This window comes from Opisthorchis viverrini (assembly GCF_000715545.1).
Source record: "Opisthorchis viverrini unplaced genomic scaffold opera_v5_106, whole genome shotgun sequence".
Classification (NCBI taxonomy): domain Eukaryota; kingdom Metazoa; phylum Platyhelminthes; class Trematoda; order Opisthorchiida; family Opisthorchiidae; genus Opisthorchis; species Opisthorchis viverrini.
The window spans coordinates 1238664-1382842 of record NW_008751768.1 but is presented as its reverse complement, the minus strand read 5'-3'; the positions used below and the strand labels follow the sequence as shown (position 1 = coordinate 1382842).

The 144179-nt window shown below is 41.4% G+C and overlaps 2 protein-coding genes across 2 annotated transcripts in view; one reads left to right on the top strand and one right to left on the bottom strand.

Moving 5' to 3' along the window:
* Window positions 1-35390: 35390 nt before the first annotated feature.
* On the top strand, window positions 35391-95647 carry T265_05775 (hypothetical protein; the record flags this gene model as incomplete). The annotated part of the gene is made up of 8 exons (XM_009170855.1): window positions 35391-35770; window positions 67728-68081; window positions 74770-75843; window positions 81432-81524; window positions 82796-82857; window positions 85780-85946; window positions 87629-87751; window positions 94424-95647. 8 exons carry the CDS (start codon window positions 35766-35768, stop codon window positions 94619-94621), a joined length of 2076 nt encoding a protein of 691 aa, XP_009169119.1.
* Window positions 95648-143474: 47827 nt separating this feature from the next.
* Window positions 143475-144179, bottom strand: part of T265_05774 (hypothetical protein) — a gene marked incomplete at both ends in the record, with an annotated part of 19977 nt that continues 19272 nt past the window's right edge. Inside the window, one exon of the mRNA XM_009170854.1 lies at window positions 143475-144179. This exon is cut by the window's right edge and continues 1629 nt beyond it. Within this exon, the coding sequence (XP_009169118.1) occupies window positions 143716-144179 (464 nt within the window).

Genomic DNA, 144179 nt, shown 5'->3' with positions numbered 1-144179 from the left:
GCAAACTCACTATGACAAGTAGGTTTTGACCCAGTAACAATGAGTACACCAGTATTTCACAAATTTGACAGATCATTGCCACTAAAGCATGGATTGGTTCAGGACCTTTGATCTTATATTCTCGTCAGTGCCTGGTAATCTGACTGAAACAGTATGGCGACACACATGCATGGTCACATTTTAGGTGATCTTGCCAAAGTCTACGGTAAAACACTGCTTCGTTAATTCCGAAAGACTTAAGTCGACGCCCTGCAATGAAGGCAAACAAGTGGAGAAACAGTAGGCAGGGTACTATCACAGAAAAAAGGAATTGCGTTTAAAGCCAAATAAATGGCAAAGTAGTTTTCTGTCCATAATGAGCTTTTCAGGCCAGTTTATAAGTAGTGGCAATGTTCTATTGCAGACAAATAAAGAAGTATTTGTCCTGGTTGACTTTCTTTTGCAATGACTTCGAAGGTGCATGTCCGGGGCGACTTACGTGATACCGATCGATCTGCTAATGTATCTTTAGACTATCTTGTGCAACTTAAGTGGATACTTTGCATGCATCATTTTGAACATTACATAGCGAATGTATTTTGGCAGTTGGTACTGCACAAATTTGTTTGATGCTAGGTGAGTTAGCGATACGGTTACGCTTATTACGCGATGCGGAGGCTTTATCACGCCTTTTAAGCAATACCCCTTCCAAGTTTATGAACATATCCATCGGGCCGAATGAAAAACATGGAAGTACCTCTGCAATAATAGGCATCCAAGTGCGTTTCCTACAGCAAAATATGACTGCCTATGTCACTTCCTCTGCCTCTCTGGCTTGATGGGACCATTCTACTTAGACTTGAGATGACACAATTTGGCGGTAGTTTTCAGGTGTCCAGTGAGGTAGATTCTGAGATCGTTTGTTATTTGCAGCGGGCATTTCCTACTATTATTGCACGTCTTACGGTATTGATATCATAAAGCGTTCCAAACGAAAAAGAAGTAACAATTATTGAAAATAGATACAGTTTTATAATACAGTAATAATATAGCTTGTCTGAAATAGGCTCTAAACACGGGGATTTTGCCAAATGAGTTTCGTGTCTAGAATCCGAAGAATAAGTCCATGATTGTTCACCACTCTCTTTCCAAGGTAATTTTCAAAAAATTCTTTGTTGGGAATGAAATCTACTTCGAGAAACGTTCCCTCACCACATTTTCTCAGTATTCCACAAGTGATACTGTTCAAAAGGGACTGTTTGTTTTAGGGACGATCAAACAGTTTTCTAAATTGGAACCGCCGGTAACGACATCTGTTTTTATAAAGGTGCCATGGTTGTTTTAATACAGTCGTGACCATGATTCGCTAGAACATTAAACTTGCATCTGCGCATGAGTATACCGGTTTCCTTGAATACGGCTATGCCCTCACCTTTTCAGAAGTGCAATATTGGCCCAAAAGTGCATATTTATTGAAAAAATGCCAGTAGAATATTTTGAATAGAAGATCCTTTAAAAGTAATCACACTAAATAATGTAACTGACTCAATAAGTCCTACAGATTATTTACAATTTCCAAGCAACTGAAGCTTTTTATTCTTGGCAAAATAGTACAAAATAGTGAGTCCAATAAAGTAACGCGTACATGTTCGTCCTGTATGTTTTTCAACATGAGGCCCAAGTTTTCTACCCCTTTAAACTTTTTCGCTCACTGGGCCCATTTTTGATGGTGAGGATATATTGTTACGCCCCAAGCAAAAATATTTCATAAGTCATCGTCTTCTTTTTTTTAAAGCGATAAAGTCAGAATTTGAATTTTGTTCGAGGATTCAATAATTTTGTCTAGCTTTTGAAAATCAAATAAGATGGAATTGTCGCAAAAGCCCATGGAAAAAAACAAAATGTTCGCAAAAGAGTGAATTGCATTCCCCGTTTAAGATATTCCGAAACCTGGTACACTTACCCTAGGAGACCTTTATGCGCATTAATTGCCTTGAGGAGAAGATAATCACTAGAATAATTTAGTTCACCTAATATTTCAGCATCATTCAGCAAATATCGGAGCGGATTTCTTTTAATTTACAAGCACATGCAATAATTAAATGATATTTCGTCAAATTTGGTAGTTAGCTGACCCATTGCTTCATGACAGTGGAACATGCGTTTCAGCGGCTTACTCTTATCCGGAAAGGTAATTTTGAATATTTACACATACCGTCCATTTGATAGTAATCGAGGGGGTAAAATACAGGTAGCAAAGGAAATTCAAATACATAAATGTTGGAAACCCGTTATTAACTCTAGTTTTTGTGAGACGTGGCACTCCTCAAAGGAGCTGTGCTATGCAACTTCAGTCCACTAATTGATCCAGCAGCAAAATAAGGGGAATGAAAGTAACCTCGTCATGTCCACCCTGACGAATGGGATTGCGCGAAAATAACTTCTCTAACCAAGAGCTTGCATTGGTACACTTTTGTTACTCCCACTAAAGACTGGATGTTGAAATGTATCCAGATATATAAACGGCATTTGGATGTATCAGATCAAATAGGAGCCTTTTCTTCAAACCTGAGTGACGGAATCTGAAGAGAGTGCAGTATATGCACAATGCAGACAAAAACTGACCAGCATACAGCCTACATGTAGGTGTTATACGGTAGGTCAGGTAGCTGGTGAACTGTCCGTGTTCCCGTTAAACTCAGGTTTCTCTTGTTTTAAAAGAAAACAGGGTCCCTAATGAAAATTATTAAAACTCCGTCCTTTCCAAAATCTTTCACACCAGAAGCATTTCTATAGTTTTAAGTAAAACTTGTGCAACTAAATTAACATATCCTATACGACAATTTTCGATGTGTTATTTGATAAGTGGCGAATGGTTTCGATATGGCTGTCTCCTGACAAAGTAGGCTAGCGGCCGCGGTAGCGCACACGAAAAAGCCAATTTTAAGACCTCGCTGGTTTATTTCGCAGACCGTTTATCCTTTGTCAGCATTTTAGTTATAGTGGTTACCTTACCACATATATATATATATATATCAGGAAAAGCACAGTTGCTGGGGTCTATCTCTTTATTTTCTGTTGACGAAGTGCGAAACTCGTACAACATTGGTGGAAAGCTTATCACAACATCCTTAAAATGTGTATGATTATTCCTGAAGAGATCTCTTGCAGTGACATAAGTTTGAGATGAAGTGTACTGTCTACATTCAAATATATGGAACTTATCGACTAAATCTGATTCGGTGCTATCATTTTCCCCCAAAAGCTGTTCACTAGTACGTAGAACATGAGCAAGATGTACAGAGTGCTCTCCAAATGGAAGCAACAACAGAAGCAATTCCTTCTGGGCTTTGATTACAGGGACCAAATCTCATGTTTTAAAAATAAGTGCTATTTATTTTGGTTGTAACCACAAGGCACGCTGGCAACATGTCCCCAACTCCTCCATCCAGGGTAGAATATTTTGGCTGTCACAGACAGGCTGCGAACACAACCTAAGTTGATATTCGAGATGACTGAATGTTTTATCAACCCCGGTAGAGAATCTCTGAGCAGTGCTCCAGTTGGAGCTCCACCTTAAATTGCGTTTACATTCCAGTTTTATTTGTGTCGCATGTGTTGTAAAACTTCCGAAGAAACATGCTTAATCATTTTGTGAGCATAGTGGTGCATGTTTTGCTACTAACTTCTACATGGGAATAAAGTTTCCTGAATCAAGCCCGCAAACGCAAGTGGCTCACGGAGATTGCAATTCAGCATCATCAAAAAATTACACTGAGCTCTCTCAACAAAATATCCTTCGAAATAAATGATTCCTACTTTTACAGATGAAGCGCTACTGGTGGTTTAGGCGTATGGGAGTCTCTATGAAATTGATAACTTATCTCACAATGAAGCCGCACTAAAGTTGAGATAGGGCCTTGTTTTGGTGATCCCGATTATCTTCCTCATCGCTGATCTGCGCCTGTGAACCAGGTTAAACAACAGAATGGTGACTTCTCTAAAGGATGTTCTGACCAGAAAGAAATCGCATAATTCCGACGGAGGGACCAAACAGCAAATACCAACTCATTACTATTGGTAACAATGCACCTAAGTAGGCTAACGCTTACGCTGAAGTAGACATTCATGAGAGATTTGGAGTATGTACGTACAGTCTCCTTATTCCGGCTCCTATCGAACTCAGCAGTTTTGTTTAAACTTGCTGTGTAATGCTGAAGAGCACAGTGTGGCTTTGAAACACAATGTTTCTGTAAAAAATTTGGCCAATTTTATTTGGAAAGAAGCAGGGAAATAAATCTAGGCGGATACAGATGAAAAGAGCGGCGGTAGGAAAAAACGGTTGATGGCTGTTTCTCTGACTTAGTAACAAGTGAGGAACAGGAGGATGGGATATGTTCTGCAGGGTAAATGTGAATTCGTTATCCAAACGTTTGCCATCATCGTTTTAGAAACTCAGTTTTTCAGCGGCCGATAACAAGGACAACCACGGTCTGGCGACAGCTGAATTTTGTTCGCAATCGTGGAAAAAGCGCATGCACACACATCGCGCTGCGATTTATCGGCGCATGCGTCCCGGAAAGGACATATGTGCGCTTTACTGCTGCTAAACCACGATGTTAAACAGGTGTTTGGAGCTTTTTTCGATAAATTCAGACCGCAGTGTCCCAAACTGAGCGAGAAAACAATCGGATCTGTTTTCGTGCTTGAAGATTCCATTCAAGATGTGATCGTTGGCCGTCACACATTATCACGCGGTTAATCCTTCATAATTTTGCACGAATGCTCGGTGGCCCATAGGTTCGGAAACTGTTTACTCTGCATGGCGCCGCTTGCCCAATCATGCCTAGTTAAAGCAAGTCAGTAGCTCTGGTAAATCTGTCATGAGGACGGATATATATATATATATATATATATATATTAATTATTGTCACTATCTCTAGGCCGCGCCCCTAGTACTCCACGACTTCACTTTGTCCAACATATAATACTGAACACCATAAATTACATTCTGGCCGGGGTTTTACACGGCTATACCATGTGAAACGTTTCAAAAATGAGAAATGTTTGCTTCAAAAAGATCTCTGTAAAATATTTTCATAAAACCAGAAAAACAAACATAAAACATGTTGCTGATACATCATGAAAGATGGATTATTAGGAGACTACGTCTGGCGAAGTTATTTCAACCTCAGAAAATGCTGGACCCGTCGATGTGGTTTATTTATTCAGTGATAAACTGCACACGAGTCATTACCTAACTGATGGCGATTACCTCACAGTTTTATATGTTAATGAAGAAACTGGTCGATTCATAACTTTTACCTGTGGTATAAAAAGAGGCCAATTTAGGATGAATCAGGGGGAACGACTTAAATGAGAGTTCGTCCTGGGAGTAAAACCCATCTATGATGAAAAGCCGAGAAACATACATCCATTTCAACCTTAGTGGGAATCCTCAGTGACGTGCACAAGGGAGCATAAAACCTGCGATCTTTCATATATTAGTGAGAACACTTGACCATTCGGCCACGATTGGCTGATCAACAGTGTGAGTATACCGTACTTATGCAGGATATGGCACACATGCCTTAATCAAGGGATTTGCCTTACGTGGAACAAGTTTGACTATCACGAAATCTCGATTGGAATTTCCTCACAATATCAAACAGTTATGTATAACCTTGAGGTAGCAGCAGGGTTCAAATTGCGTGAAACTTCTATCTGAGCAGTTGTCACTCCAATGAACGTGTGACCCCCCTAGTCTGAATTCTGTGATTGATACTGAATGGCACTGTCCCATGAGGTAATCACACTGTTAGTCAGCAGTTGGTGGCTGAACAGTTAAGTGTTCAAATAACTAGGCGGCAGGTAGCTGGATGGAATCTCTTCCAGTCTCTTCAGGAAACAGGGCTGATGAGTCCCAGTAAAGATAAAACCGCCCTACAATGTCTATTGATTTGTCAAAATAGACTATCTTCATCTACAAAAGCGCCTGTTGTGCATTTGAAGCAAGAGCTAGGCACCTGGAAGGATTTATACCAGTCATGAACCAACCCAAAAGTGGTACACTGGGTCGTTCATCAAACTGCAAAAATCGATTTTCTTGCACAGTTTTAACGTTCAAAAAGAAATGAACAAATTTAAACCGCATCCATTGGCATCTAACCAAGAAAGCCAAAGCTTCCTTCCATCGGTCACCGTCAATATCTTCAAGTTGTTTGTCGCCTGTTGTTTTATACCAGCGAAAAAAAGTGCAAAAATTTAATTCTTTGTTAAGTTATGAAAAGCCTTCATAATGCCGTTGGACACTATATTACGAATAACATAGATTCGTTTACTGTACCAATTGTCACCAACCCAAATCTCTGTTCTATGGGCCAGGCCTACACGAGTCTTTTCAACTGGAACTACCTGAGAAGTCCCTTCGTCGTTAATTTCACAATGTCAAACGAAGGCATGAGAATCGGGATGGCTTTTAAAATCTCCAGTACTCACCGCACAAAGCTACCTGATTTTATCGAAAAGAACTCATTGCGCCAAAGGAAAGCACTAAAGTTTGTTAAAATTAGACATTATCATGGCACATTTTGGTGAGGTATAGGATCCATCTCCTGGAAAGCAACAGAGCAACGAATGGTTGGGTGAGTTAAACTTTCATGAAAGTAAGTCGTTTCTATACTACCACCAAGTATAATACCCGAATACAATGAGGTGGTAGCTTTCAAAAGAACTGTTTACTTAGTGCGGCCAACCTGTTTTTTGGTCTACCTGCAGCACGTACTGCTGCCGTACTACATAGTATTGTGCACGTAAATTGAGACTACAGTCAAACGCATTAAGATTGGCAATGAAGTTAGCACGTGGGTGTAACTTTTGATGCAACTCTTCATGGATCACATAGTACAGAGTCAGTATGGAGTAAGTTTAGACCTTCCTGCTCTTAATACAGGTGAAAATATCGGAAAATAACAGTATGGGGACTGGTTTTGGCAGTTTTATGAGTTCTGTGGCCTCTTAGGAACGTAGATGAACTAACGACGTGTCTTTTGAAACCGTTCAAATAATTAAGGATGGGTCCTGCGAAATTACATCACCGATGAATTTCGACTACTCGTGTGAACCTGCACCTCCAGCTTCTCATCTATCGCATGCTTACCAGCGACCGCTTGCTTATCAGGTTGCAATACAGAAAACGACTCACGAGACTTATAACAAGCTGGTAAGCAAAAATTATTTTTGCATCCTAATATTCTAATCAGCCAAATCCCATCCAGTGCCAACATACCTCCAGCAACCTAGCGTTCAGTGGGTGGGTTCCGTAAAACTCTATGGATAAAACAAAAATTCTGACGAAAGCTTGGGTGGCAAAAAACACCTCAAAACTTGACATTATACAAATTTTTTTCCTACAACATTTGCCACCTCTTTTACAATTGCCTACACAGCCTGCAAACTTTGCGTAATAATATAACTCAATTTATACTTCAAACATGGATTTTATTATTTGGCAAACCTTCCGCAGTTTGTGGGGGACCACGGGCAGCTTACCAGATTGAGGGAAGCAACTTCATTGTCTATTATTTCTTGCTAAAACTCCAGGCCATATGTGGTCATTTAACAAAATATGACTCGACTAAATTAACCAGCATATCGAGGAAAACTAAATTTAACTTGTGGCTGAAAAGAAATACAGTTTCAATATAGTTTCACCTGCTCTGTATTAGAGTGAAACGTTTGATACCACAACAGAAAGTAAATGGAATTTGACCTGGAAACCAGTCTCACAGGGGGGCTGTTTGATGGCCAGACCAAGGGACATGTGTGACAAACATTGTCAAATTAAAGCAACACTTTAGATATATAGACCTCGATGATGAAATTCACCTCCTTTTAGCGCCCTTAAATTACGCAGTGATACTGAAAATCACTGCATTGCGTAAACAGTGCTTTGGTAGAAAAAGTCGTTCATCTAACCTTATCCGCTTCCTGGTTAGCCCTTAGATTTTTACACAAGGTCTCGCTGTCTGCTACAGTGACTTTTTCAACCATATCATGGCGGCTGTAGCCGTAAGAGACAGTCACGTGGACGATGTGTTGCTACAATCTTGTAGGAGTTCTAATCGAGGACAAGGTTTCACATACATCGATTGTTCTTAGTCTGTGATTTGCCTTCCGCACCAAACCAAAACTATAGGGACCAGATAGGCTCCGATTTGGGTCAGACATCTGTTGATTATGTGAAAACCAAACAGACTTTCACAAATGCGTGCGTCTCGTTTGGGTGTTTGCACCTTCCCAACGTGCAGATTTCTCACGGTTGTTACGTTTGATGATATTTTGGAAGATGTAGGGCTCGTGGACGTAGATGATTGGTTGGAAACGCCGGTGGTGTATTCGCCAATAAGTGGTAAGCTAAAATTATACAGTTTCACCTGATGATTTATTATTTCTTTCATGGAATATATTGGGTGTGCCTACTCGTGAGTAGCTTGGATGTATCTGGTTTTCTGACGCAACATTCCACATTCAAGCAACTGCAACATTTAACAAGGCTTTGTTTAACGCATGATGGAAATGTTCACGACTGTTTGCTCCGGAAGGGAGGTTAGGGAAGTCACGTTGGGGAGATGGATGAGGGACAACTAGCCAACCGGTTTTTATGGCACCGCGAGCGTGAACAAGATATCATAACCTTTTCTGTCTCACACAGTGAGCGACCCACTACTCAGAGATCGTGGCCTATTGGTTGGTTAATCCTTAGCGCCAAATCAAGCCTGGAAACTCCTAGAGAAGGCCACTTATTCTAAGCGCTTTGGCTGCTTATGAAAATGGTGGTCGTTGGCTTGTTCGCTGAGCTGGGCAATTTGATTGCAAACGTTTCATCACTAATCGAGGTGACATCATCAGTGCGTTATTGTGGAGCATACTAGTGCGTAGCGGTGTGTTGGTGGTTGTGGTTGTGAAAATTTCGAATTCAGCAATAATTCCACGTGTAACCGGTAAGCAAATGTACAGGCAGCGTCGTCAAACGTGTGTCGATCTTCCTCTGGCAGCACATACTTGAAATAATTTGAAAAATGTGGAATACGGTCAGATTAAAGGGGTACTTCCGCTTCAAAAAATAGAAAAGGTGAAAGTTGATCTGCACAACATTTTGTTTTCGGCAGGGAGATACTGTGTATTGTCTAAACTAACACTTAGGTTCTCAGTATACAGATAAGGATCAATTGTAGTTGCAAGCGGCGTAGGTTTTCCGGTTGTCTTGTCCTAACGCAAGGATCCTTCGTCTTCACGAGACCCTTGTTAAGCATACAAAAGGCGTACACAGTGAAAAACGACAGCTGAGGCGTTTTCACTTATTGATAATAATGGTGTGTTCTTTATGGATATTTATGCATTATTCTTCCATTTTAAATGTTCCTTTGCTTCTGTGAATCCTGACAGCACCGGATCGTTTTGCTGAAGCGGAGGTAACTTGTGACGAGGATTAAAATCAAATAGCTGAATTTGGGTCTTGTTGATGCGTGGGGAACGTGAATCCCGTTCATGTTCGGTTGGATCAGAATCATTTTTCCGTCTGACTTTCCGCTGCCCTAGGCAACCTTATCCGATCGTATAATGGAAGAAACTGTTGACGAAATTGGTTTTTGTGTCGGTTCTGCGGGCAAAGTCTGCTTGTTGTACTTATTCAATGGTTTGAATTGTAGCAGCATTGTTTTTTTCGAAAGAGGTACGCCATAGTTGTTTATGTCGACTTCACGAAATTTATAAACAGCCATGACATCGGTCGACTGCTGCCACATTCCTGTCATTAACATACTACTAAGTTTTATACAGTAGCCAAAATCTATCTCGAATCTACGAGAAGCCTCGCTCTACTGCGTCCAACAGCCGCGTCATCCTGCTGAGTGTATAGCCGTTATTCATATGCTAAATTTGGTGGGGTGCCTCAGTACAAAATTATAATGACGTGAAACACGACCTGCACACGATAAGTGACCTGAAAATTCCTACGGAATTCGTTCAGCTACATTGGTTTTCATCCTGATTGCCTACGACATACACCACATTTGTCGTCAGTGAAAAATGGCGTATTTTACAATTTTTCGTGCTGCTCAGAGCCTGTCTTTTAGGACAGTCTGAGGCAAGTCGATATGTTCAAAATTATTATCTAACGTCATGCAGGTCAGCAAGTTTTAACTGAAGAATCCTCACTCGGAGGGAATACTATGAGTTCCACCAAACTGAAGGCTATCTCCGTATGTCAGCAAAACCCCCTAGCCACGTCTATAAGCGATGTTGGGTTTAACAAAACCGCAAGCAGAGTAACGTAATAGTTTGGCTTCCCAAATAGTTTCCACCTTGCTTTGCAACCCCATAATTGTCCTAGAATATCCTGAGTTATCAGGATGTTGATTGGGTGCTGACACTTCCAGTTCCTCAGATCAAGGACGGGCACTGTTAATTTGACGCTATTTTCGCAGACTGCTGTAGGATATCATCGCCAGACAAACACGCTTATAGCAGCCCATATTGCCACATAAAATCAAAGTCTCTATGTGTTCAATCTAACTTGACGTTATGATATTCCCGCATTCATTTGCTTACTCCGCCTACGTACTTTTGATCTCCGGTTGTTTTGCTTATTCGTACCCGGCACTCACCTTTCCGCAGAGGCCGTCCTTTCCGATACTTGTGTATTGACATGTGTGTCTGTGTGAATGTGCGCTGCTGTCCTACTTACCCATGCACGTTCATGTCCCGTTTGATGAGCCTGCCTTGACCTGTTTTCTAATGTCCAATGGGAATTACAAGACCGTCGTCAAAATGGATCACCACAACCCACGCTACGGAGCCATCATCCCGCTCGCCGTTGTTTGGTGTGCGGACGTTGACACTGCACTGTGCCGGTCAGTGACAGACTTGCGAACTTGTTGACGCTACGAACGTGAACAATTGAAGTTTGTTGTGCAGATTTGCTTACCCTTGTGTAAATAGTACCGTAGAATTACGAACCCAATTCTTCCTTTTGATAACCGGCATTGTTGAACCTACGCGTCACTCAAAGTTCCGTATCGGGAACCTCAACACTATGAGTGTGCTTGATTCTGCTCCTACAGTGTATAATTCTCATTCGGTTTAAGGGTTGAATGTGATGCACATAGAAAAGATTCTGTGGGGTTCGTCGCATACGGTAATATACGAAGCCATAAGATTGGGTGAATTAACAGAATACTGCAATCAGCATCTTTCTGAATAATCAGTGTGACTATTGGCTGATGACGCATCATTCGCAGATTCCAGAGACTCCTTTAACTATCTGATTAGGGCTAAAGGGTAAACTAGAGGCTCGCTATCTAGTGGTCATTATAATGAATGCTTACATGCCGAAACCAAACGGGTGATCTAGTAGACAAGTATCAGGAAAGGAATATTAAACTGATTGTGAGAGGAAACCAAGGTACCTGGTCACCGGTGTAGCACAACCACAAGGAATATTCATGCCCACAATTATCAACAACTACACCGTAATATTAGACCTGATGCAGCAGCGGAAAAGCTCGTTTAACGACCCAATGATGACACTATTGGTGCTCAGCTACAGGCCATACTGGGCAGTTACACGATGGGTAATAACTGAGTATTTGTATCATCACCCTTCCCGTAGACTAGGGTACAGCGCTTTTCCTGGTTACTGTCTTGACTGCTACCGTTCAAAGGCTGTAATTCGCTACAGCCGAGTGACCTCGAGTATTTTCGGTGACCCACATATGCAAAATGCAACTACCGTACACAAATTAAGTTCTTAAAATGCAATTAAACTTCTTAGTTATAAACATACTCTATTTTCGAATCTTTTTGACTCAACTACGGCTGTGCAACTATGCAGCTGTAGTCACCAACTTTATATATATCGTACATTCATCCTTTCACTGGAGAATTGGACTTTGCTGCATAAAAAATGTTCCAAGACTAGCAACTGCAAATAGGAGTGGTTGCAGCCTCATCCCCACGCGTCATAAAAAAACAATATAAATAGTGCAACTTTATTACTCTTGTGGTTGTGTCGTGAATGTGGAATGTTGCTGCTATGCAGCAAGCATGGTTTCTGACTGACCTCGAAAGAACCGGAACCCTACAGATTCACTTCGCTGTCATGTTCGACAGTTCACAGTCAACTGGTGACAGATTTGCTTAACACATTTCTGAACCTCCGCTAAAGATTGGAGGTTGGCTCACATAAATAATCACCAGTTTAGGGCAAAATGATGTCAATACAGTCATTTGGATTGCTTTGTTATAACATGATGCATTCCTTCTAATAAGTCCGGAAAATTTTATGGTTGGGCATGCAATCGTTCTCCAAATCTGTTTGTCCTTAAAAGGGCTGCGTTAATTAGGTACCAATCTGTATCAGCCATGCGACAATTACGATTGGAATACAGGCTAGCTGACCACTTCCTAAAAAGTGCCAGGATCTTTCAACATTTGTTTCCTCACCGATTTGCAAAGAAAGCCGTTTTTCACAAATAGAAAATCAAATAATTTTCTGATTTTTGCTTAGGTGTAGTGAGCTGCGATTTACAGAAGTACAACGGGAAGACTATCTTATGAGCGCATCGGTACACTGCATAATGAGTTTGATAATTGTATTTTCTACCTATATATACTCCCTGGGCTTGCGTATTTCACATCAAACCATGAACTGCACCACAAACTAAAGGTTAAATTTTACTTAACTGACTGATTAAAGAACCAAAGTATTTGAAAGATTATATCAAGATTCCATCAGAGTTAAAGTAAAAACCATTTATATTAGTCACAACATTTATCACCTGATGTGGAACTGTAACCATTATTACTGCAACGATTATATGGTCACCGAAAATTTAATAAAATCACTGGACGGTTCTGGTGTTGCTTCCGAAGGAAACATCTGTAGATCATACGCTCATCATTTTCTAACTCTCGAAATGCAGTTTGGATTATTCTGCCTCTGGATTTATCCCCAAACCTCATGCTGCTAAGTGAGAAAAATCTCTGCTAATTTTGTCACTACTGTAAACTTTCCTTGTAATCAACCAATCGGCCTTCGCCGAAGCTATGTCCGCAAGCCTGATATTTCTCTACCCCGATACACGATGTTGTGAAAAAGAAATATAGTTTTATTTATTCGGATTACTACTTGTTCAAATTCCCGGAAAGCGGACATATTAAAGTGCTTTCGTATGTTAGCATTTTTAACGGAAGCAGAACAATAGGTTTAAATTAAGAATGTTACTAAAAACAGGACCAATAGTTGAAATCCAATCTTAGAGACAGTAAAATTAAATGTATCGATTGAGTAATACACCCTCAAAACACGGCATCAATTTGCAGGAAAGGGTTCTCGATGGAAATATTAGTCTCTTGTGGGAACCATTATCTTACTTCGAAAGAGCGGCCGGCTTTTTGACGTGCCTCCTGAGTGTTACTTCTACAGAGTAAGGCTGAACAAATTTTCTGATATACTGTCCATTGTTGTATACATTTCCATAAGCGAATAACGCCTGTTTAGATCACTCACTCAGAAATATCATCATCATCATCGTTGTCAGAATCAGAAACATGGTTCAACACCATAAACTAGAGTATCCACGCATCTCTATGCTACTATACTATACTATACTATACTATACTATACTATACTATACTATACTATACTATACTATACTATACTATACTATACTATACTATACTATACTATACTATACTATACTATACTATACTATACTATACTATACTATACTATACTATACTATACTATACTATACTATACTATACTATACTATACTATACTATACTATACTATACTATACTATACTATACTATACTATACTATACTATACTATACTATACTATACTATACTATACTATACTATACTATACTATACTATACCATACTATACTATACTATACTGTACTATACTGTACCATACTGTACTATACTATACTACTGATACTACACTATATTACTACACTATACTATACTACACTACTACGACTCTACTATGCTATACTACTTTACTGCTATACTATACTATGCACTATATTTCACTATACCACTACCCCATCATCATTCAAGTATAACGATTCGAATCTAGCTTTACCCATTATTCTAATGGATGGATTGTCATGAGTCACTACCATTACGCCCACACTCTGATTCAGAGGTTGGTAACTGGGCTGAAATATTACTGGCTCGAATGGTTCGATGTTTACGCCTTCAAATTAGCCAGCTCGTAGATTCATTAGGACATTAGAAGGTCTGAAACTGTTAACGAACAGTCTGCAACAAATTCTGTGCTGGTCACTCCTGTGAGAGCTAGGTGGATTCGAGGACATATTTGATCTGCATTCCGCTCAACTGGAAACGATGTAGATATTCATCACAACCTGTTTTAAGGGTTCAGCTAGGTAGACCTATTGAACAATCAGCTAAATTAATGATGTCTTTTATTGGCGGGTGGCCAGGTAGAGGGGAAAAGTTGCTTTGCTTACTTTTCCATCTGGGCCCATTTCATTCAGTCGCTATTATAACTAGTCCTACGCAGAGCTTTCCCTGTTACTCAGGTCTCAGTGGACTGAATTGATAGAAACCTGTTTAAAACACCTGACTTTCTGAAGATGGCGGGTCGCTCCTGAGGGATACAAGAAAATGAATAAGGAAAAATAAATTGTTCAATTTGCAAGGTGTCTCACTGCAGCAGCCACTTCATAAATTAATAGTGGGTGTCAGTACTCTGAATTAGCTCTGAACAGCCGTGCCTTGTCTCCCTTCTTTTCAGTACGGGAGGACGAATTCTCACTGGAATGATTAATTTCCCTGATTATCGTGCCATTACTACAGCTTGACATCATCCGCTTCAATATTTAATTGGATGATGCTGATGTCTATATGAGAGCACGGAGCATGCGGACTTATGTAGCAACTTGCGAAGTACACACTTCAGCCAAGTTCACAAATGGCTTTATATTTGCTAAAGCGGCTTTCTCAGGGAAATCTAGGTGCATACAGACCAACTCAGATAAGGCATGTATATTGTCTGATATGATTACTGCTTAGCGTATAGTTGCCTCACGCTCAGTCATTCCGTTTCCTCTTATTATCTCGGTTATACATTTTCAAGCCTCTGAGACCCTACAGCAGATGCCCTAGAATCTGAAGCCTACGGGAATGTTTGAAAACCTATGGATCGAGATTCCAAATGTTAGGTTGACTACCTAAACATCTTAAAAGATCTCCCACTCTAGTTTGCTTGATCCTTTCTTTTTTCAACTATGCGACTTCAGAAGAATGACAGGATGGTTTTTGGGCCCCTTTTGAAGGCGAGGCATGCACACGTCAGAGTATTTAGTACAAAGATATATTTGGTAAAAGTCACTAGCCACGAGTATCGTGACGTACGGAATGGCATGGAAGACCGCCTGTCCAATCACAAATTGTACAAAGCAAATTAATTAAACAAATGGAAGCGTTAGAACTAGGCCGTTGTTCACTAAAATTACAGAATCAGCAAATCAGACTTTTCTTCTTCCTTCTTTTTTCGCCGTTAGCTTGAAGAGTGATCAAACGCATACGTCATACCCATGTTTTACTGGCATTCATTTGGCTCATTGAATGGAACTGTAGACACGGCTTCAACTTTGCAAAAAGTTCTGAGTATTTGTTTGTTCGTGTAAAACAAAAATAAATCAACTTCATGCTGAGTTTTTGCAAGCAGGGTTTGCCTATCCGGAACATTTGTTTGGTTTACAAGCAAACTCATGATCACTACATGTCCCAGTCTTATGCGGACTCACCGGGTGTGTATGGAGCTTGGATAATTATGGTTCTATCCAACGTAGACTAGTCACGTTTTTCAGCTGAATTATCATGTACTTATCCCCATGAAAAGTATTTGTTTAGGTAGGTCATCGGCCACTCTGTTGACCTGCGGTCGTAGTAGGATGAAAGATATTCATTTCCCTGGTCCAGTGCGGGCACTACTAAGTGACTGCACCTGATGAGAAGTATTACTTTCGTACAAATGGGGAAAAATCACTGAATATCCACAGTCAGCCTCAATGGTTGACTTCCTACTCCCTTTCGGAAGAAATTTAATTCTGCGAATAATTCATGAACTGGATGCACTCGATTTGCCGTGTGTGAACGGCGGAACACTGCTATACCGGCGGATTGCTTGTGGAAAGTTCGATGCCACAGTTCGTTACTGATCTTGAGTGTTTCAAAGAAATGAGGATTTTCGGGTCGGGTTTGCACAAAATATCTTGAATTATCATGCAAGGTTTGTGAATAAGTTTGTGCTGCTATGGATTCCCGGGTAGTTCTACATCTGGATATTACTTTGCTGAAGAAACCTGGTGACAAGGCATAACGTCATATACACAGAAAAAATGCTTTACGACGATTTATTTCTGCCATGCCAAAACTTATGTCATACCCGGGGATCGAATCACCGAGCAAAATTGTTTATCCAACATCAAAACGTTCATTTCATGACGTCGGAAAATTAAATTGTGATGTCCATTGCGATGGAGTCTATACTGGTGTTTGAATAAGGCAAACGTTCCGAACAGTTTATCCAAACCCTTTTTCTGATGTTTCTAGGCAAGACTAACAAAACTAATTAGCCTCAACAGCTGTTCTTCCAATGCAAGTACACTGTACCGAACTTCTGCACTAAAAAGCCCGGCAAATGCGCTTTACTTCCCATTTGGTTAGCAACCAATTTTAAACAAGACGTGGCGAAGGAAAACTACAAAACTACAATTGATAATATTGTTTTGCCTCATTCTGCTCATAAAACTTAACCTAACTAGCGGAACATGAAAGTAATCACTTTTTACAGAAGATGGAGGGAGTAAGTTATTTAACATGTCATAATTGCTCACAGTATGAGTTGCCCTAGGGCAAAACGAAACACTATCCATCAAATGCTCATGTGATGTACAGTATAACCAGCAAAACTAATCCACCTCATATCAAGCAGGAAAATGTAATCTAATGTGTTTCTCCAAGCGTGGTCTGCTTTATGCAGCAAAGTGCTAATCAGCCAGAGCAAAAAACAAGTAATGGGCTTACAGATAGAAATGATCCGATTGCATTGTTATAAGGACTAGGATAACGTTGAATGAAACTTAATGTGAAGTCAACTAAATTAGGTTATTTCGTGAAATGCAAGTTAGGTTCAGGGCGTAACACAGCAATTACCGAAGGGAACATTTGGCCCCAATAAGGCCTCATAATCATGAAAACATTTACTCAAATAGCTTTATGATTCTTTGACAGCCCCTCTTCTGATCAGCGGTCAAGTTATTGTACTCAGAGTCATTTTTAGGGTTAGGATTAGGAATGTGTAGGAAGATTTTTTGCATTTTCCAGAAAACTTCTTTCAAAAAATAGTGCTTTGGACTTTTACGAAAGGCTTCGGGCGGTATGCAATAACTTAAATTACATTCTGATCAAATGCGTGTTGATGGGCTTTGACCTGAAGACTCAGTCTTCTATTTAGTGTTTCACCAGTTTCCGAATCGCTAGGGCCTGAACTAAGCGATAGTCACAGTTGGTCCGTAGCATCGAAACAACAGTATTTTATTATTCGTTGTCGTGAATCGGATAAAAGTATGCCGACAGTAAGCACTGTTGGACGTTGCTGAACGGAATATTAGTGGATCGGGTTGTATATTTGGACATTTTTGTTCTCTAAGTTGGGCATTCAGGCTGCGAAATTTTGGCCTTCAGTCCAAGCGACATCTCGTGTCATTTTAAAATGAATTCAAGCTGTGAATTGTGGTTTGGCACTCGCTAAAAACATACTTCCAAAATGAGGCGAAATTTCCCTCAGAAATAGTTGTAGTGTTCTACCAGAACAATATATTCATTCGCTTACAATATGTGAACTGAAGCTATATCTCAGAAGTGTACTACAGGGTTGTAAATATTATCCGCCAACCAGACGACTATCGGAGAATTCACTCGCCTTAACTTCATCTTGACAGGTAACACTGAACACGAGATCGCGTTCACAAACAATCTTGAAAGGGGTTTCAAGGGCACCTTCCCTGAAGGGGGATTCAAGCCAGTATCTATTGATTGAAACACTTGCCAGTTTCGTAGTGAATATTTGAAATAGCCAATTTTTGTGAGCGTCGCCTGTGTGCACCTCACAGGTGTCAGCATCTGGCTATGAAAGTGGCCTTTCATCATATCCAGACTCAGATGAAATTCTTATAGAATGCTCGAAACTGTTTGGCACAAATGTATCTGAAGCTAACAAAACATATCTCTAAAATAAAACGAGGATAACGGGACCCACTCGGACAGCTGAAACTTTCGTCTGCCGTACTGAGGCAAAATTATTCTAAGGTGTTTTTGCGATAAGCGGAGGTGCATTCAAGACAATAACAACAAGATAACCAATCCACGAGTAAAACGTTTCTAGCAAAGGACACATTAATCTTTTTTAGCAATGAGCTCAACAAACACGTCCGTATTCGCTCGACAGGAGGTTTCGGACAATAATTATGTTAATCAGTTTCACAATGCCTGACCGGATCAAGTGCGTTACCCGAAAACCGTGAACAATTTTTCTAGAGTGAGCCTAATTAAAGACCGTGTTTCTGTGGAGATGCACGCGTGAATTCCATCAAATCTTCCTTCAGCCGGGACTCAACGTGTGATAATGAATGACGGATGTGGACATAAATTCGAAGGAACGAGCACCATTTTGGGAATGTACAAAGACTTATGGCCAGTTCCAGTAAACTTCCGAATAACTCTTGAAGCTTGTTTTTACATCAGACTGGAAAATTAAATTAAACCACAATGGTGAGAACATCGGATTCATACATTTTGCACATAGCCTAAAAAATAACATGTATACGGACAGATAACATGGGCAATGGCATTCACTGTATTTTAATACACATTGAGCTTACCGTGGAGAACAGTCCACATTCAGCCTGGTTATGATGTACCCGTACAAACCATTCCTAAGGTATGCTGTGATGAGTTTTTTATTTGAAGAAACCATGCGCCTGACCGGCTTCTCACGAGCGCCTCAGCACTGGTGCAGTGTACGTCCTGCCCTTGACATACAAAATGACGTCCTGTCGGCGCCATGGATTTCAGAGGATGATGAAATTGACGCTGTCTCTTTCGATTCGACAAGTAATCGCATTGCCAACCGGAACTTACACAACTACCCGGGTAAACAAATTTATCTACCACATCGATTTGCTCTTCTGCAAACATGAGGTCTTTGTTTCGGCCAACAGTCTTGCAGCAGCACTTTGCACTTCGCAGGTGTTAAGCGCTTACCAAACCGTGTGGCAGAGTTATTTAGGTTATTTCAAGTAGCTTTAATCTTTGAAGGATCTGAGACAAGTGGGCACATACTCAATTTCTGTGAGTGGACTTCCTGGAAGTATTTCGACCCCCGGATTTTCAGATCCTGGTAGAGTAATTTCAGGAGGCTAGTCTAGCGCAGGGTGTAAGGCATTATTGTTTTACTTTTGGTGCAGATGAGCATATCAGGTGCCTTTCGAACGGCACCAAACTCTTTGGCTTTAAAATTATTTGGACCGTGTTGAACAATGCGCTAGCTGTCATGGCCAACCGTTGGGCGAGCGGAGTGTGCGTTCTTTATGACTGACCTTTTCTAACCTGTCTTTCCTCAGGGAAAAGCAGTATCGCTGTTTCCATAAATAGACCTACTGTTTCCACGGTCCTGTCACGAAAGACAGTAAGGCTTTACTCCTGGAAATCTTCATAGTCCTGCAGTACGTAGACCTGCTCTTGTTCGTCGGGCCGCTCATCTTCCTGGTATGGCTGGAGCACTGAAAACATCTCCACACACACACGATTATTGCAATTCACTAGGTGTAAATGACAAATGAAATATCTTTGACGATCTGAAGGCAAAAAACACCTACTTATAAGATGAATTCTTGTGACATTTTGTGGACCGCTTGTGCTCAGTTGTTGCTTAAGCAATTACGGTTCATATTAGTAGAGCTCAGGGCAAACGACTTTAGTTAAAACCCGGTCTTATCTATTAGGGTTTCATCCCATCCTGGAAATCCACATACTCTTGACAACTTTGGCAACTGCCTGGTCGTGCATCTGAGCTACAAAAGAAAAGAAACTAAAACATCAAACTGGAACACAATGTTCTCGTCTTATTTAGGCTCACATAGTCCTGCAAACAAAAAATGTCATAAAATCACAATACTCTGGCAGCGTTCTTGTAATCGCGCGGCTTTGCGACCTTGTGTTATATTTTCGGGAATTGTAAAGTCGACCTATTCACAATAATCGGGATCTTGAAGCGGACACCAGTACACTGACGAAAGAGCATTTTAATTTACTCTGTATACAGAAGCGACAGTTGCGTTTATGTAGGTAATCATCGATATATTCATCAAATTTTGTCGAGGTAAGACAACCCCTTAGGTCAGCTTGGATGTCGATCAGTATCTTTTACTGATATAAAATTCGCTGCTTTCTGGTTTGTGTGTTCTGCTAGTGAAGGACTAAGGTTACAATTTAAGTTTTGGTATAGGGTTGGAGTGAGTGACTGGAGGGTTGAACAGGATATTCTTTTTTTAACACGATACAAATGCTGCCATATATGTTGCTGGTGTGTATTTGCACTAGGGTATTGTACAATAGAGATGTTTAAGCGATGCACCAATCGATTAGTTTCAGAGTGGAATTTAATTATGCATGTTATGATTGTCACATGCGCATCTTGATTCCGCTTCGCGCAAAGATCATTCTAATTGCGACAAGCATGCATTAAGTCAGTTATATCCATCTGGTTATTGTTAGGTTTTATTGATAGGGTTGGTATTATCAGTGCGTTGTTTTTAGCAGTACTTGCGTTTATGTGTCGATTAGAGTTGAATTAATGTACATTTCTTGAAGAAGGGATGACTTACGATCATTGGCTGGCAATTTTACTTGATGGAGCATGAACTGATTGGCCGAGGAAAAGGGTTCTTTGAGACTGACCTAGAACCTTGCTCCTCGGGCCGATCCTGTGTCTCTATCTGCTTGTCTGATGTCTTGTTCCATTCGAGTTATTCCACTAGGTTGATTTTCTCCTGCCTGTGGTGTTGGGCTGACTGCAGCTAGAGTCATTTGACCAAATTTGCTGTGATGCGTGTTGCTCAGAAAATCCTCTCGCATGGTTTGTATTTTCGCAAGCCACAAAGTTGACGTTCTACAAAATGAATCACCACTTCTCTAATCTTCAGTTATGGGGTAGAAGATAGTAAACATTTGTTTTCTTGGGACAACTCTGTGTTTGTTTATCCGTGTGGAACTTTCTCGACCAGCTGGTTTTTGGCATAATGTATTTGGTATGAAACGCTGCATAACATCCTGCACATATTACTCTCTATGGATACAGTAGTTTCGGATTTTTGTCGGCCACCAAATAAGGTTTACAACGCCATGATGCCAGTGATTGTTTTATATTTTAAAAGATAGAAAGCCTGAGTAAAGTTCGCCTTCTGATGGAGCAAACCACATTTATAGTGAAGGCAATTATATCCAATCGTACGTGGATTCCATATTTTTTATTGTCTTTGATATTTGTATTCGTTTGGTGGGCTTAGTTTATGCTTCACTCCATTGAACTAGATGGAACTACTCGTTGTTGATTTTCACATGGAAAAACTGGAGCTGCCGTTCCAGTTTCTCGGGTAAGTCAGTCCCTGAAAGCCTGGGTTGATGGAAAATGCGCTATCTACCACAAAAAATATCCAATACTGTAAAGTCACAAGCAGCCACACCAAATCCTTAGCTTTCAAGTTACACTTCGGATGTAGGTGGTTCAACAAGGCAAAAGGGCGTTAATTTGTCTTCTTCTGTAGCGTCATATCCAAGCTCTGAAAGACCGTTTGCTTTCAAATACCTTCCAATTTGGGCAAAGAATATCGCTACGCTGGCCCTTCTCTAGCCCTGTCGAGGGGCACTGAGTTAATAGTGCCCTCCTTTCTCATTCGTTGCCTTCATCTTCTAATTCTATTTATCTTTTAGTTTTGAGTACCCTGGTACGCCCGTCTGCTTAGCACGCGGACAGATGTGCTTCTGTATTTAACTGAATTTTTCGTTGACAAACTACTCTTCCTATTTTAGCTTTATTCTGCAGAGAACGAGGCATCCTCAGCTAGTTGTTCGTCCGGTTATTATTCCGGTCGCTGTTAGGAATCAAAAACCAGATAGCAGAGATTTGTTTCTACTTCACTCAACTTCGCCGGTGCTTTTCAGGGTGCTATCTGCAGGTCTGTTTACATGCTACGGCGATGATCCTGGAGTCATTCGCCTGACTAGGCAATTTTTTATATTTACAGCTAAATGTAGTTTTGATTCCATCAGTTTCTTAAAGTTTGACGTTGCTTATTTGGAGACTGCTCTAAAATATACGTAGACTTTCCTTCTCCACGTGTGTGGAAGTAACGATTTCTTATCAAATGTGAAAGGGGCATGCAGCTGTTCTTCCAGCTGTCCGTATGAATTCCTTAGGATTATTACGCTTTATATTTGTTTCAACGGATCACTTTGTAGCGGTTTCCTGAATACTCGGGAATCTAGAAGAAATTCCTAGGGAGGCAAACAAGATTTAGCTATTCCATAATTGTTTTCGTGTATACTGGTTTTTCATGCCTTTATTCTGCCACTTTTTGGGCTTACATAGGGACTTGTCTCTCTGTAACTGAGATCTGAAACTCATTTTCCTGGTTATACAATTTCGATTTCATGCTTCCATTCTCTGTGTTGAGGATGCACCATTACACTTATTTGTAGTCGCTCTGACGTTTACTCACTGGTCTATCTCAGCCGGTCCATTCAAAACGTCCATTCGAAAGAGCTTAATCTAAGTTGAAGTGCCTTTATACTTTCAACAAATCCACTCTTTTGCAAATCAGTTTGGTTTTCACTCAATTGAATCTCTGATTTATTACATTATTCCACTGAATGTGCTGCACAAAGCTCATAAACATGTTTCAGTTTGTAAGATATCCGAGAAATCGCAGTATATTTGCATAAAGAAAACTACTCACAAAATTGCTGAAAACTCATCAACAGCACCAACAAGGGCAAAACCGGTCGTGTGGTGTTTCCAGCAACCTTGTGAGTAGTTTGTTTTACGTCCTCACACTAGTTCATAGCTGCAGTGCTATACAAAAATATCGCTTTTACTTTTTTTCTCTAGACCCCTACCTATGGCCCTATAGCAGCCAAACTCCAAATAGGCCTCCTTGAACTACCCGATACGGAACACTGAGTCACGCGTGGGTTTGATGATCCTGAATATGAAAAGAAAAAACTGAGTTTGAAAGTCTACGGCACTATTCAAACAAAGGTAAGCAGAGCTACCCGACAAACATGTCCGCGTTCGTGTTATCAACCAGTGCGCAAGTCTGCCACTGACCGACAGAATGCGGTGTCTCTGAGACCTTGACAACGGCTAAGGGAATGTTGGCTCTGAATTATGGGTTGTGGTCGTTCTTTCCGAAGACAATCACGTGATTCTGGCTGGCCGTGCGATCACACGGCAATCACGACAAATCCGGTCGAAAAAGGTCTAGCAAATGGGCACGGATATGCATGGCTAAGCAGGTGAGCGACAGGTGCCCATAAGCACACCGCTAGTAAACTAGTTTTGGACGGGACTGATTTGCGGGAAACTGAATGAAAGATCTATCATGTCAGATTTGATGCAATAGACCTTCTATTCGTTTGCTTTTCAAGGTCCTGTTTTGTAACTATTTATCTTTGTAACGAGAGCAACCAGCAACAGCCTGGATTTAATGAACTAATCTATCTGGCGATCTGTTTATTAATTCACCTAACTTGTTATCAGCTTATATAGCTATTTTCATACCTATCGACCTAAATATCTCATCAGTGTACACGAAAAAACGTGATCTTGGTTCAGTTATTTATTTTGAAAGGCATCTTCAAAAGTCATAACTGAGAACGTTATTCTATTAGGATTCACATGTCGTGTACCTAATTAACCGATAAATAGAGACAACACTCATTTGGGTGGATGTTCGGATCGCAACTGCGTAGCGAAAAAACTCAAGATTGTACAGTCAAAACGGTGCGGAAAAATTTAAAGTCGCTTTCATTAGCAGTACGTAGGAAGATAAAACAATATGCACGTATTCACACATTAATTTCATCACCCTGGGCCATGTAAGCTAAGTCGGATAGACAATGGCATCATCTAGCCGTAACCTCGAAAATTTCAATCCCTTGACTGAATGTAGTATTACAAATGAACAGGTTGCATCACAGAATTTAATGACGCTCACGAACGTGTGAGCGTGATGCTGACTGACCTTAGGCTCATTACCAGACTTCTCAGGAAATGCGCTACTCCATCTGTAATCAGTAGACTTATATAATTCACGAATGGTCTAAGGGCAGTTTAATTATAGAAGTGTTAGCTTTACTGTTGAGTCCTCAGATAATTCTACTGTTATCCTAGATGATCCATATTTTTTGTTGATTTTAAAACATAATGCGGAAAAAAACGTGTGCACGTCCCAAAGCCTATGTCCGCGCGACTGCATTTGAATGGTGAAAGCATAATAGTGTCGTTCCGATAGAGAATACTTTTAAAACTTCACAAAGGTAACAATTGGAAGATCCAAGACTTTGGTGCCTCTGCAGCCAGTTAGGCTGTCTATCTCTCAGGGTCAAGGGTCAAACGTGCAATTCACCGACACCGGTAGGATGAACATTCTAATCGATTGTTGCATACCATAGATTGGTATCACCAATTCAATTCACTTCGCATCAGTAGACGTTGCACAAGGCTTACAGAACACAAGTTTGAAGAGAGTGAAAGCTCGACTCCTTGGGGACTGACAGCTTAGATCATAGTCTTTATGAAAGTGATCAGATCTGAGTGATGGCATAGCTGGAGGCTTGGCATCTTGGTTCGAAATGCAATGGGAGTGCGCTGGAAATTCAAGCACAGTCGCCCCACATTGAATGGTTGCATGAGATCTTTGGCAAACAACGGTTTACTTCTGACGCCGCCAGATATCCAGGTGGGCAGAAATGAGTCGGGCTGATACGAAAACTGAGGTACAAAAAGCTTTCCGCATCCTCCGGTGCTTTTCCTTGAATCGCATAGTTCAAAATATGCTTTTTCACTTTGTGGGTGTAAGGCACCCTGAGTGTTGGCTGGTGCATATAAAGGCTGAATTGCTTTTTTAAAAATCTAGGAAGTTTTCTGTCGTGCAATAAGAAGCCAAATATTCCTGGGACCAAACTTGTGAGTCATCTAAAGGTACGGTGGCCCAGTTGCGCGCTAATTTATAAGCTCCTGCCTCCAATGCGCAGCTACCTACCTCAACTCCCCGAGTCATCGGTGAATAAAACTGTGGCACCTACAACCACTGTATGACAAGTACGCGGTTAATGCAGCTGACAATGATGATGATGATGACGGCGACCCATAAGGCCTAATGGAACCCGTAGTTCTCGGTGCAGACACTATATGGTCGGTATACAGCTTGATGCTCACGGGCTGAGGTTTCCGCCGCATTAAGATAGCGAAGAAGGAATGACCCCGAAATTCTTGTTTCAACGACAGTGAATATACTACTTCCTTGCGACTACATTCACAAAGAACATCGCTTTTGAAGATGGACCCTGTTGTCAACTGACTCTAGTATTTTGAGACGGTTTCTTTCTCTTAGATAGGCGCAAGCAAATTAAACAGATATTGGCTGAAATTTTCTCCGCCGCTCTCTAACAGAACAAGTGGAATTTCATCATAGCTAGGAGTGCGGTGGCGCTGGATTAGGGTACTATAACATAGCACTTCTTATATTGACGGAAGCTGCACATTAGCATTTCATGTTTCTGACAATGGCTGTAAGTCCAGATGATAAGTCACAAGTGAACGAATATATTATTGTTCCACATTATTGTTCTATATTAGTGTCCTACTCTCAACTGTCCAGATGTAGTCCTTCGTGGTGCATGGCGGAGCCATTTTGTTCAAATTCTAATTGTTTAAAACGCAAGTACATTCCAAGGACCGGCAAAACAAGTTATCCGAAACCATTGGCGATTACATCGCTCAGTTTGGGCAATGAAAACTGCACACGGCAAAAATTGATCCACTGTGCATAGTCACTGGCGGGATGCGTTCACGATTTTGTATACCTCGACAACAACCACCATTTCAAAAAACATTGAAAAGTTCGAACCGCAGACGTATCCTCCATCGGTCAATAGCAGATGAATTTTTGATTTTTCCGCACAGCTCCGCAACAGAGTGTTTGTCACGGGGCCTTTAATGTTTTGCAATGAATTAACACTTCCTCAACATTGATATTAACAATAAAACGAACGAAGATATGATGACACAAATAAAAAAGCGAGAGGAACCCCGAAATTTTTTTTCAAACAAGCCGGAAAATAAGCTTAGCTTTCGAACTAGTAACCACCATGCTAATATTTAGAGACCAACCGGTTCAGTCACAGTAGCCTGACCGGCCACTTCTACTTAGATAGCATATGGCACCACTTATCTTTCAGTCGTGGCATACAATCCCTTTATTACGGTAGTTCTAGCGAGCAATCCCCGCAGTAAAGTAATTTAGGAGGTGGGTTTTGCTTGAAGCTCAACAAATAAAGTCAGTGTAGATAGGACGTCCAAATTTTACTACAGTATTTATATATTAAAGTGCGAGTCAGTTTAGAATCGAATGATGGTTAACCCGCATGGTCTACGCATAGGATTTGGTCTCTGACATCAACGGAAAGGCTGCGAATAAGAATCTCTCTGGGGTCCATAAAACGTACACTGCTGGTTTTTCCAAACGAGGATGAGACAGCTTCACAGTACTTCTACAGATAGAATGACTCCACTAACCTCGAGTGAGAACAGACTCAACAATTTCCAAGCAAGAATCAGTAGATTCAGTAACATTATTCCGCCCAGTTGGTGACGAGTGACTAATAACAGTGGGCAGAATATCCATTTTCGCAAACTGCGAATAAGTTTCTTGCACAAGCAACTGCTTGGCAAACAACCTCAACGGTTTAAATTGGGACATTGCTTGTGATTTTATGGGTGAGCCGTCTATCATCCCTTGGTTTCAACAGTTTCACGAGTAGTAATACTGCATCTCAGTAATCACTCTTCAGCTGATGCTGAATGAAACAAAATTATGTCGACGTATACCAACACAGCGTCAGAAAATGGGTCAATCACTTTCAGCCATAACGCATAAACACAGCAATAATTTTGATTTTAAAAATGTTAGTTGCTCTCCAAACGTTTCGTTTGCCCAAACCATGAGTCTGTAACTAGAAAAGCGTGATTCCGTTTGTCGTAAGGTCATCAAACGATCCCGAGTTTCTTTCAAGAAAATTAGTTTCCTAATTACAGACCGCGCTGCTGAAGTGATAAAGTAGAACATTCTAATCTCAGTAAAAAAAACTGCTCGCATTTTGTTTATCAGCTTGATGATTGGAGACTTTCTGACGGCCCGATCATACTAAATTGATGGTGATATGCTGCTTTCTACCCCAGTAGCGACCAGCGCTTAAGGCGAAAGTGTGCAATCGAAAGGAGCCGGTGAGATTTATAATAAAGCGTGAAAACTTGGATGACTGCGAGTTCTTTAGATTTCTGTGATTTCTGTCAAAAAATGGAACGACTGAACAGTCAACGAAATACACTCGCCAACATACCTGTTCAGTTTTTACTGAATCTCCCGTATATAACGTTCACTTGTACCAGGTTGCCTCATGTTTCACTTGGCACAATACGTCAGTATCGCGAATTTGTTTAAAGGTAAGACAATATTCATACTGTTCTGAAAAATATTCTACAGCCCACGATCGATTTCCCCCTTCTTGGAGCTCATCAGGTAGGCGCAGCCCCCGTGTTTCCGTTAACGCACTGTTCTACATGCACCACATTTGTTTGATACACTCATCTACAGACCATTTCGACATTTTCGAGACATCGAAATGAACCCCTTTTTTACTAGTTGCTGTTTAGATGAGTTTTCCATCATCAAATCTTCCAAAAATTTGGCCCCATATGGTTAGTAAAATGCTAAGTGCTTTAGCAAAGCATGTAATGGTCTTAGCGTTTAACACACGTGTTTGCACTTTTTCACCTTACCAGGTTACAACAACACAGCTACCAATTGTATCATTCATGAGGTTAATTAGATTTCGCTTTCAGTTTTGAAATTTTGGATGACGCATAACTTTCCAGGGCTGACAAAAGTGCTCCTTTTTGCCAGCTTTATCAAGATGAGATATCGCTCCAGGTTCTTAGACATAACGTGTAATTTTGTTAAACGTCCCCAGTCTTCATAAGCGTAAAGTTTAGATGCCTTTCTATCTGTAGCATCTGATGAAGAGGCTGTTCCTCGGACCAGTAAGGTCAAGAAGCTTGATTTTTTCACGCGACACTATCTACAGGACTGATGAAAACTTTCAGTCGGTTCCTTTTAAAATTTTTTTTGGTCTCATCAGCTCCCGGAGACACACTAACTGTATGAATCCCGTATTAGACCGTTACGAAATCCATCAGTCTCCTGATTTATGTCTAGGAATAGAGTATGGTATCTTGTTTAGCTATTCAGTCGAAAAATGAATCCCCCCTGAGCAACGTATTTATTTTGAAAAATGTGTTCTAAATGACAGAAATGGCTCTGTTGTCCATCGACACCATCTTTAGTTGAAGTCACGTTTTTACTGCATATTTTCCAGATTGCTCATATCGGTGGACGAAATCTCAGACAACAAACACACACGGTAATCCGTGCGGGAACTACGAGTTGCACTCACATGTTGCAGTTTCACGCTTCTTGTAAACTTGAATTCGATTTGTAGGGTTTTTCGCCTCAAAGAAGCAAAGCAATCAGGACGGGATTCTGTACAGTGAATTTAGTTCCACGCTCTTTCCACATTAGGTTGGTAACCCAACTGGAGATATTATTCCGGACTCTCTCGGAGGCCCATGATTTTCGGATTAGAATGGAAGTTTATCAGCAACGTCTGAATATGAATGTAAAAGGCGATTTCATATCGGCTCCAGCCTGATGTACGACGGAAACCAATTAAACCTATTTCCCTAGTGGTATGAGATAAGCACACCAGAATGTAAAGCAATCAGCTTTGTCCCACTCACTTACCAAATTTGGTCATAACAATTTTGACGTTTGAAATTTCGGTGCAACCACCAGGATTTTCACTGTATATTTGCGTCACAAATTGGCCATAGAAATGGGGAAAGCTGCTCATCAACAACCACGCGTGATTTCAGCCCTGCTCAAAATCTCATCAGATAGGCGCCGTCATCAATCAATTAATTTAGTTGAGTTGATAAATTTTGCCTACTAAAGTGGTACGAAACTGGGATTCAAATTGGCCTTGAAAATTCCTCTTTATTTTGCTTTTAAAACAACAATTCTTTATGTGACGGTGTTTTTGTAATAAAAAATTTCAACCTATCCCTTTCTGTACTTCATTGGACGAACGCATAATTAACTCAAAGTAGGATCATTTACATCCCTCAAGAATAATCATAAGAGTTGCTCGCTAGTTGCGATTTTCGTAGATACACGTACCATCAAATCGGTATGTGTAAAATAGTCTGATCTCCGCAAGTTACATATGAAGTGCCTGGTCCTTCATTTTAATACTGTTGCAACACGCCTGGTTTAAGAGAAGTTCATTTCATAGCTGACCAAGGTACCTCCTGGGGTTTATTCCATCAAGATGCGCGCCCACTAAAGTACTCCGTTGAAATTTGGTGGCTTCTGAAAGGCGGACGGAGAGCAGTCAGCTCATTAGGGGGAATGCTTATGAGATCAGATTAACTAATGAGGCTAACCGAGATTGAAAACGCTCTGCTTCTAACAGCGAAAACGACAGATACTACTTTTGGTACAAGTGAGTTAGATTTGAACAAATCAGTCAATTTGTTTTTTGCACACATTGGTAGCTGACTATAAAGTTGTTAATGTGTTGAAATATTGGTAGCTCGGGTGAGTTTATTAGTTGCTGATCAACCAGTTTTCAACATGTTTCCATTGTAACAGAATATCTTGTGATAAGTACATGTCCGATTTGTAGAAGAATAGACTAGAATAGACTTGTATGAGTTAGGCGTTGAAAATTTAAAGGTGTACACTGAATAAGTCGATCAAAGCATTTATAATCGAATTTACCAGCTTCCTTACTCTGATGAACAACTCAAGGATGTAGTCTTTACTTGGGTCAGATGGTGTACAGTGTTGATAAAGTGCAACATTGGTATCAAAGAAAAGCCGCAAGAGCGTGCAGCTACGCGTTATCACTGTGGGTTGCTGATGTGTAATTTGTATTTATACGATGTGACCACACGTTTTCTGCTGAATTGATGAACAAGAATGTGGAGGTACTCATCCAAAGTTGAAGTGTGTATATGTTACAGCCGGGACTCTTCTGTTGGCCAAAAAATGTAAATTCCTAAGGAATATAGCACCGCTGAAAAAAGTAAATGGCCCACACACAAAATGGTGTTAGTTTGAGTCTCGGAGGACTGCGTTTCGATTCTTAAACAGTCTCAGCAACGGTAAATACAACGCATTGAAGGCGTCTTGATAACGCTGGTATAGAAATAGCTTACTATTCAAACGAGGTGTGCTAGAAGTTGCTCTGGATTTCTTAACGTGTTTTGAAAGATTTTTTAAGCTAAAAGTAATCTCACATAAGATTAAATAGGAATATCCCATGTAAAATCTAGTCAGGAATCCGCGTTTTTTAACTTGAACACTACTAGAACGTTGTTGTGAGATGATTAATTGCGGCTAATTATCAGTATGTAGAATAAAATTTGGTGGCAACCAAGTGCACTGCATATTGAGTTTGATTGGTCCCATGTATTTTTGGAATTTGTGGGACAGAGATAGAAATTCGTGGATATGGAAATTTATTTTCATCAAACACACTACTTGCAAACGCTATGCGCCAAACAAGAGCGTTCTGATGACAAGAAAAAGAATTTGAAATCCCGAAAACAAAAATGTTTGCACCGGAGCCGCTGACCGTTCTGTAAACTAGTAAGATGAAAAACTAGCATTTTAGAACTCACGGTATCGACTTACCAGAATGTTGATAGATTTCGTTTTCGCGTATGTGATAAACGCGTTTATAGCGGATCGCTGACGTTGTTTCTGGTAGTATTTCAGTTATTGACAATTCGTAATAGTTCTCTTAGAATTCATCTCTCATTAATTTATGGAGATAGCAGAAACTTAAATGAAAAACTACACGAAAAATTTGCCAGATATCCAACACAGCGAGTTAATTTTACGTGTAATTAAACGAAGGATGCATTCCCAAATGGCATAGATACTTGGTCGGCCATTTGCTATAAATGATCGAAATGTTATTATGCGACTGGTTACTGACATTGCCTGAAGACAACAGTTCCCAAAAGGCGTTCGCCCGAGAAAGCATACACACGGGGGACGAATAACCGGCAGGAACAACATACAAAAACACTTCGTCCCACCAGTGATAGAATTCTGTGTGTATATGGTCCTGCATGCTGCAATGCTGATAATTACGGTACCGATGACGTTGCTGAAGTTAGTGATGTGAAGTGGGGGGAGAACGGGTGTTGTCATAACGACAACAAAACGTAAGGTTGACAACCACAGCTTAATTTACGCGTAGGGTTGAAAGGCTTGGAAATGGGAAGTGGGTTATCGAAAATGCGCAAATTTTCACTCTTTTACTGAAAGACATATCCGTAAGCAGCTCAATAATTTCTGCCCTTATCTAAGTAGACCGTTTTCTCTTTGAAGGTGTCTCCCTTTCATTGATTCAGTCTACCTAAATATAAGAAGAATGTGGAAGAAGTTGTACTCTTTTCGAAACTTTATTCTGAAAAATTTTTGCTAGCATCTGCTACCATTGAAACCCTGTAATTTTACTTCCAGTTTTTTTCAAAAACGGTCGTAACTAAACGCTTGCCACCAGAAGACTTGGACTCAAAACCACCTTAGTTTGAAAGCCGTGCTTTATTGCCACAAAGTGGAATAGGTGCAATGCGCTCTAAGAAGAAGTATTAGTATACCAAGTTGTATCACGGTGCGGTATCCCTTTCCGTTCGCTCCACGACTGGCTGTTAAGCGTTCAATTTTCCAAACTCCGTTCCTGTATGTGTTTAAAAACAATCTTCCTAATTTCTTTACAGTTTATACTAAATTGCTTGGCTATTAATAGAGAAAACCAGGCTATCCCACTTCTTCTATCTTCTTCTTCCCTCCCGGTCATTTGCCATTGTTCTCAGTTGACTGAGAATAATGAGAAAAATTCAATCGAGGGTAACGGGCTAACAGATTTACAAACCCAAAAGAGAGTTACGAATAAACTCGAAAGGAAGTCAAATGTAGAAATAAAATCAGTCGAAATTATTCGTGTCTTCCTAAGGCGCAGCTTCTTCAGAATTATTATGGAAATGAGAAATTTAACCTCACGCTGTGGGACTCAACGCTAGCTGGGTTTTACTCGGATTTTTGGACCCAGTGAGCTATGATGGTTAGAGGAAGATTAGCTATAAAAGATCTACACCCTCCTGCTGTACTTATTAAAAGTTCATTTTATTGGGTAAAACAAAATGATCCAATGTAAATCGATGTAACTTATATTTAGTAAATGAAGTCATGTTAGGCCAAAATTTGGAACGCCCTACATCTGTCTTAAATTTGCTTAGAACAATAAGCTGTGAGCATTCCAAAGGCATATAGCAAGCTTGGAATCCGCGATCAAGTTTAAACATGAATGAGTGATGCAAAACTGGGTAACTCGCATTTAGGCAGGTTGCGCTTCCGAGCAATCAGTTTGCCATCCATGGTAAAGATGATATTAGTGGTAGGGAAGGTAAAGTTGCTACTTGTAATGATAGTGATGATGGTAGCGATGATAATGATGAAGTTGTTTAAGAGTGGCAATTTCCCATGAAGAAGTTAGGTTGACTGTTCGACAAACACTCCTTTGCATGCCAGTTAACGCATTATGGAGTGCTTACTTGGGGTCTCGCTGTATCTCTCATTTATAATGGGGAAGAATATCATGGACAAGAATTTCAGCTGCGATTCATTCGAATCCCCAATGAGGAACACGGTATACAAATGAGTGTATTTGTCGACGTACGTGTAATTTGGGTTCAAGGAGAATATACGGTTGACAGAACCCCTGGAACTGCGCCTCCCTGCAGACCCTCCAGTAGGAGTGAAACCGGACGTGAACTGTCCAAGAGAATCCACCAAACTTGTGAATGGTTTCCCTCAAGAGAACATCAACAACATCAACATCGTCTTTTCACTATAGTCGCCGTCTTCTGCCTCAAGTCATACACAGCTTCCAAATTCATTTCCTGCATTATCAACGGCTCTGTCAGTGAATCCTAACACTGATCAGTTTTCTGATGATAAACTCGATCACCCACCGGAATGCTCAAACCAACTGGTGATTAAAATATGACAACCAATTTTGGTAACCAAAGGTTGCACAAAGCCCGGTAGTAGATCTTTCCAACCCTATAAAATCCAGAAGGCCATATTTACCGAGAGGTTTTCTGGAATGGATGGATCAATTTCACAGTCGGTTTGGGATACTATAATGAACTGTCGTTTATGTCACTTATGATTTCAGGTATAGACTCGCTTGACTAAGTCTTTAAATGTCTTATCCGCGTCACGATTTGACCTGGCTGATTCTTCCTGGTACTCCAAAAAACAGGACCGATCTGATGAGGGAGCACCTCGCGTATACGAAGTGTTTCCGTTCTTATCCAGCACCTTGATCTGTGTGGGCCGGAAACTTAATGACCAGTCAGTTCCCGACCATCTATATAAAGCAATAGTGAATTAACCCAGTTCGATTTTTCTTTGGTATCAGCTTTCCAATAGTGGATGAAGCTTCCGACGTATCCGTCGCCTCTCCGGCAACAACTGTGCAGATAAGCGCCTCAAAGCAAATAAAGGTGTCATCTACCCCATTAAAAAAACATTAAGCAAATGTAACATCGCAACTTTTCACAGATGCACCACAGAATGCACAAATCTCAAATTCGGACTTAATACGGAGGAACACTCAATATAGACGGAAATAAGTGCATGAAGACTGATGCAATCAATGTGTACTCAGGAACCATAGTTTCTGCGGAAACTGAAAGCTTGGTATAATAAACTGCCTGCGAATTTCAAGGAATGGATGGATTGTGGACCATTTTGGTTAGGATGGTCATACCATTCACAGTCCTCTTGGGGTAGTCTGTTTGCCAGCACTTTTTCTAGTTACTGGAAAAATGCTACTTCGGGATATACACAACGATGATAGGCTTCCACGGTAGCGTTTGACAATTCAATCAACAAAACCCAAACCAGATCTTTAGGCCCCAAAAAAGACGGAAGTTAGTTTCTGAGTTATAGTTTAGGTTGCCCTGTAGTGAATTATCTCTTATTGACTCAAAAGAAGTATGGTGAAATGTTTTACAGTTCTCCTGACAATCAGAAGAGAAATAGGCGAACAGCGATAACAATGTAGCGTTTTGGTCTGAAGCTGTCCTTTTGAAGCTTTGCTCTTAATAATAAAGATGTCAAAACTAATGGCCATATTTATTCGTGATTCTCCTAAAGGAAATGTATTTGTTACTCAAATATGAGGTGTATTTCTACCGTCCTGTGTTGATTAGTAGGTTTTTGTTTTAACCTAGAACCTGCTAACAAGATGCAAGGTGTCTGAAAGAATAGTCAAAAGAACTCTACTCGTTATCACGCATTCCGGAGGATAGTGTCTGTATAGCTTAGATACCTGATTTCGGATCACAATAGATCAGTGTCCCCAAAACCCTCTTCAATTTAGTGAAGCAATACACCAGAGCATTACCATGCTGGAAAATGAGAAGTCAAAAATGGCTAGACAACCACACGAAAATGCGCTACATATCAAACCTATGGAGCAGTGAATGTTGCGGCAATCTATACACAGAATGCCGCGCCCAATAGTGTGTGCGTCTGTCCATCGACCGCACAAACGTACGCACGCTGATCGCTGACGCTCCTTGCTCTGTTGCTGACTGAAAAGCGTGCGTGGGTAGGTTGTACCGCATGCAGGCCATAGTTGTGAACACAACCTTAGATGGATGTAGGTGTGAGCGCGATCACTCGCATGAATGCATTATGGCAGTGTTCCCGTGTCTGTTTTGTTCCGCTTGTATCCGCGCCCTCTCTCAATGGCTTGTCCCGCTCGTAGGAAAAATATGTCCCATCGTGATAGAGAGGCAGACAGTATGTGCGTAGATATATGGAGTTTGTAGAATGTGGTTACGCTGGCATCTGATGCTCATATGTGTGGTACACGTTTCATGGGATGGTGAGAAAAACCGGGTCGATACATTTTCGGCGCTCGATAATTGCCTACAAAGTAATTCACTAGTGAAACTCATCAGATTGTGGTTCACGTTCGCGAAAATGTCTATTCATACCTCCGAGGAATATTCAGCCCGAAAGAAGTAAATCCACCTGTAAAGCCATTGGAATGTTAGGATTCAGTACATCGACAGTCCGGCAAACCTACCGGTTCTAAACACACTATAAACCTGGAATTTTGTGATTTTTCCAGTACCTGACAACGTCATGTTCTGAGTGTGGTGACATCTTATGTACCTGCATTTTCTTCGATGAGGTAAGCATACTGAGCAAAACTTACCACAAATTCAGTGATATACAGTAATTTGTATGTCTTTTCAGGCTTTGTTAGCAATTACCTCGTGTATTCAGTTACAAAATCATATAGGGGACGACCAGAAATTGTCATCCTCTGCAGATATAATGCGATCACAAACTTGGTCTTTATAAAGCTGAAAGCCGAAGACAGGAGGCCAAGCCTGGAAACCCAAATACACATAGCACTTTTGGCTATTTCTATTAGCCATCAAAAGCACACTGGATTAATCTACCCTAAGAGCCAGGGTTCCTCTAAATCTTCACGCCCATTATGTAGGTACCGATAAAGTTGTTTAAGACAATGCTTCGAAATTTTCAGGGTATATCCTGGAGCAAAACTTCCTGATCAGTTTGAGCAACAGAAAGCATCTATATCTCCCTCCAACTTATTGAATTATGAGACCTACTCTGGTGCACCCTACCCAAGAAACGGGGTATCTTGCTTTCAGAGTAGACTGATAATGTGATGGGAGCTTCTTTTGTTTGGTTGCAGAGGTCTCTAGCTTGAATTCAAGTCGGGATCCTGCGTTCAACTAGGGGCTCCATTATCACCAATGGCGAGATGGTCCAAGTGGTTAGACCGCGAATTTACTGACCGGAAGGTCCGTGGTTCGAATCCGCCCTCCGCCACTCGACTTCCCCTGTCTAGACTTGGGTAACCTGACAGTATCCCAGCCCTCGTGCTTCCTTCGGGTGGCATGGCAGCTAGGCACCGGAAGGGTGTTACAGCTGAACACTTTATTTTATTTCTTTAATTTTCTAATTATCATACAGTGGTCCTTATTATATTGGATTTTTGTGAGTGTGATAAGTTAAAAATGAACTACCAGAAGTGATTTTCGACCTTACGGAGGCCCACATTATCTTAGCTCTGAACGGGAACTGCGCAACCGGTCACCATTCTGAAACAACTGGACTTGGTCTAGGAAGCCACCAGTAAATATATATATATATATATGTATATATAATCTGTATTAAACTGTTGAAATATTGAGCTTGATAGTAAAACAGACGACCTGCTGTTTCGGATATCATCTAACAAAATATTTCAATTTTTGTATCTTCAGTTTCTAACCTAACATTATTGTGCCTTCCCCAATATAAATATTGGTCTTCCATTCGCGATACCGTGATCGGGGAATACTAGCGCTATGATGGAATGTCCGTTTTGTTAAAAATTTCTCTGTTTTGATCACCAATATTTTGTTTGCTGTAAGTGGCAAGTATCTCGAGGTTTCTTACTGTTAGCGTACTGAAGCAATCATTCACAAAATATATGAAAGTGATTCTTTAACTAGAGAGAACACTTTGTTCTTCAAAAATATCTCTCATAGTTACTCGAATCTTTTTATAGGCAGTATTTATTAGGCATGGTCATCGAATAGCTCTTCAGAATTTGTCTGTTGTTTCCTAAAGTGCCTTATTTACCAATCCAATGGACCACGCTGAGACAGACTTCCCTTTTCTGGTTGTTTCTTGAATCCAAGACAATTCGACTTTTGTATGTTTTTTTAGTTTGTTACTTATTTTCATATGGGATCTGACACATATCATTCTCATCTCGCTGTTCGGGGGCGAGATGGTCCAAGTGGTTAGATCGCGAATTTACTGACCGGAAGGTCCTTGGTTCGAATCCGACCTCCGCCACTCGACTTCCCCTGTCTAGACTTGGGCAACCTGGCAGTATCCCAGCCCTCGTGCTTCCTTCGGGTGGCATGGCAGCTAGGCACCGGAAGGGTGCTAAAGCTGAACACTTTATTTTCTTTTTTTCATTCATCTCGCTGTTCAGTCATATGACAATCTCTAAGTCGTGCGTTAAAAACGAAAACAGCAATTCATTTGTGACCATGAAATTGTTATCCGGAGTCATCAATTAGTGAATAGATGTCTCCTTGGACCGCAATTACGCCTACTGTGTTGCTGATATAACACGATGGATAAGTTTGATGCGATCTTAAAGTTAACGATGGCCACAGTTAATGCACAAAAAACCCTAATGGCGGAGCCAATCTTGCGGCCCCTGAGTTAGAACCATTTGAGCTACCCCGAAGAAGGCTGTAACCTAGACGTTATGATTTGATGACGACAGTTTGCGCGTCATGTTGTTGCGAACCGTTCATACGTATGCCCGATCATGATTAAGTGTGCAGAGTTTTGTTTAGCATCACCTTGTTTGAATGAATCGGTATGATTAGGTCGTAAAAAACAACATTGCACGCTCCTTGAATTACCGAAGCGGCATCCGCGTGCAAAATCCTGTGCTTCGTTTTGTCCGACGCTGGACAGTTTATTCACACAAAGGTGATTCGCTTAAGTACACAATATTCTGTTTGCTCCTGGCAGGCTTCATGAGACCAACGTCTTACATTCATGTTCGTTTGTCCTTTATGTTGAACATGTCATCCATTAAAAACATTGCCGTCAACTTCGACAAACATGCGGGCTAAGGCTCCGCGTACTAAGTGTATTAACTCTAGTGTCCTTACTTCATGCCTCAGAATGAAAGTACCACAGAGCTGTGATGCAACTCGGGACGATGAAGCCTTATGCAGGGTATATTAGTACAGGAAAATATTATAAATTGGCAGTGGCCAACCCCTGTCAAAGTGACATCAATTTGTCTGGCACGCCCGAAAGTTTTACTAGGAAATCACACTTTATAGTTTTAGAGATGGCACGATCCACTCTTACGAGGATTGTAGGACGTAGACAAACAACACTCAGCAGCCCATTTCATAACCTACAATACAGAGTCTCGTAAGTTGTCGACACTTTTTCACCGTAATGAACTATTCCACGACTTTTGGTCTAGGGCTTGTGGGGCTGTGATATAGCACTCCCAAGGTCAAAAGTTTTTCTGCCGTTTACAGCCGTTTCTGCCGTTTCAGCCGCTTACATTTATCAAAGCCGGGAACTACAGTTCGCCAAAGTTTTGTGAGATTTTGTACAGTAGCGACCTGATTGTACAATGAGGTGAATACGATCGATATCTTGTCACTATTTCAAGGAAGGGAATGCACTAACTTCAGAAAAAAGGATCCGTATCCATTCATCTTTATTCATCGGTATGTTCGCTGAGCACGACGGTTAGATTTCAAACGTCTCAACAGTCAGAATGACGACATTACCTGCTCGCCATTCACGGCAACTTCTGAATATCGAGCTCATCCTTTCGTTTTCTGGGGACTTACAAGGGACGTGGTTTAGGTATGAGACCTTAAGTCTCATAAATTTAACTTGACCCCATGATCATCCTCCCCATACATTTGCTTACTCCGCCCACGTACTTTGGATCTCCACTTTTTGATCAGCTACATCCGTTATTCACCTTGCCGCAATGGCCGTCCCATCAAGCAGAGATCTATTACCATGTATTTCTGTGTGTGAATGTGCGCAAAGGACTTACTCAGCCAAGGGTGCTTGTGCTCGGTTTGCTGAAACTGTCCTGACTTGTTCTCTCATGATTTCCATGTAATCGCATCGCCAGTCACGAGACTGTCGTCGGAAGCGACGATCACAACCCTTAGTACCAGGCCAACATTTCGCTTGCCGTTGTTCGGTTCGCAGACCTTGACATTACAGTTGCCGATCATTGACAGACTTGTGCACTTGTTGACGCCAAGAACGTGGACAATTGTGATTTCTTGCATAACTTTACTAGTATTTGATTAAACAGCACCGTAGACTTTATAACCCTATTTTTCCTTCTGACATTTAAGGTCGTCCAAACCTATGCGTGACTCTAAGTTCCGTATCGGGATATTCAACAAAGTCATTTTTCAGGCGCCTTAAATTCTTTAGCACAGTTGTAGCTCAGAGCAATAAGGGGAACACTCTACATTGATGACGCTTAGGAGACAATCCTCGCACAACTGTGAGCGTGAAGCTAAATCCGCTCTCACCACTTAAGTCCACTGTGCACTACTAAGCCAGTAGGCCAACAGTAGTATGTTTGGCACCCTTGTGCCTTCCTTTGGATAGATACCGATAGTATCACCATGTGATGACAGTCTGACTAAGATGACAAATGGTGTGAATTAGTGTGAAGAGAAACAGTGGAACAATGTGACTCTTGCCTGTAATTTTAGCCTTTGTCACGGCTGGTTTTTGAAACCGTGTCTTTGTTCATGATCTTACACAGATGTACAAAGCACACATGTACGGCTGACCATACAGAGGCAGCAATGTCAGTGGCATGAACAACATGTCTTTTTTCGTCCTCTGAGTTAATCAACCTGCAAATGCGCGATCTTCAGCGCTTGGATGATATCGCTGGAATTTGCGGAACACAAAACACCCATAGACAGTGTGTGTGATTTTCCCCAGTTTAATCGGTTTTGCTGATTGCTGGTGGTGTAGTAGTTGTTGGTCATGAAGAGGGGTGTCCGATAACGGTTAAAATTCGATAACAAAACAGGTTTGTTGAGCGAAGTGGAACGTGCCCACGTGAAGTAATTATAGGGTTAGCGTTTTGCCGGAATAAAAGCATGTGAAGTCTAAGTGTGTCACATATCTTTGGTGAACACACTTATTATGGTCAGTTACGAAGTTTGGCGTGAAGGAAGTAGTTGAGTGCGGAAGAAATGTATCGAATGAAGTTAACGGTTGATCATTTGTAGTGCATCAAACTAAGTAGGAATACATCTGCCAATAAAACCAGAACCGTTTTAGTTGAACAGTTCACCAGCACTTTCATGTTATTTTACTCGCCTTCTGCATCCTGGTGATAAAGACTCAAGTACTGTTTGGATTGTTCCATAACTGGCCACAGATCACATCACACAGAACATCTTACTGGTCAGAAGCAAATGCTAGTTGGTGAGAACTGAACATCTACGCCTGTCCTGATCAGTCGTTGAAGAGAACCTAAATACTCACTGAATATTATCAAAGACAAGAGGCAGTCAGCAGGTTCATTCAAATGTATGGTACGTCTAGTGTTACAGCAGTATCCAATGTGGAAACAGAGACATACACGAGCAGTGAATAAGCCCAAAATGAACGCGTTGATGAACTTAACAATGTTCTCACGGTAAATAATTTTGGGAATCCCATAGAATCGTTATCAAGTATTGTGTGGAAGATGATAAAGTTCATAATATGCAAGTCTTCTTGGTCAAAAGTGCCTGCGTTTGCGAGGGGGTCACGCTACTAGGATGCTAAGCAGAAAATCGGATCATCTGATGGACATACTCAAAGGTTATCTGAAAACCATAGTCCAATTGTTTCTGGCCATTTTGCTCATTGTTCGACACAGGACTAGTACCTTATTGCTAGCCACATGGATTGTAGTAAGCTTTTTGGGGAAGTGTCTATGGCGCAATGAATAATTTAGTACATGGGATATAGTAAGGGACTTCCGAACATGCGTTTGTGACGTGAGGCCGTCTATCGTTTACGCCTGATTAGTGCCTGCCAGGGCACGCAGTATGGAGACAGAGAACCAGGAACACAGCCATACCGCCAAGTGAACACGTGTGAAAGTGGATAGGATCACTCATTTGGTCGATCTCGTTCAGCCAATGTCCACGCTCTGGCTTTTACCGCTGTCATGCATACATACACCACTGTTGCTAAGCCGTGTTTCGCATGCTCCACCCGCGCGCCCGCTATCCGGATCGTGCGTTGGCCGATGGTGACCTTTGCGGCGCGTAGTTTTATGCAAATGCACTTTCGGTCTGGAGGCGTCTTGACGGCTCGCATAACCGGGATACCCGGATTAAGTTTCCATTTCAAATCGTCTTACAAGAGGGACTTTTTGACTTATCGCGGGCAAGGTTACAGCAATCAAATCTTGGTGCATGTGTGTGAACTGACCGTCAGCTGACTATTATCTTTGATTCGCAGAAGTTACTACTAAAATCACGGGTATGTGTTTTGGATAGTTTCAGTACTCCGGAACACACCAGGGGTATGCTGGAATCGTGCGGTTCCTGCTCGTAACCGTTCACGAAATATACACAAGTGAACTGATCTGTGATGAAACCGCTAAGCAAGGTTAGTTGACAAATTTACCGTTTAAACCACACTTCGTTGTGGGCAACTTTGTCGCAGAAATTGGAAGCGTATGTTAGTGCGAATGCTATCTTTTACGGAGATGAGGTTTGTGCCTTTAATTATAAAATCAGGATTTTTTAAACTTTTAGGTGCTCGAGTAATGTACTCATAATGGTTATTAGTCGTCCCGCGGCTTAAGTTGTTGGGAGATTTCGTTTCTACACACCCTCCGCTATAAATGCATTTGTGAGCTACCTGATGCTGCTAGCAGACCGAAACGGTGAGGAAACGTAAGTGTTATTTTAGCTTCTTTCGGGCCCAAGCTAACAAAGTTCACGGAAAATTCTAGTTCAAGACCACACTCTAAGAACGATATTTATGTAATTTAAAATTCGTGAGTGTTGCCATATTGCCGATTTCTTAAATTCGGCGTCATCCATTAACCAGATATCCGGCAGACATCGGTTGTTTTACCGTAATCTCTCTCCCATAGTGATTGGAATTCCTCACACCGTGTGCACATGTTTCATGTACGCAAGTCGGTTGAAACTGTTCACCAACTGCTAGGTGTTTCCAGCTTGCTGAACAAACTATTGATCGTTTCCTTGGTGTAGTCCAGTGGTTGATTCTGCAGCACACTGTTTGGGTACACGTATCATGGTCGATGGTGAGCGTCGCCGGACCACGTGCAAATAAACTGCGAACGAACTAGGACAATAAAACAGAAAGTAACAAAAGAAAAGAAGGCTTTGTGCGCTTGTTTGATGCAACTGCAATAGTTCGCTGCTTTCCATGATGCATTCATTTGTTCTTGACTGTATTTAGCATCTTATAACGCTAGAGAATACGACTTTAAAATCACTTCGGCTCTTCTATTTCAGAAGACCTATAAGTCAATCGTATTTTATTGTAACCCATACTGCTTATTTGCATTCCAAATCATCATTCTTAACCAGGGTACCAGTAGGAAACCTAAAATCCAAGAGTGATCAAGCGGCAACATACTCTTATGAGAAGTGGCTGAAATTTCGCAAACGTGTAAGGTTAGGTGGCTAGTATACGGCAGAATGTTACCACCGTCAACCTGGTTGGAAACTATTACTGTTACATTCAGAAACGTAGTTCAAAACCTTTTTCTGTTACTCTGTCCAGCTGCACAAGACGTGTATGAAAGTGCTAGTATGAGGGAATCCGATCTTGGATTGGATACAATTTAATTCAGTTTGTACTATGACAACTCGTTTGGCTGATCCTCTGACGACTTTAATGCGATTATTTTGGTTGATTTGGGTTAAAAACGCAGAGCAATAAACTTCTGATACACTCCATCGGCGGCACTTATCCTTTGCAGTGACTGATTTGAACCTCAGACATCTGACGTGCAAGGCGAGCCGTGGGACCAGTACTCCACCAACCCAAATGGGATCCATCCGAATCATCACGTTAACAAGCTCGTCTCGTATGCCACTTGTCCGAGTTGTGAGATGCTGCATGGTCAGAAATATGCATTGCTAGAGGGTATCTGGCTGAGCAATATTCGGGTTCAGTGTTTCTTCTCTTTCGTGTGGACTAGCCTGTGTGACTATGCCGTAAAAGTCGGAGAACGGTCCAAGCGAGGCTATCGTGAATGACTGTATTAGCAAGAGCAAATTTTAGAGTATATTCCACTAGGGACTTCGATCTGTAAGAGAAGTCAGGCCATGGTAAAAGGCTGAGAAGCACCTTAGAGTCGTTTCATTCTCGCTGGGAATTATCGGCAGTGAGCACCTCACGAAAGCTCGGGGTGATTCGCAAACTCCAGACCAGTAGTTGATCAGCGGTATGGTTCACGCGCACTTGAGGGGAATTTAGTGGCACTGCACCTTCTATAGCTGAATTAACATCACGTGTCCACTTGTGATCGGCTCCTCGCTTAACGAGTCATCATATGGGCAGTTCAAAATAATAAGGGGTCGGACGTCACAGGCTGTTCACTTCCTGCTTTGTGGTCACAAGTGAAGAAATATGGTTCTCTAGCTGTCCTGCATAAAACAAACTGTTAAACAACACGCTTAAAGTGAAATCTTGAGTTTCTTCGTATTTTAAACCTTTGTTTACTGGTGGGGCTGTCAAAAGAAGGGTTTCTGAGGATAACTGATTAGGTCAGCCTCGTACGCTTGCATGAGCCACGTTTGAGGTGTGCGATCGCACTTTTGCCTGTTTCTGAGTCTTCGTTGAGCCCGGAAACTTCTCAGGCCATAGACAGCCTCCCATAGCGTTCCTTGTGGCTTGCATGCAGGATAATGCAGTTAAGGCTAAAATAGCTTTATGAGGAGGACTACTTTCGTGTATGTGTCGACGGGCTTCCTGTACCTAATTGCCAGCCACAAAGCTCGAAATTCTCACTCTGCATACATGTAGATCCCGAGGGTTTCAGTGGTACATCAGAAAACCTCTGGGTGGCCGGAAGTCACTTTCCTTGATGCTGACCATATCACATGATTGCTTAATTGGTATAGAAAATGTGACTGAAGCGCTTTTCACAATTGGCTTTTCGTTGAATTCAGTCTGTGGTCATAGAACAGTACCTAGACTTGAGTTTGAATCAGTGTTAAGCTAGGTAATATGTTTGATCATATAAATATAGTGCCATGTGGAAAACAGAACTAACCCTCAGAGACAAAGCCTCTTCATGTAGGCCCGACATTTCTCCCAAGATATTTCGTTAAAGGTGATAAATCGATAAGAATCAAGAATTTCCACTCTCTTTTGATAATTAGGACGTCTCTGGCGTATTCTCCCGTTGCATATCTGTCAGGATGTGTTGATCTTACGCTCAATTATCTTTATGTTTTCAGTGCGACAGTTTACGGTTCCCGTACTGTATGTTTTCAGAATTGTATTCTGACGAAAATCACCAGATTTGACTAACCATAGAAGTGAGGAAACCCTTGCTTATCACTGTAACCCATATGTCTTAGTGATAAAGTAACAGTCTTGAGGAACACAGAAAGTGTTAAACCAGATTGGATGCACAGAGTGTTTTCTGCTTGAGGTTACTTATTAGAATTTGTGTGGTACAGGTCTGATCTAGCAACCTACCATGTGATTCAGTTTTCCGACGAAGATCCTGAAGAAACAAAACCCATGAAATACTATCGGTTTTTACCAAATCCATTGTCTCCTAATCCCTAAAAATGGCTCTGAAACTGATGTATTTTGGGGGAAGTTAGCAGGCTGATATGTTACAGACTCCGGTTACGTATACACAGAATGATTATAAAGACAAACCTATGGGTGGATCTGAACCAATGGCTCTACGCTTTTTCGACAGGCGCTATGCCAACAGCTTTTGATGACGACTGCGGTCCGTCGCACTCATGCGGATTACATTCACAAATGTTTCGCCATATCCCGTGGATATCTATTTGCCCACGCTATTCATTTCGTGATCTGCCATCTCCATCTTTATTTTAAAAGTTTGAACCGATTCCCCATCTAGGAACTCATGCGCAGATAAGCCTAGACTTTTAATCCGCTATGGAGAAGTTTTCTGAATCGAGCTTGCATTTCAGGTAGTCTAGGTATGACCAAGGGCGAGCGTCCACTCTAGTTCATTTTTAATTAGCCAATCCGACTAATCAGAGCTCGCTGACGCTGTGGCACGCCTCTGCGTGTCTTTTGTTTTACTATATGTGGACTTAGGTTTGCCGACTTGAGAACGTTAGATCAGCTGAAAACAATATTAGCGACGGATTCTTCGATGCTAATCAAAACAACATCTGGATGTGCCAACCGAATTGAGCCATGCTACACTCGGCATAACAAGGGGTTACATTCTGATTCCAATTGTTCGTTCCCGTATCTACTCCTTACTTTTCTCAGAAACTGTAGGTAGTGTAATTTATGGAACATCAGGGAACCCTAATACATTTCGTAACGAGTAGTTCTGTAGGTTCTGCTTTTATGCACACTGTTTGGTAGCATACGCATATGAAGTATTCTGCTTGGCTGTCCGTGCGATATTTGTTTGTAAAGGATCCGTTTTCCGAAAGCTTTGCACCATGTAAATGAGGATTTTGTTGCTCTATCTGCACCTTACGAACACTTTAAAGGTTGAATGTTGCCGTGATCCGTCACAAACGTATGCAATGCTCTAATCAATGGATTTCTGATGAGTAGCTCACTACGATTCGATGAAGAGGCAAAAGACAGGTCAGACTCATCACCGTAGACTAATGGGCATGTGTAAATATGGGTGAATTTGGGTGCTCATTGGAAGCAGACTCCTCTATGGTTTCGTATGACGAACAATAAGGTGTGTTTTCATATCATCCCTTGTTTATTGCTCTGGTATACCAGATTATCTTTTTCCACTTAATCAATAATCCTAAGACTAATGACCTTATTCTAATCACTAACATAATTACATCTCATCCCATGTTAAAGCCGGAGTATTTTCAGGACAACTTTTCCATCTATCACAGGGCACTCTTGAATCAAAATGGAAATCTCATAGACTGGGAGAAGCACACATTGTCCCCGGCTAGAGTGCTTTGAAGGCCAGTGAGATTTAGTACAATTTCTGAGGTTATTTCACTCGGGGAGAAAATCGTGAAAATTAACCAACTCTCAGGATGTCTGGCTTACGGAACCAAATAGTGTTTTGGGGGTTTGCACAACAAGGGAGAGTTACTGCGGTTCCTCATTTTTTCTGTGACAGAATAGAGTGTGTATCGATTGGCGCCAGTTGTGTGACCCTTCCACTTCACGAGATGGAGTTGTGTCATTATTGTTAGGGATACGTAGTCTAATAGCATCTTCAAGATTAATTTTGATGTTTTGTATTTTGTAAATCTCAAAACCATTTATGAAAGTGAGGTAACAAATATCCTCTTTGAGATTTGGTACCACAGCACTATTTCGTTTTGGCCGCTTGTGGACGATCTGTCTGATTTTCAGCTGAGCTTTGCAGAATGGGATTGCTTGTTACCGAGTGTACTAGCTAGGAAACTCATTCACCTTGTGCGGATGAACAGTATCCCTTTTTCAACCTGAACGATGAGCAGCAGTATTGTGATAAGATAATTATTACTTCGTAAATAATGACTAGGAAACTGACAGTTTCGCTCGTATACGTTAAGAGGGTTGCAGCTACAGATTTGGGGCGATAGCACCAGTGCACCTTCGATTCAATGAGAAAATAACATCTAAAGTACACAAGGTTGATCTAATCCTTTCTGGAAGGCGCTGTCCGACACTCACAAAAATCGACATCTCGCTTTTTTGGGTATCCCTTCATGTGACTGCTAATGCTCTCCTTTAGCAAACGGTTGTTCAAAAGTCAGTTTTTGTTTTCTGATTATCATCCGCCTGTGAGTCTCCTACTATACGTGACTTTAGCGAAGGTTAATGGTGCACGGCAAATATTTGTTAATTTCGCGTTGAATTCAGTTGTTTGAACTGTCCTGCCAAGTGTCATCAATAGAGATAACTGTAGCCAGCTGTGTAAGTAGTAAGATCCTGTTAACCCTCATAACTGGATAACATAAGAACTAAATTTTTATCCATCTTAAGGCGACTAGCACTGCCTAAGTTTTGCACTCTGACTGGTTACATCCTTTCTTCAATCACATTGGTATTTTCTTTTAATTTGGTGACCACCCGAAGCTGTTTAAAAGTGTTACCTATTCCGAAAGCTGACACCGCAAAACGGACAGTTTTACAGTCGTTGCATGCTACTGGTTAGGTTACTGAGAGCTCTTTGACCGGTTTCTCATTTCTTTGGGCTCAGTCTCTGAGCTTTCTTCAACTTTGTGTTATGGTATGTATGTATGTTGAAAACAAATTGGATGGAATTAAGCAAACACTCTCCTTTGCACATCAACTGCTTTTAACGGGAAGCTTAGCTGGATCCAGCTGGAACTCTCGTCTATGGCGAAAGATAATCGTATATTTTGGACGAATCAGGGCCCAAGACGGACGAAAAAAAAACATCGTAGTAATAAAATCCGACATGTGATCCCGAATGAATTTCGAAAGTTGTATTAGCTGTCATCTATATTTAAATATCTCTTACTTCAAGCGTTGTCTTGAACTTCCATATTGCAGTTTATGAATCCTAAATACTCGCTCACTGAAATCTGACTTTATGCAACCACAAACAATCAAGATGTATATTCAATGCCCAACAGTTAACTCCTGATTGTTTTTGGATTTGTCGAATTCTTTTTCAGTGCACTCTATCTTACGTGGTCTTCTTCATGTCCTGACGCAATCGCTTTTATGAATCGAAACTAAACTTGATGTTTTAGCCGCTCCGCTTCAGACAGGTAACGTTAATTCGTGACCAGTTCTCAAGCAAAATTACTTTAATCCTTTCTTACTAGCTTCTGTACTGTGTTATTGTTTTAGGGGAAAACCCTTCTATAAAAGTGAGGGTAATCTGCACATCGGTATTCAAACGAAAGACCAGAGATTTAGGGACCTAAACAGTAATCTCTGAATTGCGATTGAGACAACGCGAATCCTGCAGCTATGGTGATGTCTGGTCCATAAAACAATCTCACTATAATGTTTCTTGAAGCGCATGATTCTTGGGCAATGAATGAGGTGTTGGACCACTCTCCCGCTTTGTATTAAATGACCTTGATAAACTTATGCGCAGGCTTTTTACAGATTGACTCCACAAATTATCTACTCGGTGCTGGCCCGGGTTCTTGACAAGACTGTGCCCCTTTCGTTTCCGTCAAAATCACGTGAACCATAAGTATCAATTCAATGGTTCTTTTTTAGCTCAAAGTTTCGTTTCTACGGATTTTTAACATCAGTGCGTACGGCTCAGAGGAACTAGATTTGTGGTCTGTTTAAAATTGAATCCCTAACGCGATTCTACATATGTTTATAAGCTAGTCACACTTTTCAAGCCTAATTTTATCCCATTACTATTTGTGGCCATGATAGACCTGCTTCACCTCCGAGGATGCGCTGTATAGAAACTAACTTAAGGTATACATGTAACTTTGCGAAAGCAGTATGGGTCTCCTTTGAATTAACGAGTTACACGCACGAACACTTTAACCGAGTTCTCATATTTACCGCGCCTCACTACGTTGTGATGATCTAGCATATTACATCACCAATATTGTTACATGTCTACTAAATCTTATAAAAGTTGGTAGTTAACATATGGACAGGAGACGTGAGCTGTGGCTCTCAACTAGGCCACTCAGTACTTACTTGCTAATCGCGGTTGCCCAACCCAGCCTTTGTCAATGCCAATCACTGTATGCTCATTTTTTATTCAGCCTGTGATTCTTCATCTCACCGTACAGTAACCAAGATTCCCCAGAGAAAAGCCAACGATAGTCGTGAACCACTGTCCCTATTTTATCAGAATAGTGGGCCAACAGCATCTTCATAGCTATGGACTTGTTAACGGACGCTTGCTTTAAGAGACAGTAAGTTGAGAAGTCCATCCATACAACCCTACTAACCGCGAAATGCACCCATAAAGTTCAACCAGCCCCTGCGATCCCCACTCTCTCAAGTACTTAAGTTCTGTCGCTGGCCGCTTCGCTTACCGTGAATCATTCAAATAGTGTGACTAACTGTTCACCTTCAGGTGTGAAAAATAGACAGTCATGGTGGTTAGGGATCCTAGCGACTCACGGAACGGTCATATTTACTCAAGTGCTGACGAATGTCGCGACCAGGGTGTGCTTAATCTCTTTCAAGCTCTGTGGGGTGAGAAACTTTGTTCATCGTTTCTGACAATCATAGCATTCCCTTGCTTTTCAGAAACTCTGTTACGTCTGTACATCATTTCAAGCTCTCAGCGATCAGTAGAAAGTGTCTACGTTTAGATTTCTCGGAAAAGTCTACTTCTTGGTACTAGCAGGTTGTCAGTTTTTGTTTCAGAGGGGTATAGAAAATTATCTGTGAACCCATTTTGCGTTTCACAAAAATGCTTGGTCAAGTAAAGTTTGCAAGGCTCGATTATTATTTACAACCTCAGATTGTTAAAAGTTCTGTTATTAAGGTCTGGCGCATCCTTTCCGGTACGGTGTTTTGCTTTCCCCTTTCTGTTGTATTAAAAACATTCAGCCTACGTAATAGCACAGAATTAGTACGCATGCCTGCTGCCTGACGTTATTCTATCCCATCTCCTTTTCTGGTACATGTAATTTCTTCGATCTGTCTTGCTGTGGTTTGTTTTCCATGTGTGGCTTTTTGGAATTCCTTTCAACCTTTGTTTGATGAATGTCACCAGACAAATTAGGATTATTTTTAAGGCATTAGCATTACTGATCGTCCGATCAGTATTTACATACGTTTATTTAACGTACTTTTGGCGTCACGCCTCTCTGAAATCGAGTACCGAGCATCTGTGGAAGTAAGACACCTTGCAATTAGCTCGTCGCGACATCTAAATTGAAAAGGTTTGTGACTTCAGTGAAAATATTTCAGCCCGCTTTCCATTTTACACGTGTTTTAACCCTTCCATGCCTATTCATCACTCAAAATATAATGTAGCTTATGCGGTTTTTGTTCATGTGGCCTTCTGTGGAAGTGAGTAGGAAGTATCCACCCAATTTCTCACTGCCTATAACACCCCGATTGCAACCAGTTGTCAAGCTCGCCAAAGAGATCGAACGCCATCTGATCAGCAAACAGTAAGCGTACCAAGCTGCCATTTCTCCGACACTGCAAGCTCGAAAGCGTTGTTCCATTTAGCGTGACCCGTCAGTCACGACAAGCTTGAGAGCTGGCTAGAAAAATCCATAGACAAATCCTGATAACGGACCTGCACAACTACCTTAGGAAATATGACAGAACAGTTATCAAATAGTAGGTCCCGGAATTTTACGTAAACCGATGAACATAACACAACGACAGAGTAAGCGTAGCTGCCATTTCTCCGACACTGCAAGCTCGAAAGCGTTGTTCCATTTAGCGTGACCCGTCAGTCACGACAAGCTTGAGAGCTGGCTAGAAAAATCCATAGACAAATCCTGATAACGGACCTGCACAACTACCTTAGGAAATATGACAGAACAGTTATCAAATAGTAGGTCCCGGAATTTTACGTAAACCGATGAACATAACACAACGACAGACTGGATCCCCCTCCAAAATCAAGGTTTGTCTCCAGAAAAGGCTCCTGGGCAGAGAGAGAATGAAAACATTGTAATGTGACTAGATTTGGTAGTATTCATCCGTATTCCATGCTATCAATGGAGCCAGTCTGTGTTGGAAGACCGAGAAGCGCTATATGTTGTTTCATTCTTGTTGAAAATCATCAGCACTCAGGGTAACTGATAGACAAATCACCTCTCTGGTGACAACACACACACAGGAAAGACAACCACTCCACATCAAGAGATTCCATTTCCTGTTAGAGGCGCTACGCGTGTGGAGCGACCAGCCGGCTTAGAAGTTGTGGGTGGCTCATCAAACTTGATAGGGATGCTGAACTGCCAGTCCACCGTATAATTCTGTCATCATTTATGCGCAGACAATCAATCGTCAGCTTTCCTGGCAATCTGAATAAAGAGCATTTTGAAGAGTGATGAAAATGTCACCATTACATAGAGGATAGCTGTTATCCACTATGGATAAATCAGAATACATTTTTGGGACAAATGCTCTACTCGGTCGCTATCCTCTTGAGAGTAGACGGCGTAAAACATTCGGGAACCTAATGAAAAGAGCCTGAAGGAACTGGAAAAGTTCCAAGAGATCCCAAACTCAAGCTCCGGTTGTTATCTGCCACGATGAACTACTAAAAGTGTATGAAGAACCAACGCAAACACGACAAGTTCTATTGCTCTCATGGATACCGGAGTGTAACTTCTCTGATGAACTTTTGGAGTAACTTATTATTGTTAGTAGTAGTATTGATTTATCCCAACACTTAACCAACTACAGAAGACACATTTCGTAAAACCAGTAGAAGGCAGTGTTTAGGTAAGAAAAAATAGTGTTCCCATTTGATGGAAATTAGTGTTCATGTTTGCGGAGTTCGTCCCATCCTGAAGGACTTTCGCCGTACTGGAAAGCAATGAAGATGTAGTAGATATATGCAGAGAGAGAACCCTGCGAGGTGCTCATCTTATGCTTAGCTAGATGTTTTGTGGAATATTATGAGGAATTAAAAGGAACGTCAATGGAGTTACAGCGGAAAGTGCAAGACTGAATTGGTAAACCTGGAATGAATTGCACTCCAAAGCATAATATGGATCCAGAATGTGAGCGATAATCTTGTTGTCACCGAAATACTGAAATTCGGCACGAAAAACAGCTGATAAACAAAATTTTCAACGACAATAATCACACGATGAAGAAAGATAATCTTAAGGTGTTGGAATTCTTGGCCGTTACGATCACCAGATTGCTAAGGGGGGACCCATTTAGGAAGCCTTCCAAACCGTCACTATTAACACCGCATCAATAGACTGTTCGAGTAGGTCGAGAAGCACTGCAAACTTGCGAGCCAAGATCTCATGAGGGATATGCTCTTACAATTTATTTAAAAGGAATGGAAACCTGAAAAAGTGCATCTGCGCACCTTAATAACATCCTTTATACTTCAAGAGCACCTCTGAAAAGACGGTAGCGACTATTTCACGTCATAGTACAGAGGTGACTCACAAGCATATGAAGATTTTATCAGTAGCAACATTAAAATCAAAGTGAAAAAAATGAATCGTTGACTAAAGATTGCAACATACACTAAATGAGGTCAACGGGGAGAAACCTTTCTTCCATGCTTTGCGAATACAGTCGCCACTAACATACACGATCGATTGTTGTCCTTTCCCGTATGTAAAATCAAGACGGACAAAAGTTCGGGTTAAAAATCTTCACATAAAAGCCAGATGTTTTATGCTAGTCTAGTTAATTAAAACGATCTGAAAGGACGCGCTGAATTCTAATAGCTAAAAGGTTATCCGTATGGCGCACATAGCGAGGTGCAGCATTATTTGTTCCCCATTAAATTCACAATTTCATTGACAAATTTTCCTGATAATAACTGTTTCTTTTCTTCGCTATTTCTCCGATTTTCTACGTAATATACTCAACAGACTCGGAACTGGATCGCGCAAACGTGCGATTCGATTGCATACCAGCGAAATCCATATTTAGTCACGGGATAGGGTTTGCACACCGTCGAACTTTCCAGCTAGGTGTATCTCGTAATCTTGCTATGATTTTGCATGAGCTTACAGGTTTCCAAAACCGTGAATGCACTGTGTTTTAAGTCACAAACGAATCTTCATTCGTTAGTAGATCTATTTATTCTTGGCTTTCCGTGATACATCGCCTTCATACACAGAATAAGTAGGTGGACATTGTCTATGTGACCTTTTCTGTTTTTAAAGGTGGTTATGCTTATATAATCGCTTTTTTAAATAGGTTTTTTGCTCGTCGGGCTCTACAAAACGCTACTGTACATGTGAATAGAACTTTTTCAAGGTCACCAAATTCAGTGGCTGATTGCTTTCGGATTTATCTAAACAACGAAGCGAACAGTTATTTTCTGCTTACGAAACTTTCATTATGAGATCTTTATAATACACCCCCCTTAGAATACTAGGATCAGTTACAATCTGATTTATGAGTATCACAACGGTAAAAGTTTTGATCACTCTAATTGTTAGTATAACATCATCCTTGATATATAGGATTGGAATTCGACACCGGAAACTTAAAGATAAACCATGTGAAACGAAACGGGCGCATTGTACAAGTGACATTAAAACAGCTAGAAACAGTGTGGGGTTTTGTCATGGCCATTGCTTCCTTTCTCTTACTGGGGAACTTTGGACTAACTTAGACTCATTGACAGCCAGCCAACCGGCCAATCCTTTGGGACTATATAGCGCTACGGCACTTTATGAGAAAAAGGAGCTGAATTTGCGGAATGTACGCTCGAATTCAATCATTGTTCGCCGGTGACAGACAACACGAAAATTCATAGATTTGTATCCACAACTTTGCCGTGACGAGTAATGAGATCGATCGGCACAACCAGGACGGTTACTGGGTCGTCGTTCGATGGGTCGGGAACACCAATCACATCGCTCAAGCGTGAACATGTTCGCCTGTGCAAACGTTGAAATTCTGATGCGTCCAACGTGCGTTGGTGGAGTAGTGGTAACAAGCTCACCTCGTTTGTCAGATGTCAGGGGTTCACATCCCGGCACGACCATTGGATATGCACTGCTGATGAGCTTTAACAAGAACGAACCTCGAGTCCAGTGTTTCCCTTTGGTGTGAACTCACCAGGATAATTAGGCCAGAACGAAAGGACGACCGTTCAAATGAGTGGTGTGAATATGAACAAAACACTTATCCCTCAAAACCGCAACCGAAATCATGAAATTATTGTGGAGCGAATCTGGATGGGTCTTGAACCGAAAAAGTGTTGCTGCATTTCAAATTGTATGCGTTCTGGACGGCCTAAAGTCACAACTGAACACTTTTTCCATAAGCCGTCGACAGTTTAGGGATATACTCAGTGATATCATCAGAGATGCCGAATATTCTCCGTGTTTCCAGCCGTATTCATCGTTAAAATCGAAGATAGTCTACGTTGGGTAACCTACAAGTAATTTACAACCGACTGAGCATTACTGATTTTGAAGAACGGTATACATTTCATGAGTCGACAAATGGAGTTTTGTACAATTACTGACTGCTAGGCTCCGCATCACGACCTATCAGTACATTGATGGTGCCACTTCGATTGGCGATGAAATCTTTGCAACCAAATTGCCTAGCTCAACCAAAAGGCAGTCCACGCTACCTGAACTAACAGCATTCTGCTCATTAACGCTCCACTATTCCTCGTCCGTTGGTTTTCTTGCTCTAAGGGGAACAACGTGGCTTGTGATGTTAATTTGGTGATTACCGGGTCAAGAACAGATGATCCTCGAAAGGGATATACTAAAAAGGGGAAGTTATTCCACAGCCTAGACAGCAGACAGTCTTAGGACTCCGTCCTAAGACTAGCGTCATTGTGCACTGAAAACTCAAGGTACCACTACTCTACGGACTACCCGTCAGCTTGTGGCTTGTCAGGACTGCGTTTGGCAGCGTTATTCTTCTGCATAGTGGGATGAACCATTTGACTTTGAGGGGACATGTGATTCACGCTGCGACTCTGTAGACATAGGCAGCTCGTTAAGTAAGCTGGCTCATTTGAATTTGTTATTCCGATGGGCCGCAATTACTGAACCGTTCCGCACCTTCTAAGTTTGATCCAGTCAAGTATGTTGCCACTGCAACTTTATACTCCACGGAAACTGATTGGCCATTGAGAACGTCACCATTAATCCAGAAGACCAAGATCTCAATAAAAGCATTAAGTCGTCGAACACTACTGCTACTGGGAAAAATGTTCACAGTTAAGGTTGCACGTATGACTAATGCTCTGTTTACTTAGCCTTGTAAATTGCTTGCGAACGTTTTTGATCGATGTGATATCACTAGTGTGCATTGGGTTTGAGTTGCGTTCGATGAGTGGTGCTTCGTTGTAAAGTCTATCACAAGGTTTCCGCTACATTATCAGTGCATATAGGTCATATTGATAACCACTCGGTGCATTATTGTTTTCCGATTAGTGGTGAGTGACGGCGGAACCAAAGGAGCGAAGAATTCAGCTAACACTGTATTTTAAATACATGTGATTGTTCACTAGGTTTCGTTCAGATTCTTACGTGCATTCCCGTTAGTCTTTTTTCATTGCAGTCACATCAGAAGTTACGAAGATAATGCAGCGGGTATAACCAAACCGCAACTACTTATGGAAGGTCTTCAGGGCGTATATGGGGAGCGAATTCACTGGATGAAAAGTTTGGGGTCATAACAGTTTTTTTCCAATGCTGCAGAGTGCTCGTCGTATTACAAGAACCCTTTGGTCTGCCGTTAGAAATAACGCTTCTTCAGCAAGATAGCATGTGTGACACATTTGGGCAATGCTGCCTTACCACGGTCAGTGTAGCCTAAAACTGGCCAGCCTAAAAAATACGATAATCATCAATAACTAACTTTTCTTTCAGCCAGATGAAAGTTTTGAATCAATGCAGCTGCAAACATATTTGCGGTATGTTCAGTGCATCTTCACATCGAATTTTGGTATCCAATTTCAACGTGCAGTCAGGTGACACGTTACTCAATCTGTGCCAAATAATTAAAAAGCAAGCTGTCTTTAGTTAACAAGCGCTTCGGCTAACTTGGTTTACGTAAACCACACACGCGACAAAAACAGGATCACCTGACAGATGTGCATGGGGAACTGTCCCATCTGGTGGGTTGGCCACACGAGTGACTCATTTGTTGCCGGCTAAGGTATGCGGACTGAGTGAAAGGTGGTCACAAGACAACACTGGCTTCGTCCATGCTGTCGACTGCCATTTTAATTCTGATCACCCTTTATTCCTAAACGAACGTCGATTCGCAGGAAGCTTAGTTCACGAATTTTTATGCTTAGCGCCATTTTGAAATAACTTCATTCTATGGATTTAGTGAACCGGCCATACTAAATGGCATTCCCCACTCCGGTGCGCGCACCTGGACAGAGTATTATTTCTTACGTTGCATTTGTGTGCCAGACACAGAGGAACCAATAATTTGTTTCGTAAAGAAAATGCATCCATACTCAGCTCTTGGTTCAGAAGAGAACAACTCATGTTCCGTGACATCATTTTCCTGGACCCATACTCCGTAAAAATCTTTGCAGTGTATTATCACGCCGGGTGTAAAACGGTGATAAAGTTGATAGAGTTGATATTTGTTAGTAAAATATAAAAGATTATCTGTCATCGGAGCTCCAAAGGACTATCCTTCAAAAATTACTTGGTCGTTTTGAAACAAAATTACCGAGTCATGTTTTTCGCATAATCCCTTAACAGGATGTCAGGAATTGATGGTCTCATATTTCCATCGGGCTCTTTTTTTCCTATTTCCTCACTTTTTATAGCAGCCACGATAATACCCTGTTAACTTATAAACTTGATTACTCATCGTTTTTCTCGGTCAAGGAAGCGAATTGATACTGCTCAAATGACTGGAAGCAAGCTTTCTTAAACGACAATTATGTGTTTATGTATATATGACAGAACCCAAGGTTGAGAATAAAGATTGATTTATTCTAAGTTTAAGGCACTCCTACTTGGCTAGGGGATGTTTCTTTCAATGTGCGATATACTCAGCAATTGTTTCTCAAGAGCAACTCTGCGGTGTTTGTGGCGCTTCCGTCTTACTCAGGAATAGTTGACTGAACAATCATAAGGATGTTGTGCGGTGCCCCTGGTGTTAACGGCGATTCATACACCTTTTGGAAACGACTGATTTTGTAGAACCCTTTGGATTTCTGGTTTCTTACACATTGTCAGATGCTCGTTACTAACATCTAGCGAAATTAACAGAAAAATGAAATAAAATTAAACTCATGAGCTTGCTGTGCTCGCAGTGATATATATATATATATATATATATGCAAGGACTCATGTGGTCGGACTGGGAGGTGCAGTAATTGAGGCTATCCGTTCATCTAGTATGCAGGATTACACACTGCTATTATATCATTCTACGCCGTCATTTACTCTGGTTTAAAATAGGCTTCACAGGACGTAAGTCCATTCCTGATATATAATTGACGTCTTCCGAGATAAGACTTGCGTCTGTCTACTCTGTGGTGTACTGCAGAACAAAAGATTCTCAAGCATTCTCAGCCTGCGTTTAAAAAAATAGTGTAGATCGTAATGTCACGCCCACAGCCGGATGAGGTGTGTGTTTGTAAGGGAGAATCTATCAATATTTTTCTCTTCTAGTCACGCATCGCAGCACATTCAATTGGCCGCCTACATCACCTTTCTGCCAGCCATGTGAAAAACAAATATGTTGATAATAAAGCTGAAATTTTGATTAATATATGCAGTATTCCCGTGGAGTGTTGGAATTTAGCTAGGTTAAGTTATTAATACACGTTTAATAGCATTGAGTTTTTGAAATACTTTTTGGCAAGCCTTCGAGAGATGAAGTATCCAAACACCAAACTCATGACTTGCACATCCGGAACGATGTGTTGATCATACGGGAACAGATTTCAGAATCGTTGACAAGATAACGCTCACCCTAGGTGCCACACAACCGAACTGGCTAGCAACCACAAGCCGTTGACTGTGATCCTGGAAAACGCCAGTCCATCAACACCCTTGGCGCATTGAGGAAAGCATATCCCTCGATATGAGATGATCACCGATTCGTGAATCAAAAATTCAACATCACGATCGGTGGTACACAGAGGTGAGATGATGGTGGGGGAACGTTCTATAGCACCGTATTTCTTCTCATACCACACAAGCATTCGGTGCCAAAGCGATAACATACTATACCAGTCTCCCGAACATTACAGTTTGTTCATCAAAAGACGAATACGAAATGTCAGCTGGAACCAAAGGTGAACATTACCACTGTTAGGACCAGCGGCCACCGGAAGATTTTACTCGGCCCATATCATCTGCAGTATTCCTAATGGTATACACGCACTGGCGAAGTTAAACCAGGTCGGAACCAGCAGAATCATTAAGCACGGGCTAGTTGGGTAATCACGATCATGCCATCAGTCTCAGGAATGGGAATTCGAGAATGATCTACCAAGTCAGCCTTCGGTTTTCAGCACATGCAAAGGTCCTTGTAAATGAGCCCCATGACTTTCTGCTGCGTACTGGTTGGAATTGGTGCAGAGATCCTAGCTTTTCCGTGCTGTCGCAAGTAAACAATAGGTTGAAGCCAAACGGTAATCCACCCCATCTGGATTTGCTGAAATCTTAACTTGACGTCCGGTCTACTCCGTCAGCTCCACAAGAAAATGGTCGAGCAAACCCATCAACAGGATTTTGATTGATGAAATAATTGAAATCTTCCTGGCTGTAATTTGAATCATGCCTGATTGAATGTAATTTTGGTGACAAAAACAGCCAACTTAATTAGACGACCGAATGACGTGTTACAAGTGAAAATGTGGGCCCAATTTTTCTCACTTGTTAATGGTTTGTCGTTTCGTGTATGCTGTATTACCACTTTGCACCTTTTCTGGACTGGACTGCTGTACAAACGTACATTCTAGGAGTCGTGTAGCACTTTTCCACTTTCATTTAATTTGATTTCATTTGAGTTTTGACTGCGAAGGCCCTGATGAACCTGCCTACCAGTAAAAAATTATAAAGTCTCCCTATCTGTGTAAAATCATAGCTTGCATAGCAGTCATATTTCGCCAGACTGATGCGACGGATCGGTTTCGCTCAAATTTTTGGCACGTATTTCGAAAGGTGTCCATAATTTGGAATGCTTCCATACACCCTTCTCCACGAAATGAACAGATTGTCACAAGCTTCCCTAAACAGCATCACTCCCTTCAGGCTGTTTTGCAGACTCAAAATGGCTCTGGGTTGAAAGTATTAAAGTCATAAATTTGCATATTTTTCAGCAAATCTTGATGATTATATCTTGGGGACATCAGCTGAGGGTCAGAATTGAACATGGCTGAGAGAACTTTCGTATGGTTCGTCTGGCACCACTCGACAAACACCACACGAGATGCGTGACGGTGGAGGTTACCTGAGCAGTAGTTTGGAGAGATAATATAAGCGGAAACTATTATTCACTGATCATCTCGACCAGGTTATTTTTCAGGTTTACAGATAAAGACAGGCGAATGTTCGGCTTAGAAATGTGGATGCTGACGGCTGAAAAAGCACTGGCTGACGGTAGTGTTGAACTTTTTTAACAAGGAAACTCAATATTCACAGTGTCTGGCTATAAATAATTGCTTCTGCTGTTTTATGGTGCGTGACATCCAAGTTACCGATTCCCATATTACAGGACGGATGTAATTGACAGTTCAACGTGAAAGCTCTGTATGCTTAGGAATGGTTACTTATCGACACCTTGCTTGGCCCGTCCGTTAATTAATGTAATGTGTCCCGTAAAACCCTGGAGCAGAAATAATGCGCACCTGTTAAAGGTAAGCAGTTTGGGAATGGGGAATCCAACCCTATGAAATAATCCCTCAAAATCCCCTGGGACAACCCGGCCATTCTAGATTAAGTACGAAGCATAGTGGAGGACCTCGATGTTAAGAAGTTTGCGTCATTAAGTCTCACACCTTTCACATAACGCGCTCATATTTTGTGCACTGCCTCCACGGTACCATTCCTAGAACACCCAAAGTATCGGAAAAACTGAGTAGTAATCCTTTAGCTCCTTAGCGCTCTAGATATCAAGAGGCTGTTGGAGATTTAGCCATTAAACCTTACCCCATCAGAAGTGTAGAAATAAGAAGCAAAGGGGCACTTTAGAAATTTCAGTGACATTTATTCCTACAGACGTCAAGTGCAACAGGGTTGCTATATGTACAATTTAAAAAGTCTTTCCAGTGGAGCGCCTCTGGTGAAATAGTGCGGTCGTTTTTCATGAACGATGACCGCTGAAGTTAAATTCTGTCCCATTCAAGCTGCACGTATACAGTCTACCTTCGTTGTCTGCATCACTCATTGTGGAAGAAGTAAAACGGAGCACAGACAGAAGGAAAATAATCAGAAAGAAAAATAAGCTACTCCGACTTGGGGACAATATGAAATGAATCTTAAATTTATAGAACCATATTCCGCAGCATTTACCGTTTACCAATGTTTTTGCGATTCTTGTTGTACGGGAAGAGACGACGTAAGCTGAAAATTTGCGCTTCAGACCGTCCGAACGGAATTCATTTTTCCTGACGCAAAAACCATTTGACTATTTCAAATACCGGGGAAGTTCACGCATGAGTTGCTCTTTAATTTGTTGCGTGCATACAATTTTAATCCCAGTAAATCGACTCCATTTCTCATTTGGACTCAAAAGAGCATCCTTTTTAGCTAGACTTTTATTTGTTTCTTCGACAAGATCAACTGAGTAATGTACCCAAGCCACCAGTAATTTGACACACTGAGCGTACCAGTTTAAACAAATATCTTTATTCGATTTTCTCACTTCTGGTTTATTACACAATTGATATGACGAGAAGGGTTCTGGATGATCGCTATAATTTACCGTAATGCCTAATACATTATTAAATCCGAAGTGAAATCCCAGCAAACCTCTCCAAAATGAGTTGCGTAATCGAGTGGAACTGAGTTGCAGGTGGTAACACGGTGGATGCCTTGGGTTCAGGTTTCAATAACCAAGGTTATGGTTAAAGAGCGTAAGATAAGATGGAAGAAACTATACTTACGCTGTTGCCTAATCACTATGATTACGTTGCACTGTACCTGCCCGAAGCAGGGGATAGTATCCAAATGGGTAAAATTTACGGTATATTGAGAGCGCTGAATCATTCGTTTGTTGGACCGAAATTGTACCTCAGATTCGTGGTTAAAAAAAGCTTTTCACGTCGTACGAAGCGTGCTTCTTGTATATGGGCACCATGTGTAGCAAAAAATTGCGCCTACGCGGAACGTGAATTCTCCGGATGTTCCCATGATGATAATGTTATCATAAAAATGATGATTTGCTAAACTAATTGTCCTGGGATCCCATTCTATCCATTGGCCAGAGCTTTGGCCTTGTAAAGTCAAGAAATACGGTTAAAATCGGAGTTCAGATTCGTCCACTACGATAGGCGTTTTGCATGGTCAACCACTTGATAATAGTTAAGCCAACTGAGCGCTTAATTTCAGCGTTTGCCGGTTAGGTGGTAAGGCAAAGCACCTCAGCGTAACTATTAGGTTTGCCGGTTAGGTGGTAAGGCAAAGCACTGGACGTTTTTGACTGTTAAGCCTATAACACGGCTAGAAGTTGCGTCCTCCTACCTTTGTTCTATGGGACTAACTTAGGGATAGCTAGCCAAGTGCATTCGCCTTGAAGTCGTTTTATGAATGGCGTGGGGCAGCAGTCCAACGTTCGCACAACATAACACCATTTGATTCTCTCTCAGGTGATTTGACACTTATGCCTCATTATTTGAGCGTGCTGATATCTATATCAGTGGCCGACCATGTTCACCCTCCAGTTTTATTCCTTCGAATTTTCGCCCGGTACGGGGATTTCAGCTGGTTGCACAAGCAACTCAATGGAAGTGCGCGTGGTCTTAGCGATTGTATGCTGGGGTTCAACGATGTGGCTCAGAATAATAGGCAAATATGAAAACACATGTCAGAAGACCGTGTGTGAAGACTGGACAATATAAAGCCCTATGCGCCAATTTCACCGCTTCACATTCAGTCTTGAAATGTATTTGAGGAACGTTTCTTCGGTTATTGTCCGAAACGCCCTGTGGATTTTTACACATCGATTTGAGCTGCTCACAGTTGTAGAGTGGTATCCCTAAAAAAGCACATCATTGATGGAATAAGGCTGAGGGATTTTTTCAGAGGGTCTTTGTAAACATTCGGCGGGCAACGTTTCGCTTTTGACACAAAAGCTTCGTCAGGCCAAGTGAGTAAGTAGTGGGTTGATTGGGTTTTAAAGCAGCCATGGAAATAATCCGTGGGATTTCTTATCACTAGCCGACCTGATCAATGCTGGGTGTTCAGTCTGACGTTCCTGTTTATTGGTTGGTGGAGCTGACTAGCATTTACGATAGAGTAAGTAGGGTGGAGGAGTTGCCTTCATGTTGAAGCCGGATGTTTCGTCCTAGCTTTTTCAGTCTAGGACGTCTTAATGGAAAGTTCCTCATGGGGTCGCTCACAGATTTCGTTCACCTGTGTTCGTCACAGGGTGCCGGGACAATTGGTTTGGGCTTGGGGGTGGGGTGGTTAATTGGATCTAATTCTAATTGGATTTTGTACTTTCAGACCCAGACCATTTCGCTGATAACCGCACACCGTCATCTTGGCTGATCTCAGACAGCTCTCCACAAGTTTGCAAGTTCTACCCCCTCTATTCTATTTATGACGGGATGCTTGGAGATTTTCACTTCCTCGGCCACCAGTTGCTGTGGTGTGAATATTAAACCCCATCTCAGGATGTCCACATTTTCTAAATCTATCCTATGCCCAGTGTCTAGTGCATGCCCTGTCATTGCTGAATCTTTGACTATCGCCTAGTATTCATCTACGTTTCTCGGTGGTCTGTTAGTGGAACGCTTATGCTCACCGATTCTGGTGTGAAATTCCCTGGCTGCCTGACCTATATAAACCTCCGTACAGTCGTTACATTTTATTTTGTGTACACAGTTCCTAGTCCTATCAATCGTAAGGCGATCCTTTTAATGAACCAACGCCGAGCGTAAGGTCTTTCTCTTCTGGGATGCTACTCTAATGTTAGCCGAATTCAATACCCTTTTAATGACTTCAGACGTCCCTGTTTTGTATGGAATGACCGCTGTTCCGATCCACTCGTTGTTGAGTCTCGGTGTTGGCACCAATACCCGTCTTAGTTGCTGCTTACTTAAACCCACTGGCTATCCGCCATCGTGATATAGCTTTTTTTTACCTCAAGTTGTGCTGCTCTTAGGTCAACCGCCTCTGTGCACAGTGCTCTCACTCTCCTAAACATCGTTGAAACTATACTAGCATATACTTCTGTCGTATGTACTGACGAGTAGTTTAAGATCGCGCCGCTCTGTTGATTTCCGGTAAACAGTGGTTTTTAATTTCCCATGCTAAACTTAATGTGAGGGTCCAAAGTGTTCAGATATTGAAAGATTTCGTTCACCTTATCCCGATTCATCACAACGAACGTGAAACCTGCGCAACGCCAGAAAACCCTTGGTGGGCACTCAAATCCGTTTAAAGCATTCTGCTCAAAGTCTTCAATGTACATGTTGGCAAAGATCGGGGATATTGATGAACCCATCGCTAGACCTTGTTCTTGAGAGTATACAGTCGAGTCGAAAACAAAATGGCTGAGGTTTAGGCATACATTTATACCTTAAAATATCTCGTCTACGGAGAGCTGCGTTCAATCTTGCAGCATTGTGTCTGTCGGTAAATGCCTTCTTGCTACTTCCACAGCGTCCGATTTAGGGACATTGATATACATCAATTTGACATCAAAGCTAACCAGAACTTCGTCTAGCTCTAACTGAAACTTAACTACTTTTTTAGCAAAGTCATACGAATCTTGAATGTGTGTGGCTGACTTGCCGGCAAGTGGTGGGGATACCTGCTAGAAATCTGGCCACCTCATATGGCCTACGTTTTACTCCATAGCATTCTACGGTTAAAATGGTTATATATATATATATATATATATAGTTTTTGACTGTTAAGCCTATAACACGGCTAGAAGTTGCGTCCTCCTACCTTTGTTCTATGGGACTAACTTAGGGATAGCTAGCCAAGTGCATTCGCCTTGAAGTCGTTTTATGAATGGCGTGGGGCAGCAGTCCAACGTTCGCACAACATAACACCATTTGATTCTCTCTCAGGTGATTTGACACTTATGCCTCATTATTTGAGCGTGCTGATATCTATATCAGTGGCCGACCATGTTCACCCTCCAGTTTTATTCCTTCGAATTTTCGCCCGGTACGGGGATTTCAGCTGGTTGCACAAGCAACTCAATGGAAGTGCGCGTGGTCTTAGCGATTGTATGCTGGGGTTCAACGATGTGGCTCAGAATAATAGGCAAATATGAAAACACATGTCAGAAGACCGTGTGTGAAGACTGGACAATATAAAGCCCTATGCGCCAATTTCACCGCTTCACATTCAGTCTTGAAATGTATTTGAGGAACGTTTCTTCGGTTATTGTCCGAAACGCCCTGTGGATTTTTACACATCGATTTGAGCTGCTCACAGTTGTAGAGTGGTATCCCTAAAAAAGCACATCATTGATGGAATAAGGCTGAGGGATTTTTTCAGAGGGTCTTTGTAAACATTCGGCGGGCAACGTTTCGCTTTTGACACAAAAGCTTCGTCAGGCCAAGTGAGTAAGTAGTGGGTTGATTGGGTTTTAAAGCAGCCATGGAAATAATCCGTGGGATTTCTTATCACTAGCCGACCTGATCAATGCTGGGTGTTCAGTCTGACGTTCCTGTTTATTGGTTGGTGGAGCTGACTAGCATTTACGATAGAGTAAGTAGGGTGGAGGAGTTGCCTTCATGTTGAAGCCGGATGTTTCGTCCTAGCTTTTTCAGTCTAGGACGTCTTAATGGAAAGTTCCTCATGGGGTCGCTCACAGATTTCGTTCACCTGTGTTCGTCACAGGGTGCCGGGACAATTGGTTTGGGCTTGGGGGTGGGGTGGTTAATTGGATCTAATTCTAATTGGATTTTGTACTTTCAGACCCAGACCATTTCGCTGATAACCGCACACCGTCATCTTGGCTGATCTCAGACAGCTCTCCACAAGTTTGCAAGTTCTACCCCCTCTATTCTATTTATGACGGGATGCTTGGAGATTTTCACTTCCTCGGCCACCAGTTGCTGTGGTGTGAATATTAAACCCCATCTCAGGATGTCCACATTTTCTAAATCTATCCTATGCCCAGTGTCTAGTGCATGCCCTGTCATTGCTGAATCTTTGACTATCGCCTAGTATTCATCTACGTTTCTCGGTGGTCTGTTAGTGGAACGCTTATGCTCACCGATTCTGGTGTGAAATTCCCTGGCTGCCTGACCTATATAAACCTCCGTACAGTCGTTACATTTTATTTTGTGTACACAGTTCCTAGTCCTATCAATCGTAAGGCGATCCTTTTAATGAACCAACGCCGAGCGTAAGGTCTTTCTCTTCTGGGATGCTACTCTAATGTTAGCCGAATTCAATACCCTTTTAATGACTTCAGACGTCCCTGTTTTGTATGGAATGACCGCTGTTCCGATCCACTCGTTGTTGAGTCTCGGTGTTGGCACCAATACCCGTCTTAGTTGCTGCTTACTTAAACCCACTGGCTATCCGCCATCGTGATATAGCTTTTTTTTACCTCAAGTTGTGCTGCTCTTAGGTCAACCGCCTCTGTGCACAGTGCTCTCACTCTCCTAAACATCGTTGAAACTATACTAGCATATACTTCTGTCGTATGTACTGACGAGTAGTTTAAGATCGCGCCGCTCTGTTGATTTCCGGTAAACAGTGGTTTTTAATTTCCCATGCTAAACTTAATGTGAGGGTCCAAAGTGTTCAGATATTGAAAGAATTCGTTCACCTTATCCCGATTCATCACAACGAACGTGAAACCTGCGCAACGCCAGAAAACCCTTGGTGGGCACTCAAATCCGTTTAAAGCATTCTGCTCAAAGTCTTCAATGTACATGTTGGCAAAGATCGGGGATATTGATGAACCCATCGCTAGACCTTGTTCTTGAGAGTATACAGTCGAGTCGAAAACAAAATGGCTGAGGTTTAGGCATACATTTATACCTTAAAATATCTCGTCTACGGAGAGCTGCGTTCAATCTTGCAGCATTGTGTCTGTCGGTAAATGCCTTCTTGCTACTTCCACAGCGTCCGATTTAGGGACATTGATATACATCAATTTGACATCAAAGCTAACCAGAACTTCGTCTAGCTCTAACTGAAACTTAACTACTTTTTTAGCAAAGTCATACGAATCTTGAATGTGTGTGGCTGACTTGCCGGCAAGTGGTGGGGATACCTGCTAGAAATCTGGCCACCTCATATGGCCTACGTTTTACTCCATAGCATTCTACGGTTAAAATGGTTATATATATATATATATATATATACTTATCATGAATCATTGGTGTCATCTGTTATATCCTTCAAGCTTTACTTGCAAATGGCAAGTAACACTGGAGATGTAAGTTTGCGGCCAATGATTTTGCCATCCCTAGGATGTCATCTTCGGACGGGGCAGCCATTAAAGAACAGGATAAACGTCGCTCAGTTCCCGATGGTTACGGGTGGACAAGCACGTACGCTAATGTTTCACAAAGCCTATTTAACTAAGATTCACGCGCAACCTGCGCCAGTCCATGTGTTCGTGGCTTCAGTGAAGTGATTGGACCACCTCTGATTGGCCCACGCGTCTTGTGGTCTTCCGTCGCGTCTCAGATAAGTTTTCCAAACATAGGTGAAGGTTGTCTCAGAGGCGAAATTTCGGAAATTTTGAGCTCCAATATTCAGCTGGCCATAGACCAGTTGATAGAAGATGCGCGCCTCGGACATTCGTTTCAAAGGATCTTACCAACGAATCTAAATTTCCATTAGACTGCATTCATTTCCACCAGTTTTTTAAAGGGTATTGTTTTACTGGGTGTCGGTTATTCCGTTTGATCTAAAGGATTGCTGTATGCCCTTTTTTGCCTTCCTAATTCACGTGTTTAGAAGCTCCACAAGATACGGTACATAAATTCTCCCAGTAACTGGTCTGTCTAGCTGAAATATATCTGTTGATACATGCTGGGTTTATAGATGGTGGACTGTTGACCTACATGATGAAGTCTTACTCTTGCAGAGCGAACGAATAGTTCCGATTTGATGCCGGTCCAATGGAAAGGTGCTGGTTTTTAACCTTGGAACACAGTGCTTCAACACGTATGTGGTTTCTCCTTTACGTGTTTTTTCCCAGCAGAGTTCTTTTCAAATCATTATATTATCGTCTATTGCCGGTATTTGCTGCTGATCTACGAATGTAGGTTCTCGTGATAAGGACGAGCAGGCATGTCAGGTATCTGCCATTCATAATGCTTAAATATTCGTCAGTCAGAAGCGAAATGTCATCGTTTTTGAGAAGGAAATTATCGGAGATTTCGACGTTATCATATAAATGCGCATTTCATCTGTCATAAATATTGTCGGCATGCGTTGCTACTAAGTGCTTTGCTAGAAGTTATCTGCGTTGTAGGTATTCATCATTAATGAGTAGGTAACTCAAATGCCTATGGAACCAGTTATTGACGGATCTTGTTTGGCCGGATAAAATGTTGTTGGTGCTTTTCAAAATCAAACACTGGTTCCGTAATTTCTTTCAACTTTCACCAGTGGACGTGCAATTCCAATGGAACTTGGTCCCACTGTGGTAATAACGGCAAACTCACCGGCTGCTCCGTCCACACCCATCACTATTCGGACCATTCCGCAGGACGCATCGACCATCGGGGGACAGTCCACATTGAAAGCTAATTCTATGTTGAGCTCATGTCAACTACTTGGGCACGTAACGTGGGGAAATCGATCTCCTGGTCACCAAACAAGAGTTCCTCTCCAAAATTGCTATCCAGTTTCCGTTAGTTCCACGCCATCACCTATCATTGTCCAAAGAAGTCCGCAAATGTGCCATCCCCAACAATCGAGTATGGATACAGCGCTCAGGAATTCATCTACACAAGCTCTCTGGTAAGTAGATGAACCGTTTCTAGAGTGACTCACAACTACTGCATAACAATATGTTATGGCATGCAAATGCCAAATGGCAAATGGTAAATGGTTTTCACAAGTTCTCACAGCTTGATTACTAGATAACCAACTGATGTTGCAACTGATTTACAAATAGGATCGGCATCGTAAAGGAATTGCAACCACCCAAAGATAATGATATGGCCTTATCTCTGCGTTTAAATTCCTTTGTCCTGGGTTATAGTGTAATCCTATTCTGCAGAATCTCCAGAAAATTTACCAAAAATATTACATCATTAACTTCTTTAAGAATTTTGACTTACTTCGTGATTTCCTTAACAAAATCAGGTATCATCATTCGCATGCAATAACATGCTTTGTGATGGCCTGCCTATATTTTACAAAGCTGCATTGAACACGGTATGCTACCGCTATTTATTCGAGCCCCATCTGTAAGAATTCGCATATCCGCGAGAAAAGCCGTATGGAGAGCGGATCCAGTTCTGGGCTGTCAAAGAGCTTTCAGCAGACTATTGAATAGTGTTCCTTCGGATGCAGCTTTATTTGGGTGCGTCACAATGCATTCTGATTGGTGTGATCCTGAGATCATTTGGAAATCAGGGGCGAGGAACATGTGTTTGTGTGTGCTAGCTGTGCGCGCGTGTAACCATGAATGTGCATTTTAGCTGCGATGTACCTCCGTCTCTTGTTGTTCCGACTGCTGGAAAACAGAAAGCGAGGACTCGTAATATAAATATTTGCCGGTGTATCAGGCACACGTCAAGAGCCTTCCTTGATAGTCTGGTGAGCACTCCGGTTGTAGAAAATTGTGTGCGAAAACTGGGAGCGAAGGACGAACTAATTTTCTTGGACTGTAGGTGATGTGTTGGCACCAACCATGGATAACAAGTGAGAATTCGTAGGAAATCTTTACATTCAGACAGATACCTGCATTGCGAGTCCTCGCATTCACAATACGTCAAAGGTGCAGTTGTAGTATCTTTAGAGAATCAGATCAAAAAATTATCCTCTAATCATTCCAGATAGTCTGAAGAACTGAAAAAACTCAGCAGTGTAATGCAGAAAAGTAAATATCTCATAGGGTTTATTAAACAACACGTGGGGAGAATGCTACCTAAAACGTTGACACAAGGAGACGAAAATCTGATGGTCACCCAGGAAATACCCTGTTGAGATGCTATTTCCGACGCTATCCGAAAAATGCTTTGTGATTGTGATATGATGTTCTTCCGAGGTGATGATGTCTTACATGAACACCCTGTGAAAATGCGGGACTCTTTAGAACCAAAATTGTGCATACCAACTGCTCTGTTCAGATTGTCCAGCCAAATACGTAGCAGGCATCCAAGTAACTCCATGTGCGAGTCACGGAACACAGATGGTTTGTATGCTTTCTCCACGAAATCCAACTGAGCTTAAAAGACTTGAATCCGGTCGAGCCAATGTACTCGATCCTTCCGAGTGACACCATCAAATCAACCTCAATGACAAGTCGGTACTCCATTGAACATTCAAGTCGCACATGCGCGGATGCATTATATTTCAACGCACATCCAAACTACGTTAAGAGTAGACTATCTAGAATACCTCATTGACATGGTGGCCAGAATTCAAGCAGGAATCTCAACAATGACGCATGCCTGCCTACTCAACATAAACCGGAGGAACTCTCAGGCAAAGTGTACACATATTCACGCGTACAGACACAGAGCTAGAACATGTACGCGTTTCTCACTTTTGACTGCCAACCAAGCAATGTAACTCATAGATCAGAATATATGATGAGGAACCAAAGTAAGGATGATCCGCAATCAACTGAATGTAAAGTTGCTTGGAAAGAGACTGCCACGGCACCTGAAACGTTTAGGGTTTTCTTCCACCGCGATGTGTGTTTTCCAGTCCAATTTGTTGAATAGAGTTGAAGTCGAGTTTGGCTCGAGAAATTATAGTTTTGAGCGTTTTCATCCTAGGTCCCTAACACACTCAGTGCTGTTGAAACTCACACTAGTCCAAAAGACTGATAGAATCATTCTCTTCAGTGGTATCGTCAATGAGGGCTGGACGGTTTTGCTTGAAGTCTCTTTTGAATACTGTGCACATACCTGCAAACAGTTATTCTGATGATAAATTTGACTCTCGAATTGACATGGAAGCATTTCATTTCCCCCTAATGCTCCACTTGACGTTTAAAAATACGTGGCAAGTGCTTTTTGTAATTATGTACCATGCGACACACCTACCTTACTTTACCCTAATGGATACAGTTATTTAAGTATTCCGACCCGCTTAGGACTAATGCATCTTAGACGCAAAGTTTCGTCAAAAAAGTCGTTCGTTACTCGCTAAAGCGTTCGTTGTAACGAAAGCCAAATCTTGATTTTAATGACTGAATTTCGATAATTCTCGGAAGTAACCGTTATAGTTTATAAGGCCAGTCTTGTCCAACACAGCAAGTAAAGTTAATTTGGTGGTCATGCACGAGAACCACATTCTATACGGGAGTGTTGCTGAGGTTTAACAATAAACTGCATCTGTTTCCCTTTCTTACTCTCCCTACATTTATAATCTTCGATCAAAGTGAATAATCTCATCTGTTGCTAAACGTGGCCAGGCCTTCTCAGCACTACGTAAAAAAAACTCGAGTTAAATGTCAACACAATTGCATGAATAATTAACATGACAAGACCACTTCTACATTTCTTTTGTATGTATACCGGGCCGTACATTTGTTGTTTACAAGCACAGTCTGGCAGTAAATTGATGAAACCGTGTGATAATCCATCCCAACCCCTATGTAGTACTTCACTGGTTACTTCAAACTCGCCTTCCTGGGATCAATAGAAGCAACAATCAACACATCAAAACTTGTATATGTATAACAAGACCGGAAGTGGGGAATTTCACTATGGTTATGGTTGTTCTTCCAAGATGGTCTACGCACATCTCCCCTAGTACAAGATCAAGCTTAGGAGCGATAACTGGCCCATTTCGAAGAAATTACGCAATTCGGGTGAGGTCATTCGAATAAGGTTTCGTCACTAGCGAATATACACTCATCTGCAAACTAATTTGGTTCTTTCGAGAGACTCATCTTGAACCAAGCTGAATCTCTCGTTTATGATGTTCTCAGGGCGAAACCGGGGGCTAGCTGACACCTCTGCATTTTATGGGTACCAGATAGAAAGCTGAATGAAACGCCTAGGTAACTCGGTTTGTTTCGGAAAAAGGCCAGATCAACTAAATTTCGTAAACGTGTGAGAAAGACTGTGGACTAGAATGGGGTCTACGAATGACTTTGTCGTCCACATACTTGCAGAATTGTATGAAGGGGGCGCAGGCATGGCAAAAGACCAAAAATTGAAAACAGCTGGAAAGACGAGGTGTGCAAGTTAATGTGGGATGGATTCAAAGCAACTCATTCAATGTGAGCGTGTTTGGGTAAATGTTATGGGCAAAATCACTGATTTGCCCAGAAATGTGTTTGTCCATCGGCAACACTGGAAGAAAGACGACTTCCCTAAACATAACATCTTACGAGAACAAGCATAAATTAGCGAATATACACTCATTTGCAAACTAATTTGGTTCTTTCGAGAGACTCACCTCGAACCCAGCTGAATATCTCATTTATGGTGTTCTCAGGGCGAAACCGGTCGTGGGCTGTCGATGGATTTTCAGCAACCTTATGAGTAGTACATTACAAAGGTTTCGTCATTTTTGCGCCAGATTCTTCCAGGATGATTAGCGTTGATTGCGAGTTTGCAGTGGGCGACTGTCATGCCGCACCTTTATCTTTACTGGACTAGGACAAGGATACTGTATAATATCCTCACCTGATTCCACTACACAATCGTCGTGCGTAAAACAAAAGTACCTGCCACCGGTATGGAACTAGAACCTTTGAACAATTTCACAACGTGTACGACGAAATGGTATATTAGAAGGTTTGACTGACATCATTTGTTTCGTCACCCACCTATTTACTGATGACAATATACTCGTGCTGGGTACTTTTTGCCCGTTCACAACGCGACCCCCGATATCCGAGTAAACATGCAACTTGACCGACACCAAGCAACTGGCTGGTCACCAGAGTCAGCCATGCTTTTAACTGTGGGTTCGCACCTAAGACAAAGAAGCATGTTCTACTGTACCAGGTCTCAAAGTTCAACTCTGGTTTACAGTTTTAAAAATTTGGAATCATTTTCTGGTAACGTCAACAGTAACTTTACTGCGCCTTGGCCATTTAGTGAGAAGTCAGTTTGAAAATACGCATTGTTAAGAAACACGGATTGGTCCTTAGACGGATCAAACTCCAACTCAGTTGGTGATTTTGAATGCTATCCGTTCGCTCTTTGTGTAATTCGGCAGCTTCTCAGCCGTACTATCCTAGAAAGAGTAAATGAACGTTGCTTTGGTACTCCATGGAAGCTGATTTCAGCACTGATTTCGAACACTGGTAGGACAGCCGGTTAACTACGCACTGATTATGTTTTCTCGATTGGGAACGAAACATGTGCAACCTCATTGCCAAGCGCAGCCAACGGATCACCAGCCTCCTGGTCAAACATGAGTAAAGATTGAGTTGACTGGATGTTTAGAACTCTGTAATGAGTCCGCAAATTTGCAATGTAATTGACTCTACCCATCTGGTGAACTATCGCGACGGACACTGGACAAACATGGTGCGAAAGGTCTTGCATGGTATTATGTCCACGTCCACCGAATTTCCGACCCATTGTTTCAACCATATCTCAAAGATTTGTTTCGTTTCTCCTAGCAAGCATCTGCCCTGCTCTACGGAATTAAACGGTAAAAATTAGGGTCCTGTGATGTCATTCCTTGTTGTATCGTGGTTGACCGTCTATTGGTTACGCCTAAACTGAGCCCGCCAGACTACGCAGCAAGGAGTAGACAGAGAACCCAGGACACGGTTGTATTGTCAGGGCGAACAAACAAAGCTGCTGCAAAAATATATAGGATGGCCAAATAGCCAATTATGGTCATTCGTTCTCTCCAGCCAATGGCGACGTTTCTGCCTCGAGCAATTTCACACCCACTCCAGTAGTCGTTTTCTGTTAAGCTGTGTTTAATGAGCTTCACCAACGCACCTGATGTCTGGAACATATGGTGCCGATTGTGACCTTGTGGCTGTTCTCCGCGGATGTACTTTTCATTTCAGGACGATACACTGCAACCGCTGATGTCAAACTCCCTCCAAAACAACTGCATGGGCTTCTCACATATCCTTAACATATGGTCTCAATACAGGGTAGACATGGTAACTTCTGCTGACTGCCTTCTGTGCGTACGAAAACATTGCTCTATAGTTGAAGTACTTCCCGATTAGCGTCCTACAAATAAGCCTGCTTAATTGTTGCCACTGGAATCAGTGCAGCTTGATCTTATGACATGCAACAGACGTATGCCGGCGGTCAAATTTATGTTACTAGATTGGTCTGCCAATCATGTTGTCTGGTGTTTCGTCTACATTTGTGATAACATTTACGTAAGTGCAAACAAACAATAGCGAAATAGCGGTTGTCCGGACGAAATTCTCGACCTTAAACCAGACAGCGCATCGGTATTCAAACCCAAGGGGAAGTTATCAAACACCAGATATTTAAGCAAGCTGAAGAAATTATGGCGCACTACTGTTTATTACGGGCTATACCCCACTGACTAGTTTTCCCAAGCACAGTAGAGAGGAATGAGTTACATAGTTTTCGTTGGTCTCATTGTGCATTGGGCTCGGTTACAGACGTTACAGTATAACGCCGTGAATAGCGGTCAGTGGCATTCGTACTATCAGATTCCATGAGGATAGTCTGACCAGGGGTTGTAAGTTTATCATGCTGAATTCAGCAGCTGCAGTCAATTTTTCTAGTATCTGACATTTTATAATGATAGTTTATCGATTCTACTAAACCGTATCGTATCGATAGTCTTCTGATGACCAGTCTGATGCGTTTGGCAATCCGAACTGCCATTTGTATCCGGAATCCAAATTACTATGTGAGTCCAATAGGAATGCGAGAAGAAAGTTTGCTTATGAGATCCACCATGAACAGGTTGTGAATCAGTTAGCATTTGTGCGTAAGTCTTGTAGCTTGTGATTCTTCAATGAAACAAGCTGATTCTGACCGATAAATTTCATCTACTGCTCTTTGCACATCGGCCCTCAAAGCAACATTGCTTTTCACAGCCGGTAAGCAAGCATTTTTTAGAGTTCACTGAACATGTGAATTTGAAACAGCTCGGTGCAGAAAAAGTCACTACCCTCTATGTAAGACGTAGTTGCAACATATTCCCTAATAAACACCTGAAAATGCGTTGATGTTTTTAAGCTGATTCTTGGGACATCCAGAACATGAAGACTTTAAACTTCCGGTGCTGTCATATAGTTGGCGTTTTCGAAATGTACGAGCTACTGGTAATTTAAGAACTATCCTGATGTTGGACGTCGGGTATCTCGGCGTTTCAGACGTATACTGTTACTTATAGCATCGTGAATGTCTAAAGATTGTTGTCGTGGGTGCATAAAGCAGCCGAAAATTCCCACAGGAGTTATTTTTTCTTCGTGATTATTGAATAATTTCGCATTATTTATCACCATTGTGCTTTCACCTGATGCAAACTTTATCATTGCTTCTATTTCTTACCACAGTACAACAGACAGCATCTCCGCAGTCTGTCCTTCCTCTGTCCTTCCACCTCCTCGCACCCCGGCTTCAACCCCCAATGCCAAACTAGATTGTGCTCTCCACAACCGTCTGCACTCCAACGGTCTAATGAATCACGGTACACTTACTCAGGAATTAGAAAATACAAAGTCCCAGCAAACTCCCCATAACCTGTTAACCACAAGTCCAAGCCAGATCAGTAGTATTCACACAAGAACTATATCTCTGATAATCACTGAGCACTCCTCAAGTCAATCCGCACTTGAAGAACAACCCCATAATTCGAGCATGTACACATCAAATCAAAAAGTGCAAAACAGCTTGGATGAGGACCCCCTGAGAACCGAGGACATTATAGCCAACAATCACCGGTGGAAACATCTAGGAGCTCAAAAGCGCCAAGGTAATATCAGTCCTACTGATCCTAACGGTGATCCTCCGACTGCATTGTCCATAGCAAGATCCTTGGAATCTCGCACTGAAAGAAGTTGTTCGCTTAGCCTCTTCAAAATTAAACGATTGAATAGCTGTCATAAATCGAACCGTCGGCAGTCCGATTCTTCATTGGGACTTCTTCAATCAAAATCGTCCCCGTTAAACTGTCCAGCTGTGACGGAACAGAATTTTTCAGTTTCGTCTGAACGACCAACCGCGGATACTAGACTCCCAGCCGAGAGTTTGGAATATACCCGGCATAACCCTTCTTCCTCCAACCAAAGACCAGGGACACAACAACACAGTCTCACAAGACAGTCGACCGGTGACTTTCCTCCGGAGATGAGTACTAACCAGCAGCTGCCCCTGGCCAGTGAACAAGTGGAGCTCCCACTTCAGTCTTCATTGTTCGGTCCAAGGGAAAATGCTTCATTGTCCAAAGAAAGAGCTTTGAATAAACATGGTGGCATGATTGAGCGTGAGGGGACCTCGGTTAGTGGGGAACCTGGTGTTGAACCAGTAAATCGACAGGAACTGCACGAAGATAGTTTGGCCTCATTGACCAACGACCCCAGATCACGAACTTGCTGTTTCTGTTGGTGTTGTTGTTGCTCTTGCTCGTGGTAAGCATATTCATCATGTTTCTGTTAAAAATTCACCCATTTATCTTCGTTGTCTTTTAACACAACTCTAAATGTGTTTTCAGTATTCATCGCACTGCTCCATATTTCTAAGTCTAGATGTCGGGCGGCTTGGTAGGAAACTCCAAAGAAAACGTCGCCTAAGATCTAGTTGTGAAGTTATTTTGACTGGTCACCCCCTGTGCCCACTTTTGTACTACTGAAAGTTAAAAACCTTCAAACACGAAATGGTTGACATTGTAATGGGTGGTAAATATTGTAATAATTCGGTCTAATTTATATCGCAGTAGATTATTGTCTCCTACGAATATCAAAGGTCAAAAAATTGTCAAATTCCGGAAGTGAAACTGATGGAGAAAAAACAGATTACGGGAAGCCAGTCGCCCCAACTGGACCAATTACCATCTGCTTCCAATCAGAAATCGATATCAGTCAGTGTTTTGACGGTTATTCTTTTTCCATGAATCAACCGCTTCTCTTGCTTTGCGTGCAAAAAGCGAAAAAGAATAGAGCACTGGGTAGGACTGATTTTGTCATGCAACCATAAAGGGATGTCACTTCGATCGTGTACACCGAAGCAAACGTCATCAGATTGGTCCGAACGAAGCCGTAGGTTCCAACGGGCACGAGTAAAATATCTGCTGTTCCGTCCAGGAATCAATCTCTAAACCGAACAGCTGATAATGTGAAGATATTGGTGCATTTCTAGCAGAACTACTGGCTACTAAACATATGCAAGAGGAACACGTTTCTTTCTATTCGGCTCCAAACAACGGTCAAACGTGTAGGTATGAAACGACCTATTGACCATAAGCTAACTGACGCACACCATCAGTCAGTTGAGTACGGAATTCTGATGGATTTCTAGCACAAAATTAGACCATTACACAATCGCGCGATCCCTATGGTAGCTAAACATTTTCGTCGACTTTCCATGTATATTCGGTGTTGCTGACATCAACACACTGTTAAACCTCAAGGGGGCTTAACTACCTTACGGTCATGAGCAAAGGGCTTTAGGAAGGTGTGCAAAGAAAAGAGCAAGTGTCAGGAATGTCGGATTCCTGCATCCAATCACAGAATGTCCGAAACCTACTGAAATTCTCAAAACACGACAAAATCGCAGCTGGGAAGCCGTCAGGAATCCGGGCCAGAAGAACCAGCTTCCTATTACACGCTTAAACACTCAATTAATCCAGCGGTGGCCGACGATGATGAGTTTTCACCCAATGCCGATCGGACAGTCAGGATTCAGGGTCAAAATTGAACTTTACATATCGCCATACCCCTTGTAATTTTCGCACTCGCTTGTTCGCGATAAAGCTCTCGTGCCCCTTGCTGGAAAGTCTTTCTTCGTCACTCATGGACTGCAGCGGGGTCAACAATTACCTACAACACACTGACGACTCCCTAATCTGCGCAAATGACGAGGCGTCGAAGAAAATTCTTCTGCAACATCAAAATCACTTCGAAGCTGGACAACTTTGATTGGTGGCAACCCACCCACCAAATTCCGCCCCAGATGCAAATTCTGTCGACTACATCACCTAGTTCCATTACGAGCCTCTTGCTGGTGCAATATGCGACTTGTGGTTCAAACGTTACGATGATATTTTTACCGTTGAACTGAACCACAAAGTTGATGATTGGTGGATGCGGTTACTGCTCAGGAAACACGATACGCCGGAACACACCCGTTATTCCAACTCCATTTTCCCAAAGAACACTCGAGATCTCAGCTTTGAGTAAACCGTAAAGCAACTCTCAACAGTTTTGAGTAGGCTTCCGCCCTTATGTCGTATTCACTATCAGTGTATGAGACCAGTAAAAAAGGATTTGGAAGGCTACATCCCTTTTGCCGCTAGAGCGAATCCTGAATGTGAACAAATCAAGTTACCTACCACGACGGAAGATCAGTTCAAGTGTCTCATTATTATGTGTGGCCTCCAGTCACATTCAGAAAATGATTTCGGAACAAGGTAGTTGAACAAGATTGAACAATCTTATGAAATATTGCAGCAGGTCATTTATCACGAGTGTCAGGGACTCTTGAATCTCAAGCAGGACACGGCCACTATCCAACCCTGCATCCAGTGTTACCGAGACAAATTCGAGGCAACCTCCCAGGTTAGCAAATTCAGATGGAGCAAAGCCCAAGTCGGCATGCCAGCCATGCGGCGAATAGAATCGCGTGTGATTGTGCCGCTATAAGACACAGTTATTCACTGTGGAGTTGACGTGGACACAGGGAAAGCCCTTGCCGGTCACGGGGATCTAGTCAAGCACCTAGCTAAATCTGGAGATCATGAAGCAAACGGTAGTAGTCAGAACCCCGGCTTAACACCGTACATACCACTTAGGATAACCAAGTTGATGCTCGTCAGAATATGTTACGATCAGAGCAAACAGAGGCACACTTCATTTGCGGCTCAATACGGCTCCCGATATTACGAATGTTTTCCATCGCACCTGCGGGAAGATTGGATCACTGAAATACAAACCGGCAACAAACACTGTCAGAAATGCACCAGGAGGTTCATTTGCTTGATAAATTTGACTGAGAGGTGAAGATAGCGGGTCATCTTAATCGTGATGTTGTCCACCTTGCTCCTTTTGAGCTTAACCTTTGGTTATAGAGTGGATTGTGTGCTGGCATCTCTCAATATTACCGATAGATAGCTCATGCACATCAACACCAACGGGAGAGAAACAAAAATTCTGGTCTGGAAACTGTGTCCTAGCAAGAGACTATCGTCCTGCACAACGAAAGTGCACTGTTGTATTCGTCCTCTGGAGGATCGGCCAAGTGATTTGTGGTGTCAGGGTCGGTCCATTGACATGAGAACAGCATTTCAATCAGCTGCGTCCGACTGAGTACCCGGTCCCAAAAGAGGAAGTACGGTCATTAGAACTCAACCCGTTGCATGAAAATTTCGACCGTTCAAGGGCACCCCCAACAGCCACTGCTTCATTCATACCGTCCACGTCGAACTCACTACTGCAACGAGACTCCGTACAGATCAAGTTAGAAAACAGGTGGAACCCCTTTCAACTTGATCCGCGCCGACAACCACGCCTTGAACGGCCAAAAGACGGTGTCAGGAAAAGCAGATGCCTGGAACTAATCACAGAAAATGCGAAACCTACTGAGATCCTCAAGCCCCGCCAAAATTTTATCGGGGAAGCCGTCAAGCATCCGGGCCATAAGAAAGAGCAATGACCGACGATGACGACCGTTCACCCAAATCCGATCAGATTCAGAATCAGACGTGCACTTTAAATATCGCGATGCCTCTTGGACGTTTTTCACTCGACTGCTCGCAATAAAGTTGTGGTGTTTCTTGTTGGTGAGGCACTGGAGCGGGGACAACAGCTTATTGCAACAGAAGGTTTAGGGGCTTGACGTGAAGGAACTTTAAAAAAGCGTACAAGAACAAGGTGCCTATATGTTTATAAAAGCTTGTGCGTTGTGTCGAAACAGGGTGTCATCAGCTCGACTGACTCAGCGTTCTCTGCGAAGCCCACCCGGCATAAGCCTAGCGAACAACAGGCAGTTCGCTCAGGCGAAGACGGCGTGCATTCCACCGAACTCGGTTGCTGGCATGTTCTTCAAGCTACCCAACCACTTCCAAACAGAATCACGTGGGCTCCAGCCAGGAACGTGTGAAGATCACAGAGTGTTAGGTTTGGCAGTAGGCTGTTTCATTTCACTCTGACATATCACAGACTTTCCGCCGCGAACCTTTCGCCAACAGTCACTTGGGACGGAAAATAACACTCTCATCGGTAAACGGTGATTGCGCCTACGTAACACATATCCTATCCAACTCGCCATGACAGATTTAATCTTCCGCTCCGAGGAATCGGATTCACTATCAAGTATTCGCTTACACACCACTCCCTTCTGCATCCGCCGCAGACAAGTAAGTTTTGCTATGCTAGACACCAACGACCAAACACTTGTAGGTACCTAAGTCTCCAGAATCGGACAAAAGTTGGTGAATGCTGCTCGCATAGTAACTTCATTTGTTAGAGTACGATCAGCTGCCAAAGTGAACCGATCAGCGAACTCAAGTTCTTCAATCTGAAGTTCCAAAGAAAGCATAAGATGATGGAAAATATTGAGGTAAGACTGTACTCTGAGGTGCAAAAAACATGCCGAAACATTGAATCACATCAGATATTCACTTTGTCAGGGAAAATCTGCACTCAACAACGGCGTGATCCTAATCAAAAAGGGTACTCCAAGGCGATCATCACTCAAGGACTGAATTGTCCAACCGGTAGTTAATAGTGCGGTGGTAATAGGGTCCCATCCCTTTGCGATTACTTTTTCACCCAGCAACAGGTCTAAATTTGCTATCGTCAACCCTCCAGCGTCAACATGCATGGTTCAATAGGTCAGGCCCGAGGCACAAGTCTCTTAGGTTTAATGAATACTATTTTACATTGTTGTTACTATATCAATGGGTAGCTGTTTCACTTGGTATTTATTTGGAGCCTATTGAAATGTTACATCAGTGATGATCTCGATGACTGGAAATGATTCTTTAACGTGAGTTGGGTTACAACGTAAACCCAGTTTCCTGTGGTTTGATCATCAAATCTGTACTTAAATGCTTCCCGTTTCTTCATTATGGACGCACTGAAATTATTGAAAGCTTAGAAATTTCCCATCTGTGTGTTCTCTCATAAATTAGTCAGGCATTTACTGCCATTTAGTGAAGCATATGACCACAAACTCAGGGAACTCAAAGCAACAGTCTAAGCTCTTGAAAATGCAGTAACCAATGGCATACAAACGAGATACCCGGTTTTTCCATACGTCAACTACCGAAGTTCGTGGATCGTTGTGCACCAATGCGGAATTTTACGCATTAGTAACTCTGACGTATCCGGTTTATCATAGTTTTTCTTCCTCGCAACGATTCGGATAGCAGCATAGAACGAGCCGCATCTGTCAACCGTCAACTGCATTTATCTCTGCCTATCAGTGGAACTTCTACTTACCAGCCGGTAATTAAGTTGTACTTACTGAGTGGGCGAAAATCTTGCTTGCTGATTAATTTCATGCCATACCTCACCTCAGTTTCCTCCGTTCGCCTAGCAGAAAACTGATTACGTCAATTACTATCAGAAAACGGTCCAAAAAGTTTAGCACTTTCAATAGCCATTTTAAGTGGCCTATCAGTTTGTAATGAACGAAAGATGACTTCCTAAAATCCAAACAGGTTATCTTCACCCTTGAATACCTAAAGAGTGTTGTTTTTATTTACTTACCTTCATTAGATTAGTTAACCTTAGCATCAGTATAGCATGTCGTAGTAAGTTCAAATGAGTTTTACCTTTTTTACTACTGAAATCCACGACCCCTTTTTCTTTGATAAACACTCCATGGTGTAAGAAATGGCAGTCTCGCATAAACCCGATCTTGCCACGCAGTTGGCACACAAATGAGAGTCGCACCCATATCAAGTGGTATTTTTAGTTCGGACGATTTGCTGTGCGTACGAATAAAGAGTTCATTTCAAGGTCGGGTTCCACCAGATCTAGTTTCCTCCACTTTATAGTATGCGTGTGCGTGCGAGTCTTCAAGATTCCAAAAGGCCTTCCTCCTCCTTGGATCCACAGTCCCGACTGGATGAACAAAGTATGGAGGAGAAGTAAGTTGCTCTGAGTACACACCTGTATTCGAGTGCCGGAACTTTGATTTTCTTCTTACCAAAATGTTTGTGTTAGGTAAACATATTTTTAATGCTCAGTTGATTTTTTTCAGTTCTACAGGTTAAAAAAAATGAGTGCTTGGGCACCAAACATCTCAGTAGAGGTGAGAATTGAGTGAAAGAACTCAAATCTGTTGGGGATTAGAAAGACCCAGAAGAATCAGATCGTTCAGTTGTAGCACCCTTTCGGTTCCTAGCTGCCATGGCAACGAAGGGCTGGGATACTGCCAGGTTGCCCAAGCCTAGATGGGATCCCAAAATCTGGACATGTACGACCCATGAGTCTGTAGTCAGAGATATCTGAAAAAGGAAGAGGTAACAATAGTTCTGTAGAATAAGTTCGTTTTGTACCATCTCGTTTCCACAATACATGTAAAACGAGCACGACTGTAAGAGAGATATCAGTGTACTCAAGGTAGTGCAAGACGTTCATAGAGACTTTCCATACAATGTTTGGTTAGATCTTTACAGAAATTCCTGTAGTAAATGATATGGAGGATCCTTCCATTAATTCATGTTCTGATTAGTCCAGGCTGAACATTTCTCGTCCTTTCCCTGCGCAATTATTTCGGTGAATTCACACTAGAGCGTGATTCTTGGCTATCTGTTATATCTCCTCGTTGGGCAGGGACCGTGTGATTATACGTAAACTCATGAGATTTCAGATGCGCTTCTTTTTGGTATTAAAAATTGCTTGCCTCTTGCCTCACACGGTTTTGATGTAAGGAAACACCAGATGATAACCGCTGGACAGAACACAAGCATTCTTGAGAAATGCACTTCGGCAGGTTATTTATTCGACTAGAATTCGTTGATGGATGTTGCAGCAGTGTGTCCGACTTCCAATTAACAGTAAATTTTAACCGCACATGATTGCATCCAGAAGCCGAGTCAAGGGGATAGATCAATAATGACAACTAAATTGAACCCATTGCTTGCTCAGCATTCCAGTGGATGCATAATCACAAAAATGCCAAAGAAAGGTCATATAAAAATCATTTGTATGCTTATCTGATGAGATCAAATATGGACCAGCATCCATGTCTTTATGAACTTCTTAGCAGCTGACGGCATCTTTTGGTAGACGCCAGGCTAAATTTGCTTTTCAAGGCCTAATTATTCAATATTTATATATACGAAATGACGGTCTCCAGTTTTCAAACAAGAATGTTTGCCAGTACTGTGTTTTCTGTCTGTTGTCCCGAATTCAGGTTACCTTATGATGAAATTAAAAGCTGGGGCGAATCGTTTGATCTTCTGATGCAGTGTCCTGGTAAGTTCAGTGGTACTACTTGATAAGGTTTTCAAATTCCACACAAATTGTTTGCGAGCACTTGCGTCGGTCGTCGGGTCAAGTCAGAATTCCTTTACTGTATTCACGGAATATACTACCTTGAACCTTGTGGCAATGCCTTGTTCAGGCAACTGGAAAATACGTTATCCGAGGGGATGCGTCAATTTCAGGCGCTGTTGTATGCAACGTTTTTTGGAAACCACCGCGGAGAACAAGTCCCTTGGACCTAGTTTGGTTTGCCGTCTAAAAGGTCATCAAAATCAACCTTAATTAGTTGGGACGTAACCAAAAATAGCCCTCCTCCAGAGATTGTGTGCCTATTAAATAATACCGTCGATGTAATTAGCCGTATTCCTCGAAAAACCAATAACCATCCAACGGCACACTGATTTCCCCACAATTGGTAACGAAACGTCAGCAAGCAAATTGCGAAGCATAGCGAACGGATCGATAGCCATCCGATTTACCAGCAATTAATCCACACGAGCTATCAACATTTCACTATATTGCCAACGCGCAGGTATTTACGTTGCATGTTTATGAAATCTCGTGTTTGTAAATCATCCTGTGAAGTCAGTCAGGCCGATCGCTACTACCGCAGGTTATGTCGTGGCGCCAAAATTCAGACCAAGGTTTCAGTTGCGTTAGTCGCACTTAAGGGTCCTGTTGCGTGGTTTATATACCCAGGTTCCCTGGAGTCAGCCATTTAAGAGCAGTTTGACTATTTTCTTGAAGGGCCTATTGGTCCAAAATCGGTCCTGAGGAGAAAAATGAACAAGAAAAATTGAGATTATCTGAGGCTTTAAACCATACTTCAGCCATGTTTATATTGCGAAATTGTGACAAACCGCCGATAGTTGACTGGAACAGATTTCAGCATGCATTCAACAGTTTGTTTAATTTTCATACTATTTATGATTCACCTGATGATGGATGCCAAGTGGCAAGTATAAGGATTACCTTTCAGCCTGATGTTCTAACAATGGTTGGCTTCACTTTACGTGACGAAATCCATAAATGAATACGCGTATTATTTGTGTGCCCTGTCCAGATTTGAAGCTGGCCATTGCCTTGAAACATTTCAGTTTGAGGACAACCTTTGTAAACTCAGCACGTTGTTCTAGATTGTGGACGGTACGTTTACTGCGGAACAGGTGAGGCAGCTATTAAAAAGCGAAGATGTTATCAAAAGAGATAGGACTCAGGATCAATTTTTCTTCCCCTCCTACGTGTGCATAACTGCGGATAAATGAATAGATGGGAAACTTTCCAGATTTGGTTCATTTCTCATGGGCTAAATTATTGTAGAGCACTGTCGAAAACTCTCTGGCCGTACAGTTGAATTTACGGTAGTATAATGTGGTGGATATTTACCGCTTATGAAAGCAACATTACAGGCTGTCTATTATCCTCTGATGACCATTTTTACAACGGAACGTTTGCCCTGCGCAGAGTTTACTTTCTCGTTTCCAAAGAGTACTCATTTCAAGTCAGGCAAAGCTCCATGAGATTTGGAGTTAACTTGGATGGGATGCGTAAAATATGACAGCCTCTGTCTCCGCAGAGGAGTATTGGCGACATTCTGTGGAATGAAACGGTTATTCGTGAGACACAACTTATCTGATTGCTCATGCTTTTTGTCATTAAGGTGTGCGTATCAACGTAAAATCGGTCACACACTGTAACAACTGTTTCTATTTCTGGGACTAATATGTCAGTATAGTCGTCAAAAGGTAATCCTTTGCGTGATCGGAGGTAAACAGCTACCACGAATACGAACGTCAGGAGAACAGAAGTCGGCATGTTATTCAGTGAGAGACGAAGAAATGCCGGATTAATCCATGAATGGCGAACGAACCAAATGCATTTGCCTCTAGGTTATACATCCTGCTAATCAGTAACATGTTTGTTTGATTCTTTTGCCAAGCAGTTTGTTTTACTGCAGTTGATTCAATAGATGAATGTGAAGTTTTCCGCCAAGATGGATGTATCTTCCTGTGGGTGCAGAAGAAAAAAACGACAAACGCATCTACATATTGATTCCGTAGGGCAAAAATGAGAATAGCTCTCGCTGGAACCATAGCAAACAACATTTAACGCATCATACTTATTATAGTACGAATTAACTTTTATTTTTGAGCCTCTCCTCGTTTTCAACCTAAGTGCTCATCAAACTCAACCATATATAGTCTGTGCGTTTAACGCAGCCATTCAGAGTGAGCTGCTATTCCCCCTAGAATTTCAACGCAAAACAAGCTATACATTATCCTGGAATAGTAAGTACCAGAGTCCGGTGTTCGGATTTTTCCTAAAGATATTCAAGTTGCCAATTATCCGCAAGACTCGCTTCCTTCACTACCAGATCTAACCCATAAAAACAATGGAATATTGAAGGCGTTGGCCAGTTTTCTTTTGAATATCAACCTACCACGAACGCTAAACAAAAACTTATAAGTGTAAGAATGCTACTCAGGACATGTTTAACAACAATGTGTGAAGTTCAGCGAAGACCAGCAGCTGCCAACTTTGAGACTCAAAAACATTACAGTGCGATCACAGCGAGACAGAATTTTCAACCTAGGTTGCGAACAAATCAAGTAAATTCATGCAAACGCTTCTCCAAAAGGTATCCACTTTAACAAATACAAAAGTAATGCAAAACTAATGTTTAGCAATAAGCTTTTCCCAAAGTTCTACCGATTCATGTAGTTTTGATTATTGCTAATTAAAAGATGCCGAGTTGAAATCTACAATCTAGCCAACAACAGATTGCCAATATTCACTTATGCAGTTAGCAGCTTTTAAGGAAATTAATCGGATCGATTGTCCATCAGTGTAAGGATTATGTTATGCATACCAGCAGCAAATTACTTATTGCCTACTTTTATTCAAAACCTTCAGCTGGACGCAAAGTGTTCCGAGAATTCCTACGATCCGAATATAGCGAGGAAAACATCATGTTCTGGCTTGCTTGCGAAGAGTTAAAACAGGAAAGTAATCCGGAACTGGTTGAAGAAAAGGCGCGAATGATCTACGAAGATTTTATATCGATTCTGTCACCAAGGGAGGTGAGCTAAATTCACATTATATCGCCCAATTATGGTAGAATAACTTGCATTTGCATGGAACGTTACCCTTGTTTAACCCTCAAACGTTTGGTTTCATCATTTTTGATATTCATTTTCTGCCTAAAACAACACCCTATCTAAACGTGGACATTCGCATAATCACAAAAGCTGTGTCAGTGGTTTTTGATCGCAAGGTAGAGTTGTATCTCAAGCATAGAGACAAGTTCATTGAGGTTCTACAATTTCTGGTTTCTTTTAGTGAGTTGAAATATTTCTAAAGTCGTGTGTTGACAAGAAAACTTGCGTACACATTTTTTAAGACGCCAGCCCTCAGCCAGCTCATGAAGGGATATTAAATCGTGCCTTCGTAAAAGGAGCATTTAATGTTAGTCTGTTAGTTATCTGTCTTCCACTGATCAGGGATACGTCACACATTTTCACCTGTCCAGTGATCTTCTGATACAGTGACCTCACCGATAAAGGTCATCATTTATTGTATGGGAATTGTGGCTGTAAATGATATGAATTTGAACCCTTTTGACAAATATACTAAGTGAAACATGAAGGGGAACGTATGTTAAGGAATCAGTTATCCGTATCCCTCCTGACTGCATTATGGTACAAAGTATATTGAAGCCAATGAGGTGTTCCTAATCTGTGATAATTGCTTTGTATAATGAAATACGTGAACTAGTTTTAAAATCCAAAGTTCATCTTAAATTTCTGCTCAAATTGCAGAAGCATGTCTAACAACTTACTATCTGCAATAGTAAAACATTGTATGCTCAAAAGGAATCTACTTAAAAGCCTACGTCATCCTTCGCTGTTTGAGTTCTTTGAACACCAAAGGCCGCAATCATTTGAACACAGGTTTGGGAGACTGTCCAGTGTTCGCAACCTTATTACATTACATTCGCTGCGAGTACCCTTTTTGAAAATCAGCGCTGTTATCGAACGTTGAAGTTTGAGTAAAGATGCACACTCGTACTCCTCTGAGAATGAAGGGGGCTTCATATTCGGAGTCCACCTTCTTGGCAAATGCCAGCAGTCCGAACTTGAGGTAGCAGGTGGGCAAATGAATTTTTGTTCGTACCACAGTGTCCAGCGGGCCACACGTTCTCCGTATCTGGATATCAGAGTGGTATTTTCGTCCTTTATTTTTTAGCCAACGAGAAGTCTCTGAGAACCAGCCAAACGTATCAACGTATCTTTCGTTTTCCGATCTTTCGGATCCACTAAACATTTCGGCCTGCACAGACACTCAGTTTCACCTAGCGTTGGAATGATGCGCCATGTTGGGTTGTAGTTTCGATCAGGGGAATCCATGGTCCTATCATGGATTCCCATGGGCGGTACCCCAGGGAGAAGTCCCGGTTTTTAGCAATGCCTCCTGGATATCTATTTCCACCGGCCCTTAATATCCAACATCAGACGATCCGATGTGGGTTGGAAGAGTTGGTTTTGACAGGTTTGTTTGAATTCTGAATCAAATAGCTTCTAAATGGCCAGGCAAGTTGTGCGAATTTTGCGCACATTTGGAAAGCTCAATAAAAAGTAGCAGCGGACAAGTACATGGTCGAGTTCATGCAGATATAACGGAAGGATCACCAGGTATTGATCGACTCTCGCCACCAGTAACTGACTGAAGCGTGGTCTATTTGTATTCAAGTGTGGTTTGTTAGTGGGCGCTATTTATTCAAGCAGTTTCTGCTGCTAAGGCAGTCGGTGCGGCTTTACAACAGTCTGTGATTGTCACTGAAGTCGGACGCACAGAATCTGCAGATGAGCGCAAAGCGAACAACGCGGTTAGTCTTAGTGCTGGGACCTGTGGACAGAAAACCCCTAGGAATGTGGTGGGGTAGAAGAGGGAAAACCTGAAAGTGTAGGAAAGGAGACGACGGCAGTGACGTGTTTTCCCTTACTCCCCTCACTGCATGCAGCAAGTGAGGCAACCCGGCTGATGACACCTCGCTACGGCTGATGTGGTATGACAATAATTTTGGTTGTGACGTTTGCCGTTGTACACAGGCTGGAATACTGTACTGGTGCACGCACCTAGGCAAGACGATATTAGGGTCCTCAGCTAAAGCCTTCGGCTCAAACTTTTGACTGAAATATAGCGGAGTTGGGCGAAAAATGACCATACATTAACTTTTTTCTGATTGTTGTAACAAATTGTGTTCTATCATTTTACGCACTTTGCGGAACCAGTATAGTGATGCCACTTTAAGAAAACGTGGACCAAACAAGAGCAGCCGTTTAAATTCCGGACTGATATGGCACATGCTTTGGTCCTCAGTAGAATAGAGTGAATCAACTGCATTAAGCACCTAGTTCGGCAGACTACTTCTGGAAAGTTTCAATGGATCATGTGGTCCACAAGCAAAAGATGGTTCATTTAAATACCGAACTACACGGCGTGTTTTAGGTACTGTGTGGGTAAAGTGATATACGTTATTACTATTGCTTGCGAATCGAACCTATTAGTTGTATCTGGAGTGGATTTTCCCCAGCTGGATAATGTAACAGCTGGTGGTGAGAAAAAGTCGCATTACCAGTAGTCAACGCAACGCATGTCTCATGTTTCCTAGAGGTCCATGTATAGTTCATAGGTCAAACCATGTAGTTTTATCATGACTAGCCACATATCCGGTCAAGGTCAACCTGACATCTTTCATGATCTCCAAACTCGATCTCACTCAGTTTTGCAGATCGACGACCAACGTATCATCAGCCTACTTATTGCCAAAGCATTTTATTAATAGGACCGGATTGCTTGGGTAACTGCAACAAGTAAACCGACTCTTCATCGCAACCCACACCATCCTCTACATGAATGGCGAACCGGTAGCAATAGAAGTGTATATGATATTTATTAAGTGACAACAAATTGCCTGTGTTCATATAACACCTAACCGATAGTGATGCACAAATTTAAACAACCAATATAACTACATCATATGGGGATGTAAATCAGGCATGAACTGGCCGAAATGAACAAAATGACATAAGAAAGTTTGGAACAGGTTGCTCAGCTTAGCTGATAGTGTGTACATGATGCAAAAGTAAACAGAAAAACGAACAGCAGGCTCATTCATTTTACCAGTCAGGCTGATGACGGCCTTCTATTATGATGAATTAAAGCGACAACATGTCTTCCTTTACAACCGTCAGCTCCGCAGAAGGTTAAATCGGTGACAAGGGTTGTTGTAGAAGTTCGAATGACAGGAAAGTTCTGCCTTAGACAGACAGGAAAAAAAGTTTAAAGTGCTGTAATTATTACGTCTCATATGTGGAGTGTTCACTGCATTGTAGATTACATGGCTTGCTCATGTATGTGAAGAATCGCTTGAAAATAATATGCGAGAAGTGCCACTTATGCCAATAGTGTAAGACCTGGTAATTTTTTTCATAACAAATCCCCAACGATAAACTCGTCTGGGAACATCCTCTTGCGGGTGGGGCCGTAGATTGTTTTGTCGTCCATAGATAGACCGGTAATAGATAGGCCCGCACGAAATGTATGTGATGCGTCGCAAACGATAAATCAGTGGACTGATAATAAAGTCACAGACGTTTGGCATCTTTTGCCCTTTTGGTTTGAAGCCCAAACGCACAAGTATTTATGCTAATTGAGTTGTTGTAACTGATACTGACCAATAAATGCCAACCAAGCGTACGGGCAAAACAATGAATAAGATGCCTCATTAGCAGATTACCCGGGCAAGAGTGATACGGTCAGTGGTCGTACCGTTTCTTCTGGTATTGTGGAAAAGTAAAACTAGACGTGTGTTGCGAGACAGTGAAATACTCACAGATTATTGCACTTCGCTACCTATTCATGGAAACATGATGAAAGTTGTGAATCAGCCTAGCATTTTGGTGGAGGCTAAAAAATATACTTCGCTTCAGACTAATTCTAGCCACTTGTTGAGATGTTGACAGTTTGATCTATAGAGTCATCAACCATTCACCGATTTTACAAAGTGCAAACGTCAAAAACCGATGTAGACCTTACGCAGAATCGAGTTTTTTTATTTTATCGTACATCGCATAATTTGATAATGTCGTTGCAAGAATAGTCCACGTTGCATCGATCGATGGGTAGCTGGTTAGCTAAAAAGCCATATGCAAACATACGGGAAATGACTGTGTCTGGGTGTTTTAACTATTCGCAGTACTTATCCTTCATGCAAAGAACATTTATAAGGTGGACTGAATCAACTCCTCGTTACGTGCAAATACCGGAACTCTCAACTCATTCGCATTTTGTGGCATCAGGCTTGAAACCTAATATTACTGGAGCGTATCTAGAAACAGTCTAAATGCTAGGAAGAACAGAAATGGTGACATTTTCGCCAAAGCAATGGCCTAAGACTTACTTGGAAAGGAGGAATGATTATGAGAGCAAAATCTCAACAATGAAGCTATTCTTACAGTCAGTTTTTGATGTTTTATTTTAAAACTTTGTATTTATATTTTGGATTGTTCTGAACCACAAAACCCAGAACTCTGTAATTCAATTTTGGGGACTAGTTGCATATTCATCCTAGGTGGGATTTAATAGTGTTATTAGTAGTTGGCATATTTACGCCAGAATGTGGGATTTTATCTCGGCAATGAGACTGTGATACATCAGATTCAAAGTCGACGTCACCTGAAAGCAAACCTGTTGTGATTTCTGACTCAACGTTTTATAACCCAAGCAGGCACAAGTTGAAAACTCACAATCTAAACTTCTCCTAAAGACGGGACGATCTGCAAGTCTCAGACCAACACCACTGAAAACGAAAGCGCTGTGTTCACGTAGGGGTCCGGTGCTTCGCCAGCATATTATCTTGGCATATCCGTTTCCGGTGTCGACAGTGGTAAGCAAGACAGATTGGAACTTACAAAGATATAACCTCAGGTGGGTAGCCGATAACCATCAAAGTAAAAACTAAATCTGTCAGAATTTGCAAAACTATCTTCGAGTTTCATTTCGTTTTTTTTGACAAGTGAAATCAGACTACTAATAGCACTACTATGTATATGCTGGTGAAATTAACCAAAACGCCAAATAATTTCAATCAGGCGGTTGATTGCAGAATACGTGAAAAGCAACCTTTTTTAAAGTTAAAGGATGGAAATCGATCGGAATAAGTACAGTTTGTAATGATAGAAAGCAACCACCGTTTTGTACCCATCTTAGTAGACGCATGCTTGCACACTGGAAAAATGTCAAATTAGTGGTATTTATGCCTCATTGACAATGAGAACAAGATAATCGCACCATAACCATACGAACAATATATATCGGTTCACAAGCTTGCAGATAGCAGTTGGTAGACATACACATAGTAGGAGCAACGAACAAAATTTTTCGGAACCACAAAAAATTTAAAAACCCGCTGGTGCCAGATGTGCGAGGAGAAGTGGCTAAATCTGCAATGTGATTTCTGGCTGATTGTTTGCAAAAACCAACACGTCTCAGATTATTTGATGCATGTGCTCTTAATTTGAAGCAATTTACGCTAATTAGCTTGCATATTTAATTTCAAACACAACAGAACGCAAATTTTCCAACCCCAAAGTGTTGACATTAGCGAATTTTTTATCATCGTCTCTCAGGACGGAATTGAAGTTACTCAAATCTCAATGAAACTAATGTAGTGTAAACGCGTACATTTTTGCGCTTTCGTAGCTTTGGGAAGGATATGCAGCAGCATGAAAATCGCTTGAGTGAAGAAAAAGCGGGAGCATCTCGGAAAAGCAACAGGTGAGATGTCCCTTGGTTAGAGTCGACGCAACCGACAATTTGACAAGGCAATTTTTTAGGTCGTTTCGTCCACCAACCGTCTGAGATGATTTTGGCTCGTGAAAGTTGTCTGACGACTTGGGATATCGTTGATAGATTCGGAAATGACGTACCATACCGACCAGAACGAATGACGATATCGCACCTTTGTTTACATTCCAGTGTACGTAAAATCTTAAACTGTAGAAAGTTACCTCCCGACAGCCTGCATGACCAATTAAAAGGGGAGAAAGTGTTTCAAAGTTCTTTGCATGCTTGCTTCAACTATGCGCATATCTTTGTACTTGGTAACAGCGAATCCATTTGATTCTACAAAGGAGGCTCAAATATACACCGTTCGCGAACTGAAAAGAAAATAAATATATTGGAACAAGAGCGTTTAAAGTTACAGTTAGAGTCCCATCCCTGTAATTAATAATAGAGTATTGAAATGAATTTCAATAAGAACTCGGAGGGGACCCGCGTATATTAATTTAGTTTTAATAAAGGAGGTACCACGCATTTTGAAGTGTTCTCTACATCAGGTAATTGTATTTATCTGCAACACCGGATCACCTGCAAGAATCCGTTCCTTGAAACCGGAATTTCTGTTACTGAGGATTCGACGGAGCACAAGCGAACGATCAACAACCAATAAACTCACCCGAGCTACCAATATTTTAATAAAGGAGTACCACGCATTTTGAAGTGTTCTCTACATCAGGTAATTGTATTTATCTGCAACACCGGATCACCTGCAAGAATCCGTTCCTTGAAACCGGAATTTCTGTTACTGAGGATTCGACGGAGCACAAGCGAACGATCAACAACCAATAAACTCACCCGAGCTACCAATATTTCACCACGTTGCCATACACGTCCTACTTTACAGGAAGAAATCTTTTGTTATATCAAATAAGATTTTGGTTTACCCAGTTTGCAGACATGATTTCAGCCATTTAAGACCAGCGAGATATCAGCTCTACAAAATGCCAGAATTGGGTTGATGGACACCGTGGAATGGGGCTGAAAGCAGTTACTTGGGGTGTCATGCGGATCACTCTAAAGTGTGTTAACGCGTTTCCCGGAACACTAGAATAAGTAGTAGTTGAACACATGTAATTTGATGGTCGCCTGAGGTCGTGCAATGCTGCTTTCCGCCTCGTTCTCCGCATTTACCTAATTAAACCCCTTTTCCTCGAGTAACGTGGGACCAAAATATGAACCTGCTTTACTGTGTTTCATTCCATGCTGAAGAAAATCACTGTGAATTGATTTGCTGAAATTAGAAATATCGTGGATGAAATAGTTATGCTGCAATTTATCCTTCACAGACCTATTGGGGGTGTCGCCACCGGACTAATATTACTTGCTTATCCATGCTAAACAATCCTCCTCAACTCCATTTACAGTGGAATGCTTATCCTATATGACGTGGGTATGCCGTAACTTGGCGTCCTTCTGAGGTGAAGCGGTGTCACACTAGAAACCCTGTAAATTTTTGAATGAATTCTAAATTGAATAATTGTTCATCTGATATCCCGACAAATGTTTCGTCTTTAAGTCTTTAAGTCCTCGCCTTTATTTCTAGGTAACTAATAATAAGTTGATGGCTGGTTGTGATTCAGATTAGGGAATACAAATTTAGTTGCAAGATGTCACCTCTAAACGAAACACCAGCCTGTTTTATGTCTGGACTGCTTGGTGGATCTGGCCAGCCTTACCTGTACTTCTCTATGATAGCAAACAAGACTTTAGCCAGGAAATGTACGGGAGTATCGGTGGCTTGTGAGCGTTTACCGCTAAGTGAACAGATTAATTTGACCTGTTCGCCTAGGGTGGCAATTATCTGGGAAATAGGTCCCTTTTTTGGTTCCATTCAGGTGTCTATCTGAATCCGAACTGTTCCACATCCATGGAGTTGCATTTAGCCTCTGTTGCATTAAACCAGATATCGAGACAGCTCATATTACCCCTTGCAGCCCCAAATGACAGTGGTGGAAATATTTTACTGCTGCACTTTAGAACTTCTACCCGGTCAGCGGTGGGCTTGCGTTACTCTGTGCGAAAGCTGTGAACTGGCCGGCCAGCTTTATTTGTTTCAGCGCTTCTGATAATCTACAAATCATGCTATCTCATCCGTTCCAAAACGCTGAAAACAGTTATAGCCCCAAGCAAAATACGCCCAAAAATTCAAAGCAAACAAAAGTGTTCATGAACCATCACTCAGGCATTCAGCAGAATTTCTGCGAAGTGGCCCTGGAATTTTCTCTGTATATCATTTGACAGGAATATAAGCACTGTACGCAAATTTTTCACGGGTAACCTGATAAGTTTTCCGCTGCTTCTTAAGCATCATTCTCTTACTTGTCTGGTTTGTCTTCTAGTGGAAGCCTTTAGTTCGTTACGAATGAATTTGTGGTGAAAACATTGGTTGCTGGTTAAAGTTTCTGGAATCAACTGAAGTCTAGTTTATATATTCACTGACCCACATTAGAAGCATTATATTATTCAGCTTAAGCAGCCAGAGATTTTCTGATTTTTACAACGTGACGGCTAGGTAGTGATATGCTGGACTGTGCTTCAGAAGACAAGCAAACAGCTGACACTCCCCTTCGACTCATATTTAGCGAAATTGTCTGCGTTAATTTTCACCGTTCATTATGTATGCTATGTGTGATCTATTCCGAATTTCTTTCAGGTTAGTCTTGATTCCCGTGTGCGTGAAATCATCAACGCCAATATGATTGAACCCACCCCGCATACTTTTGACGAGGCCCAAATGCAAGTCTACACCCTAATGCATCGAGATTCCTACTTGCGATTTCTCAACTCAAAAATTTACAAGGATTTACTGCATCGTGCCTGTCCTTTTTTATCCAACTCCAGTCTGGACTGACACGTTCACACCCACTTTCACTTTCCAGCGTTTCTCTCCCTCTCTTCTTGACATCCCTCAATATTTACATTTTGAAATTTTTTTCAGGGATTTGCTGATTTTGTGCAATGTTGGCCATGTTACTTAGACCTAAACTGAGATGACTTATGACATTTAACCGGAACTGAAGCAGTTATGGGGAACTCTAGATGAGCGCCATAAACCAGCGTTTCTCAACCCGTAAAACCCTCGAGCCGTAGGCAGTAATTTCGGTTTTTTTAGGGGGTAGGTGGCTGGCTCTACCTATCGTCCCTTATTCACATTTTAATTACTGATTCCACAGGTGATAGCATCCTTTCACGTTTGGATGCGGGTTGGTGATGTAACCGAAACACAAAGAGTATGATAATAGATTGTGAAACCCTGCCGCGCTCGAATGTGATAATGAACGCGCTGTAAAATAATGTATAATACAGTGTTTTTCATCCACTGATAGCAGGCTGTCAATAATCCTTCATCAACTTCACCTGAAGCGCTTATGTGTGAAACCGTTGGACAAATCGCCATGACCTAAGAGGTTACGTGTTAATTACATGAGTCACAGCTGTTTCATCCCAGCATTTTTTCTTTCCTTCTCTTCTCCTGAGAATATATATAAACCAACCCAGTGTCAGATTGCACCTCGGTGTACGTCTGTACCAACGATGAAATGATATTTTGTGTGCAAAACCTGTCTACTTTGAACTGGTTCCACAAGTTTTTTGGTGAATAGTGGTCCTTTCTGTATGATTTCAGCTGACACGGAGTATTCCTACATAACCGTGAGCTCAATTTGCGGACACTGTTACTCTTCTCCCATCCTACACTTTCTTCAGACATGTGATAACATGAAATATCCCGACAGTTATCGAAGGTTGATCATTTGTCGCCGCGTCAAGAACGAAAAATAGTAAAATGTACTATACAAAACCACGTGATATCTACGCAACAAAAGTTACCATTCATTGCAACTAACTCCTTTGAATACATGTTACAAATGTGATAGAATATATCCTAATTTTGTCTCGTTTTGTCACTGTCAGTTCTTTTCATGTTGAACTGATTTCCTGTGTTTCAGTGTTATGAAAGCTAATTGCGAGATTGTTACACCAAAATTGGACTTACTGTCCTGCCAACCTTTCTCTAGTCTCTTTATATAACGCGTCTGCCAACCCTTACTGAGAATAGCTCCTACTGCCCTCATAAAACGTTTCAAATTATTGTGAACAGCAGAACCATCGGACAATCTGGTATCCTTTATCTCCTTGCCAATTCTCCAATGTGTATAAAAGAACAATTTTGAAGAACTCCGGATAGTATAAACTGATGAACCCTTGAAGTTTTCGAATCAGTGCATTAAAAAATTACCTAGTTGTGTGACGTTTAATTCCTGAAAACATTTGCACTTCTCAGAGGGAGCCACTAGAGGTGATGTCTCATATTAGAAAACTGAACTCTGAAAGACTAGTGTGTTTCCTACATCGATTCAAACCATGCGTCATATATAAAAACGGAATGTGAGAAAAAACAGCTGAAGGTGACTTTGATGGTTTGACCACTGTTCAAAATTTACGTTGTTGAGTAGGCGTATCTGAAGGGATCAATTATGCATGATTCCTCAATCAGAATGTTTTAATGGTTGCTGGATTTCCAATTCTGTATACAAAACACTTCCATACGTGACGCACTGTATACCTCTATGAGTTGAATAGTTCAAATTCTACGATCACAGGATGCACTTTGTATGCTTTCAGAAACTCTATTCCGTGCAATAATCTGACACTGATACGTAATATTGTATCTGACGGGGAATTGTAACACTTCGTAGCAATAATTAAATCAATGGCATCTGACTAATTGTCCCTAGCCAATGAAGTTATACCTGAGAATCTTCCCGAAAAACGGATACAAGGTAGAATAAACAGTGACAATTTTTGCACCCGCAAAGTCACAAATCAGCAAGCATACCTCAACCTTTCTGTTGCACATTGTGAAAGTTCCAAATGTGATTACCATCACAATTATCTACCGCAAACAACTTGATGAATGCATGAAATTTTTCTTTAAATGTTTTCATCGAACGGAGTTTGTTTTACACATAGCCACGTGAATTTGTTACCCTTGATGCAAGCTTAAAAGGATCAGGATACATGTAGGGACATTCTGGGAAGCACCCGCCTACCTGAGCATAACGGCACTAGCACTGTTTTAATGGCATCTCGGCACCAACTTATGCCACACATTCTTCAAGGTCCACTGAGCCCTTCATGAAAATTGTCGTAACAGTGCTCTCTGGTAAATAATCGACAGTGCGACGGGTTTGTCTGTGTGGATAATCAGATGGCTATCAATAATTTTAAAGTTTAATGTTATCGTCATCCATTAGTACCAGCATAGATTCACTTATTGGTTGGAAGTTGTTAGAAATTCATCTTCGAAATATCACTAGCGCTTCTGTACACACTGCAATTTTCTATGCTGGTGACCGATGAGTTCAGTTTCGCCCAGGTATGTTTCAGGGTAAACAGGTCTGTGTTAATGCTAATGGACCGATAACATGGTACAGCCTTTCAAGGGAACCTCATGGGATATGCTATTAAAAGACGTTTGGCTTCCGAACCTCTCAATCCTTTACTTTGGTATTTCCGCATGTCGATCAATCGGCAGTCAGAATGTTTCATCGGCGGAACTCAAGAATAAAAAATATTTATCCGAAAGCGTTTCCAGTAGCGAAGTTTCGGCCATCCCCAGGTTTAATTTCCGTTGTTTAACTATCCATGGATGGGGTTGACTGAGCAATCCATTGAGTTACACTCACAAATGTTACCTTGTTCACAGTCTACACCACTCGAAATGAATTGTTTGGAACCCCAGTTTTTGGAATTTAGTCCAGTCAGTGAATCCCTGGGATTGGGCACAAGTCTTAAGTGGGATTTGTCTTCTCAGTACTCTAGTGCGCCATAATTATGGTGTTCGTGGTTTATTCCAATACTGTTTTGAGGAAAACACAAGAGACGGATCCATCCCACCTTTGTGCTCGTGAGTATATTGCGGTTGTTTTGGATGTATCTACATTGCAGAAAACATTTGCGCATACTGTTTATCGGGCGCCATGTCTAAGGATATGTCGAGGTATAGGGCTTTTGTGAGAGAGCTCCTGTTGTGATAAATTGGGCGCACTTTGGCTTCTGGTAATACGGATATTTACTATATATCCACCTACGAGGCAATCCTTAAACAGCAACATCCACATTTCGATTGCGTAATCATCCTTCGGTCAGTAGACCTCTGGAGCAAAGAACATGCTGGTTTCAGCAACTTCCATTCCGAGTGGTTCATGTGCAAAAAGTTCTTAGGTCTTGCTTTTCTAATGTACATTTTATGGACCACTAAGTAATGCGGAGACGTGCGCCTTCCAGAATATCTCCTGATCACGGGTACCGAGCGTTTCCGCCTCTCCGTGAGTCAGCGTCATTGCGTTTTGTATGGTGCTGTGACACTGGCCTAAAATTTATCCTTTAGCTTTTGCAAATAGTTCAGGTAACTCATTCAACTGTTGCTAAGCTTTTCACCGCGTTGGCAGATGTGACACCTGTTATACCTCAATAAGGACTGCGAATTACTTACCAGCCATTGCAGATATAAATGTGTCGTCTGTGTAACTGTGTTTCACTTGGCATCATCCTTATTCGAGAGCACTACACCATGAAAAGGTTGTCCCGGTCAAGCAGTCAAATAAAATGTTTCATGGTAATAAACTATCCGGGATGCTTATGATGATGATTCTGGCTGACGATTGCTTGGTCACACGATAAAGACCCTTATGCAGGTAGGTAGCAGCCATTTAGTAATCAACCAGCTGTTGACGAAATTCCATTCATATGATTGGCCAACGGGAATTCTAATTTAGCTTTCTTCGACTACTTTGTCAAATGTCTGGGACAGTCAGTCTACCATACTTTCCTCAGCTTGCTCACCTGTGTTTCGCCTGAAACCTTACCAAGGTTGCCAAGAGAGTTCTTTGAAGTAACTACGGATAAGCTCATTAGAACAGATAGGATTATATACTTACCAGCTGAAGTTTGTGCGCCAAATACAAAAGCAACTTATCCGTACTGACGTATTTCCCGTATGAACAGCCCGTATCCTGTCCCCCTAAGACCAATTTTACCATTTAGCATCTCAGAAACATTGGTAGAATCGTGTTCCGCTCCTAATTGGTATCACGAACAGACTTTTCTCAAAACACCAGAGTCTTCTGATGTGATGCGTTTACTTGGCCTGCCTCAACCGTCAGTTTACTTCAGGCCATATACCAATTTTTAGTGAGGTACTGATTTTAGTCCGCCAAACATTTATCTTAAATGTTTAACCAACTTTAAGGTTTACTGAATTCAAAAATGGGGTAAGGTTCTTCCCCACTGATGTATGTTTGTATACCAATGCCGCCATGATTACTGAAAGTGACGCATGCGATAAGTATTTATGCGTATACTTTACGGATGTCGAGCGCGATACACAAAATGAAGCATTGCAAGAGTTTGGAAATTCGAAATATTGACCTTATGCAAAAACGTTTGTGAAAGTTACTTTCATCGACTCGGAAGTATCGTCGGTCTAGGCCGGTGATTCTCAGTGGTTCGTCACATAGTTGACGGCGGATTTATCAAGCATGGCTAAATTATTCCCAAACAGGACGAACACTTATTGCGTTGCAAGCAAGAAGACGAACTGACAAAGTACAGTGAGACTAGTTCCCAATAACCGAATTAACAAAGTGGGTGAATTTAAGGCAGTTATTAAGTTCGGCTGATTCATATTTTATTGGCGAATGAATGGAATATATGGAGAAGTAGGTATGTGTTTATCCTTAGATGGAATCTAAGGGCGTGATAGGTGCAAGACGAGAACAACTAATGGAAAGACTGATACCGATTTAATACGTTGTTACTTCTGTTTGCTGATCGTTGCCTGGATACAATCAAACTTTGTGTTTGATGGCGTCGAAGATTGATTGGCTATGCTGTCTAGACGTACGGTTGAAAATAAGGGCTTTATGGCTATCATTTATTTCCATTTTTGAAGCAATTAACAGTACAGAAAAATTTTACGGTGTATTTGTACAAATCGAAACGGTCCTACCGAGTGCTTCTCCCTGGCATTTTAGTTTCTGGAGGTGTGACCACGGTCCTCCTACAGTTCAGGAATCGGGTCTGCTGTCAAAACTCTCTAGTACATAGTCCATGTTCAGCCTCGCCTCATTATTCTTGTCAATGCATGCTCATTAGAAACAGCTTCACAAATGTGGATATAATACAGTATGGTTTCTCAAAGTTAGACGAGACTTCGTGGCTTACACCGTTTACCGCAGTTTTCGTCCCACTTATTCTGTGTTTTATTCCCAGTCCAACATCGCACCCACGATCTTTCACCCTAAACAGTCAACCGAAAAAATTGGATTGTGCTTTGCTTGAGTGATCTTCAGAAAAGGACTGGTCGCTCCTGCCATCTATTCCTCTCTCTTGGATCCATGAGGTCGGTGGGTGTTGAGATTTCTGATTGTTCTGAGAACCACAGATCGCGGTACTGCGTCATTGTGTTCCAATCTGTAGAATAATCATCTCCGAAAATGGCGAAAAATCTAACATACTGGTCATCTCACAGGTTTTCGGTGGTAGCATAAGTAGGTTGTGCACTTGGAAACGTGTCCATACTTGTCAAGTGTATGTGGCCCAACGCAATAGGTATCCATCTTTCGTCACGAAGGAACTGTTGACGAGAATGACGGTTTTTGACCCATGTTCAGCTTTCAACTGCGATGCTGCAGTCGAGACACTCTTCGCAGTGCTGTTTTGAGTCTATCCACATTCTATAAGGATACACGGTGTTTTGTCAATCTCTGTGTGGTTGTTTGACTATTGACTGAAGTGGGCACAAGAAAATTACCACGGGGTTACTAGAGAGTGCTCATGAATATAAATATTATATATATTACAAATATTACAAGTTGCCGCCGGCTGTAATTGAGTCATCCAATATAGATGCAGCCTATGATTGATCCCTCGACCGTCGGTCATCCAATTAGATGCAGCCTATGATTGATCCCTCGACCGTCGGTCACCATCGTAATGCTGCAGATACTTAGAGGCCTGGGCAAATTAGCTCCCCCAAAGTTGTTTAGTCGAATCTCGTGTTGGAAATAAATAACTGAATAAAACTGTTCACTTTCTCTATGATGTGAGATCTGCAAAGTCACACTAACAAGTCAGCGTCTAAAACTCCTTGCACCTCAGATCCCTTCTCAAACCTACAAGCTCATAGGGTTATGGTTATGGTATATAGAGGGATCTTTATTTTTTTACCACCGAAAATTCAAGGAACCTTCAGGCACGTGAGTTAATTGCTGCATTCGCCGTAGGCAAACTTGTGAAAATTATGGACAGGAATATAATGGACATTACTTTTATTTAAACTCGAGAACGGGTTTGCGCAATAGCAGTCAGGAGGCTGCCCATATCTGCAGTGGTTGTTTCCAACCTATTTTGGAATACACAGAATATTATAGCATCAATTGCGTGGCTTGAACATCCGGCTATAGAAAAACTGCTAATGATGCATCACTGTGGACTGATTGAAACCTGGAAACAAAAAATGCTGTTACATTTTATTAAATATCCTCTGATACTTTGAGGCTACGGGATCTAAACCCAATGGCACGAAGCTGATCCGTTTGTAGACGTACACACTAGAGTGCTGATTGTAATGAACAGTCAGTCCAAGAAGAGATGTCTTTGTCTTTGGACTTGGCTTTAACTTCTTCACATTTTCAAATATTCGAAGGATGTTCCAAATTATGTTTGAGATTACATGCACAGTTTTCTGTGCATTTACGAAGACTTCACTTGCCTAGCCTTCTTAGTTCTATGTCTCTCTTTTTAGCTGACATCAACTCGACCGGTTTATATGATGATATGGAAAGGAAGGACTTGGATGAGAGATCGGATTGGCCGCAGTCACGTGCTGCTGTATCGAGTGCATTTCCACTGCCTTTTTAGCTGACATCAACTCTACCGGTTTATATGATGATATGGAAAAGAAGGACTTGGATGAGAGACCGGATTGACCCGCAGTCACGTGCTGCTGTATCGAGTGCATTTCCACTGAAATGTACATCACAGCAGCGAGGTTTCTTTCATGTATTCACTTGAGTTAACATGATGGGAAATTTCGGGCTCAACGCTCTGCATACCCGCCGCCGCAAATGTATATTTTACCCCTAATGTTCTGCACGTTTTCCACAGTCCCAAGTGGGATGTACCTTGCTGCGGGACATATCAATTTGGTGCTTCCAAACCACGCCAGATATCAAACGTTTTTGCTATCGACCAGCCTGTATAACCTCACAGCTGATCATAGCAAGACTTATAGCATATCTGCTTGCTGGAAGATAAAAGTTATTTCGAAGAGACAACGTATTCAACCGAATAGGAAATTTTGTTGTTGCTTTCATCCAGTTAGGAAGTTGGAAGAACGATTTTCCGGATTGACGAGAAGGCTGTACACATTAGATGACTTGGACTATTAGAAACAAGCTTAGTACTCACATTCTGTAAAACTTTATTTTCCTGATTTTCACACAGCGCGGTTCGGCACTGTAAACTCACAGTTCTGCGCACTCTGTGAAATGAACTCTTTGAGTTCCATAAAGTGCTTAACAAATTATTCACCTATGGACATCTTAGAGGAAGTAGTTGACCAATACGTTTTGGTGGAAATTCCCGCTTAGGTGAATGAACGTTTCAACCCAGAAATTCAAGGCTCAACATCAGCTGTGAACTTTTTGTCTGCTGATATGGAAGTTAACTTTCAAGGCGTGTTAGAATTTCAAAAGAAAAAAATTTGGCAGGTGAAAGGTGTATTGCGAGAGACTAGTATTTTCTAATGAAAGCTTGCATTACTCGTGATGTGATCAGGAGAAACTCTGGAATCCCATACACGGGAAATATTTCAGTGTTTCTATAATTATCAAACATGTAGACATAACTTATCCGAGGGTTTTTAACAGTTCTTTTGAATTTTTACAGATCCTGAAAAGGCCTTGAGGCCCAAAAAGAGTTAAAACAGTCACTAAACAAGTATCTACGTGTGAATGGCGTCGTTGCAGTTAGGTGGCACCTTTATTAATTTCAAGCAGACTACGGGGGTCTTTTTTGTTAAAAAGGCATGGCGAAATTCTAGTTTTCAGATGCAGTACCCTCGGATGGAAGACGCATTATCTTAACAGGTTTTACGGAACGAAGCTGTCTACAGGCACCAGATTCAGTGTTATTTACCACTGACTAATTAAATTTAACTGACATTTTATTGAATTCATTGTTTTATAGTAATACAACTTGGATAGCTTCCAAATATTCTGAAATTTGTTCTTCCAAACAAGCTGCACATTTCCAAATCCTAGTGAGTCCCAAATAGCTGCGTCTGCTAGCACTTTTAAGCAGTGTGATAAGCTCTTAAAGCCGACGTTTTATCTTTACTGAATCGCAGATTACTTCTTTGTCATCCAGCCCCCATTTACACCAGTGCCAATACTTACGCTTGAGAAATGTATCTGCATTTCTCACTTTTGTCTGCCCAGGTCAAGTGTATATGTGCACTTTGTTTTTGCAATTCATTGCTAAGATATTTGCTTCAACAAAGGGATGCCCCATACTGGTAAGCTACCATACATTTAATGCTTGTGTGTGCCAGGGGCCATATCCGTGAACTGCCGAGGGTGACACATTCTGATTGTCTCCGTTTAAACATTTACCCTACGGAAAGCCAACAAGTAAAATAACTTCAACGACGGGACCATAAATAAAGTTGTCAGAACTTGGAGAAATCATCAGAAATCATCACCGATAGTTCCAGAACTGAAGTCGAGTGGATTCCCGAAAATACTACTTTTGGACCACAGCGTAGCAGTTAGCTCACTGTGTGATGCCTCTTCGGTCATTGCCTCTTAAATATCGTGTGCGCCGTACACATACCACCTGACAGGAAGAAAGTGCCCGACTTTATTCCTTCGTAGAAGCAAATAACTCTTATTGATAGTTGTTATGCACACCTGATACAAATGCTTCGACAGGAGCAGAGGCACTTCAAAGTAGAAAGCTAAGGAACCAGTGTGTACCACATTCCACAAGCTCAGTAAGTAAAATGTGCACGAAATCATCAGTCACGAGTTTACTAACCTGATGCCTCAGTAAAAACGAGCACACTCTTGCCGTCGTACGTCTTATACGGCCTCTGAATCAAGTCGACGTTTAATGCAGCATCTATAATCACAAAGGACCTTTTATAAAGGCACGTTAGTGATGTAAGTTTATAGACAGACAATCATCTCATATTTTATTGTGAATGCTGATGTGGTTCTCGAGAAATTATTTGTCCATGACAGCCAGACCAAATGGAGAGTCCATAGCTACTCCATTCATTTGTCGTTAAATCCGTTCGCTAAACGGAAACCGGACCTGCACTGAACACTTTTGCTGGAGGTAATACTGTACGTATCTCAAAGCTTCCAACTGTTTATAAAATGTCATGCAATTTTCAAGGTTATCGTACGTTCGTTTGAAACATTTATATCCTTTACACTGTCAATGAATTATTCAAACTCGCCTTTGCACCATCCTCCCCTAGTATTTCATTTTTACAGTTGTCAACTTCAAGCACTCACAACTATCTAGGTCTAGTTTATCTAAATAGCAGCTATAACAAGCTCATCATTAGGTCATGATGACAGATAAACTTTGAAATGGAAGTCCGTTGATCACTTAGGTATAAGAGGTTCAGTGTTGCGGTTCTGGCTAACATAATAATATTTTTGTATGTATGAGACCAGCCAGGTGGATAAATTCGTTCCTGGCAACGTTTGCTCCAGTGTGTTTTCGAAGACTCTACAAGAGCCAAATATACTGTGAACTGAGATAAAGTATTGCCTGTCTTTGAAATGCATCAGAAGGTATTGTACAGTTCGCAATCTGTGTGTACGTTTCTCCAGTAGTAAACAACGGATCAATAAAAGAGAGAGAATCTATAGAACACATTGGTCTAACTGTTTCAAGCTTGCTATATATGTTTCCAGAAAAATGATCTAGAAAATAAGTAGGTATCAAGAAGTACTTTACCGGTGAAAAGATTATCATTACTGCTTTATTGCGACCGGTCCCAGGAATTTTCGTAGGGCATTCTTCCTCCCAGCAACCAGCCTTCACCCGCATTCTCGTAAATTTTAAGGCATCTCCTATTTAGTTCTCCGGAAAACCGTGGATACGTGGGCGAAAGATATTTCGATGCACTGGAAAGTTTAAGCTGTCACTTACAGCCTTTATTTAGATTAGGGATCTTCTTGTCGACTGCAAGTGATTCATCTCACCACTCACCTTTAGGTCGCAATGGTCCCATGAGTATTTTGATCCACTAATGGTTAGTCTCATTCCTGGAACATGTCAAACACAGTTACCGGCGCTCCAAATTGATATTTAAGTGCATTTGAGGTGTCAGGACACGCCCAGACAGGAAAAAAAAATCACATTTGCAGAGAGTGACGCATCCCCAAGGTCATCATCGGTTCGACACGTCCGAAAGGTAGGTGATTTGGCGGCTCTCAACAAACACGGCTTAGCAGCATATGACCAGCGTAGTGGGCCCGAAAGTGTTCACGGCCGGAACACCACCTTTGGCTTTACGGAACGAGCAAGTGAACGACCATATTTGGCCATATAGTCATCCTATATATTACACAGACGCTCTGTATTTTTTGTCCTGACAATCCAGGTCTCTGTCTTCTCCCTATCGCGTAGTCTGGCCGGCTCAGTGCAGGCGTAACCAATAGACGGCCACCCACGATACAACATGAGGTGGCACCATCGAACCACTTGTACAATGGTTGCCTTCACCCGTTAAGCATTACTAAACACTTTAGATTGATTCTCACTTGTTTTGAGGAGCACATGAACCTAGCGATGGTGTCGTACGATGCATCTACAAAACATTGCGATAAGCCGTCGGAACTGTTGTGAAATAATTCGTCAGTTTATGACTAGTGTGACGTAACAACCAGCTGTCACACATTACCGAAATTTCGGGGATTACATGAAATTTCGATTTCCATCAGGCACAGGTATCCGAGGATTTTTACTGGCACTTGGGATTTAATATATTTCAGCAATTTGTAGAAACTTTTGGAGTTGTCCTTCTTAGGTTAACTTGGTAAGGTTCATACAATTTTGCAATCTTGCATCAAGAACGTGCCCAATGCTCCATATGACAAGACGTCTTCTTCTGAAACATTTTGACATGTTATGCTATTATGGAGCTTAAGTGTTTCACTAAGGAAGTTCCCCGCAATGATGACCCAGTAATTGGATCATTTGGCACTTACTCACTCCTGAGTTACCACAGAACGCGATACCTAACCGTTTGTGGATGGTATACCGCCTACAGAAACGTTTATAAACCTCAAAGCGTTCTATTTCACAGTGGTAATAGGTTATCCGTCGCTCTCAGGTTGAGACCCCTGGGAACTAAGATTATTCAGCTAGTTGAAATACGTAACCATTCTATACCAGTTTTGAAGGGACGCATCAACAGACCGGGAAGGATTTATCAAAACATTGGTAAAATTAAAAAGTATTTCATGCACTGATTTGGAGTAAAGCTTGACATTTCGACAGTCGGTTTGGTGATGTTACGAGCAAAACCAATCTTATCAGATCACCAAAACCTCATACAGTAGGCAGAAAAATTCGAGGAGCAGGCAACAATTAGTCTGTGAACCGAAAATTGTCACACAGAATAACGTAGAAATTTCAGCACCAGTCAAATCACCAGTGTGAAAGCCAAAAGAATCCAAAAGTACCTGGTTGCTCAAAGTAGTCATAGGGCATATATTCGCCTTTTGGAAAGATTGTTCCGAAATAGGTAAGCCGAGAGCTTCAGATAACGGTTTCAACTCACTCATGACGCCAAAATCACAAAATAAATATTCAGGATCCATTCGCTTGACCTACTTACGTAAGTTGCCACAAGCCTCTGTTGATATACTATCCTTCAGTAACCGGCGATTGTGTTTCTGCGTATACAGTCTGCCATGAGCTCTTACCTCTATCACTAGTTGAGTGAAGGTCTCTGGTAAGTTAATTCTACGACTAAGTATAATCAGAGCATGTGTGCTTTGTCAATATTTTGCTGATATCCGACATATCGTATGCATTTGTCCCCGGGTAATCTCTTCCAGTCGTATCGTCAAGAAGTGAAACTCACCTAAATAATTGTGCCTGTTGTACACCACCGACGGACTGCCAATCTACAGGCGAATACATTACTTCAGATTTTCCTACCACCCGAGCAGTTCGTCGTTTCAGAAGCACGTTGATGACAGAACATGGCAGATTGTCTCGGGCCTGTGAATTTATCCCAAGATGACTGACTACTAAATGCGGCAATGGAATCCGTTTGATCATGTGCCGCTCTGGAAGTTGAGTCCAAACTTCTGCTGACCATTAGTTAGTAGCCTATTTATTGACATTCGAAGTTTGTAGGTTGATGTGACCGATGCAAGTACCCCTGAAGGTCTTCGGAACGCTATTTTATTATGTCCTACTGGATAAAATTAAGTAGTGTACACTTAAAATCGACGTCCGGATCACTGCAGTCGTTTTTGTGTGCTCCCCGAATATTAATGCCTGGTGTGCCTAAGCCTGTTGACGGAGTATATATCCGGTTAGGGCTTTCAAAAAATAATCTGATGTTACCAGCACACCGTTGTTTCCTGCAAATGCATGTTAGTCGCACATACCATTTCGAGTCATGCGAAATCACATTACGCCACTGCTGGGTTTTATAATACGACAATTGCGTATTCGTTTTTTATACTTTAGCTCTTTATTTCCGGTGTTGAACCACTCATAATGGAGTCAGTAGAAAACGAGACGAACATTTTCACGTTTGTACACCTTCCTCTGGAGACTATTGTTCCGGAGTGAAATTTTACAATCAATTCAAGGAGAGAAATGTAATCGATTTCAATAACGAAGTGTTCAAGTAATTCATGTGAATTTTTCTTGATTTTTGAGTTTGGATGTACAGTCAAGTTAACCCCATTCAGCTGGATAATAAGAGAAGTTCACTTTCAAGATACTCTGCTGTAGTTTTTATGATAGAATGAAATTCCTACGGTCGTGCTATGGTCATGTAACCAACGAGATTAAAGGCATTCATACTTTTAAGGTATTTGTACCGCCAACAGGTGTCTTACAGTTACAAGGACCTAGTGGATGAATACACGCTGACGTGAGTATGCCATGTTTCATTGACTGACAGTTCTACAAATGAGCCAAAGCAATCTATCTCAGGAAACATAATTGTGTTTGGATTTTTGTGTATGCGGGCAGTTCACGCAGCATTTTGTTATGCATTCCACGGCGACGGATAGACTTACCAGAATATGAGCTTTTCAGAAATTCAAGAGCTTTGTTAATTACCTCATGTTTCTGATGATCGTTAATAATCATTCTATTTGCATACAATGAAACATGGTATTAAAATTAAACTGCATAAATAGCCTCAATCGAAATCTTTTGAGTGATAAGCCAGCGTTGCATGAGGAGAATCGCCCGAATTGGGGCTATCAGACTACACGGTTGGACGACAGACACCGAAAACCCGGTTGCTCCGTCGGTCAGACAAACAGAGGTAGTGCGCAAAGCTGAATGGCCGAATGTACATAAACGGGAGAATCAGCTGGGTTCCAGATGATTTCCCCGCACAACCAAAATTTATCTAGTCACTTGCTTGCTCGTTCCTGTCCGGACAGTGGCGACGTTCCCGTATTGACCATTTTCTGGTCCGCCCAACTGGACGCATCTTTCTGAGCTGTTTGGTAGGCTCCGCCCATGCACTTGTAATCCTGATGCCGTGGTAACCGATGGTGACCTTTGCGACGCGTCGCTGTCTGCACATGTACTTTTCGGTCTGGACACATACTGACAGATAGCCTTTTGATGGTGTGCAAGGCCTCAGTCGAGCCCTTCTGGTGAGTGCAATCATTTGTCTTGGAATCCCCGTGGTGATGTAAAATGGTAGCCTTCCGGCCGGTTGTTGAACGCTAAATCGCCTGTTCCTGGGTTGGCACTCTGCGGTGTGAGGAACTTGCGGTTAGGCAGGACAGGGCGCAACTTACTCTTCAGCCGACGAATTCACATCGTGTTTGCATAGTGTATTCTCACGTGACAAATTATCATATGGAAAATCCAGTCTTCCAGTGAGCTATTCCTCCTTCTGAGCTACTTACAGTAGGCTGAGCATATGGGCATACTAGGGGTTTGAGCTGGCATTTGAACTTAATCCAAGTGGAAAAGCCGAGAAGTTGAGGAATACGGAAGCCAAATTGCTGGATTCTTCTATCTGAATAATTGATCTTGCTTTTAGTGGCTCCATACATCCTTAATTCATGGTTTCACACTCTGTGGTCCCATGCTTTATTTCCACTGAAGTTAAATACAACGTTAAGTTTTACGCAAAACATATGTTGACGGAGTGGAAAAGGTGTGTATCAAGTGTCGTGCTCCTGGATGTAGGCACTTAAAGCTTGCTTTGATCAGGTTGTCAACGCTTCCGGCAACAAATGGCATGCTGCTTTCATGGGCCTGTCGGACAGATTGTTCACTGTTTGACCAGTGCTCCGTCAGCATCAGAATGATGTGTGGATGGTACACTGTGTGATTGCATAAAAAATACGTACGACTCTGCGGAGAAATTGGTCAACACTAACCTCCAACAACTCATGTATGCAGGTGCGCAGAGCGTTCGACACTGGGTTTGTACAGCACACCGGTTCAGTAGATCAGGACTGGCACAATCTGATCAGATTTCTTTAGTTAGTGAATACATACATTTGAGGTAGAATTACCGTCAGAAGATGCCTTTACGGCTCTGCGGAAATAACGATTGCTGCATTAGCACATTGGTATTACCTTCCGTTATGCAAAACGTAACCAAAACTCCTCGAAAATTTTTCGTGAATCAGGAAGAACCCCAGGGAACGCCCACCATTTCACGCTTGAGTAATAAAGTAAATTCGCGGATTTAGGTGAACGGAAAAGTCTAAAAATTTGGAATTGATATGCTCATCAAGATTGCTGACTGACGGCAGGTTCCCCCTTTGTATCTTGGATGGCATAAGAGGCGGTTGGTAGCGGATGTGGTGGTCTTCAACTGGTTGCTTCAATCCGCAACTAGTCGCGAAAAATCAACAGAGGCAAGTTGAGAAAAATACAGAAGCAAGACTGAGGTAAAAACGGGACTTCGTGGAAAATACAGGAATTCTGACGCACTGCAAGGTGGTGTCGCACAAACCATAATCATACAATCAATTAGAATGTGAAGCAAAAGCGAATGGAGAACACCAGCATGTACTCACAAAATGTATTCAACCAGAAAACCTCGGTTATTTCAAGTGTCATGTGACGTCATTAGTCATGAAAACGCACGAAAACGCGCATATAGAAATTAGTGTCAGGGAATTGCAACCAATTACAGGGCAATTAAAGTTGGTTTCAGCTTGAATCTGTCGAATGCAATCTGACGATGTCATCCAGTAATCTACATGTGACTGGATTATTGAGATAGCGGGATGGGGACGTAAGTATGGTCAACTACATCTTGAGAGAATTGCTACTTTCACAGGCATAATGTGAGTCACAAGCATCATCGCCAAACTTGACGTACATAAACGTGTTAATTCTATGTCCAAAAGGTTGTCGAAATTCTTTTTGGTTTTAAAGACACGTATTGCGATAAGGTTATATCCATTCTAAACTAACGAACGGATAAAGTACGTATATCTTGCGTTAACAAACATAGTGTGTATTGATTTGCGTAGGATGGTCAAGACGACTAGTAAACTTGACGACGGGGAGTTCTATTCTGTTCTCCTCCAGATAAATCACAGAGATGCTCTTTATAGGAGAGTTTCATCTGCATGGACAGGAACCATCTCGACACGGAAGACCTTGCTTATAGAGTGAAAACTTGTTACTTTGAAGGATGAAGGCATATGAAGAACGCCAGCAGCAAGGACTCGCACACTTACGGATGGTCCGCTAGTAACGACTCACTCCTTCCTGAACTTTAATACTTAATAGGCGGGTGTTTTTATTTATTGCAATAAGCGCATCCAGCCTGACAATCTGTGTATGTTGAGGGCATCAATGCTAATGAGATTACCTAGGTTCTTCCTTTTCGGCGTCAGTGACTTTGAATGATCTAAATCAAGCTCACTCCGACCATCTAGAAAATGTGGCCCCAGAAACCGGATGAAACAGTTCTACTTTATCGCGCGTCATCACCTTCCCATGCGCTTTCCCCAAGATTATTAAAAAGATATTTCTGGTGTACAGACAATCTTTGTGTCAATCTGAATGCAGCGTTGGAATGGTGACCGCTCCGGGAATACTTCTCTTGGATCTTTTGGAGAATTGCCTAAACTAGTTTGCATATGTTGGCTTAAATATATAAGAGAAGCAGAAATCCTGAACATTATCTTCAGCAATAACTTGAAGGTCCACAAGAAAGCTAACGTCCTTTCCGTCAGGCGCAACAACGGAGAAACACTGCAACAGAACGAGTGACAAGCTGATAACAAACTTGCAAACTTTTTATATAAGTAGAAAGGCTAGTTCCGAGTTTCTATGCGCTGCACAGTTTGATATAAAGGAAGAAGTATTCTATAAACGCCACGCACTCACACAAGTATGTTTGTGATTGTTCGAGGAAAAAAATGGTTTCCCACATTATGCTGATGTTTTTGGGAGTGATTTCCCGTAGCATATTTTAAGATGGCAGAATCATCTAAAATAGAGTACCAGCGACTTTGGCAAGGTCATTGATAGATCATATCGAAACCAGTGGAATCCTTAGTCAGCATATACTTTTCTACTGAAGCATTAGCTTTCGGTTATGTCCCGAGTTTTGAAATGGTAGCCCCAAAGACAACTAGGGTACGGAATAGCATCTATCTGAGAGGCGTTTACGATAATCAAGTACTGGTCATCGGGACCGTTGAAAACGTTTATCCACCAGGCCATCCGCTTGAGATTAAGTCAAAAATTCCTCAGGGGGCGTCACAGTGTGACATAAACACTAGCACATATTCATCCCATCAGATGATAGAATGTGTTCGTGTATTGGACCATTTAAGGAACCCTGCTGAAATGAACGAAAATTTGTGGATCCTTAGGATGTTGTCAAGTCATATGGATTGTTCTGCCATGCTACGTCTGACTGATTAGGCGACAGTGGTAAGAAAGTCATTTGTCATTTCGGGAGTGAGATGACCATGCTTCATACAATGGTGCTTCGAGCTGTGCGTGATGAAGCTTTGTCTATTCTAAACATCAGATCAAAAAGTTGGAGATTCATTTTTTCGTCATAGAGCAGGAAATTCTACAGCTCTGTTTGTACCCTTGGACACCACCCAGCATATGAATCATACAGCTTTCTCCAGTAACCAGATACATGTAGGCACACAGATACATACATTCATATGAAAAACAACCGCATCCGTTCTACATTGTTAAATACTTCGTCATCCGTGAAGTTTGACAAGACCATGCGGAGAGGAAACGCAGTCCTGTTCAGTCGAAACATGCATGTGTTTTCGAGTGCTTTGATTTATCTGCTAATAACGCAAATCGAGCTTCTCGTTCAGGAAGCAATCTTGCGTACAAAATAACAACAGTTCTGTTTGCTCATGCACAAACGTACAAGCATTGAAGATAACTTTAAATTCTACACGAGTGAGAGCCTGATTTTGTACTCCGTTTTTTCCGCCATACTGGTTTTTCTAGTTTCAAACTAGATAAGCCCTCAAGCGTATACTTCATGTAATGTGATAGATGAAATCATCGGGGACGATCCCCAATAGCACACCAGTAGAATATACACAAACGGTCTCCAGAGCATAGCAACAGTGGATTATTTAAACAAAACAATTGGAAAGTCTTCCCACATTATGATTAGTTCATAAGTGGCTCAGAAAAATGATTTTACAAGGTGAGTGGAACTTCAATGTGAGAAGTTGTAACTGAAGAAGGTAGTCAATATGTGACCATGTGATGTGGTTTCTGTAATTGAACGATGAACGGTGCTATATCCTCTTTACGCGAGGGTCAGTCACGATGCTATTCAGCCGTTGGGAGTCGAACGGCAAGGTGTTAAACCACTTGTCGCGGGTTCGAAACTCTCTGAGATTCCTTGGATGCGCACTGCTGATGATTCCCAGTAAACATGAAACGGCTGTGCAGTGCACCTAGGTTCCTCAGCATAGGTTGGTGTCAGTGACAGGATAAATCTCAACCGAGAATGACAGAGTACTAAATTACAAGTTTTACAATATGTCGAATCGAAGATTATTGTCACTGAGGTAAACTCAATCTCTAAAAGGAACGAACGTAAAACCCTATGTTATCATAGCAGTGGTCATTTATCCTAACTGAAATAAACTAACTACAAGGAACGTTGACCCCCCCCCCCATTAGTTCAGATTAACTAGTTTGGCTCCCCATGGAAAATCATTTGTCTGAGCATGTTTACTGGGTTAGGGTTTTCGGTTGAACCGACCGCACGGCACGCTACCGCAGAAGTGAATGCCATTCGTGGGGGACAATTATTGAAACTGAAACGGTTGGTCCACAACATGTCAGATGGAACTTTCAGCAAGTGATCACGCAGAATGAGGCAATGCAGCCATATTCATAACCAGTGAAGAACATTCAACAACAGTTCTACCTGCAACTTAGAGTCTGTTGGAGCTGTTCGCGTGGCTCCAGTTTTCCTCGAAACTAATTTTCGATTCGTCAGTAAGAAAAATATCGTTTTGAAGAAACGAGAACGTCAAATAGTCAAATTTGATTGCTTGTACCAGAAAACAGACTGACATTGTATTAAGTCATTATGTCTTTCACGCGAAACGTTGCAACATCATTTTTAGACAAAATGAGTGTAGCTGCTAGTACCAGAGACCTCACGGTCCCCATATTGTGACCAACTAAGCGTCCCGGTTGTGTCAGCTCACTGACTAACCGGTGAGGACATCCGGTCAGGTGATGCCGCCGGTACTTTTCGGCTGCCTGACGAGTTTTGATGCGTTGAAATTAATTTCTATCAACTGGATCACATCCCGAAACAGTGATCACGTTTCCCTTTAGAGAAGTGATAAATCAACCACCTTCAGAATGCGCTGGTGGAATCCTGTTCAGACTCATGTTCCGTACTACAGAATCTAGAGTTTAAACTCCCAAGCCTGTTCTGAAAAAATTAGACTACATGAAGCACTCAAAGACGCAAGCGCGACGTCAAGAACACTACGACAAATGCCTCGCAAAAAGCGCATAGCCTACACCAATAAACATTTACTTCCATTATTAGTGAGAACCACTTCTGATTGCTTTAAATACGAGCGTGCCGAGTTACATGTGTAAATGCCCAGGCCTAACTGTGTGGAATGTGGACAAGAGACTTTAACATGCTATCTTTTCGGACCGTTTGAGTGAAGCTGTTAGCAACGTATAAATATGCCACATTAATTTAGCTTTAGAAAACCATTTGCCTAGTCTAGCTCACCTACGGGGTCGTGAGTTAATTAGTCATTGAGATTGACCAAATCTTTCTAGTCACCAGGTATTGTAAACAGTTGACTAAAAGAACCCGTTCGCAGAAAAACTTTCGTGAATTTCTAACACTGAAATTACCAATTTTTTTCACTATAAAAGCAGAATCACTCAATCACTTGGCCCTCATCATGCTGTTATCCATTTATTTTGCTCAACGAGATTTCTTCTAGCATTGTGCATATAATATGGAGTTCTTCCGTTAACTGTCTGTTCCAGTGTATTACCAATGAAGTGCCTAAATGACGGCGTTTTCCGATACATTTGTAACGTAGTAGGGACATCACATGGCGATTGGGGAATCCCAGGTTTTCCCAGGTTTAACGCGTTTGTTTGTTTGTCAGTGTACATTTATGGTGTATACACATTTGGAGAGGATCTCAGCTCTGTCTCCGTCCATTTTAGTGATCTGCTGCAACTGTGGGGTTCATTCGGTCTTCGTATCTACAACTGTCTATTTCTGCCACACACCGCTTGGTGGGGCAGCAGCAAAAGCTTTTGGTCAATGAGACCCAATTAAAATGTGTTATCACCGACGTCGTACGCTCGTTTCAATAGATGCTAATAATTTAGCTGACACGCGTGTTTTGATTTCAGTTATTAGCAGAATCGCACTGAAAAAGGACTGACCGGACGTTATCAGGCCATCTAGGAAAGCGCCAATCTGTCTAATCACTCTAATGTGAGCCATAAAAATTCATCTTAACCTAGACGGTTTAAAAAGACGGCCAAAAGTTTGTGATGGGCGATGCGGCGCAACCAGATAGTTTTCGTCGCGGTCGAACAATAAGAAGTACCATCTAGCATTCAGACTATTTCATGCAGTGAAGCCACTCTTCTGAAAGGAATGTTTGTTCATTTATGGCTAGTTGGAAGGGCAAGAGAAAGCAGATTCATGTAATTAACCATACTTTATTTGCACAGTGTAACAGCCAATGGAGGCTTGCTGGGTATGACCATTCATCTACTAATCCACCACAGTTGTAAGGCTTTCGTGTTGAGTGGCCATGACATTCAGACGATGTTAGTTTAACTCCGTTCGTTACATCCGAACAAGCATTAATATTTAATTTAGGTAGATGTTTCCCATCTAACTCGCACCGTACGTTTTCATTACGTCACGAGCTGTTGCTTACGTCTTAACTTATGTCGAATCAAACACAACATTCCAAAGGTTGCGAAAGCTCAGGAGTAGCAAATGCCAAAGCCTAGAATTCCGGATGGACATTTTGTCTTGCAAGTGGAAGCGTTCTATGCTGGAAGGCCGGAAAGCACTGTACAACCGTTTTATTCCTGTTTGGAGTAATTGGCGGTGCGCATCTCACGAAACTCCAGAAGGTTTTGAACTCGCTGCTTCCTGGCTTGTCTTTTGACGACTTAACCCTCTGATCTCAAGCGGCTGATCATCAGTATGATTGGTTCCCACCAAATGAAAGGAAGAAGGCCTTCGCTGCAGATTTCCTTCTCGGCGGCCCAGTCCATCTCCCGAGGGCCTCTTCTGGCCGCATCCAAGACCGCATTCGCCCGGCCCCTGAGGAGGGTCTTCAGCGCTGCCAACTTACCCCGGTCGGTCTCCAGCCTCTGCAACCGCCTCAGTGTCCTCCAGGAAGGTTTGAACATTTCCATCTTCAAAGGGTTGCGCCCACGGGATCTTCATCCTGATCCTGGTCATGGCATCTGGTCAATACAGCATCACTCCTCCCTCAATCACGGGCTCCACATCACATGATCACATGTGCTGATTGGTTCAAAAACGAATCAACACTTAAGCAACTTTTACAATATTCTCATTTTCCGCCCATTACCAAATTAACACGAAAATTTTCCTAATTTATTTAACCAGACACCTGCAAAATTAGAATAACTGAAACTTGGAGTCATTCTGAGCATCTGCCATGGTTTTTTACTTGGTGAATATGCGCAGGTAGCCGAATTCGTCCACATTAAATGAGACATTGCCAAGCAGGCTGTTCTAACTATACGTGACGCACTCTGTGCTGTTTAGATGCCAGATATTTCTTTAAGAAAGTACTCTCAAAGTGTCCTGGTTAATAAACTCAATGTGATTCAAACCTTCCTCTACTCACATAGTCGACAGCATGGCTGTCTTTGAACTCCAGTGCATTCTTATTAGTTATCCAAACATTTTACGAAACCGAAACAAAGTTGAGATTTCCATTTAAAATCATCGAAACGGTTTCGCTCTTCTCATGGTTTCTATGTAACGAATCATTTCACCGAATTTGTGAAGAATGTAAATATTCAATGACAGCTAAAACGATGGCATCATTCCTTACAATCCTTGCAGGCTACTCGCTTCACATTATGATACATCTGGTTTGATACATCTTCATTAATTAACCGCAATTTTCGTCCAATATTTGTTCGCGTGGCACCCGAAAGACTCATTTTTCACAACGATTTGGTTAGCTTTTTTGCAGTATTATTGGGGTTATGACAAATAATATTGCAAATTGAACGCGAAACAATACATTACTTGATAGCCACCAGTGATGGGAAAAAATCGGAGTGGCAACCAAGCAAATTCCATTACTTGCACTCAATGAGACCAAATCTAGAATAAACTCGTACTGAATTGCTATTTCAGGACAGACTAGTTGTAGCTAGTAGAAGACTCTCACTTTGGAAACGTATCACACTATTTATTTCACACTCTGAACTTTGCCTTTTACAGCAACATTCCATTATGGCTCGATTCTTTTCTTCAAGGAGGGTTGGCGCCATCAATGGCTTTCCTCAAGCTGTTTAACTTACATGATTACTAATTGTACTGATACTTCATTTCAAGATACAAATGATTTACAAATGCCTTTTGCCCAAGAAGTCGGAAAATACCACGAAATTTGTTTTCAGAGTAAACTTTACCAATCGATCGAGCTTCAGCAGTTTCTTCGGAAAGAGATAATAATGATGAATACTTGCAAAATCTGGCCTTGGTGTTACTATCGTATGACAGATTTCTGTGCGATCAATCGAAACAAAAGATTCACGGCGGTTTCTTCATCAGGAACCATTGACTCGCTTCTAAAGAAACAGAACTCCAATGGTAGATTAGAGCTATTTATTTTAAACACTTTCCATTGCTCTTAACAGACAAACTGCCTTAGGCAAGCTGTAAACATTTCTGTTCGTCTGCCTGATAATTATTCTGATTTTCGCACGCAATGCATAATTAAGCATATTTCTATGCTTGTTATACTAATGAACTTCGAGATGAGTCCATATTTTGTTCATTCCCACTTATTTTCAAATGCCAACATTTTGGTCATTCAATTTTAGTTGAGAAGCAATACACTTCGTAGCTGAAACTACGATGCAACCAACAAGAAGGACACTGAAGTGTTTTCGTTTCACCAAGAGCACGAGGTGCCAGTCTTCAAATCAAAGAATCTATTCCTTTTTTGTTTGTTTTTCTATTTATCGTTTTATTGTTTTATTTGTGTCTGTGAGAACGTGGCGTTTAAATTTCACAAAGACTTCATGTTGATTTCATCGTTTGTGATTACGATTTCGTTCTACGTATAACTAACCATTTGGTTTTGTTCATTCACGCTAAATTGAATGCTTAAGGCGTTTGAGAAGTTTCTCGCTTTTGATTTCTTAAGACAGTGCCTCAGCCGTGCACAGTGATCAGTACCTGGTTGGTCTACAGTCACAGTATAAGCAGGAATAGAAATTCTTCAGAAATGCATACCACATTGTCACCAAAATGATCATTTAAAGAGACATAATTTAGCTTTTAGCCCTATTCGATTCAAAGTTGAACGCTTAAATCCTATAAGTTATCCATGACTAATAAATGAGTATGTGATTTCATTCCTTTTTCTCGCATAGAAACCGATTAAGTATCAAAATAGAATTGTGTAGCTGAGTTTACGCATACGCTTATAGAGGAGCCGTGCAGAATTTTGGGTACAATTTTCAAGTTTCTCAAAAGTGAAAGGATGAAATCGTAACACTAACTAAGCAAACACGTGTGTAGCTATACTGTTCGTGTTACATACAATTTGGTCGCTGGGATTCGCTTTTCAACCCAAGTGATGTGTGTGGCCGAGCTGTCACAAATTACTAGTGTATGGTTGTCCGACAGACTCTAGGTTACTAGACTGTCTCTGGTAGCCACTATACATAACTGTTTATTATTAGTGTTAATCACCTTCTGACATTACTTCGAGTAAAAAAAATAATGGCACTACCAAACTGGTGACCGAACTCTGGTAACCTACAAGACCAACCTGCATAGCAAACAACTCCGTGTAAAATACGTCGTGTCTCCAAGCCGCACATTGCCTATATGTCCAAGATGTCAGAAAAATACAGCTCTAAAGTTTTTCACACGACAGCAAGATGCAGCATTCGGTCACTCAGTGTTCATTGTTTACAGAAGTTATGGAACGATCAGCACTTTTGGAAACCTAAACCTGCTTCGCAAAGCTTTAACCTTTATTTGGGCATAATATATTTTTGACGAACAGATTTGCCCAAAGTTTACCCATAAGATCCCTACAATGAATAAAATGGATGCCACGGGCGACGTGGATGTTATTCACATAAAAATTTCCACGTAGCACCTGTCTTAAGTATGTTGGACCAAAACCAAGCGATGTCGTAGGGACTGGTAAAGTATTTGCTAATGCCGTGATGGAGTAAATGCCATCAGTCTAAGTGGAGTGACCAGGAAATCAAAAACTTCCAAAATTCCATTTGATGGTCGACAGGACCTTTCCAGTACCCAGAGGAAAGAACAGGCTCACAAGTCGATTGTGTGAGACTTAATTGATTCACCAGTATAACCTGTGGTATCAATCGACTCGTGATCACTGATGACCAGAGTTCGTCGTTAGCACGAGTATCCAGAGAAAATTGGTCTGTGCGCTGCATTTTTCGAATGTCTTTCTTTAACGCGAAAAATCGTTAGTAACCATCGGGTCAATTTATACTACACAAAAAGGTAGTTAAACTTTCCTCATGAAATAATTTATGATGTGTAACCTCAGTTCATTTAAAGCTATACCACCAGCCTAAAAATAGCGTTGCTGGCCTTCATGTTTTCCTAATAAATGTGTCATTCAATGTTCTTGCATCTGTTTCGCCATTGCTACTGTTACCATGTCCTTCCCACAAAAATCGCTTTCCTACAAATAAACGTTACAATGCTCACGTGAATATCTTTCGAATAAACAATATTATAGTGGAATCAGACGCAGCGCTTGGCTTTGAATTACACGACATCTCCGTTGGAGATCTTCCACTATCCATTATTGTTTATGATTGAACAGCATGATTGCAAACATAAAAATGCGAGCCCCAGGTAAAGGAGCTTTACAACAAAACACTGAAAAAGAGAAACGTTCCGTCCGAAGGCGTTGCGTAAAAGTTTCCCGTTGGGAGAAGTAACCCCTGAGAGTTTCAGGAATATTTGCCATAGAAATGCAAGTACAAATTGGCCGCCAAAGAAAGGAAACGTAAAAATGAAGGCATTTCAAGGCGCACTACTCAATAGCACAGTTAAGACTTGAAATTCTAGCGGAAGGTGTCTTTTATACAGGTGTGGAAGTAATTGGGGAGAAAGGACACTCAGCGCCATGTACTATGGGGCAAGATGGCTCAGCTGGTTAGAGCGCGGATTTACTGACTGGAATGTCCGTGTTTCGACCCCAACCTCTGCCTCTCGACTTCCCTTGTCTCGGCTTGGGCAGCCTGGCTGTATCCCAGCCCTCGTACTTCCTTCGGTTGACATGGCAGATTGGCATAGGAAGGGGGTTACGGCTGAACGAACGTAAACGTGCATAAGTGGCTGACAGTGATTATGGGAAGTCCTTGACCAACAGCGGTCTTGGCGGATTAATTGAACACAATTTTTTTATAGACTCATGAATAAAAAAGGTCACTTGGGGCTGAGAAACTAGGGAGAGGATATTCGTCAGTACCATACTTCCGTCTTATCTCATTGCGACAAGAATTCTGTCCCTCGGAAAGTGTGCTCATGTTAATCACGATTGTAGGGGCCACTCAGACTGCATGTAAGCCAAGCGTGATGAAGACGTCAAAATAGGTGTTCTTTATTCACAAGAAGACGATTTATTTCAGATAACGACAGCGTTGCTACCCGTCTGTGTCGATCACATGAAACATAATGCTCGAGCCAATAAGACAGAAGATATGAACTACACCCTTAGCTTGACTAGTTTCCAGGCTAAGAGATTGCTCACCATGACCACGCCGGGCGCTTCTGAATCTCATCCTCTGAAACTGAACCGGAGATGGATATCACCCGTAAATATAAGCGGGAACAGTCTAAAAACAGTCTGAAAAGAGACGAAGCAATTAATTCTTACAAAACACGACTATAGACGCTTTTGGGCAGCATCCATCATTTATTTGTTTAGTTTTCATGTACGAAACTAGAAGTCTGATCGGAAAGCTAAGAGTCCGATTAGAATTGTTAAATATACGATAGTCAAACACAATGTGTGGAAGACGGCATTGTGAACATATCAGCAGTTCTATATGCGCCCTCTGCTGTATCAGATGGGTTAAGCCCATGCATCGTGTGCCCACTACTCCATGTGGTTTACCAGCGTGGATGGTTAAGGGTTCTTTTGTTGACGTATCCACTCACCAATACACTAGCCGATATTATTATCCAAACTTCTGATTATCTGTTGGTGGACTCTGCCGAACAGAAGCGAACAGAACCTCCTTTTAGGGTGTTTTCTTGCGACTTCCAGAAATTGATGAGACTGCCACGCGGCACACCTCGTCGCTTAAAGCATTTTCCTTAGCAGCTATTGGTAGTTGCAGACTCGAGGCAATACATATAGGGTTATGACAAGGCATATTGCAAGAAAATGGTTTTGCAGTAGACGAATGAGCAGCAGACGTCTAATCGGGATAGGCCATTAGCAAACAACTTTGTGGTGGACAGAAAACCAACTGGGGCCGTCAAACCTTACGTGTACAGCTAGCCATAACTCATTCACGCAGAATTTTAGCCCCCGATTTGTTTTGCAGAAACATGATACGCATCTATTGCGCCTGGTACTTTGAATGGTTGCCTTCAGCCTCGCAAGTTATCAGTTTGTTGTGCAGTAATGTTGGCTGTCAAGTTGGGCTGGCACATTTTGGTCATACCTTGGTATTCCCTCATCCCCGGTAATTAAAAGAAGACAGATTCTGTAACACCGAAATCCAATGATGCCTTCGGATGAGAAGTCACGCAAGTTGCATCGAAAGCTAGAGGCAGACAGGAATATCCAGCACACTTTCGTGTGCTGTCGGTTGCTTTCGGTTGACTGTCCTCGTTCATTATTGCAGTGTGTGTTTATTAGCTAAATTAGGATTTTGCTACAGTTCACTAGTAGACGTGCGGAAAATCGAATTATTCTCCGAGAACGTTTCTTTCATTGAACACGACGCGCTTTGCTGGGAAACATTGTTTTGCTTTACGTTGTGTACCCAGCTAGCAAAACTAAATTTTCCGGCCAGCGACTGCGTCATCATTTTGAGCTTCGATCCCACCCATCTTAGTAGAGATGCAAGCGCATGTCAAAGTGATATACGTTCGAGTCTGGTGGAGTATATTCCTATACATAACCCCATTTATTATAGTGAAACAGCGAATTTGTCCGCTATCACTTAAGCGGATAGTGACAACAAAACGTGACGCATATTGCAAAAGGGATAGGAATTCTGTCTCACTTCGACAGGTCACTCCATGAATGAACTACATGCAAGTTGACTGAACCAGACCAGCAGTGTTATCTGTATTATGGACATACACACCGCAACAAAATTTCGAAACCAGTCGTGTTGTATGATCCAATCCCAATGGTGTGATTGAAAGTGTCGGTAAACAGACGATGGGTGCCTTACAAGCCCTTAGCTCTTCAAAATTGTCTTACTATCTGGCAGATACAGGTACTGAAAAGCTGAGACAGTCTTGACACAAATAAAAACCTGGAAGGCTTACAAATACACGATATCCAGATAAATTTCTGTATTCAAGACTGCTTTGGTAGGCACTTTCGAATGACTATGAAGGGGCTCAAGTGAAAATAGCGTCATTTACTTCAAGGTGATAGGCTTCAGCCAGTTAGCCCGACAGCAACAAAATGATTACCAAGCCTTACCTTTTCCTGTAATTAATCAGTCCTCAAAAACCTAGTGAATCGACAACCAAGATTAAATGCCACCCATGTGATAATTCACTGTATATTATTGTGCAGCATCAGGCTGTTTCATTCAGACTATCTGAGAGATCAGAAATCACTGACTAAAATAAGTAATGTCGTGACTGTGTCAGTCTCTGTAACGAGGGGACGAAAATCGTCATGATACAGATGAATGTCTTCAATTTCTCTAGTAACCGTGTGGTTCAAGAAAGTGCCTTGGGGTGTTTGTTGAAGTTTCAATAACAGCACCTTTTCACCAAAATAAATGCTTAAAGGCTACTCAAAATCAAAATGGGCAAAAAAGTGGCAGTTCTGGACAGAAACACATTTCGAGAGGCTTAGTAATCTTTATTTCGGCATAGAAGCCTGGTTGAGCTTCGCGAAGCAATTACGAGCATTTTCTAAAAGTACAGCCTTCACCTGAAAACCCTTAAACATGACGATTGAGATAGAGCGTCAAACAGAAACGGCATAAATAAGATTACGTAGACTCTATAAATGTTCCCCTCTTACACAATGAATCGGATCCAAAAAGATGGGCAACTTAAATTCCGGAGAATCTATCATTTCCAGCACCAGTACTTTGTTCTTTAATGTTTTTGCATATGTTTTCAAGGCGGTGTGTAACAAATTTTCAATTTTTGCTTCTTAAATGTTTGCACATTTACAAAATCGGTCATTTCACATGAGTTCAATTGGTGTGTGTTAAACGCAAATGTAAAGTATTCTAATCGCCAACAGAGTAGTGGACAGATATTAGATAACTCGTGTCCCAAGATTTCAACAAATTTAAGTCACAAACCTGACAATATAGACATCCGTAAATAGGAAAACAAATAACAGTCACACGAGGAACCATTCACTAATGGCGGACCAATTTTATCAGAATAACCGACGATGACTAAAGAAATGGTGCAATTGACTCAAACGTAGATACTTGAACGCGTTACTCATCCAAATGAGAGAATCTAAAATCAGAGTTGGAAATGCTTCGAGTGCCGTTCGTCACGAAGAATAAAAGCATATTTGAAAAAAGGAGGAAAATAGACATATGCATTACAGGAGAAAAGAATATAAAATAAAATGAACCGGTTCATTAAATCTGTTTTTTCTTGCCTTGAGAATCCCTTAGAACATTAAGGAAAAAGATCGAACGACAGAGCACAAATACAGTACTCAAACATGAGAAAATAATATCACAATAATAAGAACAGCAACATTGACACTTGCAAGAGCAGTCAGAACACAATAACGCCCCGAATGAAATGTTTTATCCGAGCAAAGGGGAAATCGCAGTTTAATATATGTGACTCAAGTTGGGAAAATTCAGATTACTGAAGTATTTTTTGGTGGTCTACTAACGTAGGTAACACATCCTCGCTTATAGTACCGCAGCTGTAAGTAGAAAAATCGTACAAGGTGCATCAAGGACATTTGAGAAAATTAGACGAAAATGGCTCAGAACCGAGTTTAACACGCTATTTCCCCAAAAAATTATTAGAATAATAAAAACATGCTGTTCAAGATACACATAAAGAGAAAGCATTTGGCACATTTTCCATATCTGTGTTTGTAATTTAACGATGAACGAAGTTAGGTCGATGAATGCTGGGTTTCAGTCAATCCGAAGCAATTGCACGGTTTGATCAAAATCTTACGTACCAAACAACTGAACTTATGTTCAAAGATTCACTTGATAGAATAAACACGTTTAACGAGAATGACAAAGATTACTTGCGAAGCCATTCATCTGTCTTCAGTTATAGATAAGTTCAGCTCGAATAACTGGATAGATCCCAAAATGTCTCTGTATTCAGAATAATTTTAACAGATATACTAGTACAAACCACTGACAAATATGCTGGTGTAATTTTTACTCTTCTGAACGAACAAGTTTTGCGGTTGCGTCTTGCTCATCCACGATTCACAACTGCAGCCATCTCGTTGGATAATACGCTACATTTATTAGCCGCTGACGCAACCAACTTTTACACAGATATCGTAATAAAATCTCAGTAAGGAAGATCCAAATCCTCCCAATATATCTGGAATTGCGTTTCTGCATTCCATGATCCTTGAAATTATTCAACTTCAGGTCCCTTTATGCCTTCATCCCTTTCTAAAATCCATATTTGCAGCCTATAAGCAATGGGTGCAGAACAAGTAAGAATATAAGCCTCAATAATATGTCCGCATTGTGAAGACAAACTGCTCTTTCTTAAATATGTTTGGTCCCTCAAGACTTCAGTTAAATTCTCCTGTTTTATTTGGTAAGGCGCAGTTAGCTGCCTTGAAAGTTAAATGGAAAGTTACAGAAAGACTCTCACGCTCATTACATTCACTGTATTGTAAGGTAATGCAGGCAGTAAAATGTGGTTCATTAACTAGAAAGATGGCGGTTTTATTCGAGAAAAATTAGGAATTTTGTCTTGTAAGCACATTCCAAATATAATTTCTACAATTTAGGTAACTCTTCTCGTTCGTCTGACTGGATTATGCATGCTTTCTATCTGTGACATCTCTCAGTCAGCCGTCACCTCCAAATAGCAGATGCTTTACCCAATATGCATCACTGAGTTGGAGCTTCTTTGCTTGTGTTAACAAATAGTTCGTTTTAACAAAACAGCTTGGTTGTCGCAGAAATTCCACATCACTGATGGTTATGATGTAAACTGATGGTGAGTAGCACGCAACTACTATGCTATTTATGGCCACTGGCATTTGTATAAATTAATGGAAATCCTAAATACTATTTGAGACTTTCCATTGTAGCAGAACAGTCATCCGCGCAAACATCCTAGGCAATTATATCATTCAAGATAGTGTCATTTCCACGACCTTTTTTACGCAGGGAATAAGTTTGGTTTGATCTTCCACCTCTGACTGCAGACACAATACTCAGTGTTGAAACGTGACCCCTCTTCCAATTCTAATCCTCATTACACTCTGCTATCAGCATAATTTCCTCTTAACTCCCTATGCATGTCATCAGTGCTACTTTCATTTTGCTTGAGGTACACGAGCATTAAAAAAAATTAAAACCCGCACGTTATGCTCACCAACAAAATGCCACACAAGTGAGACAAGTGGTTCGGGGTAGAACACAGCAGTACTCTCATGCTGGGGTTGGCATGTCATCGCATCGAGAGGGAGCTATTCCCCAGGAAGTGAACAGTGCTCTTTCCCACAGTGGATTTTTTCTATTAGGTCACGCTGCACTGGAAATAATGGTTAATTTCTTGATTGCTTTTGATCATTGGACATCAGCTGATGAATATCGAGCAAAACACTGCTCACAAAAGTCTTAAATCAACGATTATGGGTTGCAGATTCTCAGAAAATTAGGACGGCGTAAAGAAGTTATTGGAGGCCAGTTGGACAGTTAAATAAATTGTCTGTGGTGACAAAAGAAAGCTACCTAAATGAATGCCCTGGACTTTCCTTGTTTGTCTTTTGTGGGCTATGCTCTCTGCTGTCCCACTGGTCTTCCTCTGCCCATCGACTTAACTGTTTGCTCTTTTCTAAATAAATAAAATGAAAGTTTTAAGTACAATTTAATAGTGACCTCTCAGGGTCCTCAATCAAGTCACAAATATAACCTACCTTATCCACAGTTGGTACAAAAGGAGGCAATGTTACGACATCCAAGAAGAATGTGGCATGCTCCTCGATCTTCCTATCCTTAAACTGGTCGACTAACGCCAAACCGTCTTCTCAAGTTGGGTAAAAACTTTTTTCCTGATTGGTTCTAACGGCGGATGAACCATTTAACCAAGGCGTGACAAAGTGGGTTAGGCAGTATCAGTCCTTGCCAATCGTTTCAGGTGTCACGATACTTTGGATACTGCCCTTCTATCAATGCTATGTGTTTCTTGATTCTCGCTTTTTCAATATTTATATGCCTGATAAGGTGTCATGTAGTTATATAATACACCTACACAATTTCAGCTTCTCTGTGTGGCTCAGACAGCAATACTTGGTCGTCCTGTTGTGAACCTTCCGATACACTGAAGCGTTCCTTCTTCAGAAGTCGTTTGAGCATGGACTTAAAGCTAGGCTTGATAATGTGAACTGCCTTATGTCTATCACATTTGTTCTACACTTAACTCAGGTTAGGGCTGACCTGGAATTCGACTCCGCGCTCGATATGAGTTCTACTGTGCATTAAATAAATGTTTAGCCTGGCCAAGAACTAGTTACTCAGCGTTAACAAAAAACACTTATCGATGCAGCGTTCTGAAATGGTTAAAAAGTGCTGATCTGTTGGTGGACAGTTTTCACTCTAATACATCACGCTAAAAACAAAGATAGTAATAAGACACGATCTAGACATTGGAAACCTGTGGCCCTGTCTGGATGAGTACAACATTTCAGCTATCAAACAAATATATTTTGATGGCCAAAAGAATTTCAGTTTCCTAATTTGACTACGTTTGCTCGAAAGCTGGGGCCAAAACATCTCATTTAGATGAATAAGACTAATGTAGATGACGTAGTGAATGGTAGCACCCTGACCCATATCAAATTGGTAGATGCGGGTTGGACCAAAAACCAATTTTATCAAACAGAAAAAGCATATTAACTAATAAACCGATGATAAACACAAGAGTGCCGGTCAATGCTAATTATTCTAATGCATTCTCCTATTCCGCCTTATGGAGCGCTGTTTAGAAGAACTCCCGGCAGTTACACGCCAAATAAACGTTTGATAAAAAGGTTCCAAAAGAGGGCATTTAAGATAGTGTAACCAAATAAATGAGATCTGGTGAAATTAGAAAAACGGACTTAGTGTTTATCAAAACACTCATATAAGCAAAAATATAATCCTCACAAAGTGGCAACAAATTTTGAGGACAAACGTCAGAGATTTAGTGGGAAACAATTCTTTACTATCATAAAGTAATGACTGGGTATTTGGACATTAACACTTCATTGGCCTGAGAAGGCGAGATCCATCCAATTTCATCCGCTCCATTATCTTTCTTTCCTGGGAACGTTGTATAATGATTCTGTCGTCAGACTTCTGCTCTTTTAGACGGGAATAAGTTCTACGTGTTCTTTTTGCTATCCCAGTAATTGTTTAAATTAGTCCTGGATTATTTCGAATTCCTGACCAGCAAAGATACTTTTGAGTCACAAAACGTTTAGTCAGTTCAACAAGTACCAGGTAAGCGAAAAACGTTACATATTAGTTGGAAGATTTATGTTCATAGCTGCCAACCAGCATAACTTGCAAGTCCTAGTAAGATGTGAAATTCGGTTTGAATCAGAGATTTATTTTTTATGTTAGCTATCTTTTTGTAAAATCTTTGTGTGCCAGGGTATCAATAACAATGTGTCTTGTTGTCGTGCGTCCTTCCGAATGAAATCAAGAAATACGTGTTGTAAAGTATAGCTTTTAGCATTAATAGGCATAAAAGGCGGGTAAGCGCAGTAACCGTGTAACATATAGCAGAAGAATTCTGGAAAAAGTGAGTTAGATTGTTTTCTGCCGCCGCGGCCACTTTGGCGTCACATTCATATTTGTTCCTCAATAGCAGTTCATGGTCACTTCTACAGTTAGCTTACAACTGTTAGTTTACAACCCATCGTGACGCATTAGGAACTGCGAAAACGTGTTAATCTCTTTTTCATCTATAAGACAGCAATTATCAGAGTTGTTCCCAAAAAAAGAGGAAAAAAATTAGCACCTTCCTCCACATGATTCATCATTTTTTCTTTGCAGCTTCGAATAACGCACATCATCATGTTGTTCATAGGTATAATTCTTAATTCGGTTTGTGTTCATATTCACGAATAATAAGTTCCACAATTTCTAACCATAAGCTTGTAGATACAAAGTTTAAAAAGCCGCTTTAGTATCATTCTTAAAACATTTACCCACAAATCTGCAACGGTCATGCTGCAACAGCTAATGATGAACTTCATAAAATAAACTAAAAGTCGCAAGCAGAAGACAGTCTCGAAATTTTCTGCCCTAGCTTCACGTAATCTTCAAATTTCCGTCATTCGAAAAACACTGTCAACAATTTCCTTATGAGTTTCTATTATGCTTGAGACACACTATCTGGTTTATTTCTGCGGTGACTGATAACCAGCTGAAAAGTCCTGAGGCATGATAATCACGATTCTCTTACTATTGGAGAATAGATTCCAGGAGGTGTCATTCTAAGCAGGTGATTGGTTGTTTCATCGAATTTAAGTTTCATCGGGAATAAGATAGCAGGCTGTTTTAACCAACGAGTAAGTCTTTCTTGCATTTCACATCCGAGGATTTACGATAATCTTTTATGATTTACAAGGCAAACTGTAAACTCAGTAGCACACATACAGTAGTTTGAATACATATTTGTTTTTTTCGTGATAATACAAACGGCAGCTACACGCTATCAACCATCTACCTTGCTCACTAGCTTGAGTTCGGCTACACTTTTCTTGTTTCAGTGTGAACTACCATTGTTTTTATGTTAAAACAAAAAATGGAACAGAACTCAAGGATACTAACGTAGGCGTAACTTAAAACTGAGATGAACCAGCTGTTCTTAATATTTTAAGTGGAATATGGGAGAAAAAAGCCACTATGAGTTCACTTCGGTTAACAAAATAGTGTTTATCCAAATATGTAGTTCATGTTTGTGAACACAGGAACAGTGAAGACACAGCTTTGGTGAACAATCCCATATACTCGGATTCAAAATCGATAGGCCTTCATTACGCCGTTATTCGTTCGCAATGCTATAGGTCACGCATATATCCGGTATCACTTTGAAACTTATCGTTCCATTTTCTATTCTCATTAAAACGTTACTTTATTAAACATGTTTATTTCGCTAAGATAGCCAGCCAGTAACACAACAGCCGGCTGGCAAAAGCTAGAGGCTAACTGTAGCTGATCTATTCGGCAGCTGACCAAATTTTCACCACAAACCTGAAATAATATATGGCTGGCATCTATATTGGGCTCACGGTAACGTGTTACTACGCCACAGTAGGGCTTCAGTGCGTCGTTTGGGGGTTAGGTTCATTCGCTCGCCCGTTGTTATGTTTAGCTTAATAGCGTAGGTGCAGCAGTAGGTGTTCGTGAACGTAAGATTGCGGCTGATAACACGTGCCTATTTGTTGCAACTGGGAAAAAGAATGGATATTTTTAAGTCTTCAAAGCACACTTGATAAACAGATTGGTTTAACAGAAAATCGTTACGACCAAGCCTTCCATAGCAGCTTTTCCCTGCTTACGGGGAAGACGCTGTATTTTCTTGCATCCACTTATACAGTCTGGGTTCCAAATAGGATTGCCGCACCTAAACTTTTTTGATTTCTCGCACAAATCACAATTTGTTACATTTGTACCTTTCATGGTTAAAAAAGCATGCTTACCATATGCCATGTTTCCTTGCTAAAGGATCGTATTCGAATAGGCAGGTTGTCAAACATAGGTTTCAACCTGACCAAATTAGTTGCAGACTTATTCCTTACCGCATTACTAATATCAGTTTGATTCATATATAGTACCGTATATATCGTTTAAATATAAATATATACTTATCCTAGTAAACACAGACCCTGTGAGAATATGTGCGCCCTAAATAGAAAATATATACATTCATTTCGCTTTTATAAATGCACTCTAAGTCACGTTGTACGAATTTACAAGTATTTAAAATGGACAGAAGATTGTTTGGTCAAACTATGGTTGTGGAATTAGTTAAAATTGCGAAGAATTAATAATCTTCATCCGTCTTACCAATACGATGCTAATATTTTGGATGATGTAATGGGAAAAAACTGCCCCGGTAGTAGAGTTACATGGATCCAAGTATACGTTTTTTAGGCTTTCCACGTCCAGATGTCCAATTTCTGCGTTTGGCGAACCAGAGTTCCTTCCGTTCATCACACAGTCGATTTGCCTTCTGACCTGCATGCCTAATATTTGAATGAATCTAGCAAAACTTACCAGAAAGACAAGCATATTTTTTCCATACCAGCATGTTTTCTCCAAACAAGTGCTCTTCACACAATTTTCTCCTATGGCTTGTAGTCTTGTAGCATTTTGGTTTTGATCCATTTATTTCCATTGTTCATGGTCATGTTGAACAACAAAGTTAAAAGTGAAACAGGAAGAATGATCTAATATAAAAACGCGTATGATGTCAAATAATTCACATTCGTTTGCACTAAATACTGTGCGTAGATTGTTTGCTCGGTCCTATTTCATTAAATCGTAAGCCAGGTTATTTTCTTTTTTGACGCTACGTGTGCAGCCTGCTGTCGTGTTACCTGTCTCCTAATCTTCACATTAAGCTCAACTAAACCGAAGCTTGCTTCTAGGCTACTCCATTGCTTTTTTCGCCCCTATTTACTTTTTATCTTTACTGCCTTTAGCTTTACTGCCTGTCCATTTCAATAACTCAGGGATTTTCTTCATGTCTCCGTTACCGCTCAGTCCTAATTCATATATTCTTGAGAACACACTTGCTCACATAGTGCTCAGACGACCTTTAGCAAGTCGAAGTAATCCCCCAGCTTAGAACGGGCCCATTAATAAAGCAAACTGGTCACCAATTACGCACCAAAAATCTGGTCAATAATAAAACCGCGCCTAGACAATTATCCTTTCGTACCTAAATAGATTTCGTTGAAAAAATAGTGTCCACTACATATTTAGAGAGGAATCAGCGTATGTCCACATTTACACTAGGTGATTGGAGCATCACTACTAAGAATCACACAAATAACCGTACGAACTTCAACCGCTTAAAGTTTATCGGATAAAAATGGCCCAAGGCTTAATGAACCTTCTTAAAGATATTCACTTTGCGAACAAAAGTGTGTAGGTTATTATGTACATGACCAGGAGAGCTACGCTTATTCAGGCTAATGAAACAGGCTGTTTGAAGAATGATATGATGTCTTATTTCAAACAGGAACATTTATATGAGAAGGACATGGATTCTGGTTCACAACCAGTATGCTTAGATTTATGTTAACCCACAGCTTGTTCAAAATTCCTTGATGCTTTCACGGCATTTTTCCGGATAAGCCGCGCCATATTTTTCTCTCAGGTGGAAAACGCTGGCCATTGCATATGAAAACATAATCACAGTGCTATCTCTTTTGGATATGAGTGTCTACAAGCATGTGTCGTTTGTGGGTTGTAGTAGTGTCCGATGGGACTGGTGAATTTAGCGCACTTTGGGCAAAGTTCGTGCTATTTTTTTTTACTCTAACTGCATATCAAACTTGGTGAGCTAACAGCTGTCAGTGTTCTGCTATAGATTGTTTGACTCTCAAACACGGAAATTCGTCATATGTAAGTCAAACGGCCTCCAAAGTTCATATAAGTACCCCTGTATTTCGCCCGTTTCTTGTTTTGAAGTTCCGGACATCACAGTCAACAAAGAGATTCTTCAAGTCCTTATTAAGAGCGGCTATTATAGCGGACAGTTTAGCACTAATTTTCCCAACAATCTCCTTTTTTGATGTGAGCGAAACCAAATTTATAATGAACATTTTGGACATGTTGATTATTTCATTAATTCATAAACAATGGTAGTAAACAATTTTTTGGGAAGTTCCGCGAACTTGCCCTTCTACAGACTAGTGGCTTTCTCAACTGTATGCCTATTTTCGTTTTTATGAAGAGCCTGACACTCAACGATATGTGGCAGATGCTGTTTGCCGTGACAATTTTGTCCAGTCTGGTTCAAACAAATTCGAGCCCACGGGATGCACCATCGTACGCTGAGTGGATTTCTGGCCCCACTTACGACCGTTGGTATCCAATGGAACAGGAGGGATATCGCGAACCCCATAAACGCGGTCCAGAACTGTTTATTCGTCGCTTGATTGGACACAGAAAGTCCACCTAAAGCCCCTTTGTGGACTATCATTTACTGAATTCGATTGGCTTTCTCTGTAAAGAAAAAAAAGGTCGCACCATTTTTTGCTTTATTAACTGAAGGTTCACCCACAGGATTCTATCAGAATTCGAATGACAACTGTACCTGAGGCTTATCGTTGCCGTATGCATCACTCAGAAAAAAGTTGTTCCCATGGGACAAAATGTGAATGGGTCTTCAGCATATCCAAATTTGATGGCTATGAGATTCGGCAAAATCAAGCACAACTACATATGAGGCAAATTCCGGGTGCTTTTGACGAACAAGCTTTCACCTAATCACCATGTTTCCGGTGACGATGATGATCATTTAGCTAAGATGGCGGAAAAGTTAAAATGCCTCGGGCTAGTGATCAGTAATTACAATTCGGATCTATCGTGCTGGATTCATGCTTTTAGCGGTAAAAGAACTGTGTATGGGGGGATCAAATTAGGCGCAAAATACTCCAACTCTCCGGAAAACGAAGTGATTTCTCAGAGTTAAATGGATTTCCCTTCAGCTAACCTGTTATACATTCCCTAAAATAATAACTCACGTGCCACTTTTACCTGCCAGATATTCATGCGTCCGCATTTGAGTACCAAACGTCCTATAATCATCCAAGCATCTTAAAACAAGGCATATGTGGCGTTGAGGCGTGCGATTAAAATTTTCAACAGATCAACGGTACTAGGTCGGAAGCGTAATATACCATCGCGTGGCATGTTTGCTTTGAATTTACCATACCTGGCTGCCTGAAGAGACATGACCGACTGAACGCAAACTATGCGACATTTTGCACTGGTCTGTGATTACTTTATTTGGTATCATTTTACCGATACACCAGATTTTTGAAAATTCGCAGCCAACATTATTTGGCTTCAGGTGCTACTGCAACCTAACGGTCAACAGACTCAGTCACCCTCTTGTAGTTTTCTCCAATGGGGTTTTACGAGCACTGAACGCTGTCGACTGCACTTGGATGTCGAAAGCGACTGTCGACTCACGAGGTAGCAGCCAAGGGTGTTGACAAGCCGAATGTATAGTGTTTTATTAGCTTAACAAGAAATAGCATTGAAATAACAAAACACCTTGATAGCTAGATCACCTGAATACTTCTTGAAATTATACTGCCTGAAACGCAAACCATCCCAGTAAATTTACACGGTTTTTGGCGCCGCTAGGCGTTGAATCACTTCATTTCCCTAGGGTCTACTGTGCTGCTAGAGTATGCCGAGGCTGCGAAGAATTTCGTCAGTCGGCCTAAAACCTTCGGATTTCTCACAGTTTATGATAAACGTATGGTGTGTATTCTAGAGGTGGTCGAATGACGTTGCTCAGTTGTATTGAACGTGCTAAGCGAGTGGTTCGGGCGCTTAAATCCTATAGTAGATCCTACACTCAGGCCCTATGACGAGAGGATAAGAAAAGCGGCATTGTTACTGTGTTCTATGGATTTCTTTGGCGTAAGGCCGTTCGAAGCCGAGTTCCTGGTCTAGGGCGGTAAAACCGTAGTAGATTAATTTGTGTACGTCTAGAAGTTTCATCATTCCACTCTCCCACTCATAAAGGTCCAAAATCTACGGCATACTAACATAATGATGCCCTGACTAGATGTCAGTCGATGCCATGTGATCTTGCGCGAGAAAACCAAACAATTGATCTGAATGTTCTTTAGCTTGTCTGGATTAAAGTGGCGCATTTTAGACATTTATGCCTACCTAGCTAACTATATTAGCCTTCATCCACTTGGAGATAGTGTTTTTATTCCTCGACGAACGGTCAGATTTGGACAAGGTTCACTTCAAGAAATACACTCACTTGCAAATCAGCTTGGTTTTCACGACAGGCTCTATTGAATCTATCGTTTATGATATTCTTCAACTGAATGCGCCGCACCCAGGCCCCCTCATGTTTCACTTGGAACGATATTTGAGATATCGCAGTATATTTTCATGAAGGAAACTACTCAGTGCTCAGTTGAGTCTCTTGTGAAAACCAAACTGGTTTGCAAATGAGTGTATTTCCCGAAAACAGTCCAATTTGGGTTCAAGTAGAACATAAGATTGACGGAAACTCTGGGGCTGCGCCTACCTGATGAGTCCCAAGAAGGGTGAAACCGTTCGCGGGCTGTCGAAGAGTTTTTCAGCAACCTGTGAGTAGTTTCCTTTATGAAAAAAAGGTTCACTTCACTTTGCTAATCTTTTACAGATAAAAGTTGTACCAAAATGTAGGGAGGATCAAACGGATTGAGATATCTTTTTTGTAACTAAGAAGTCTTGAAGTAGCATACAGCTAATAACCCTTGCAGGAAAGCATCAGAATCTCCTTACCGCCTAGTCGGTGAGAAATGTGCTGGCAAACCTCTGGAGATGACATTTGCATCTTCCCGCCTAGGCCGCCAAGAAATGGTAACGGCGCCAAGTTAACATAAACAGCAACAATTCATGTGATTTGTCTGTTATTCTACTCTGGTTTAGTATTACGCGTTAAACCTATCACCTGGTATTATTAAGTAGTAGATGATTCTGAAGATTTCGACTTTAGATTCACTGTTCAAACTTAGCCAGCATGCAGTTTGCTTGAATCTTTCTTACTTGGCAACACATAGCTAAGGAAGGTAGACTTCCCTAATGTATACCTCGATGCCTCGATAATGTGCATTACTGGAATCATTCTGGGGCCTTGAGCACGAAAAAAATTAAATGAAGAGACACATTCAAATTGAAGAGGAGGGCCGTGTGTCCAGGCCAGTTATATATGCCGTGCCAAGCGGCCATTCGCCGGTCTGTGCGCTGCGCTTTGTATGTTGAGTGTTTACCTAGCTTGTCACACCAATAGGTCAGATTGCTTAATTGTTCGCCTAAACGAGCGTTCAGGCTATTGCATGTTGCCTATACAGTCACCTGCCTGATCGACAAGGTCACCTTGCTGTGACGTCTTTCGTTTAGTAAGTTGAATATTGACAGGCGTGTCAAGCCCATTCTCCTTTGAGGTGAGCGGAATTCAGACGACCTACACCGTCATCCCCGGTCAGTTGGAGGCAAGTAGAATATAAGATAATATTTGATCCCACAAGCGTTTTGTTGTCGCCCCGGCGTGATTCTGTAGATGAGTCCATAGTTAATTTTGGTGCGCTAGTTGGTCATCGGTGAGGGTGAGGGTCCAGACTACAAACTTATCAGTGCTAGTAAGGCTAAATGAGAGAGCAACCGGGTTACAATGCTTTCGGCCCTTCGTAATCACTAAGCCTGCAATCACACCAGGATAACAGTGATGTAAATATCGATTTCCCATGTCAAGCGGCCATTAACAAACAATATATCAAGATTTTGCAATTTGCTCTGCCGTTGTAAAAAGCTGTCTTCTGGCTTTGCTTCATCACCTATTCAGGTAGTGTTGCCAACTCTTCAGGCTACAAACGTGTGTGAAGTAAAATGAATAGAAATGATGCATGTGACCTAAACACCACCTTACTTTGCTTTTTATGCTAGAAGCTATGGAGTTGCCTAACGAATGAGGTACAGAAACGAGGCACAAATCCTGTCAGATAAGTTTACCTCTTGTTACGAAAAGTAAAAGGCAAGATGGTCTACCAAGGACGTAATAAATTACAACTTAAATCAGTGTAACTGTATATCCTCTTACAAACTCATGCTGCAAAGTATTTTTCCGAATATTACCGCGTATTAACATATGCTGTTTTGCAACTCATTGGTGGTTATTCAAGCAAATATGGTGTCAACGTTACAGTCTATTTTGACACCTTCTTGTGAAGGGGCGAAAAATGCAGTAAGCAAGATTTAAAGTTGCTCCGAAAAACTGAGGATCAATAATAGCCGCACATGTGTTTTAGACGGAGAATATGGCAAAATGAGCTTACTTTGAGACACTGAACTCTTTTGACGCGGTCAGCACTTCCGCAGATATCCTGGGCTTTAGATGGTATTGTAGTTTCCTATCCGAATCTCACTTACTTAGGCAGTAAACAGACAGACTTGGCACAAGAAAATCGACAAAAGCGGGTGCTGTGTGGCCAGACAAATTATTGCGTCAGCGAATGTTTTGCAAATTAGACACGATCTGCCGGATACGTACGAACAAATCCTTCTCTCATACAACAAGTTTTACTACCACAAAACTGAAACTTTAATAGTCAGTACCGGGACAGTCAATCCGCGCATCTCAGCCTTAAAAACCAAGTTACCTTCACTGAAAGCCACGTTTCAAAATTTGGATTTGATGCATTTTTTCTTGACCTCGTTTCTGGGCTCTATCCCTCTGGCATGATAATTGAAAAAGGAAGGCCAGGTAGCTTAGGAAAGTGCTCTAACACAGCTGCGTCCAGAAATAATTTCATTGAAATTCTTAGCTACCTTTAGGGTTCAAAGTAGCTTAAGAGGTAAATTGTTCCGGAAATTGACAGAAAGCCCTATACGATGCCTCAATCTGGCATCCTGTAATTCTGGCGGATACCTGAAACAGAATGGAAAATTTGGCAAAATCTTCTTGGCTTCGAACTACATGAAAATCCTTTATGGAAATATGATACTGGTTTTGTGCCATATTTAAATTCAGAGGAAACTTGCGTAGGCCGTTCTCTTAACCGTATTCCGATGTCTCAATGACTGTCTGCTGCAGCATATGAATCAATTCTGATTTTTGGGGTTAAAAGTTGCCTTCGAAGGACCTTCACCGACGTTTCAGGAACCCAGTTGTTTGTCATACTCATATACGAGGAGGCTAGTCGAAAATGTGAGAGTCTGAAAGGTAGGGAATATCAGGACGAGGGACACTTGGAGAACGTGCCAGGTTGAATTTTGTTACGTTATACGCCTCCCAGAAACAGGAGTATCATGTTTGGTTCATAGGGGAAATGTGCTTTCTTCTGTTTTCGAAAAATTCGTTTTTTATTCACGGAACCGATCACACCAGTAGTATTTGTAGTATATAAGGGTTCTCTGACTAACTGTGTTGATCAACCCATCAGGCAATCTTATCAATTGACTGCCCAAGACGAATGCAGGTAAGCTGAATCATTTGACTATCAGATATCTAGGTCAACCTAGCTTATGTCATGATACGAAAATCAGGCCCACCTAAGATGCCTGTTGCGTGGGCAAAGTTTTCCTAGGGCAATCTTATCTGAGACAGAATCACTATTCTCAGTGAGGAACTGAGATAATGTATGTGCAATCCATTAAATTACCTGTCACTGACCGTAATCCTGCCTGACATATTTTATGGGAGATCAAGAACGCAAACCTGATCGGTTCATGGTATCGTACGAAGATGTTAATGACTAACTTAACATAAGTAGTCAATTTACTTGGCAATGCTGGAAACTGATAGCCTGTTTCTAATCTTCAGTGCACCTATCACTTTGTGTTGTTTGCACAAGTTAGTGTACGGCATCTGGTTTACACGTACAGCTGTAGCGTATTTGGGGCTTCGAACAGCAAAAATTAGCAGTAATTTTGAGCAAACACCTCTACAGGACGATGAATAGTAGATTAAATTGACATTGCCAGACACCATTTGAGGAGCAGCTCCTAGTAATCTGTTGGGACATAATGGCTGCTGATTTCGGGCTACGGGTTATGCAGTGTCTTGTGTTAAATTTATATTTCCTAGGCGGTTGTTGTATCATATCGTTTAAGCCATTCTCGAAGGTGTAAGCACTCAGACCGTAGTAGAATACCGCCGGAAGCTAATGAAGTCAGCACTTTTACAGTTGCTGGGTGTGATGCCTGCAGATCCATAGCCTAGGCCAGGTCCTATTCGATACCTTCCTTTTGTGCAATTATTCCTAAAAATACATTTTCTTTTGGATAAACCGGTGGTCCAAGTTTGTTTGTTTAGGGCGAATGACCCATTTTCACTTATGAAAAAACGTCATCGAGATGATTCAACTGCGGCACAGTCAGTTGATAGTTAGATTATCGAAATCCGAAATAGCCTTGGAGAACTAAGAAATTTCCCAGGGATTATTTATTTTAAAGATTTTAAGGTGAGAATTCCTTGTCAGGTTTCCAAAAGTCACTGCTATCAAGAAAAAGCACTTTTCAATATTTGCCTCTAAGTAGGTTTGATACGCAGTTCAATGTGTTGAGGCCGAAGTGTCCAAAATCTGGCTGATCACAGATGCAGATATGAAATCAAGGCTGGGATTCTATTGTTACTACTCTCCACATTCTTTGTGGGTAAAAGAAAACTATCAGCCGGTGTTTATGCTCTCAGGTGGCTCTTTATTCAAAAATCGGCAAACTAGCTGGAGATGGCTACAGCCGGAGTTAGATTCACTGCACATTGTTTCTAACCAATTGTGTCTCGTACGTTAATGAAAACTAAGTAAGTGCTAACAACAATATGCTGGCAATAAATACAGGAACATGAGCGCAGCAAAAATATGAGGAAACAATAATCCGGTGAAAAAAGCGTAGTTGATAGGACAGTGGTCCGACGCATTGTGTCTACATAGTGGATCAAACTTGCCGGAGAATATTATCAGGGAAAGTGTCATTGATGGGATCAGCCTGGTGTGCTTTGAGATTCTCAAAGAACAAAATCTCCGCAAACCACACGACAGAGATATAATAAGGGCAGTCTTTTCGATATTTAAATTTGTTGCCTTGCGTTTCCTGTACGTTTTACAGGTGACTGCCAGAAGAGCCACTTGGACTGGCGGGAAGTTTTAGGCTGTAGATTGTCTTATTCGGTTGTGTCCGTTGGCATTACTTTAGCTGGCGGGTGTTAAGACTGAAAACCATTATCTTCTTCGCTGGAAGGCGGCTGTACATTTGCAGTAAATTTACAAACTACCAAAACCTGGCAATACATGATCGCTACATTTTCAAACCTAACCCGTCACCAGAGCGTAGACTTTTTGCCACTCAACATTTGTCAGCTTACTCCCGCTGTGCAAGCAAGGCACTAATTGTTTAATGATTTAAAAGTAACCACATGCAAGTAAGCATCTGGGTCATTGTAGACTTCCAGGACAACTCATTACTATCGTCGCAAGATCGAAGTCCGCTAAGAATACAACTACAAGTGAAGTGTTGACGTATATGGTTCGGGCACATGTAACCTTATTTAACAGTCCTGAGCTGTTACCTGCGGAACGCGCATCGGCTGACTAATTTCTACAGCTGGTGAACAACGTTGGAGTTGTTATCGAGATTGCAAAGAAGAAGTTTAATACCAGCTGCCGTAGCTTAATTAGACTAATTCAGGAAACCTGTGATACATTACCACTAGCTCGCAAACTGGATACCGCCTAGTGAACGTTAAACAAACCTCGAGAATCTTTCGCAACCGAACGAACCCTTTACTGTTTACCCTGTCTCACATTCGACTGGAAGCAAATCAGATCTCAAAGTAATATTTCGTGACATTAAACTTGGTAAACCACTGCGAAGAAAGCTAAAAGAAATGCGGTATGGTCAATTATAGTAGTAACTGCCCCAAACATGTTACTTGAAAAATAAAATAAAATGTAGTAGAGAAGGTTTGTATGAGGTTTTAAACTCTGTTTTTAGCCGGACTCCTTGGGATTTATTTCCAGGTTGTCCCACGAGAGGCGCAACGATGATAATGGTCTTCATCAAAGATTGTCGTCAATGTTGAATACAGTCATTTATATGTTTGGCGGCGTACGATTAAGTGAAATGTCCCGTGTCATTAGGCCAGTAAGCGAAGCAGCCATGAGAAATCATCGGTTATTTACATTGAACTATCTTGATACGGAGATCGCATAGTTGAAAGTTCGGTGCGTTCAAAGTTGAACGGAGGGTAAGCGAACTGATTTCGAAAGAGTTTCATCGTCGTCATGGTGAAATCGTGAGGTTTAACAACTAAATGATAATTCTGGCCTTGGACTCACAGCTCATTGGGTTCAATGATCTGGCGCCCGAAAGCGGACATTGAATTCTTTACGGTATTCGAATAATATGGCTCTTGAATGAGTCTCCCTGGCTTATGATGCTTTTCTGCACACCCGAATGATTAACATCTCATACTGGCGGCAGGAAAGATGGAAGAATACTGATGTATCAGACAATGAATTTCTGTTAGCATTCCTGCCACCCAATGTTTACCTATATTCTTAATACTGACAGTTTCCCTTCGACGGACGGCAAAGGCAAGAATCTGTAGTTGTTGTCTTGGAATAAAATGATCATTTTGACTAGGTAGTGAAAGACAGACGTTCGGTGCTGCTTCGGAACCACCTCAGTCACCTGTTTTTCTACATTACAAAAAGTCGAGAGTTTTACGCTAACTGTCCCTTTGTACAGACCTAACCTTAATTTGTGAGCAACATCCAGGTGATTGCAAACAAGAGCACATGACCGCTCCATTGACGTTTCTCGAAAATGAATGTAGCAAATATAATTTCACAGTAACGCTTCTGGTATAATGTGATGCATTGAAAATTCTTCACTAAGTTTTCAGCAACTGTTTACCATTCTTGGTTAATTTTAGCCTAAAACCTACATTTTGTGCCCGTCTGTGAACTTTATCTCAGTAGATCTACTGTGATGTCGCACTACCGGCAAATTACATTCGAACTTGAGAGCTCAGTCGCATGCAAAAGCACCCAAACATGATCGCACGGAAGCTTGTTATATGGAAAAGTTTCTGCAGATACAGATGACCCGAAGTAAATGTATTCATGCGCAGACAACCAGAATTTATTTGGGCTCCTGTTTAGGATAGGTTATATTAGGAAAGGTGATATTTGTGTATGCACTTGTGAGGACGAAACCGCACAAAAACTTTATGGGGAAATAAGATTCCTATCCTGAAAACAACTCCTGCCTTCAACTGACGTAGTGATGCAGCTGTCAGGCCCTCTACTCCAAAAAAATGAAAACACTTTGGAATGGAATAAAACCGTATGTGGTCCTTTAAACTGGAATACGCCTGATGAACCATCAAACAAACTCACGCAATGGATGAAGGCCATTCAATAGGCCATCAAAATATTCGTGTGCCACGCTCCGGTATAAACGTTTACAAACGGCATTTGTGGATAGAAGATTAAATCCTAAGCCCACTCAATGCTTTAGCTGCCCCAATCGTGAAAAGGTTGGATGAAAATGTCAACCAGAACAGACTAATTGTTATCATGATTGAGCTTCTCAACTTCTCGTAAACTAATTTATAACATCGCACACTGCAACGCGTTTTACTGCTGTGCACGAAACTACGCTACACTGTACCATACAATACTTTACTGTATGAAAACACTAACTGCGGACCAGGTTCAAGTCAGTTTGTCTGGAAACACTTGGGTGGTTTGCAGAGCTCCGGTTCGTATACGGCGCTACATCACCCACTACCATCGAAAGCCACAGGCAGCCATAGTTAGTTAGCCTACCTGAGTGGCATAAAACGATATGTTGATTTTATTTGTCACCTAAGCCTATAATTCGTGCTACCCCGAGAGTCACTGAGCTATATTGAGTCAGTCAGGTGACTGCATACGAAACCAAGTTTTGGAAGATTAATCATGCTGCACAAGTTACAACCGAATTTAATACTCTGTAAGCGGTTTTGAAACACTCTCTCAGATGGCTTGCGTTATTGATATTCATTGGTTATTTGATCCAAAATGAAGTTGCCTCACAAATCTCGAAGGTAGGTGTCTATTTTTTTCATGCCATCCAAGAAAAGGGCTAATGACGCCCATCAGGTTGGCCATCCTACTGATTAGTCGGATAACTTAGTGCGTCGATGTACATCAAAAATACTCCGTCCTAACGCACTACTTATTCTTTTCAGCGATGTTAGGTATTAAGGACTACGTTTTCATTGTGTTAAAACTGGGAGTTCCAAAAGTTGATATTTGTAAACTGATTCAGTTTTTTTTAAACAAGAGTATTCGCTGGAGTTGGCGCTGTGACTATCCCAGTTCAAACGCCATCCTATACCAAATGAATGACATTTGAAGATGAACTAAGTGTTTTGACGATTTACCAATCGCGAATCGACGCAGTTTATTTATTCACAGCTTGGGTGGAACCGTTCATTCCAATTGATGCAAAAGTGAGCATTTACAAGTTTCCTCCTCATCCACGGGGATATGGGTTCCGATTCTAGGGTAGCCCAGAAACAACGTCGTTTAAAGTGTTACTGGGGCAAAGATTTTCATCACAATGCATATTAAGTGAATCTGGCTACTTCTCGGTTATAAAAAAATTCGTTTAGACTGTCCAGTGGCACAGCATAAGACTAAAGCTAACATTCGCGCAAGGGCACAAAGAACTTGTAGCTGTGGTTACTGTAGCGATTTCGCACATGTATAAGGGTAAGATTCTGTGAGAGCACTACGCAGCCTTTCTTGGGATACTGCACAAAAAAGTGTCTCTAATAATTCCTTGGTATGCGGAACATCCATATAATGTCAAACGGAAAGGATACTGCCAAGAAAATATGAATAGCGATACATGTCTTCGCCTACGTACAGTCTGTTCCCAAACAGAATATAAGGCTGATGAAACCGCGAGTGCTACTTCTATGCCGTTTTCCCTAAGACAGGTGAAACCGGTAGTCTAAACTTCTTAGTAGCCTAATATATATAGTGATGTGTCTATACGCAATGCTTCCGTGTTGGCAACATGTTGGCAAATGCCGTTTAGCGCACTCGTGGATAAAGTTTCACAAAAGGAAGACGAACTGTTACATCGGTAGATTTGATTACTTTTTGAATCTTATTTATCATCAGAGTTGGAGATTTGAAACATATGCGTTGCTCGTAAACTCAAGGCGAAAACTCCACTCAGCATCACCACAAAGTATGGAGAATGGATCACTTTAATTGATTCGTCATTGGCGAGCGATGCTATTGGTTGACCTTATGTTAATAACTTCCTCAGAGGTATCGCCACAGACTCTAGGAGTTTCTTGCGTAGCATTGCGGACCTTAAGTTGGCCCATCTCAGATGAACGTCTGAGACGCACTGAAGGACTTGTTGTTCAGCACCATGAAATGATAGTAGAAAACAAAAGAAAAGCAATCCCAAATAATAACAATAGTAATGGTACAGTTTACTTGGCAGTTTAAATTCGGGTGGGAATAAAGTCAGGACAATAACCGAATTCGTTCAGGAAAACAAAATTACTGCAACAAAACAGTAACGCTTCCATATTGAAATAAGGCATATTTCTACCAATATGGAAAAAATTCACAAAAGGTCAACCGAACTCATAGGTTGGGCGCGAAAATAGTTGAGATGCCTTACACAAAATGTAGTACCAAGCATTAAAAGGCAAAAAGATCATCGCTGTTAATAGCACATTGTATACCGACTCAGTGATAATTCGTCCAAATGGTCAACACGAACTGATTCTGGAGTCTTCAGACGTTCCAGAAGAACTGAGCTGGATTCACTTAGTGAAGTGCCGTTAGTCTCGTTGTTATTCTGCTGATCTCCATATACTGACGAACAGGAAAGTTCTGTCATTTCTGTGATTGATTTCAAACACTTTTCAACAGGAATAGCAACTTTTGAATCTTGGAAAGTAGTTGAGCTATCAAGAACCATTTTGAACTTATGATCTGGATGAGCTGGAAATTTGTCGTCCACTCGAACTAGTTCAATGTCATCCACCGACTCCAATACTTGCAAAAGATTTGACACTGCAGGTTCATTTCTTTCCACTGGTTCCATACTGCCACCTTTCTTAACACTCTTCCGGATGATGATATCGCCAGCTTCGTCCCTTTTGCGACCATACTGTTTTTGGCTTG